Source organism: Phalacrocorax carbo (genome assembly GCF_963921805.1).
Source record: "Phalacrocorax carbo chromosome W unlocalized genomic scaffold, bPhaCar2.1 SUPER_W_unloc_1, whole genome shotgun sequence".
Classification (NCBI taxonomy): domain Eukaryota; kingdom Metazoa; phylum Chordata; class Aves; order Suliformes; family Phalacrocoracidae; genus Phalacrocorax; species Phalacrocorax carbo.
The window spans coordinates 173,620-315,926 of NW_026990243.1; the positions used below are offsets into that span (position 1 = coordinate 173,620).

Below are 142,307 nucleotides of genomic sequence, written 5' to 3' on the forward strand. Positions count from 1 at the left end.
TTGCCTCTGCTGGAAGCAGGAATAACCCAGACTGTCTTGCCCAGAATATTTTTTATGTGCACTACAGGGACTCTATCCCCTTCCACAGTACGTAAGGATTCTGATTGGGCAGGGCCAGCTCGCCTGGCAGATCCCCTCGTGTTGACTAACCAGGTGGCTTTTGCTAAATGTGTATCCCAGTGTTTGAATGTTCCACCCCCCATTGCTCTCAGTGTCATCTTTAATAGTCCATTGTATCTTTTGATTTTCCCAGAGGCTGGTGCGTGATAGGGGATGTGATACACCCACTCAATGCCGTGCTCTTTGGCCCAGGTGTCCATGAGGTTATTTCGGAAATGAGTCCCCTTGTCTGACTCAATTCTCTCTGGGGTGCCATGTCGCCATAGCACTTGTTTTTCGAGACCCAGGATAGTGTTCCGAGCAGTGGCGTGGGGGACAGGATATGTTTCCAGCCAGCCGGTGGTTGCTTCTACCATGGTGAGAACACGGCGCTTGCCTTGGCGGGTCTCTGGGAGTGTGATATAGTCATTTTGCCAGGCCTCCCCATATTTACATTTCAGCCATCGTCCCCCATACCACAGAGGCTTTACCCGCTTCGCTTGCTTGATTGCAGCGCACGTTTCACATTCGTGGACAACCTGTGCAATAATGTCCATGGTCAAGTCCACCCCTCGATCACGAGCCCACCTGTATGTTGCATGTCTCCCTTGATGGCCTGAGGTGTCATGGGCCCACCGAGCTAGAAATAGTTCACCCTTATGCTGCCAGTCCAGATCCACCTCAGCCACTTCAATCTTGGCAGCCTGATCCACCTGCTGGTTGCTTCAATGTTCTTCAGTGGTCCGACTCTTGGGGACGTGAGCATCCACATGCTGTACCTTTACAACCAGGTTCTCTGCCCGGGCAGCAATATCTTGCCACAGTGCGGCAGCCCAGATGGGTTTGCCTCTGCGCTGCCAGTTGCTTTGCTTCCACTGCTGCAGCCAGCCCCACAGGGCATTTGCCATCATCCAGGAGTCAGTATAGAGATAGAGCACTGGCCACTTTTCCCGTTCAGCAATGTCTAAGGCCAGCTGGATGGCCTTTACCTCTGCAAACTGGCTCGATTCACCTTCTCCTTCAGCAGTTTCTGCTACTTGTCGTGTAGGACTCCATACAGCAGCCTTCCATCTCCGGTGCTTTCCCACAAGGCGACAGGACCCATCAGTGAACAGGGCATACTGCTTCTCCTTTTCTGGCAGTTTGTTATAGAGTGGGGCTTCTTCAGCATGTGTCACCTCCTCCTCTGGTGATATTCCAAAGTCTTTGCCTTCTGGCCAGTCCATAATCACTTCCAAGATTCCTGGGCGACTGGGGTTTCCTACTCGAGCCCGCTGGGTGATCAGTGCAACCCATTTACTCCACGTAGGATCAGTTGCATGGTATGTGGAGAGGACGTTCCCTCTGAACATCCAGCCCAGCACTGGCAGTCGGGGTGCCAGGAGCAACTGTGCCTCAGTACCAACCACTTCTGAAGCAGCTCGGACCCCTTCATATGCTGCCAATATCTCTTTTTCAGTTGGAGTATAGTGGGCTTCGGACCCTCTGTATCCCCGACTCCAAAGCCCTAGGGGTCGACCTCGGGTCTCCCCTGGTGCTTTCTGCCAGAGGCTCCAGGTAGGGCCATTCTCCCCGGCTGCAGTGTAGAGCACATTTTTTATATCTTGTCCTGCCCGGACTGGCCCAAGAGCTACTGCATGAACTATTTCTCGTTTAATCTGTTCAAAGGCTTGTTGTTGTTCAGGGCCCCGTTTGAAATCATTCTTTTTCTGGGTCACTTGATAGAGAGGGCTTACGATCATACTGTAATTTGGAATATGCATTCTCCAAAAACCCACAACGCCCAAGAAAGCTTGTGTTTCCTTTTTGCTGGTTGGTGGAGACATGGCTGCTATTTTGTTGATCACATCCATGGGGATCTGACGACGACCATCTTGCCATTTGATTCGTAAGAACTGGATTTCCCGTGTGGGTCCCTCGACCTTACTTTGTTTTATGGCGAAACCAGCTTTCAGGAGGATTTGAACTATTTCCTTTCCTTTCTCAAAAACTTCTTCTGCTGTATTGCCCCACACAATGATGTCATCAATGTATTGTAGGTGTTCGGGAGCTCCACCTTGTTCCAAAGCATTATGGATCAGTCCATGGCAAATGGTAGGGCTGTGTTTCCACCCCTGGGGCAGTCGATTCCAGGTGTACTGGACACCCCTCCAGGTAAAAGCAAACTGTGGCCTGCACTCTGCTGCCAGAGGGATTGAGAAGAATGCATTAGCGATATCAATTGTGGCATACCACTTGGCTGCCTTGGACTCCAGTTCATATTGAAGTTCTAGCATGTCTGGCACAGCAGCACTCAACGGTGGAGTGACTTCATTCAGGCCACGGTAGTCTACTGTTAGTCTCCACTCTCCATTAGACTTCCACACTGGCCATATGGGACTGTTAAAGGGTGAGTGGGTTTTACTGATGACTCCTTGGCTCTCCAGTCGATGAATGAGCCCATGGATGGGGATCAGAGAGTCTCGGTTGGTGCGATATTGCTGCCGGTGCACTATTGTGGTGGCGATCGGCACCTGTTGTTCTTTGACCTTCAGCAACCCCACAACAGAAGGGTCCTTCGAGAGACCGGGCAAGGTAGACAGCTGTTTGATTTCCGCCGACTCCAAGGCGGCTACACCAAAAGCCCACTTGTAGCCTTTTGGGTCCTTGAAATACCCTCTCCTGAGGTAGTCTATGCCAAGGATGCACGGAGCCTCTGGGCCAGTCACAATAGGGTGCTTTTGCCACTCATTGCCAGTTAGGCTCACTTTGGCCTCCAATACAGTTAGCTCTTGGGATCCCCCTGTCACTCCAGCAATGCGGATGGGTTCTGCCCCTATATAGTTTGATGGCATTAAGGTACACTCTGTGCCGGTGTCCACTAAAGCTCTATATTCCTGTGGGTCAGATGTGCCAGGCCATCGGATCCACACAGTCCAGTAAACCCGGTTATTCCTTTCCTCCACCTGGCTGGAGGCAGGGCCCCCCTAGTCCTGATCATAGTATTCATCACTCACTTCCGGTAAATATGAATCACGGGTGTCTCTGTTAAGATCAGTCAGGCCATCAGCACTTCTGCTCCTTTGTCTGGAGAATTGCTTACGGGAAACTGGAGCAGCAGCTCTCCTGGAGAAACTCCCCTGAGTAATTGTTCTCCCTTGCAGCTCACGTACCCGTGCCTCTAAGGCTGAGTTGTGAGATATGCGAAAAGATTTTGGCTGTCGTCCAGGTGAGCACACTGTCACCTGGCTGCTCCGATGCTGGGATAACAGGGCCAGTAACCTGGAATTAGAGGGAAAAGAAGCCAAACAACTGGGGTCCCTTTCTGGGGAAGGGGGCATTGACAAAGCAATTGGAAAAGGGACACAAGGCCTCGGCCTCTGGAGGCGACTCCTGTCCTGAGTGAAGGAAAGGTATCCCTTCAAAGACGATGTTATATATCGCCTAGGAAAATGGACAACCATGGAGAAAGGCATCCAGTATCTAAGGGAATTAGCTGTGCCTGAGGTGATTTATGGTGACCTGAACGATCAATGGCCATCCAAAGATCCAGATGACGCCGAGTACACACGACCCATGTGGCGGAAGTTTGTACGGAGCGCACCATCTTCGCCTGCAAACTCATTGGCAGTGATGTCCTGGAGAGATGACGAGACACCAACGGTGGCGGAGGTGATTGATAGACTTCAGGATTATGAAACAAATATCTCTTCCTCGCTCATCTCTGCTGTGGAGAAACTATCCCAAGAGGTCCAGCAACTCAAAGAAGATAGGTCCTGCTCCCCACCTCTACAGAGTAGTGACTCAGCTGTTACGAGTAAGTGTCCTTTTGATTGAAGGAGAGGATACACACTATGGGCCACCCTATGGTTCTACCTGCATGACCACAGAGAGGACATGATGAGGTGGGATGGCAAGCCTACCTCGACCCTACAGGCACGATTGCATGAACTGCAAGGAAGAAGAGTCACTCAGGTAGGCTCCTCCAGGAAAGCTGCTGCTCCAATTTCCAGTGAGCAAGTCCCCAGACAGAGGAGTAGAAGCACTGATTTTATTTCTGAGCTTAATAGAGAGACTCTTGATTCACATTTACAGGAAGTGAGTTGTGACTGCCATGATCAGGACTAGAGGGGCCCTGCCTCCAGCCAGGTGGAGGAAAGGGATAACTGGGTTTACTGGACTGTGTGGATCCGATGGCCTGGCACATCTGACCCACAGGAGTATAAAGCTTTAGTGGACACTGGTGCACAGTGCACCTTAATGCCATCAAACTATATAGGGGCAGAACCCATCAGCATTGCTGGAGTGACAGGGGGATCCCAAGAGCTAACTGTATTGGAGGCCAAAGTGAGCCTAACCCGGAATGAGTGGCAAAAGCACCCCATTGTGACTGGCCCAGAGGCTCCGTGCATCCTTGGCATAGACTACCTCAGGAGAGGGCATTTCAAGGACCCAAAAGGTTACAAGTGGGCTTTTGGTGTAGCTGCCTTGGAGACGGAGAGAATTAAACAGCTGTCTACCTTGCCTGGCCTCTCGAAGGACCCTTCTGTTGTAGGGTTGCTGAGGGACAAAGAACAACAGGTGCCAATCGCCACCACAACAGTGCACTAGCGGCAATATCGCACCAACCGCAAATCCCTGATTCCCATCCACGAGCTCATTCACTGACTTGAGAGCCAAGGAGTCATCAGTAAGACCCACTCACCCTTTAACAGTCCCATATGGCCAGTCCGGAAGTCTAATGGAGAGTGGAGACTAACAGTAGACTATCGTGGCCTGAATGAAGTCAGTCTGCCACTGAATGCTGCTGTGCCAGACATGCTAGAACTTCAATACAAACTGGAGTCCAAGGCAGCCAAGTGGTATGCCTCAATTGATATCACTAATGCATTCTTTTCAATCCCTCTGGCAGCAGAGTGCAGGCCACAGTTTGCTTTTACTTGGAGGGGTGTCCAGTACACCTGGAATCGACTGCCCCAGGGGTGGAAACACAGTCCTACCATTTGCCATGGACTGATTCAGACTGTACTGGAACAGGGAGAAGCTCCAGAACACCTTCAATACATGGATGACATCATTGTGTGGGGCAACACAGCAGAAGTAGTTCTTGAGAAAGGAGAGAAAATAGTCCAAATCCTTCTGAAAGCTCATTTTGCCATAAAACAAAGTAAGGTCAAGGGACCTGCACAGGAGATCCAGTTCTTACGAATCAAATGGCAAGATCTCCATTAGATTCAACAGATGTGATCAACAAAATAGCAGCCATGTCTCCACCAACTAGCAAAAAGGAAACACAAGCTTTCTTGGGCATTGTGGGTTTTTGGAGAATGCATATTCCAAATTACAGTATGATCGTAAGCCCTCTCTATCAAGTGACCCAGAAAAAGAATGATTTCAAATGGGGCCCTGAGCAACGACAGGCCTTTGAACAGATTAAACAGGAAATAGTTCATGCAGTAGCTCTTGGGCCAGTCCGGGCAGGACAAGATTTAAAAAATGTGCTCTACACTGCAGCCGGGGAGAATGGCCCTACCTGGAGCCTCTGGCAGAAAGCGCTAGGGGAGACCCGAGGTCGACCCCTAGGGTTCTGGAGTCGGGGATACAGAGGGTCCGAAGCCCGCTATACTCCAACTGAAAAAGAGATATTGGCAGCATATGAAGGGGTTCGAGCTGCTTCAGAAGCGGTTGGTACTGAAGCACAGTTGCTCCTGGCACCCTGACTGCCAGTGCTGGGCTGGATGTTCAAAGGAAACGTCCCCTCCACACACCATGCAACTGATGCTATGTGGAGTAAATGGGTTGCACTGATCACCCAGCGGGCTCAAGTAGGAAACCCCAGTCGCCCAGGAATCTTGGAAGTGATCATGGACTGGCCGGAAGGCAAAGACTTTGGAATATCACCAGAGGAGGAGGTGATATGTGCTGAAGAATGCCCCTGTATAACAAACTGTCAGAAAATGAGAAGCAGTATGCCCTGTTCACTGTTCTGTTGCCTTGTGGGAAAGCACCGGAGTTGGAAGGCTGTTGTAGGGAGTCCTATGTCAGAAGTAGCAGAAACTGCTGAAGGAGAAGGTGAATCGAGCCAGTTTGCAGAGATAAAGGCTATCCAGCTGGCCTTTCAGCTCCCATGCTCTGCCGGGTGCACAAGAAACTGGGAGGGGACACATCTGGGACAGCTGACCCCAACTGACCAAAGGGATATTCCATACCATATGACATCATGCTCAATTTATAAAGTTCGGGGAAGAAGAAGGAAGGTGGGGGATGTTTGGAGCGATGGTGGTTGTCTTCGCAAGTAACTGTTACACGTGATGGAGCCCTGCTTTCCTGGAGATGGCTGAACACCTGCCTGCCCGTTGGAAGTAGTGAATGAATTCCTTGTTTTGCTTTGCTTCCGCGTGCAGCTTTTGCTTTACCTATTAAACTGTCTTTATCTCAACCCATGAGTTTTCTTTCTTTTACTCTTCTGATTCTCTCCCCCATCCATTTGTGGTGGGAGTGAGCGAGCAGCTGCGCGGTGCTTGGTTGCTGACTGGGGCTACACCACAACAGAACACCCCACGGCTGCTCTTGTTCAATCCCACCTTACTGCTTGGGCTTTAAAAAGAAAAAGGGCAGAAGAGAGGAGGCAGGGATTAAAGTACTAGTTGGCTCCTTGGAACAGAACACTGATGACTGATTGTTTAAGGTTATGCTGACCTTTAAGAGAAAGTGTACTGAGATAATTAAGTCTAGAGGGACCTCAAGGAAGGGGGGAAGGATATAAGTTAAAATAATTGACATATCTTTGAGGATCAGTATTGTTTACATACCATCTCAGCAAAATGTCCTAAACTGATGCCCTGAGGTCGAACCATCTCATTATAATATGAAAAGTACACCTCCTAACTAGAAAAAGCCCCCTACTCAAATAAGCTCCTTATGTGTAGTAAATTTAAAGGGAGCTGTACCCTTAAGATGAAGTAAGAAAGACACTAACTCATGAATAGCTGGGGGGCATGAATATTAGATGTTACTAACACATTTAACTGTATAAATACCTACTGTGATTTTGACTGGGTGTGCTAGCTTTGTGGTTACCACCTAGCACCAGCCTTCTTTGTGCAAACATGGAATTAAAAAAAATCTCAGCTCTGTGTGTAAGATTGGCTTATTGCACGTTGGGTGAAAGAAACCATTTGTGGGACAACAGCACCAGGTAATTATTCATAAGCACCTAGGAGAAAACAAGGGAGTGCCTGGCAGCACCAGATGGTTGAGAACAGGCATCAGACACACTTGATTCCCCCTGATGTGAGCAGGGCTAGGGCTGCAGGTGCAATGCCACTTGGCTCCAGCAATGTTTCTGGCCCTAAGGAAACGCCACCGAGGTGGGGATGCAAGTGCCCAAACGGACCGCGAAGTTGTGCTTGGAGAGCAGTAGGTCGTGGAGGGGTTCTCGGTGGTGGTGGAAGAGCTATGGGACGAGTGGCTGAGAACATGAGCCCTGCCAAAAAAATCAGTCAGGGAAAAGAAAATCTGTCAACAAAAAAATCTGGGAAAGGAGCCCCGCGGGTACCTTTGGGTGAAGAGGAAGGACCAGGGCCCCGTACACAGCCTTTCACCCGGAAAGAAATGAATCCTCTAGAGCACGTCCCCTCAAAGCCTCACCGAGACTCGACGAACTCCGGCTGCTCCCCGAGCACCCGCCTCCTTCCCCTCTTGATTGGTTGCAACCCTCCCCGCGCGTCTCCGTTTCCTTGGGCTCAGCCAATCGGGAGTCGAGGCTAGCCCGAATGGCCGTCATGGTGGGACTTTCCGCCTGGATTTTCCCATTGGTGGATTTTTGCCATTGGCTGCCCGACCCGTGTTACCCTGTAGAACAGCCACGGCAGGAGTGGTGCTGCGATTGGCTGATGGGTGTTGCGCTTGGCTCGTGACGATTGGGAAGGGAAAGAAAAGGGGAGGGGTGGAGGAGGGAGAGCGCTCGTTCTTTTTTTTATTTTGTCCCCCTCCCCGATTGGCTGAGGTGCTGACCGGACGGAATTTCCGATTGGTCAGCGCATTCTGTTGCTCGGCGGGCGAGGCAGTGCGGGGTGGGGCTTTCTCTTCCGATGAGTCGGCTCTGAGGTTCAGTCAGCGTGAAGTATTGTGACTCGCTGCTGCGAGCTTACCCGAGATCTGTTGCTGCCTGTCTGGAGGAGTTGCCGTCTGCCTTCCTTTTTCCCTCTAGCGCCATGGCTTCAGGATCCGAGTAAGTGTGGGCTGTCCGCCGGCAGGCCGCCGTCTAGGCTCGGCTTGGCGTGCCTCTCCTTATTCCGCCGTGGCGCAGCGCTACTCGGGTCGAGTCCGGCGGCGGGCCCGATCCGGCTCCCAATCCCGCTGTGTCATGCAGGCTCTGAGGAGGTGGGGGCGGGGATGGGCCGTTCCTCGCGCTCGCCTGGCTAGGCGCGTGCCCACAGGGGGGCCCTGCGCGCCGCCCCCTCCTTCCCCCCGGCCGGGCCTCCCCGGGAAGTGTCGAGTCATGAGGGGCCGAGGCCTGGCCGTGCCGTACCTCCCTCTGAGCCCTGGCCGTGCCCCTGCTCGGGGCCGTTCCGCCTGGGCTAGGCCTCAGCCAATGAGGGCTTTGTCTTTCAGGCCCTGGAGCGCCGAGGAAAGCGGCGGAGCAGCGAGGGGGGAGAGGCATGTCCCGGCCTCCTCCTCGCAGGTCCGCAGCGGCCCTTGGGTCGGGGCTAGAAGTAATTTGGCAGTAGAAGAGGCAGATATGTTGTGCCGGCTTGGCCTCTGTGGCAGCTGAGGCAATCGGCTATGTTTTTGTCTCCGGTGTCTTGCCTCGCTCTGTTTTCAGTTCTAGGCTGAGGGTCATCTTTTGTGCTCCTCAAAAATGAGTTGAGTAATACTGGTCTTTCAGCTCTCGGTCCATGTGCGTAAGCTGCTTTGTTGCCCCTTGAGAGGAGTTAAAGTAGAACCCAAAGATAATTTCCCAAATCCAAGAATACTTTAAGTGACTCGTTGGCCTTGTCAGAGGCATTTTCAGTCCCTTTAGTGTCTGTGGTTTATCTTCTCCTTTTCCTCCTGCAATTTAGACCTACATGGTCCTACTAAGTCAGTTCTAGAAAGGTGTGCCAAGAATTTAGTGTCTGTGGTAGAGCTTGTGATGGAAGTGATGGATTCAAAGGCATATTTTGAGTCTGAGTGAGGTGAACAGTGTCTTTAAAAAGAAATTTCTACTTTTGCAAAGTTGTTCTTACCACAGAGGAATCAACAAAAGTTACTCTGCAACTGGAAAACAGTTACTTTTTGGTTGTGATTTTTGGGTCAATGCTGTTGGCAGCCATCTTGCTGAATTGAGCTTTAGCACGGCAAGTAGCATTGCAAGAGCTAATAGAGTGTGGTTTCTGAAGAGGTTGTCGCTTTCGTGTGCATACCTGTCTGAAACAATATTTGAGAACGTGACATCTTGAGCGTGGGTATGAATTCACTGCTTGGTTGTCATGTGCTATTCCAGTAAGTGGCTGCAATCATCAGATATTTCACTCATTTGCTTCAATGGATAAAACGTTTTATGGATTTATTTTTTTTTTAATACTTACCTGGGGAAAGTAGTTCTGTCCGTAACATGGATGTTCAGGTTCAAGGTGGTAGGAAATCGCTGACAGGTTTTATCTCGGAAGAGAGTTCATGAGGGCACAGCAGCATACAGAAGGCATGACTGTTTTCACTTTTGTTACCGAAGCTGAAATCATTTTGAGTTAGTGAATTTTTGTTGTATATTTAGCACGGACTTGCAGGAACAACTTAGTTCCCTAATTTATGTGGAACTTTGGAGATTGGTAGTCACTTTCAGAAGAATCAGTAATTATTTTCTGCTCTCACTCTTCATACTGTCCACCACAATGCATAACCTCTGGGCATTATCACATGCTGAACAAGGGGAGCTCTTGTCACCGAAATCAGGAATAAACCTCGAATAAACCTCGTAACACCAATGTAGTGTTAAAAAGCAGGCATTTTTTATTTGCTGCACCGGATGCACAGGGGATCACTCCTCCTAACGTGCATCCTGTCAGATCTCTTTGTGCCAGTTAAGTACATGCTTCATATACATATTCATTAGCTTTCTGATAAAAGTATACATATTCAGGCATTATTTGCGCATGCCTGTTGGTGTCTCCGGGTGGCTGTCAGGGGTCTCTGGATGAAGGACATACTCTTCCTCCCTCTGTCCGCTAGTTAACCCTTGTTTTCACACAAACTCAGTTCTGAGATTACTTGTGTACTGTCCTTGAGGGATGGTCTGTTCTTGGTTTAGTGTTTGCTCTGCAGTTCCTTATCTTCATGGCTCTGTACATCTGCTTTTCTTAAGGCCAAATATCATCGTGACTTTGTTTAGGTACCTCGATTCTTGAGGCCTCTCTGACTCCCCTAAAGCAACAAGGTTTAGTCATCATGTAGGCTGTTCTTGTTTCGGCTACCTCCTTATCTTGGCCAAGTTTTGGCTCTGGGTCCCAGCCTTAGTTGAGCTACGCTTGATTGTATTAGTAACTCCCAACCATTTATTCCCTGAATCATTGCTACCTAAAAGTGAGGCTTTAATTTAATCCTTAAAACAGATGTTTGGACCCTAAGCACTAGGAGTGAGGGTTTTGGGACCTAAAAATTAGGCTTTGAGTCTGAAAGGAGAGGGGTTCTGACGGAAACGCATTATATGTTACATTAAGGATTAACTAATGACTAAAATACAGATTAATGAATACATTGATTGTCCCCAGACTTAATGTTCAGTTGGATGGTATAGCAGCATCAATGTTTGGTTAACTTCATCACCCTGGTTACACTCTGACACAGGGAAAAATGATGAAGTGACCTAAGTTGTAAAAAGTCGTGTGTCGTTGTGTGTCATGTCGTGTGTCGTTGTCCCCCCCTTCCCTGTGTCAAATGGAGCTATTGGACTGCTTTAGTGAGAGAGAAAAGGGGACTAAGGATGGAAACTGGGTACCCATTATTGTTGGTCTTTAGGGCTAGTACGTTTGCTTCAATTTTATTGATGTCTTGCACTTTATATGCAAGTTTGGCCATTAGCTGTGCCATTATGTCCCTGCTTCTGGCCTCTGTCTAGAGGCAGGCTTCATGCAGGCTTTGAATTTCCTTTTAATTCCAAAACAGCTCTAAAGCTACATTTTGTGTTCAGTTTATCTCTTTGTTGAGTTAGTGAAAGAAAGGAGCGAGAGGGAAAGCCTGTGAGGGAGCTGACAAAAGGGTTGAGTAGGGGAGATGATCTAGAGGATTTGTACCAGGCTCTCTCTGACTGGAAACTCATTGAGGAGCTTTAAAAAAAATCACCTAGGTTAGGTGTCTATCCTGCCCTTCAGTGAATTTTACCAGCATGCATAGGAAAGTTGGCAGGAGAGAACCCCAGTCTATGCCTTAGGCTTTCCTGCTTAGTATTTTTAGTTCAGGCTCTCCTTCCCTGATATATAGGTGTCAGGGATTGCTTGAGTGTGGTTGAGGTACACGGACATATTTTGTTCCATCATCTTGGTTACAGCATGAGGAACCCCCAGGAGAGATGCAATGAGGGGAAAATGGTGATGATAATATTCTAAATTGTTACTGGAGGATGGGTAGTACTTGTCTGTCAAAGTCATTACCCTTGTCTGTAGGAGTAATAACATCACTCTCCTGTGTAGCTGTCATTTAATTTCTTAACACCTTTGTTTCTTTGCCTGCAGAACTGTCAGGTCAGATAACTGACATTGACCCCATGCATTTAGATGTCTGCATGGTGTTTCTTGGAGACCTTTATTTTTAATGCCTTCAAGCTTTTTCAATTGCTTTCTCTGCATTCTGAGGGACAGCCGCTCGGCTTCAGTGACAGTTTATGTAGCCAAAGTCTGGCAGTGGTTTCTTATCAAAAGGCCTTTGGATCCACATCTCATGTGCAGAGGGGTATGATTTATATTCACACTTTGAACAGGCTAAATTGTTTTTTTTTCTGGTGTCCCTTAGCTCAAGTTTTAAAATCTACATGCTAAATTAATGTATTGGTTTCAGTTTTCTTATCACGCTCTCAGTTTTCCTGGAAATCCCAGACCTTTTTAGGACTCTACCAAGACCACATTTTAGGTTGAAGATGGAATTCATGAACTCCTTCCAGCATGTATCCAGCAGCCTTTCTTGTGTCTTTTGGGGTTTAGAGGATGGATCTGTAACATCTCACATAGTCATTGAAAGGGATGGATGTTGATTTCTTACCTCTTGCACTCTTTAATGGAGAGAGTAAATGGTGACTTTCCTAGTGCTAGCAGTCCTGGAAAGACATGTTTTACAACTCCTCCTTTTGTTCACTTAAAATAATGTTGCCTCTCATTTCCAACATTTCCTATGCTACCAGGGCTTGTGCAAAGGTTGAAAACCTTTTTGGAAACAAGCTGGTTGCCCTCATAGGCTTGCTTGGTGGTGTTCCCCCTTTTACATGTCAGAGAAAGGAGCCAATGCCACATATTCCATCTTGGTAAAACCCCTATCTTGAGGGGTGGGGGGACCTCGGGTAACATCACACTCTAGGTATGTCACCTCTCTCTGATGTACCCTTAAAAATGCAGTGAGTGTGCCAAGTGACGCACTGCTGCCATGGTCTGCATTCGTGCTGTGTAGCTGCTTGCTCTGCCACTTCCACTCAAGGTTTGATTTCTTCTGGTTATTTTGTCCCTAAAACAGCAAAATGGAGCCAAAGTGTATGGTTAACACAGTTGTCCACAAAGCTTCCTGCTCTTTGCTGGTGCTTGCCACTTGCTTAGGACAAGGGAAGACTTTATTTTTTTCTTTTTGGTGAGTATCAAACCAAACTGTGCTAAGTTTTCTGTTCCAACCTTAGTCACTGGCATATCTGGACTACTTTGAGTAGTCAGATGCTCACTAAGGGAAGCTACAACAGTCTCTTGTGGCTGGCTAATGTAAAACTTCCAAGAGTTCCTCAGGAATCGGTTGGTTCGAGTTCATATTTCTTTTGGAAAGTGAATTATTTGCTGTATTAGATTTTGAAGGAAATCACTTAATCTGCCTTTCTTCCATTTCCTTGCTGTTTGTTGTGTTCCATTTTGTCAAGGCAAACGAATTTTCTGCCATATTTCTTGTGGTGTAGTGGGCTAGAGCTGCAGTGACTCCTGTGAAGGTATTAATGGCTTATATCCTAAAAAGCAACAACAAAACCCAAAAACCAACCAAACAACACCCCCCACCCCCCACCCCCCCATTTTTCATGAACACTCGAATATTTCTACTGTCTTGCTAGGTTTAACTAATAGGTCTATACAGGCTAAACTCTTACAACTCTCTGTCAGGGGAACTGCAGCATTGTCCTTTAATTCCCCTATTTATGTGGTGTCAAATCCTAGATAGACTTAACCACTGCCACCAAAACAAAAGTTTACATGTGATTTCAGATGAGTCTGACTAATTCTTTTAGTCAAAACATCTTATAGTCGGCAACATCTCACTGATCACTTCTTTTCATAGATAGCTTCATAGCTATTTCTGTTTGAGGCTAGTAAAGTAGTTATATTTAGTGATAGAAAACATTATGCTCTGAACTCCTGGAACTGGTGCCTAGGAATAATATTGTTTTACAAACAAGTATAGTTTCTAAAAGACAAGACAACAAAGAAACCTGTAGAAAATGGAGACCAAAACAAGGGGGTGGCTGGAAAGGGGGGAACAATATCACTTGGCCTCATTAACTTCTGTTTTCTTTGCCAGTTCTAAAGTGGATGACTTATCGACTGCTATTCTGAAGCAGAAGAACAGGCCCAATCGGTTAATTGTTGATGAAGCCATCAATGAAGACAACAGTGTTGTGTCACTGTCCCAGGTGTGTCATCTATAAAAGCAAAGCATTTAATCTGGTAATATGCAAGCTGTTGCTGTCTATTAACTTGAAATATAACTTTGCAACATGAAGTGTTTGAGTCAGAAGCTGCAGCAGTTACAAGTGAGGGAGGTGGGTTGTCTTGTTTTCTAACACTCTTCCCTGATGAAGTATATTTTGATCCTCAATTTTTAGGACTCAGTTGACCTTGTGCCCTTAGTCTGGTTTCAGGATTAGCTCTTGACCAGTACAGTGGGAGCCTCTGTCTTTGTAGGTCTAGTATATCACTTCCAAGATGTAACTCTCCTTCAAATGCTTGAATTCTTGTTTTGTCAAAAGTTTGTTCTAATGCAGTTATTGTTTACAGGCAAAAATGGACGAATTGCAACTGTTCAGAGGAGACACTGTTCTGCTAAAAGGAAAGAAGAGGAGAGAAGCTGTCTGCATTGTTCTGTCAGATGATACCTGCTCAGATGAGAAGATTCGCATGAATAGGGTTGTTCGCAACAACCTGAGAGTACGCCTGGGTGATGTGATCAGGTAAGGACTAGTTTGCTAACTGTTGCATATCCCTGGGTTGCCTAAATTTGTGTGCTGGCTCTGAATTGATTCAGTCTGTAGCAGAGACAGGGTCTGCAGGAAGTATTCTTCCGTCTTCCAGAGGAGATCACAGAAATGTTTTCAAGTATGTGTCTTGCATCAGAGATCTCTGTTTATTTTTGCATGTGTTTCTGGCTGTATGCATATTCAGATTAATACTAAAAAATGATGCTAAAGATTCTTGAAGTCTCTTCAGGACCTTCGTGAGTCCGGGTTCTGTCATTAAATTAAATAGTTCAATTATCCCACTGTTGTCACAGTCGTCTTCCCAAATTTACAGTCAGACAAATTCACAAGTTTTTCCTGTCTAAATTTTTAATGTCCACAAAGTTAACTGTGGAAAGCAGTAAGCAACACTGTAATTGATCTCATAGCATGGTTAGCTCAAGCACTGAGCTGCCCTATGACAAACAGAAGTTAAAACTTGCTAGAAATGAGTGACAAAAACATGAAGCAGTCAAATAGCAAGATTAAAAATCCTTGAAGGTTGTTTATATTCCAATTTTTGTTATTTTATAACTTTAAAATTAGAAATGCTTTAACAGTGTTGCAGGAATTTTGTGATCACTTGCAGAAGGCAGTGGGAAAGCACTGAAGTATATACATCTTGACTTGCAGGAGGCAGGTTCTGTTCTATGATTGGGGGGGAAGCGCGAACATTTATTAAACATAAAAATGCTAACTTGCAGACTTAAATATGTGAGGCCTGACAGCTCTTCCTCCTGAGCATCTTCCTAATCTGGAATATTGTGCATGTTCTGGGAAAATTGGAGCCTGGTTTCTGACACTAGACTTCCTGGGATGATATCTGGAATAATCTTTAAATGCAAAAGGTGTTTCATATGAACTTTGTAGAGGAGAGGAATGAGTTTGTTCCACCCATCTCTCTACCACTAGAAAATGCAAGTTTTAAACATGAGTGTAGTTGGAACAGAACAGTGCTTTGACGCAGTCTGTGGATTTAAAATAAAGGTGAATCCTTACTTTAACCTGATGTGAGGTTACTGTTGGAGTAATTTCTAGTGTGACAGTTCAGCCTGTGCTCTCCCCTTCTCTGCTGGGACTGTGTCTGTAGTGGTTCTTAGCTTTCCAGATGTGTTACTGATTGCCTTAGCTTTATTGCAAGGGTCAGAGAACTTTTACACCTCTTGCTCTCAAAGTTTTTCTTGCTGATCTTTAAGTATTTATTGTGTTACTTTCTATGGCCTGGTTTCTGTCAAAATCCAGATTCATGTGCTAATCTCTTCCTGCTTGTGGTCTGCCAGCTGTTTTCCTTTTGGCACAGTCTGTCTTTTCCTTTACCCTTCTGCTATATCCTCTCTGTAAAGCATGTAGTAAAATAATCTATTAAGAGTCTCAAACAAAGTAGCATATGAAAAGTTGCATGCTCAGCTGCAGTTCCACATAGGCTTTTCTTAGCTGGCAAAGGCAGTTTGAGCTTTCTGTCTCTCTGCCATAGCTTGATACTCTGAGCTGTTGCTACAGTAGGCTTTTGGCCTATACTGTAAAATAATAGCTGAAATGTTTACTTAAAAAGGGGGAAGGGGCCTTCAGACTTTAACCTAAATGTCAGTCTCCACAAAGGGGGATTGACAGACACCTGGCTAATCCCTGGTTGGTACTGTGAGAGCCTTTGCTTGGAATCAGGGTTATCAGCAATAGGAGCTCTACTCTCTGTAGTAAGTTATGAGAGAGAGAGGAAGGAACAAAGAGTTTCCTCTAGCTCCCTTTCCCTTACAGTTGATTCAGCAGTAGCTCCTTGTTGAAACAGAGGTTAGCTCATGACTGTTGCAGATCTTCAGGCTGCATTAGTGCCTTGGGGATGACAAGGGGGGCTACAGAAGAGCAGGGGGTAAGAAGGAAGTATGAAACTCCCCAGAAGTTTTGGATAGGGCTGAGAGGAGTGAAGGAGGGTGTGTGTTGTGAAGACTACCTCTCTTATGGGCATGATATTTGCATTGTCAGCATTCTTCTTATGCAGGTGGGAAGTCTCACCAGGGCTTAGGAGGGTCCTTTCTGGCATATATACTGGCCTGGGGAAGGGACATCACTGCCTTTTCCAGACTCAGGTGTAAGTCCAGGATGATATAGCTAACTGGAGTTTTCTGTTGCAGCATCCAGCCTTGCCCAGATGTGAAATATGGCAAACGTATCCATGTGCTGCCAATTGATGACACAGTAGAAGGGATTACGGGGAATCTGTTTGAGGTCTATCTCAAGCCATACTTCCTGGAAGCATACAGACCCATCAGGAAAGGTAATAGCACCTGTTATTGAAGTCCTGATGGCAGCAAGTGTGAGCTAGTCCTGAGACTGAATAAAGAGAATGTCTAGAAGCTTGCACAGATCTCTATGAAGTGTTACACTGACATCTGTAGAGTGAGGTTTTGCTGGTGCTGATTTAATTTTTTTCTAACCTTCAGAAGAAAAGGTGATATCTATTGCTGACTGGCAGAGTAGCTTGATACTTCTCCTGCATGTTTTATTTTTGTTTTGTTTTGTTGTTGGTTTGTTGTGTTTGTGGGGTGTGTGGGTTTTTTTTGTTTTTTTTTTTTCTTCTACATCGGATGAGGGCATCAGAAAAGGCTCAGGTAGAACTTGGTTTAATGAGATTTTCTTCTGAGTTGCTACCACTTGATGGGATTGGGGAGTTGTCTGCATATTAAACATATGGTTAGATATACTAGCTGGCCCCCTGACTACATTCACTTTTTCAAAGTAATTTAATGAATAACTGGGAGAGTGCATAAAAACCCAAATATACGTTTAGAGTTGTGCTAGTAGCACTTATGCTGGAAGAAATAGATCCTAATACAGTATAAACACAAACTGAAGTTACCCAGCTTCTGTAGCCCAGTTTAGCCAGGAGTCATAGTGCAGTATTATACATCATTCTGCTTCTGGAGACAACCAGTGTCATGGTTTAGCCCCAGTCGGCAACTAAGCACCATGCAGCCACTTGCTCACTCCCCCTACCCCAGTGGGACTGGGGAGAAAATTGGAAGGGTAAAAGCAAGAAAAATCATGGGTTGAGATAAGAACAGCTTAATTATTAAAAGAGTAATAATCCAATGAAAAGGAAAATAACAAGAGAGGGAGGGGCAAAACCCGGGGGGGGAACGACACAAAAACAAGTGGTGCAACCACTCACCACCTGCCGATGGATGCTGCCAGTCCCCGAGCTGTGATTGCTGCTTCCCCTGGCCAACTCTCCCCAGTTAATACACTGGGTGTGACGTCATATGATATGGAATATCCCTTTGGCCAGTTTGGATCAGCTGTCTTGGCTATGCCCCCTCCTGGCTTCTTGTGCCCCTGGCAGAGCATGGGAAGCTAAAACGGTACTTGACTAGTGTAAGCACTACTTAACACACTGATGTTTTAGTTATTGCTATCAATATTATCCTTGTACTAAATCCAAAACACAGCACTATACCAGCTACAGTGAAGAAAATTAACTCTATCCCAGCTGAAACCATGACAGTATCCACCCCTTATTCCATATCATTTACATCATGTTCAGGTCCCACACTATCCAATACAACCTCACCAACCACCTCCCCCTTCCCATCATTTGATAAAATACATAGATATTCTTTATCATTCCCTCAGTCTCTGGACCACCCCTGTAAAATGTCTGTCAAACGTCCACAAAATGTCCACTGAGGTCATTTAGTCCATGATTTTGGGCTCCATCTATAGTAACAGTCTTTCAGGGCAGAGGAGATGGTGTGTCTGTGGTGATGGATTGTTGCATACTGAACTCAGTCCTTGTTCCATCACCACTGCATTTTGCTTGGTTTGTCAAAGTTCATTCTCTGTTAATTTGGAAGATTCCTACTGTGATACCATTGGTATGAAGGGATGAAATACAATATTATATAGCAATTAACATCATAACATTCAGCTCATTGGCTGTTTTCACCCAAAACCAAATCCCCTTGAGGCACACACCAGACTCTTCCATCCTCCCGCATCACCCACCAAGTGCACCCAGGTCCTTCAGTAAAAGCAACTCCATGAATGGGTTTGCCTTTGCCTGAGGCAGGAAGAACCCAGAGTGTTTTCCCCAGCATATTTTTCACGTGCACTACAGGGACTGTCCCCTTCCACAGTACATAAGGGTTCTGATTGGGCAGGGCCAGCTCGCTTGGCAGATCCCCAAGTGTTGACTAACCAGGTGGTTTTTGCTAAATGCGTATCCCAGTGCTTAAATGTCCCACCACCCCATTGCTCTCAGTGTAGTCTTTAACAGTCCATTGTACCGATCAGTTTTCCTGGAGGCTGATGCATGACAGGGGATGTGATACACCCACTCAATGCTGTGCTCTTTGGCCCAGGTGTCTATGAGGTTCTTTTGGAATTGAGTCCTGTTGTCTGACTCAGTTCTTTCTGGGGTGCCATGTTGCCATAGCACTTGCTTTTCCAGGCCCAGGATAGTGTTCTGAGCAGTGGCATGGGGCACGGGATATATTTCTAGCCAGCCAGTGGTTGCTTCCACTGGTGTAAGCACATGGTGCTTGCCTTGGCGGGTTTGTTGGAGTGTGATATAGTCAACTTGCCTCCCCATATTTATATTTCAGCCATCTTCCTCTATACCACAGAGGTGTTACCTGCTTCACTTGCTTGATTGCAGTACGTTTCACGTTCATGGATAACCTGTTGTCATGATCCACTGTTGGGTTGAACAATTGGGCAGAGGTTAAACCCCCTTGCTTTCCAACCAACCTCAGGTAGCTCTGGGTGGTTGGGGGTGGCTGGACTCTAACTTATGATTAACTCCAATGTGTTATTGTGACTAGGTTCCTTTTACATTCTCGGAAACAGAATTAAGACTCAAAATGGAGTCAAGTGCTAAGTCGCTGTATTTGGCCAACAAGTATGCAAGAGAAGAGGAGAGAAAGACAGAGAAGAGCGAGAAAGGGAAAGAGGGGGTTGCGATAGCTACCACCACAGATCTGCAGCGTCCCGTCAGTCCAGTGTATCTTCAAATCTGGTCGAGGGAATGTTCCAGAACGCTCCTCGTGGTCTCTGCTGGTTTTCCCCTTTATAGCGTTATCCTCTTGCAGTCAATAACTGTTTTGCGTACCCATGCCTCGCACTTGGTGGTGGGGTGCATGCCCAGTACTGTCACTAGAGGGTGCTCGAAAGTTCTAGAGTGTTTGAGCCCCACCCCCAATATGTTGTCAGTTGACCCTGGGCCTGGGCACATGCGCAGAGCACTGGGGCCGTGTGCTCCGAGACAACAGGACGCAGACATGGTCCTGTGGGGTAGAACTCACTTGGTTACCATGATGATTAAACTGTCCTGCTCAATTGCTGTGGTGATTAGGCTTCGGTACTTAAACTGTCTTGCCAACAATGTTGAGAAGAGTTTCTAGTCCCTTACAACTGTGCACTAGTGTCCATGGTCAAGTCCACCCCTTGATCACGAGCCCATCTGTATGTTGCATCTCTCCCTTGATGGCCTTGAGGCGTCATGGGCCCATGGAGCTAGAAATAATTCACCCTTATAGTACCAGTCCAGATCTACCTGAGCCACTTCAATCTTGACAGCCTAAACCACCTGCGGGTGTTTTGAAGTTTGAGTTTTGAAGAAAGAACGTTGACCACTTTTCTCATTCAGCAACATCTAAGGCCAGCTGGATGGCCTTTACTTCAGCAAACTGACTCAATTCACCTTCTCCTTCAGCAGCTTTCCATCTCCAATGCTTTCTTACAAGACAACAGGACCTGTCAGTGAACAGGACGTATTACCTCTCATTTTCTGGCAGTTTATTATACGGTGGAGCTTCTTCAGCACATATCACCTCCTCCTCTGGTGATATTCCAAAATCTTTGCCTTGTGGCCAGTCCATGATCACTTCCAAGATTCCTGGGCGACTGGAGTTGACTATTCGAGCCTGCTGGGTGATCAGTGTGACCCATTTACTCCATGTAGCATCAGGTGTATGAGGTGTAGAGGGGAACCCTCCCTTTGAATGTCCAGCCAGCACTGGCAGTCGGGGTGCCAGGAGGAGCCGTGCTTTAGTACCAACCACTTCTGAAGCAGCTCGAACCCCTTCATATGCTGCCAATAGCTCTTTTTCATTTGGAGTATAGCGGGCTTTGGACCCTCTGTATCCATGACTCCAAGACCCTAGGGGTCGACCTCAAGTCTCCCCTGGTGCTTTCTGCCAGAGGCTCCAGGTAGGACCATTCTCCCTGGCTGTGGTGTAGAGCACATGTTTTACATCTTGTAATGCCTGGACTGGCCCAAGGCCTACTGCATGAACTGTCTCCTGTTTAATCTGTTGTTGCTCAGGGCCCCATTTGAAATCATTCTTTTTCTGGGTCACTTGATAGAGAGGGCTTACGATCATACTGTAATTTGGAATATGCATTCTCCAAAAACCCACAACGCCCAAGAAAGCTTGTGTTTCCTTTTTGCTAGTTGGTGGAGACATGGCTGCTATTTTGTTGATCACATCTGTTGAATCTAATGGAGATCTTGCCATTTGATTCGTAAGAACTGGATCTCCTGTGCAGGTCCCTTGACCTTACTTTGTTTTATGGCAAAATGAGCTTTCAGAAGGATTTGGACTATTTTCTCTCCTTTCTCAAGAACTACTTCTGCTGTGTTGCCCCACACAATGATGTCATCCATGTATTGAAGGTGTTCTGGAGCTTCTCCCTGTTCCAGTACAGTCTGAATCAGTCCATGGCAAATGGTAGGACTGTGTTTCCACCCCTGGGGCAGTCGATTCCAGGTGTACTGGACACCCCTCCAAGTAAAAGCAAACTGTGGCCTGCACTCTGCTGCCAGAGGGATTGAAAAGAATGCATTAGCGATATCAATTGAGGCATACCACTTGGCTGCCTTGGACTCCAGTTTGTATTGAAGGTCTAGCATGTCTGGCACAGCAGCGCTTAGTGGCGGAGTGACTTCATTCAGGCCACGATAGTCTACTGTTAGCCTCCACTCTCCATTAGACTTCTGGACTGGCCATATGGGACTGTTAAAGGGTGAGTGGGTCTTACTGATGACTCCTTGGCTCCTCAGTTGGTGAATGAGTTCATGGGTGGGGATCAGAGAGTCTCGGTTGGTGCGATATTGCTGCCGGTGCACTGTTGTGGTGGCGATTGGCACCTGTTGTTCTTTGACCTTCAGCAACCCCACAACAGAAGGGTCCTTTGAGAGGCCAGGCAAGGTAGACAGCTGTTTAATTCTCTCCGTCTCCAAGGTAGCTATACCAAAAGCCCACTTGTACCCTTTTGGGTCCTTGAAATACCCTCTCCTGAGGTAGTCTGTGCCATTGGATTGCACTGTGCATCGGTTTCCACTAGACTCTTATACTCCTGTGGGTCTGGTGTGCCAGGCCATCAGATCCACACAGTCCAGTAAACCCAGTTGTCTCTTTCCTGCACCTGGCAGGGCCCCTCTAGTCCCGATCATAGCATTTGCAACTCACTTCCTGTAAATGTGAATCAAGAGTTTCTCTATTAAGCTCAGAAATAATATCAGCGCTTCTACTCCTCTGTCTGGGTTGTTGCTCACTGGAAACTGGAGCATCATTTTTCTGGGAAGAACCCCTCTGAGTGATTGTTTTTCCTTGCAACTCTCATTCCCGTGCCTCTAGAGTAGAGGTACATTTTCCATCCCACTTCTTCATGTCGTCTTCGTGGTCACGCGGACCACAGAGTGGCTTGTGGTGTGTATCCTCTCTCTTGAGCAAAAGGAGTCTTATTCCTAATGGTTAAGGTACTGGTACGTAGAGGTGAGGAGTACGACATACGTTCTTTGAGTTGCTGGAACTCCCGAGACAGTTTCTCCACAGCTGAGATGAGGGAGGAAGAGATATTTGCTTCATAATCCTGGAGTTTAATCTATTACATGCCCCACCATTGGTGCCTCTTCATCTTTCCAGGATATTGCTGCCAATGAGTTTGCATACGAGGATGGCACGCTCCATACAAACTTCTGCCACATGGGTTGTGTGCGCTGGGCTTCATCTGGATCTTTGGATGACTGTTTGTTTTCCAGGTCACCATAAATCACCTTGAGCACGGCTAATTCCCTTAGATACTGGATGCCTTTCTCCATGGTGGTCCATTTTCCTGGGCGATATATAACATCATCTTTAAAGGGATACCTTTCTTTCACACCTGACAGGAGTCGCTTCCAGAGGCTGAGGACTTGTACCCCTTTTCCAATTGTGTTGTCAATGCCCCCTTCCCTAGAAAGGGTTCCCAGTTGTTTGGCTTCTTTTCCCTCTAGTTCCAGGCTACTGGCCCCATTATCCCAGCATCGGAGCAGCCAGTTGACAATGTGCTCATCTAGACAATGGACGATTTCTTTTCTCATATCTCGCAGCTCACTCAAGGAGAGGGATTGGGTGGTTTCCGTCTCGGTTATGAGTTCTTTCTCTTCTTCCTCTTCTCCCCGTGATGGTCCTGCTTTTCCATCATCTCTTTCTAAACAAGTTGACTTTTGCTTTCAAGATTTTTATCTTGTGTATGAGGGCAACTGATACTGGCATGGGTTGATTCTCTGGTTCGGCTGCAGTGCCTGTTGTGGGGGTTTGAGGGGTTGCAGTGCCTGGCACTGAGGTTGGAGTAGTTGCAGCGCCTCTTACTTCGTCTTTTTTTATCCAGAGGCCTTCTCTTCCCCTTGGGAGCACTGAATACTGTTGAACAGGGCTTGGTAGGCATGGGCCAGGCTCCAGCACGTTGCAGTGATCTGTGTCTCTGGAGTTGCTGGGTTGACAACATACTTCCTCCAAATATTCTACTAATTTCTCAGGATTCTGCACTTTTTCAGGGTTGAAGTTCTAAAACACTGGAGGTGCCCACTGCCCTAGGTATTTGCCCATACTATCCCAGATACCCTGTCACTCATAGCTGTTGAGCCTTGTAACAACTAGTTATGATAACTTGGAAATGAATTTTTATTAAGTTTGGTCTTTTTGCCTGTTTTAGAAATGTTAAATTGAAACTGAATGGAAAGGAAATGTGATTCATTGCCTTTGTGTTTTCTGTTTAGGCAGAGTATTCTTTTCTGTTGTTTGCTGGTTTTATTTCCTGTTTGATTCTGGATGAAATTTGAAAATTTCAACTGCTACAGGTCTATATCGCGCTTGGTTAGTCGCAGTACATGCAGCTCTTGAGTTTAAAATGCAGAGCAGTGTTAAAAAATGCCAGCAGTTTATGCCTATGTAACCCACTTCCTTGTCCACTGGGACTGATGGTAGTACAAGGGTTGACATTTTACAGACATCTTTTGCAGCAGGCTATTGAAATGTGGGGCTTTACAGGTGACATCTTCTTGGTGCGTGGAGGGATGCGTGCAGTGGAGTTCAAAGTGGTGGAGACAGATCCAAGTCCTTACTGCATAGTGGCTCCAGACACAGTGATCCATTGTGAAGGAGAGCCCATCAAACGAGAGGTGAGCAGAATCCTGCCATGCGGTTCTACTGAATCCCCTCTGTCCAAAATCTGTTTTGGTGACAGTCCTTGAGAGCAGCAGTGTTTGCAGTTCTTGTTTTTGCTTTTTGTATATTGAATGTAATGATTAAAATCTCTGGTTTCAGGAGATGAGCTGCTGCTGAAGGTAGTCAGAGAAATGTGCTTCCAGTATCCTTCCTCAGATGCTGAGATAGCACCAATGCTTAGGCTTGCTGATGAGGTGCCATACTTTGGCAGCAGCTGGTTTTGTATCTGCTTCCAGATATCTCATGCTGGACTTAGATGTATCTTTTAATTCCAAAGTTCCTTTGATCCATAGCAGGGAGGGCTTACAATGTTGCTAAATTTCATGCCATGTGAAAAGAAAGCAATTAGTGCTTTTTCAGTGAGAAATTTGAGATCTCTAAATGGTTGATTTATTTTTTTTTTCCTCCCAGATCCTTAAGGTCTCTAGCCTTGAGCGTCCCAAGCTCGAGGCAGCCTGAGTGGATTGACTGTCAGGTCTTGACCACCTTACTGTTACAGAATAGGAAATATCAGAGAAATTAGCTTAGGTGGTTGTATACTTAATAAAGTAAGTGCCTTTTTACTACCTGCAAATCAGGGTGAGTGCTGGTTTGTAGTTAGGTACCTTCTGAAAAACTCACCTCTATTTGACACTTGTGAGACTATGTCTGGGCACTGGATGAGTCCAGTTTGGGCTCTTCAGGACACAGCAGAGATGGATAGGAGCAAGTTCAGCCAAGGCCACCAAAATGAGGAGAAGCTGGAGGTCAGAATGAATGAGGAGCAGCTGGGACAGTGGGTTGATGCAGCATGGAGAAGGGAAGCCTGCCTAGCTTACTGGCAACTGCCTGATGGGAAGGGGTGGATAACCAGGTTCTTCTGAGAGCTGTGCCCAGGGACAGGACTAGAGGCAATGGCACAAGCTGGATCAAGGGAAATTCCCAATAGATGTTAGGAAAAAGGTTTCCCCAAACGCTGGAGCAAGGCCTGGAGAGGGCAGGAGTCTCCAGACCTGGAGAACTTCAGTGCTTGAAGTAGTAGTTCACGTTTGTGGGGCTTGGACTGAGCCCCTCTGAGATTCCAGGCTGTGTTATGTTATTATTTTAGTGTGGCCTGATGTTACAGATAACTAAGGCCAGTAGAGATTTGGACAGCCAAATGAATGGATGCTGTAGAGCTATATTGAAAGAGTTGGTTACAGTTGGTCTTATCTGCACATCTGGATCTTAACACTCTCTGTTAATTTGAGTCAATCCCAAAAACAAACATTATGTTGGAGAACTGTATGGTAGCTAGGGTATGTCAAGTAGTTAGAAATATCACTTACAGTTTAAGGAATAAGTATATTTTATACTGGGCTTTTGTTATCTTAATTTCCTTCTATGACAAGTTTACCCACCTAGTTGACCAAGGGAAGCCAGTCGATGTAATCTTTTTGGATTTCGGTAAAGCTTTCAATGCTGTCTCTCACAGTATCCTCCTGGGCAAAATGTCCAACATACAGCTGGATAAACACCTAATGCAGTGGGTGAGCAATTGGCTGATGGGTCGGGCTCAAAGGGTCATAGTAAATGGGGTTACATCAGGCTGGTGGCCAGTCACTAGTGGGGTTCTGCAGGGATCTATCTTAGGGCCAGTATTCTTTAATCTCTTTGTAAATGACTTGGATGCAGGACTGGAAGGAATGCTAATTAAGTTTGCTGATGACACAAAATTGCGAGGAGCTGTTGACACTCTCGAGGGCAGAGAGGCCCTGCAGAGGGATCTAGACAGACTGGAGAGCTGGGCAATCACCAACCGTATGAAGTTTAACAAGGGCAAGTGCTGAATTTTGCACCTGGGGCATGGCAACCCTGGATGTACGTACAGACTGGGGAATGAGAAGCTGGAGAGCAGCTCTGCAGAGAGGGACCTGGGGGTTCTGGTCAACAGCAAGTTGAACATGAGCTAACAGTGTGCCCTGGCAGCCAAGAGGGCCAACCGTGTCCTGGGGTGCATCAAGCACTGTATTGCAGCCAGTCGAGGGAGGGGATTGTCCCGCTCTACTCTGCGCTGGTGCGGCCTCACCTCGAGTGCTGTGTGCAGTTTTGGGTGCCACAGTACACTAAGGATACAAAGCTACTAGAGAGTGTCCAGAGGAGGGCTACGAAGTTGGTGAAGGTTTTAGAGGGGAAACTGTACGAGAAGTGGCTAAAGTCACTTGGTTTGTTCAGCCCAGAGAAGAGGAGACTGAGGGGAGACCTCATTGCAGTCTACAGCTTCCTCACGAGGGGAGGAGGAGGGGCAGGCACTGATCTCTTCTCTCTGGTGACCAATGATAGGACCGAGGGAATGGCAGGAAGATGTGCCAGGGGAGGTTTAGGTTGGATATTAGGAAAAGGTTCTTCACCCAGAGGGTGGTGGAGCACTGGAACAGGCTCCCCAGGGGGGAGTTAGTCACAGCACCAAGCCCGACACTATTCAAGAAGCACTTGGCCAACGCCCTCAGAGATACGGTGTGAATTTGGGGTTGTCCTGTGCAGGGACAGGAGTTGGACTCGATGATCCTTGTGGGTCCCTTCCAACTCAGGACATTCTATGATTCTGTGATCTTTGTTAGCCACATCAGAGAGTCATGGAACTTGTTTTGCACTAGAGTCTGTAGGGGTCCTGGTAGCAGAGGCTGTCACTCAAGAGGGTGGGCTTCAGTGAGGTCTAGATACGTGCAGGCATTTCCCTTTGCATGTCTGGGAAGAGAGAGCTAAGAAACAATTGTAGAAGACACCAGGAAGACTTGAAAGTGAGAATCTCAAGACAGCAAAAAATGGCAACAAGCAGAAACCTGTATTCCTGGGTTCTGTAGACTGTGAGGGATTGTTGAACTATTGTTTTCACTCAAATGTTTAATGTGTTTCCTTCTGGGTAGGATGAAGAAGAGTCACTGAATGAAGTAGGCTATGATGACATTGGTGGCTGCCGGAAGCAGCTGGCTCAAATCAAAGAGATGGTGGAACTTCCCCTCCGACACCCTGCACTCTTCAAGGCCATAGGAGTGAAGGTAAGTCCCTGCGTGCACCAGGTGGATGAGCGGGCTTGCCCTTGTAGATGACTTGATGTCGGAGGTTTATGAGGTATTGGAAGGGGAATAAGTTATTTGTGGGGTTTTTTGTTTGTTTGTTTTGGGGTGGGTTTGTGTTTTTTTTTAATGCTGGTGTTAGGAAAGTATTTCCTTACATGTTTTGGACACAGATTAAAGTATTGGCAACTTGGAAAGCAGGGGGATGCTTTGGATCAGCACTGTCACTTAGTGGCAAGGTTTTTGTTTGTGTGTCATGCAAAGTAGTAAGGGTGTTGATAGCAGTGCTGGGATGGCAGCTGTTGCATGAGTTTGCATCACAGTTTAAGACTGGCTTTATCAAATGCTTACACCTTCGCTGTGAAGCTACTTAGGCATTCAGATACTAGCTCACCACCTAAGTCCCTTGCCTTTGTCCTCAGCCTCCACGTGGGATCCTGCTGTATGGTCCTCCTGGCACTGGTAAAACACTGATTGCCCGAGCGGTGGCCAATGAAACGGGGGCTTTCTTCTTCTTGATCAATGGTAAGTTTTGTGGCTGCTTTGGTCCCAGATCTGTTGTGTGCTCATTCATCCGTCTCATAATAATGAATGGTATTGATAGGGCTTATAGAGCCACATTGTCTCCCTGACATCCCTCCTTACCTCTTTGAAGTGTGCCTCTTGGGACACTTAGAGGCCATTTGTGTGGAAGCATCTGTAGCGGCACTTCCCTTAAGCTTGATTGTTTTGTAGCAGGGTGGTTGGAAAGACAGCTTTGCAATGCAGGGACTTGGAGTCTGTCTGGCTGAGTGTTAATTGACACTGGTGAGGGCAGAGCTAGGAGTGAAGTGGTGAGATTATTCTATGTATATGGGTGCAGGACGGATGTTTCTGTTGCTGCCAGCATGTTCCATTCAGAAAGGAAGCTGGTCTGCTGTGGATTTCTTTTTTTCCCTCAAGTAAAGCACAAGACCTGTTCTGTTTCACATAACATTAATTAGAAGGAACTGTCCTGAAAGCTATAATGACTACCTTGGGACTTAGCTACAAGTGACAGAACCTCCTATTGATCACTCTTCACCTGCAGCAGTTGAGATGGATACTGGTTTATGTCCAGTAAGGACCAGATTCTGAAATTTTCCTCACTTTTTTTTTTTGTCCCATTTTACAGTGAGTGCTGGAATAACTGAACATTTGTACTTAAGGAATGCTGCTTTTCTTTTCTGATTTCAATCACTTAGACCCATGAAGGTGAAAGCAAAGGGGAGTGTATAGCACAGCATAGCAGTGAGCAGCAGTAGGGAAGTGACTTGCTTTGTATCTCAAGATATCAGATGTAAATGGACTGGTTTTAACCATATGTCGCCCTTTTCATATACTTCCTAAGTGTGTGGAAGGTGTCGCTGCATGCTAATGAGCCAAGTGTCTCTTTAGACACTTGTACTTCTATTGCGTAATAAAAAATAACATTGTCAGAATTAGTGATGCATTCCCTGTCTGCTAGTCCCAATCCTGGAGCTGCAGGCAGTGTTGTAGACAGAGCTGGTATTAATTGGTGAGTTACTTGTAATGAAATGCTCTTAGTACCTGCCTGCACCAGTGGCTCTGCAGCTGGTGCACTTCAGTCAGCTAGCAGCTTTTTGCTCCTGAGGGTCAGGTTTCATTTTCTTGGATCTCTTAGAAGCCTATTTTTCTCTTCGTTACCACTCCCATCAGCATGATGGAAAAATCTGTAAAAACAGAATAAATTTGTGAGTCTGCACTAGTGTTCAGCAATTGTAGAAGATCTCAGGGGAATGCTGTCCTTCCTTCTGGGATTGATGTGCTTACACTTTAATTTATTTATTCTTTGAGAGGAGATAGGTTTTGGGTTTTTGGAATTTTGGGGTGTTGTGTTTTTGGGGGTTGTGTGGTGTTTTGGTTTTTGTTTTGTTTTTTTTTAACTCATTTATAGGATCTTACAGAGGTAAATGTATACCTATGTAATGCAAGCTAAAGACAGCTTCAATATCTTACAGCTTTTTCCTTTTTCCTTCCCTACCCTGATAATTCATCACCATATAATTTAATTGCTTCTCTTGCAAGCTAGGACTGGCATTAACTGTGTGTGGTAGCACATTACAGAGAAGCTCAAGTGTGAAATAGGGTAAGGAAAGAGGCAGCTAAAGGTAGCTCATTGACTAGTGCTGCATTCTGTTAGAGTAAACACCAGAATAATGATAGAAAGTAATTCTGCATGCTGTTCTTGCCTGTTCAGCTGCAAATTTCATGAACTTGGTTGATAGTATTTGCTTTGGCTTGAAATATAGATACTCCCATGTGAATGTTGCACTAAAAAAATTCAGCTGCATGCCTTGGGGCCAGCTGCCTCTCTTCTGGGTGCTACAGTGCCATTATTTTTTTTCAGGTCCTGAGATCATGAGCAAGCTGGCTGGTGAGTCTGAGAGCAACCTGAGGAAAGCCTTTGAAGAAGCAGAGAAGAATGCTCCTGCCATCATCTTCATTGATGAACTGGATGCCATTGCTCCTAAGAGAGAGAAGGTAAAGAAAGCCTGCAGAAGGTAGAATACATCATTTTGATAGCATCTGATGTGAGTCTCTGCATTTGACTACAGGGTAAAGCAGTATTTAACTTAACGCTTGAATTCAGTTGGATATCAGAAGAATCCAATATAGTTCACAATGTTTCTTAACAGCTCATGCCTGTTGTATCTGTCTGCTCTGGTGCAGTACTAGCTCCTGTGCTGTGTTGTAGAGCTTTTGGTCTAATCATTACTTTCTCTCTCCATAGACACATGGAGAGGTGGAACGTCGCATAGTGTCTCAGCTGTTGACTCTTATGGATGGACTGAAACAGAGAGCACATGTGATTGTTATGGCAGCTACCAACAGACCTAACAGCATTGACCCAGCACTCAGGCGATTTGGTAACCACATTTGCCATCTTTTTTTGTGTGTATTAGATACTTTGTTATGGGCTATGCTTCGGGGGCCTTGGAAGGATTGATTAGAAATTAATATTAGACATCTTCTGTGTGTTACATAAACTATTGACTTGTCTCCAGCTACTTGTTTGAAATTTAATTTCTAGGCTTCCAGCCTTTGGTATCACTTTCTGTGCTTTATTAGGTTAGAACTTGTATAAATAATGAAATACTTGGAGGGTAGCACGCTTTTTCACTTCATCAGTTAGGTGAGGCTATTTCAGGACTAAATGCTTAAGGGGTTGTTCATGCCTCAGGTTGCAGAAGGCTCTGAATTGTTCAATTTCTCTTACTTTTATTGATGAGAAGTCTCCTAGTTTCTGAGATTCAGGTTTTCAGAACTTTGCAGTGTGAATGAATGTTGTATGACCAGTTGGTAAAGTCTATAATAGCAAACCAGTCAAGTTTGCAGGAAAAAATGGCCTCTTAAATGTGTAGTGAGACGTTTGAATGCACAGCTATGGCTAAAGGAAAATGATAGGTGTACATACCTTAGTTAATATTGCAGTAATACGTAGGTTTCCTGCCTCCCTAGATATTGGGGCAGTTCATGTTTTCCACTACTTGGGTACTGCTATGAAAGTTCTGAAAAATTAAATCTTTCAGTATTTGTGGACTGTGCTGAGGACACAAAGGTAGGAATAAACAAAAATGTCTCATGGTGCATTGGTTAGGGGAAGTATATTTTCCTATAGATAAGGCTTGGAAAAAACATAAATCCTCTGTGTTTATATAATCTTGATCTCTAGTTAATACAGTAGTCTCACTTTCCCTAAATGGCTAAAGCCTTTCCTCCTTCTCTGATCTGACTTTGCTACTGTGCTGATAGATGCTGCAGAGAAACCCAAAGCTCCGGCATTTTCTGAAATTGTATGTGTATGTGGCTCATCATGTTGTTCTGTCAGAGGAAGGCAGCAACTGCAGCTCCTTTAGTTCACAGAATCAGCAGCTCAACATATGTTTTGTACTCCCCAGGTCGTTTTGACAGAGAGGTAGATATTGGTATCCCAGATGCCACCGGGCGCCTGGAGATCCTGCAGATCCACACAAAAAATATGAAACTGGCTGATGATGTGGATCTGGAACAGGTGAGTAGCATGCTATTAGGAAAGCTTGTCTCTGCAGACAAATGTTCCTTGATGCTCTGTTTTGTAGCGGAAGAGTTGTTATGGCTTGAATAGTGTAAACGTAGTTACTTGTTTAGGACGGGGTGAATGTGTGATCTCTGGGCTTCCTTCTAACTAGTCTACCAGTGACCAAAAATCCTCACTCACTAGTAAAGAATGGCATGGCTAAGTGAAACAAAGATGTATCAGTCCAGTCTGGAAGTACCTTGCCACTGTCCTCCTGGGTTTGTTTGCTGTGGCATTCTCTTTAAAAATAAAGCAAGCCTGAAACAGCGCTCACAGAGCTGGGTGAACACTGTGGTGATACTGGATGGTTACTGTAATCTCTGTCCTGAATGAAGAACTGCAGTCCTCAGGGTTATCTTTCTGTACACCATCTGAATTCCAGTTGCAGCTTTGATCTCAAGTAGAAGGTGGAACAGCAGTATCTTTGTTAAATATGTGATAGCACTTGTCCTGAATTTGCAGCAAAGCACTGATGTTCCTGTCCTGCAGAGTTTTGTTGCACCTTTGAGTGAGTGACCAGAGCATGCATTGCCCTTGCAGAGCGTTTGCTTATATCCCTGTGAATCAGTCAGTGCTCTGCTTTCAGGTGGCAAATGAGACCCATGGCCATGTTGGTGCTGACTTGGCTGCTCTTTGCTCAGAAGCTGCTCTTCAGGCTATCAGAAAGAAGATGGATCTCATAGACCTAGAAGATGAAACCATTGATGCTGAAGTGATGAACTCATTGGCTGTGACCATGGATGACTTCAGGGTAATGCAGGAGTGCCCCTTTTTCTTTTGGGTACAATGTCTAATTGCTTATCTGAACCACGTGAACATAACATGTTAGAATTCATATAATGTTGTTTCTTCTAATGATAGTGGGCTCTGAGCCAGAGCAACCCTTCTGCTCTTCGGGAGACTGTGGTGGAGGTGCCACAAGTTACCTGGGAAGATATTGGTGGTCTAGAAGATGTAAAGAGAGAACTCCAGGAACTTGTACAGGTAAGGGTTTCCAACAGATTTTTGCCTAGTCAGCTTGAAAAATAATAATAAAGTCCAGAACCTCTTCACATTCCTGTTTAGGCTGTGAACAGGGTAAATGCAGAGTTTTAATAGTATTTTCTTGTAATGGACTGAAAATACCATGCTGTTCCATCTTAGTGAACTTAGGGAGAGGAAAGTGCTGGGAAGCAGCATCAGGCTTCCCTTAGCTGAATCTACAGTGACATCTTGGGTGGTGGGTGTTTTGCTACATACAGAAACAGCAGCAGTTCTGCTTCTCTTAAGTGAAGACCAGCAGTGGGACCACTGCTGAGAATCCTGTTGCATGGTGGCTTTATATGCCAAGAAGTGGATGAAGATTCTCATACAGAGAGCATCTGAAGGGCTTTCCATCAGTGTTAGCATAGGGACAGATGAGAAGTAATTGTGAAGCCTTGTATGAAAGGAGAGGCTGGAACAAAGTCATGAATGGTCTGTGGAAACTTCTGGTGCGTTGGGGTGGTTTGGGTTTGATATGTCCCTGCTTTCAGTTGGCACTGTAGGAACAGCCTGTCTGTGAATAAAGCAATCTACTTTTCAGTCTAACTTTCTGGTGTTAAAATCATCACCTATCTCTGACCTTGTTGCGTAGGATAAATGCTTACATCAAACACCTTGCCTGTCTCTGGAGGGCAGAGCAAATAAGTTAGATAATGAGCTGTTCCCTTATGCTCCTGCAGGGCAGAGTGAAGCTGGGGTTAAGTGTGCTGGAAAGCTACCTGAACTGGTACTTAGTTCATAGGTGGAAATAGACTGTTTAAGGCAGCTTTACAATTTAGCTGTGGTGCTTTTCAAACTAGTGCCCATTTAAAAGCTCCAATGGCACTGGGCAGGCAGAATCTTGTATTTAACCCACCAGAAATCTCAGGTAGTGTTTCTGGTAGGAGCAGAAACAAAACTGATCTAGTGAAAGATGTCCCTGCCCATAGCAGGGAGGTTGGACTAGATGATCTTCGAAGGTCCCTTCCAACCCAAACCATTCTGTGATTCTAAGGTACAGACCTGTTTTGGCTCATCATGAGAGGTTTTTGTTTGTTTTGTCCTCCTTCAGTATCCTGTGGAGCACCCAGATAAGTTCCTCAAATTTGGCATGACCCCATCAAAAGGGGTTCTGTTCTATGGGCCACCTGGTTGTGGTAAGACACTGCTGGCCAAAGCCATTGCCAATGAATGCCAGGCAAACTTCATTTCCATCAAGGGGCCAGAATTGCTCACCATGTGGTTTGGCGAGTCTGAAGCTAATGTGCGTGAGATCTTTGACAAGGTAAGTGTATCTTCTACTCCTTGTGCTATGTTTGTGCTGAGATTCCCCAAAAACATTGTCTCCACTGCACTTGTCTTACTGGCCTGGTTCTTGTTTGTGTGTTTTGTGTTTTCCCCACTTGCACTGAGAGCAGAGGCTGCTTTCCTGATGTTAGGGAATTAATCCTCTTTGGAAACATAGCTATTTAAATGGTTTTCTCCTGCTGTAATTTGTACCTGTTGTTACAGGATGATAAATGCCCTGGGGTCTTAGCAGTGAGGCTAGCATTAGGATGGCATAGATATTCTCTGCATCCCTGAAAACTTACTTTGATACCTCATTAGCAATCACCTACTACAGCTTTTCAAAACATGCTATGGGTTCTTCTTCTGCAGTCAGACTAGATGATCACTGTAGGTCCCTTCCAACTGAAACGTTCTGGTTCTGTTTCGGTTCGGGTTTGGGTTCTGGGTCCGGTTCGGTTTACGTTCCGGTTCTGGTTCGGTTCCGGTTTGGTTCTGATTCGGTTCTGGTTCTGGTTTGGTTCTGATTCGGTTCTGGTTCTGGTTTGGTTCTGTTCCGGTTCTGTTCTGGTTCTGCTTCTGTTCTGTTTCTGTTTCATTTTATTTCTGTTCTGGTTCTGTTTCCATTTTGTTTTCGTTTCTGTTTCGGTTCTGGTTTGTTTCTGTTCTGTTTCTGGTTCGGTTCCAGTTCGTTTTGGGTTCGTTTCTGTTCTATTTTCTGGTTCTGGTTTCATTTCTGGTTCTGTTTCTGGTTCCGGTTCGGTTCTGGTTTGGTTCTCTTCTGTTCCTGTCCTGCAATATATATGACTTAGGAATGAGCTCCTACTACCCAGTTCCCCTGTAGATAGTGTGACCTCCTGTCGCAGGAGGTATCTGCATGGATTATCTTGGGAATCCTCACTCCTGTGGTCTGGGAAGATGCTGAAAGAGCAAAGTTGGAAGGAGAGTGAGAGAGAAAAATTTAGGTTGAGAGGGAACCTCAGAGGCCATCTGGTCTAGCTGTTTGTCCAGAGCAGGGAGATAACTTGGAAATTCAGTCAGGTTGCTCAGGGCCTCGTGTTCTGAACATGTGCTAAGGATGGAGAATACCTGACCTCTCTGGGCCTTGTGCTAGTGTTTGAGTGCTCTCATTGTGAAGAAATTTTTTTTTCCTTATTTCTAACTGGAATTATATTTTCTTTCTTCATCCTTTCACTGCACACCTTGAAGAAGGGTCTGGCTCCCTTTTCCCTATAACTACCCATTAGGTAGCTGAAGACAACAATTGGATTTCTCCCTTCCATTTGATATATCTTGCCTACCAATACTTGAGTGCCTAAATAACCAACTGATGTCCCCAGATCTTGCAGGGAGAGTTCTGGTCCAGGCAAATCGGCTGCAGCTTTCCCTCTAGGCGTTGGAGTTACCACCCTTCTGCTTGGTTCACAGTGCTCCTAGCTTTGGGGAAACTGCACCAACCAGAGCGGTGACAAAGATGCCTTAGCTGCCTCACGAGATGACAATCAGGACACCAACCACCTCAAGGGTGTGTGTGGCTATAGTGGGTCCTCGTGCACCCCTCCAGGGAAACCTGTGTGCTCAAGCACCTCTCTGAAATGCCTGTACACCAATACATGCAGCATGGGGAATAAACAGGAGGAACTAGAGGTCTGTGTGCGGTTGCAGGGCCATGATCTCACTGCAGTCACAGAGACATGGTGGGATAGCTCGCATGACTGCAATGCTGTCATGGATGGCTACAGGCTTTTTAGGAAACACAGACCAGCAAGGCGAGGTGGGGGAGTTGCTCTTTAAGTGAGGGAGCAACTGGAATGCATCGAGCTCTGCCTTGGAGTGGAAGGAGAACAGGTTGAGAGCTTGTGGGTAAAAATTAAGGGGCAGACAAATATAGGCAACACTGTTGTGGGCGTTTACTACAGACCACCTGATCAGGAAGAGGAAGTTGGTGAAGCCTACAGGCAGCTGGAAGTAGCTTCACAATCACAGGCCCTGGTTCTCATGGGGGACTTCAACCACCCTGATATTTGCTGGAAAAGCAACACAGCGAGGTGTGCACAATACAGGAGGTTCCTGCAGAGCATCGAGGATAACTTTTTGATGCAGGTGGTGGAGCAGCCAATGAGGTGAGATGTGCTGCTCGACCTTATACTAACAAGCAAGGAGGGGCTGGTTGAGGATGTGAGAGTTGGGGGTAGCCTTGGCTGCAGTGACCATGAGATGGTGGAGTTCAGGTTCCTACATGGTAGAAGCAGGACAACAAGTAGGATTACAACCCTGGACTTCAAGAGGGCCACCTTTGGCCTCTTCAAAGACCTGCCTGGAGGAATTCCATGGCTCAGGGCTCTGGAAAGCAGGGGGGTCCAAGAGAGCTGAACAGTATTCAAGGACCACCTCCTCCGAACTCAAGACTGGTGCATCCTTAGGAGGAAGAAGTCAAGCAAAGGAGCCAGGAGACCCGCATGGATGACCAAAAAGCTTATAGAGAAACTTGAATGGAAGAAGGAGGTTCACAGTATGTGGGAAAAGGGACTGGCCACTTGGGAGGAATACAGGAATGTTGTCAGGGTATGCAGAGATGCGATGAGGAAGGCCAAGGCCCGCTTGGAGCTCAGTCTGGCAAGGGATGTCAAGGATAACAAGAAGGGCTTCTTCAAATACATGAGCAGTAAAAGGAAGACTGGGGATACAGTGGGCCCACTGCTGAACATGGTGGGGGCCCTGATGATGCAGGATGCAGAGAAGGTGGAGTTACTGAATGCCTTCTTTGCCTTGGTCTTTATTGCTGTGGCTGGGCCTCAGGCATCTCAGTCCCCAGAGGAGAGAGGAAAAACCTGGAGAAAGGAGGACTTCCCCTTGGATGAGGAGGATTGGGTTAGAGATCACCTATGCAAACTGGATCCTCGCAAATCCATGGGCCCCGATGGGATGCACCTGCAGGTGCTGAGGGAGCTGGCAGATGTTCTTGCTGAAGCCACTCTCCACGATCTTTGAAAGGTCATGGAGGACAGGAGAGGTGCCCGAGGACTGGAGGAAAGCAAATGTCACTCCTATCTTCAAAGAGGACAAGAAGGAGGACCTGGGGAACTATAAGCCAGTCAGCCTCACCTCCGTCCCTGGAAAGGTGATGGAGCAGTTCATCCTGGAGGTCATCTCCAGGCATGCAGAGGACAAGAAGGTTATCAGAAGCAGTCAACATGGATTCACCAAGGGGAGATCATGCTTGACCAACCTGATAGCCTTCTATGATGGCATGACTGGCTGGGTTGACGAAGGGAGAGCAGTGGATGTTGTTTACCTTGATTTCAGCAAGGCGTTCAACACTGTCTCCCATAACGTTCTCACAGACAAGCTAAGGAAGTGTGGGTTAGATGAGAGGACAGTGAGGCATATTGAGAACTAGCTGAATGGCATATCTCAGAGGGTCGTGATCAAGGGAGCAGAATCTGCTTGGAGGCCTGTAACTCGCGGTGTTCCCCAGGGGTCTGTGCTGAGTCCAGTCCTGTTCAATATATTCATCAGTGACCTGGACGAAGGGACAGAGTGTAACCTCATCAAGTTTGCTGATGATACCAAGCTGGGAGGAGTGGCTGATACACCAGAAGGCTGCACTGCCATCCAGCGAGACCTGGAGAGGCTGCAGAGCTGGGCCGAGGGGAACCTGATGAAATTCAGCAAAAGCAAGTGCAAGGTCCCGCACCTGGGGAGGAACAACCCCATGCACCAGTACAGGCTGGGGGTTGACCTGCTGCAAAGTAGCTCTGTTGAGGAGGACCTGGGAGTGCTGGTGGGCAGCAGGTTGATTATGAGCCAGCAATGTGCCCTTGTGGCCAAGAAGGCCAATGGTAACCTGGGATGCATATAAAGGAGTGTGGCCAGCAGGTCGAGAGAGGTTGCCCTCCCCCTCTACTCTGCCCTAGTGAGACTACATTTGGAGTACTGTGTCCAGTTCTGGGCCCCCCAGTTTAAGAAGGACAGGGAACTGCTTGAGCAAGTCCAGTGGAGAGCTCGAAAGATGATCAGGGGACTGGAGCATGTCCCTTATGAGGAAAGGCTGAGAGACCTGGGTTTGTTCAGCCTGGAGAAGAGAAGACTGAGGGGGGATCTTATCAATACTTACAAGTATCTGAAGGGTGGGTGTCAAGAGGGTGGGGCCAGACTCTTTTCAGTGGTGCACAATGACAGGACAAGGGGCAATGGGCACAAGTTGGAACACAGGAAGTTCCACTTAAACATGAGAAAAAACTTATTTACTGTGAGGGTGACAGAGCAGTGGAACAGGCTGCCCAGGGAGGCTGTGGAGTCTCCTTCCCTGGAGACATTCAAAATCTACCTGGATGCAGTCCTGTGCCCCCTGCTCTAGGTGCAGCTGCTCAAGCAGGGGTGTTGGACAAGATGATCTCTAGAGTTCCCTTCCAACTCCTACCATTCTGTGATTCTGTGAAATACAGCTTGTTGAGCTTGTTGTCCAGGAGAATTTATTTAAGGGTTTCTGTGGCAGGAGACTGTTCCAGAGTAGCTCCTCTAAGCTTTCTGTGCAGCAGCAGTGCTCTGATACTCCTCTGGGCTGCTTTAATTGTAGGGTAGGCTTAGTGTGAAATCAGCGTGCTCCTTGCCTGTTGGTATTAACATGGAGTAATTGTTCCTGGTTTTTTTTGCAGGCCCGCCAAGCAGCTCCTTGTGTGCTCTTCTTTGATGAGCTGGACTCCATTGCAAAGGCTCGAGGTGGGAATATCGGAGATGGTGGTGGTGCTGCAGACCGCGTCATCAACCAGATCCTGACAGAGATGGATGGCATGTCCACCAAGAAAAACGTCTTCATCATCGGTGCCACCAACAGGCCAGACATCATTGACCCAGCCATCTTGCGCCCTGGCCGCCTGGATCAACTCATCTACATCCCCCTGCCTGACGAGAAGTCCCGGGTTGCTATTCTTAAGGCCAACCTCAGGAAATCACCAGTTGCCAAGGTAGGATCTGCACCTTGACTGAGTCTGACTTAGGTTTGCTGTGCTGCACGTGCTCCTCACAAGCTGGGCATAGAGCAGAGGGCTGGTGACTGCTCCATGCAGTACAAATCTAGGAAACCTTCAGTCCCTGAAGGATGGAAATAAAGGGGGGGTGTGTGTCTTGATCTCTGAGACTAGGTATCAATGAAGCTAGGTGTCAGTGTGTAAGCACAACAGGTCTTTATCACATAGCAGAGTTCTGCCCATGGTGTGGGAACAGGAAAGCCTGTTATGGCAAGATGGAAAAGATTATTGTACTCTGAAAGAAAAGTAAATATAGAAAACAGGTGGGAAATGGAAATTGAAGAACAACCATTGCAGTTAATTGTTGCTGAACCCTATCATAGGCAAGAGCTATGTCCCTTGCCTGGGGAGCAGGCAATAATGCAACTGATAGTTAATCAGAGAAAAGCAGATGTCAAGTGAGACCTCAAGCTATTTTATGCCAAGCTTGCCTTTTAAGGTGCTGTTGGGAAGGAAAGCTTCAAAGGAGGTTGCAGTACTATCCTGTCAGTTGACGGGAAGGAGGGAGGAGGTTGGTTGCCTTGGTCTGCCTGTGCCCCATCTCCATTTCCAATCTGACAGTGTTTCATTTGACTCCTAATGCTGAGACCTGAGCAAATCATATCCTAAATCCACAAGTCATCCTGCCTCTTCTTGAGGGTGAACAGTGCAGAGGCACCCCCCCCCCCGCATTCTGCTCTCATAAGACCCCACCTAGAGTACTGCATTCAGCATAAGAAAGACATGGAACTGTTGGAGCGGGTCCAGAGGAGGGCCACAAAAATGATCCGAGGGCTGGAACACCTCTTCTATGAGGACAGGCTGAGAGAGTTGGGGTTGTTCAGCCTGGAGAAGAGCAGGCTGCAGGGAGACCTTATAGCGGCCTTCCAGTACTTGAAGGGGGCCTACAGGAAAGATGGGGATGGACGCTTTCTCAGGGAGTGTAGTGATAGGATGAGGAGGGTAACAATTTTAAACTGAAATAGGGTAAATTTAGATTACATATTAGGAAGAAATTCTTTACTGTGAGAGTGGTGAGATACTGGAACAGGTAGCCCAGAGAGGGTGGGGATGTCCCATCCCTGGAAACATTCAAAACCAGGTTGGATGGGGCTTTGAGCAACCTGATCACTGCCCATGGCAGGGGGGTTGGAACTAGATGACCTTTAAAGGTCCCTTCCAACCTAAACCATTCTGTAATTTACAGCTGCTTCGCAGGGCCTTGCTGTGTGTGTAGGGAGTGTGGCCTGCCTTTGTATGTGGTTAACTTTTCCCAAAAACAAGAACCTTAACAGCTCACCTTCCCAAAATTTGCCAAAGTTAAGGCAGCACCTTGATACCATGGGATCTAAAGACACCTCTTTGTCACCTGAGGGTGTAAGGTGTAAAGGACATACCTCTCTTGGTTTGGGGTTTTATTGTTTTGGTTTGGGTTTTTGTTGTTGTTTTTGGTTGTGTTTTTTTTTTTCACTAGGATGTTGACCTGGATTTCCTAGCTAAGATGACCAATGGCTTTTCGGGGGCTGACCTGACAGAAATTTGCCAGCGTGCCTGCAAACTGGCCATCCGTGAGTCCATCGAGAGTGAGATCAGGCGAGAACGTGAGAGGCAGACCAATCCTTCCGCCATGGTGAGTGGGACACTCTGAGCTTTCCCCACTCATTAGATGGGCAACTCACCTCTGCCCGTGGGTGAGGCAGGATGTGTTCTTCTTCATAATCCTTGGATGGGGATGAGTGGGCTCTCAGCACAGAGTGTGGAGCTGGAGCACTTTGTTCTCATCTTGTGGAAGGCAAGGCCCTCCTGGGGTGCCTCATTGTCAGTACTGCTCAGAAGGCCCCTGCTGCAGCCGTGACTCACAGTCTGCCACAGTTTCCTTCTCCAGCCTCTACTTTGGTGGGCATTGGAGCATCCTGGCCTAGAAGGATGCTGTGGGCAGCTGTCGGGCTGTGGCTTGGGCACGCAGCTCACCTGGGCCCTCTGTCCCACTTGCAGGAAGTGGAAGAGGATGACCCAGTTCCTGAGATACGCAGGGATCACTTTGAGGAGGCCATGCGCTTTGCTCGACGCTCTGTCAGTGACAACGACATCAGGAAATATGAGATGTTTGCACAGACTCTACAGCAGAGCCGTGGCTTTGGCAGCTTCAGGTAACAGTGGGGGAGTGGGGGGAGGGTAGCGTGATTCAGCTAGTCCCAGAACAGAGCAGCTTTCTGCTGGATTCTGGGTATAACAAATACCCTCTTCCATCACATTTTTTTTGAGTTTGTGCGGCAGTTTGCATAGGCAGGGAGTGCGGGCAGGGCGCAGTCCACTTCCTGGCTCTAAAGGGTAACTCTACTAGTGGTCATCGCTCCCTCAGGAGAGGCCCTAGCTATGGTTTCCACTTGCCTGAAAACCATTGCCAAAAGGAATGTGGTGACCCAGACAGAGCCCCCATGCAAACATGCAGCTGTCCAGGTCTCTGGCTGCAGGGAGTGCCTGAGCCTGGCACTCATACTGGAGGGCAGCAGAGACAGCAGCTGCTTGCAGTGTGACCAGGTGGATGATCTGCTCAGCCTGGTGGCAGAGCTGAAGGAGGAAGTGGAAAGGTTAAGGAGCATCAGGGAGAGCGAAAGGGAGATAGGTTGGTGGAGCCGTACCCTATCATCCCCGGGGACAAGGCAGCGGATGGAGGCTCCACAAGAAGCTCCACAAGAAGCAGAGGATCCCCTACCCTCTTGCCACATAGCAGAAGGAGGGAACCTAAGAGATGGGGGGAATGGAAACAGGTCCCTGCTTGAGGCAGCAGGCGAATCCCCTCCCGGCCTCCTTCACCTTCCCAGCTGCCCTTACACAACAGGTATGGGGCTCTGGAACTTGAGGGCCAGGCAAATGAGGATGTAGGTGAAGGTCCAACCGGAGGGTTGCCTAGGGAGAATCGGTCAGCCCCACGCATTATGACCGCCTCTGTTAAGAAGAAAAGGAGGGCAATTGTTGTAGGCGATTCCCTTCTGAGGGGGACAGAGGGCCCAATATGCCGACCAGACCCATCCCACAGGGCAGTGGGGCCCGGGTCAGAGATGTTACTAGGAAACTCCCTGGTCTGGTACGGCCCTCTGATTACTACCCGCTCTTGGTTGTGCAGGAGGGCAGTGATGAGGTTGCGGAGAGAAGTCCAAGAGCAATTAAAAGGGACTTCAGGGAGCTGGGGCAACTGGTCAAATGATCGGGAACGCAGGTAGTGTTTTCCTCAAACTCGTCAGTGGCAGGGAAGAATAATACTGAAAGGAACAGGAAAACTCATCTGATTAATACGTGGCTCAGCGGCTGGTGCCATTGGTGGAATTTTGGGTTTATTTGATCGTGGGGAGGTTTACATGGCACCAGGCCTGCTGGCATCAGATGACGTTCACCTGTCTCAAAGGGGGAAAAGGATTCTTGCACATGAGTTGGCAGGGCTCATCAAGAGGGCTTTAAACTAGGTTGCAGAGAGAAAATTAGGCAAGCAAAAGCCCAACTAGAACTCAACCTGGCCACTGTTGTAAGGGATAACAAAAAATGTTTTTAGAAATACATTAACAACAAAAAGAGAGCCAAGTTGAATCTCCATCCTCTATTAGACGCAGAGGGAAACATCACCACTGAGGATGAATAAAAGGCTGAGGTACTAAATGCCGCCTTTGCCTCAGTCTTTAATAGACAGACCAGTTATCCCCAGGGTATTCAGCCCCCTGACCTGGAAGGCAAGGACGGATTGGAGAACAAACCCCTCATATTTCAGGAGGAAGCAGTTTAGGGCCTGCTGCTCCACCTGGATGCTCACATGTCTATGGGACTGAATGGGATCCACCCTAGAGTACTGCGGGAGCTGGTGGAGGAGCTCGCCGAGCCACTATCCATTATTTATCAGCAGTCCTGGTTAACAGGGGAGGTCCCAGATAACTGGAGGCTTGCCGATGTGACGCCCATTTACAAATCGGGCTGGAAGGAGGATTCGGGGAACTACAGGCCTGTCAGCCTGACCTCAGTACCAGGGAAGATTATGGAGTGATACATCTTGAGTGCGCTCACCAGGCAAGTGCAGGGCAACCAGGGGATCAGGCCCAGCCAGCATGGCTTCATGAAAGGCAGGTCCTGCCTGGCCAACCTGATCTCCTTCTATGACCAGGTGACCTGCTTAGTGGATGAGGGAAAGGCTGTGGATGTTGTCTACCTGGACTTTAGCAAAGCCTTTGACACTGTCTCCCACAGCATCCTCCTAGAGAAGCTGGCAGCTCATGGCTTGGACAGGTGTACTCTTTGCTGGGTAAAAGGTGGCTGGCTGGCTGAGCCCAAAGAGTTGTGGTGAATAGAGTTAAATCCAGTTGGTGGCCAGTCAGGAGCGGGGTTCCCCAGGGCTCAGTGTTGGGGCCAGTCTTGTTTAATATCTTTATCAATGATCTTGATGAGGGGATTGAGTGCACCCTCAGTAAGCTTGTAGATGACACCAAGTTGGGTAGGAGTGTCACTCTGCTCATGGGTAGGAAGGCTCTGCAGAGGGACCTGGACAGGCTGGATCGACGGGCTGAGGCCAATTATGAGGTTTAACAAGGCCGAGTGCCAGGTCCTGCACTTGGGTCACAACAACCCCATCCAACACTACAGGCTTGGGGAAGAGCGGCTGGAAAGCTGCCCGGTGGAGGAGGACCTGGAGGTGCTGGTTGACAGCCAGCTGAACATGAGCCAGCAGTGTCCCCAGGTGGCCAAGGCGGCCAACAGGAGCAGGGAAGTGATCGTGCCCCTGTACTCAGCACTGGTGAGGCCACACCTTGAATACTGTGTTTATTTTTGGGCCCCTCACTACAAGGACACTGAGGTGCTGGAGCGTGTCCAGAGAAAGGCAACAAAGCTGGTGAAGGGTCTGGAGAGCAGGTCTTATGAGGAGAGGTTGAAGGATCTGGGATTCTTTAGTCTGGAGAAGAGGAGGCTGAGAGGAGACCTTATTGCTCTCTACAACTACCTGAAAGGAGGCTGTATTGAGGTGGGTGTTGGTCTCTTCTCCCAAGTAACTTGTGATAGGACAAGAGGAAATGGCCTCAACCTGCGTCAGGGGAGGTTTAGATTGGATATTAGGAAAAATTTCTTTACTGAAAGAGTGGTCAGGCATTGGAACAGGCTGCCCAGAGAGGTGGTGGAGTCACCATCCCTGGAGGTGTTCAAAAAACGTGTAGATGTGGCACTTCAGGGCATGGTTTAGGAGACATGGTGGTGTTGGGTTGACGATTCAACTTGATGATCTTGGAGGTCTTTTCCAATCTTTATGATTCTTCCATTTTCCCCAGCTTAGCATGTGGCAGGTGTAGGCTGTGCTGCAGGTCGGTTTTAGCTGCTCTTTTAGTGTTCCTGAAGTCCATCAACCCTTTTTTCCTTTAACACGAGCGACATCCAGCAGTCATAATAAGCCTTTTGCATGACCTGCCATAAGGCTTCATCCTGTTTCTCCTGCCTGTTTTACTTGGCACCAGGGTGTTGGTGTGGAGGGAGGGGATGGTTGCTGAGCTGTGAGGAGGCTTTTGAACAGCATCTCTTCTCTCCCCTTCTGCACCACTGCACACAGGTTCCCATCAGGTAACCAGGGTGGCGCTGGTCCGAGTCAAGGCACAGGAGGTGGCAGCGGGGGCAACGTGTACAGTGAAGACAATGATGATGACCTCTACGGTTAACTCGCTGTCCTATGTGGACCAAACTCCAAATCAGGCTGCATTTTACAGGGAAAAATTCAGTGTTCAGTGGACTCTCGGCTTCTTCGTTCCTCAGTCAGAACAGTGTAGCCACATGTCACACTTTGTACAGGGAATGTTTTCTGCAAACACAAATCCAGACCGGTGTTCAGTTGGGAGGCAGACAGTGAATTAATAAGGAGGGGAACTGACAATTTCTGGGAAATTTCTGTTCTAGTTTATGTGGCAGAATCAGCAGCTTTAGTAAAGAGTACAATGCTAGCCTGTATAAAAAATATCCCACAAAAATAATTAAAAAAAAATAATAAAAATCCCACAAAACTAGCCAGGTCCTGGTAATTCCTTTGTGTGGGACTGGTGCAGTGTAGCTTGTCCCATCTCTGTAAACTCCATGTCTCACATGCTATCTGAGCACTCCTCAGTCTGGCGCAGCTCATCTGTATGTGCGCTTCCCTGGTGCATTCGAGGTTGCTCTTCATTCTTGTGCCTCTTAGCCCAAGTTAATAGCAGAAATTGGTTTGGCAGTTTCTCTCCCCTGCCCTAGTTTGGTAGGAAGCATCAAGTAAGAGAGCATGGTAGCAGGTATCTCTTGCTTCTCCGATGCTGGCCCTGAGCTGTCAAGTCTCCTGCTGCTTTGGCTCCTCTGCAGCAAAGGACTTCTCCAGCAATCCCTGTTTTACCTGCCCTGCCTGAAGGCAGGCACAAGGGGGCTCTTGGGCTGTCTCTGGAGTTTGTGGTGCAGCGTAACCCTGCTATGATTAGGGAAGAGGGGAGCTTCCTCTTCTGATGCTGCAGCAGCACTGTTCATCAGGCTCTGTGGAGAGATTTCTCCCTTCCCCTGCAATGTTTCATACATTCCTTTGGGTTTCTGATGACAGGGTTGGCTCTCTGCTGCCAGCCTGCCTCTTGTTGTGCCTCATACTCAGTAGTCGGGTTCTGATCATGGTTCTTATCCTTCCTTTCCACTTACAGGTTGCCACCTTGCTCCTTGGTTTATTTTCCCTTCTCTGAACTGAAAAATGTGCTACTGCTGTACTTCAGTGTTTTATATGAGAAAAGACCTGGGTCTGGTCCCATCATGCACACAGGAGCAGTGTGGCAGCTTGGATACAGCCCAGCCCTGAACAAAAGGGGAGAGCCTGTTTGAGGCAGTAGCCATAGGACGCACAGAGTGGCCACGTGCTGTTGGCTTTTAGGGGGAGTGCAGGAACTGAGAATTTCTGCAAAGAGGCTTAAATGTAGATTGTGTGGCGGAAAGGTGCCCCAGGCCTTTGGAGCTGAGCCATGCTGGAGAGGGCAACCTCTCCTGCGGCAGGAGTTGTGCGGGGCCTGGACAGTGGGAGTTTCAGCCTCAAAGCCTGGCAGATTTAGGAGGGCTCCATCAACCTGGCTAGATTTAAGGGGAGAAAGGTGAGGCGAGTCTCATCTCAAAATGGCAGAAGGATGGGACTACCCATGAGAGGAGGGCTTGTGCATAGCAACAGGGAGAAAAACACTGAAATGGGGAACACTGCATTTAAATAGCACAACCTCCTGCTGTGGTAGGAGGCCATGTAAGCCCCTGGGGAGGGTGGGTAGCCCCTGCTCAGGTGCTCTGTCCTACTTCAGAGCCATCTGCCTGTCAGCACCACTTTTGCCCCATCCTTATGCCACCTCTGTTCTGTGCTGCAGAGAAAGTGGGGTTGAGGGTGGCCTGTCCCTCTTGTAGGCAGACTCCCAGGGGCCAGGAGAGCCAAGCAGGGAGGGCTGGCACTTCCCCTGCCTGACGCCAGCCCTTTCAGGGATAACTGGCACCTGGAAACTTTCACTCCAGGGCTGCTTCCCTGTCTGCACTTCTCCCTGCTGCTCTGTGCTCCTCCAAGCAGGGTGGCTTTGCTTTCATCGTGTCCTACCTGTTCATCAGTGCAATTCTGAGAGAGGCAGCTCTGGCCAGTGAGGGAACCAGGAACCAGCTGCTTTCAGCCACCCAGGAAGGTTCTGTACCCATACCAGGAGCTCTCTGAAACTCTGCCCAAAAGCCTTCCCCAGCTCTGGTAGTGGGTAGATTTCTTCCTCCCTGCCAGTTTGGGGCTGTGACCACTCAGCAAGCCCCCAGCAGATCCACCCTGGTGTCTGTGTGCTGTGGAGGCTGGGTCAAGCAGGGCATGGGATGGTAGGGGTGTGTGTGTCCCAGCTCCTAGCAGCCCAAAGCCTTCCCTGCCACCTCTCCTAATTGCAAATGCTAATTAAATCCATCATGAGGGCTGGAAACCCTCATCATTTTTTTCCCTGCCACCTCTGGGACATAGCTCCTGGTGGGGACAGCACCCACAGGAGTGCTGAGAGTATCTGCCCTGTGCTGGAGCTGTGTAAATCTGCTGGGGGGCTGAGGGTATCCCCCAAATCAGCACCTGCAGCAGCCAGGGAGCTTGGCTGGGTCTTCCCATCCCCACTGAACCTGCAGCCCCAGGAGAGCAGGCAGCCTCAGGAGAGCAGGCAGCACCAGGGACTGGGTTTGGCCCCAGCCTGTGCCCCTTTTCTAGAGGCCACCCCTGCAGCAGAGACCCCTGGTAGCTGCATGGGCAAGAGCCTTCCTGCGGCACACTCCCCTACCCAGCACCTTGCTGGGGGGACTGGGCAGCTCCAAAGGTGCTGTCAGCTGGGGCATACCCTGGATGGAGCAGGATTAGTGAGGTGGGCAGCTGAGGGAGCCCTTTCATCACTGCCATGGTCAGGATCTCTTTGTGCCCCCCTGGTGTTCCCCATATTGCTCCAGAGCCATGTCCCCCCTGCCCCAGCCTTTCAGCCAGGCCCCACAGAGGACTATGCACAGCCCAGCCATGGTGTGTGCAGGATGTGAGACCCCCCCTGCCCTGGCATTGGCAGCTGATCCCTGAGCCAAGAGATTGGGGCCCTGCAGCACCCCAAAACTCTCCAGGCTCAGCAGGGTGCTCCTGCCAGTAGAGGGCAGGCAGTGGCCACACCCAGCATGTCTATCCTATGGGCCATCTCTATGGGCATCCCTGCCCCATGGGCATCCCTTCCCCATGGGTGTTCCTGCTCCAAGGGCATCCCCTCCCTATGGGCATCCCTGGCAGCATTGTCAGCACCTGTGGTTGGGGGGGCTGTGCTGGCTCTGCCCCCCAGTCTGCCCAGCCCATTAGCTGCTCCCAGCCCTGTCTGCTGTGTGGGCTTCAGGGTTAGGTTTTTGTGGGGTGATCTCATGGGCCTGAGCTCTTGCCTAGCAGGGGGGCAGTGAGCCATGTCCTCCATTTGGGGTTTGGCAGCCTCTACCCATGCCCCTCCCAAGGCACAATGCCCATGGGTTTTGGCTCACCTCACCTGCCCTTGCAGCTGCTCCTGCTTGGCATCTTATGGACAAACATTTTTCCTGGTATCAGTGGGAATGTCCCTGGGTGCAATGTGTGCTGCTGCCTCTTGCCCAGCCCCAGGGTCCCTCCAAGAATAGCTGGGCACCAGTGTCTCTCCAGCCCCCTTGCGCAGCCTCTGCCAGCAAGGAGCCCACCTTCACTGTCCCATCCCTGGCTGCACTACCCCACTACTCACAGACCCTCCTCAGCCAGCCCCTGATCCTGCTGCCTGTCAGCCACGTCCTGGGAGCCCCAAGGGGATGCAGAGCCCCAATGGGGGTCCCCCGGTGCCAGTGGAGGTTGAGCCCCTTCCCTGACCCTGCTGCCTGCGCCCAGGCCAGGGCGAGCACAGCATCTTCTATCACAATACACCCCAAGGAGGTATATTTTTTTTAATACTGAGAAAACTGAGAAAAACAAAGCAGCTTGCATCTGCACGCTGACCTGTCTCCTCACTCCAGCAGTGTTCACCAGGTTTCTCTACATTGAATTCCACAGGGACCAGCAGAGGGAACCAGCAGCATACCCTCGCTGGTCAAACCGGGCAATAAATTAAGTAGTGCTTAACCTGTGTCCTTGCCCTGTGCCAGAGCCACAGCATTGGCTAGCCTCCCTGCTACATATGCTACAATATACAGCTGTGCACTTAGCCCCGACGGATGCCTCACACACACACACACACACACACACAACCCCGAAGGACCCCCTGTTTCAAGTCAGTGCTTCCTCTTTAGAAAAAAGGATTCCTGGCAGAGGTTTTCTCAGTAGTGCTGTAGTGGAAGAGGAGCCATACAATACAAAGCCAGGTCAAACATGCCTCCTACTCTGTAGGAGCCCTTCCTGGGGAAAAAGCTGGTATGAGGCAGAGTGGGCCAAGAAAGGTAAGAACTATAAAAATTATCCTGATGGAAATCCAAAGGTTTTTTAAAAATACGGCATTTAAAAACAAAGCCGGATTGCCTCATGCGCCTTTCAGCTCCACCCTAATGCCCAGAAATACCTCCTGAATGAATTGTCCCTGTAGAAATATACGTGTATGTCCTCCTCTTATTAAAATCCCAAAGATTGAATGCAAACACTAGTGAAAACCACAACTGCTCACGCTTGGTTCTGCTTTTGCACCCAGGCTTGTGGTACATATGTATGCAAGCATACACACACACGATGCACCACTCCAGGAACCCCAAAACAGGCAGAGAAAAACCCTTATGGAGTTTATCTAGTTTATCTAAAAAGCGCTCTCTCGATATGTGTGTAGATATATATATTAAATTAAAAAAAAGCAGCAATGCAAACTCAACACATTTGAACAAGAAAGCTCCACACTGGGCTTTTCCCCCCTCCTCCTGCTGGCTGGGCCTCTGCAGGCAGCAGGTGCAGGCAGGTGCTGCCCAGCTGCCCACTAGCACCAGGGACAGCCCCAGCTCTGGGCAGGGGCAGGAGGCTGGATGGGACTGTCCTCAAGTGCTCTGCACTCCATCGTTTGGCACAGCTGAGGCTTGGTTGTAAGCTTGGCACTGGAGAGCAGACCATGGTTGGACTAGGTTCCATGGTCCCAGGTTAGAAACAGTCTGGCTCCAGGGGGGCCACTGTGGACAGGAGCAATCCCCCTGCCTTACATGCGTGGGACAGTCTCCTCGGCACCACAGTACAGCTGGGACCCCCAAACAGCAGCAAGTATTAAAGAGGGGAAGATAAAACTAACAGTGGGGATGTGAGATCCTGCAGAGTCCTATTTACACTGCACTGAACCCCAACAAGTCCAGCCTCTCATGGGAAAAGTGGCCTGAAAAGCAGGTGATATAAAAATCCAGAACATGATGCCCCTCCTCAGGCAAAGGGCCCATGCCACTTGCTTGTGCAAGGCAGAAGAGCTGGACCCCTGGGGGAAAAAATAAAAAGTTTGGCAGCCAGGACAGCTGTGATGGGCAGGGCAGGAGCCTCCTCGCTGCCAGAGTAGAAAATGAGCCAAGAAGGATGGGTGGGGGGTGAGTTGGAGGGGAATTTTGGGAAAGTGGGGTGTGGGGTGTGGGGTTTGCATTTGAAAGTGCTCTAGCACCTCTGCTTCGTGCAGGCCAGATGCATGTGTGTTTGCAGTATTGCTGCTTGGAGGACAGTCCCCAGTCTCTAGGAGCATGGGAGGTGCTGCTTGAGGATCTGTCTCGTCTGGGGAGCTATTCTGTCTGGGAAGTGGATTTTGACCTCCACGATCAAGTGTCTTCGCTGGCTGGAGGCCTTGTGGAAGGGCAGCCCCTCCCCATGTAGTCTCTTCACTGTCCCTGGCTTGATGATGTCGTTGCAGGGCAGTGGGATCACCCGCCCATCGATGGTGGGAATGTTCATGGTGCAGCCACATAAGGCCCATGGGGAGAAGGGGAAGGGGCATGCTGTCAGAGGGGGCTGCCACCCAAAAGCATCCCCACCAGCCGCACCTTGTCCCCCCCACCGGCTGCTCCCCAGGTTAAACTGCCTGGCTCTGGATGATGCCCATGAGCAGCGCGGTTGATGCTCACCGGTGCAAGACCAGGTCTGTACTGGTGCAAGACCAGGTCTGTACTGGTGTCAGCCAAATTGGGCTGCAGGAGCCATGCAGGAGAGGGCTGCCTCAGGAGAGGATTGCCCCAGCGTCATGGGGGGGAAGGACCCCCTTCCCCATCTCCTGGGCTCGCCAAGAGGCACCACCAGCAAGCACCCAGCTACTCGCAGCAACAGGGCAGGCTAAATTTAGCCCCACCCCTTCCCCGGCCTCACTGCCCAACCTTGGGCAGCCAAAAATCCAGCTGAGATCATCGGATGCCGCTGCAGTTCATCAGCTGCCACCCTCCGGAGCCCAGCAGCTCTGCCCGGTGCTGGAGGTTATATATAGCACAGCCCGCATCCTGTGTTCCCCTCCAAACAGCCCCCAAAAGGTTATGCCGGCACAGGATAGTGGTGCAGCTGCAGCACAGCACCGAGCTTTCCTGGAAGCCAATGTCCCAGAGGGGCTGGTCCCCATCACTGGACCCCGTTGCAAAGCCAAGAGCTGGTTTCATAGGTGCCACCCCATTGTACCCAAGTCCCCAGCAGCAGCAGGCCTGCATTGGTGAGTCACATGACGTGGGAATGCAGCAAGAAAATCCTTGTGGCCTTAAATAACATAGACAGCTGTGGTGTACACATGGGCAGAATCGTCTCTAGGCTTTCGGCAAGGGAGAAAGGCTGAGGGAGAGAACTGCGAAGTGATGCTTCAGGTGGGAGGGTGTTTGCCAGGGGTACAGCCTCAAGCTTCCCAGGCAGGGGGCTGGCACAGACTTGTCCCTGCCCAGCACACAAAGCGCTCAGCCCTCCAAGCTGGGTCCTGGGGGTCCCAACCTTCCTGTTTTCCTCCCCCACCAAACACCCTGCAAAGGAAGGGGAGGAGGATACTTTTTCTGGGATAGATGGGGGGATGTCCTGCATCCCTCTCCTCAGAAAAAGCCTCTGGTGGCAGAGCAGCAACAGGAGAAACATCTCTTCTTATGATGGCTGCTGGCTTGGGGCCAATTGGTTGCGGCTTCTGCAGCTGAGCCAGGGCTTTGCACCAGAGCGATCGCAGAGGGACCATGCCAGAGCCAGCTCTTGGGCTCTGGTGAGCAGAGAACAGGATTGCTGGGGCCATCTTCTTGCACAGCTCTGCACAGGGTCTCCTCCTGGTAAGAGCTTTTCTTGCTGCAAGAGGATGCCCATTGCCAGCTCAGTTACAAGCAGCAAGTGCTTGGCTGGATCTCCAGCAGGTTGGGGGGGCAAGTGAAGGATCATCTCCCCACATCACTGCATTTCTGCCCTGCGCTTGCCCAAGGATGCTGGAGCCCTCCTGCTTGTTTGTGCCCACCATCATGTGCCATGGAGGGCTGCACAGGTCCATGTGTGCCAGGGAAAGGACATCTCCAGCCATAAAATGGGAAGGAGAGCGGGAACTCCCTATGGGAGCACATGGATGGGACAAACAGGGGGATGCAAGCAGGAGCGGGCAGTAACAGCGAAGGCAGATGGGATCTTAATGTTTCCTTCCTAAAGCCAAGATGCAAGAACCAGAGGCTCCTCTGCTGTATGTTCCTGTTTTTCATTCTTCTTGCCCAACTTCATTGGCATTTGGGGAACTGGTTGCTGAAGTAACAGCAGTAACTGCAGGAGCTGCCCTGCATCCTAGAAAGAGGCTCAGTTTATCCCTAGGTATTAAATCACCATGGGTTTGATAGCTGAGCTCTGCACTGTGCTGAGAGATGAGCTTTATCTAGGTCAGTGGCAGGTCCTCCTCCGCTTGCAGCAAAGCCAGGAGAGGGGGAAATGTCACCACCAGTTGCATCTCAGCCAGGCGCTGACACATGGATGCTTTGAGGAAGGTGATGCTAGGTAAAGGATGCAAAATTGAAGGCTGCTAAGGGCAGGTATTAGGCAGGCAGCTGGGCAGGCTGCCGGGCCCGGGCAGCCAGGAGGAGGATGCTCTCCTGACTGCCCCCAGCCCAAGCCCCAGGCGTGTTGCTCCCCATGGCAGCAGGATTCTGGCAAGGGGTCTCCAGCATGTCCATGAGTCAGGTCACAGCACCCATCACCTGCCAGCTCTGCCTGCCTGTACTGTGCTGTGCTGCTCTTGTGGCAGCAGCAAAGACTAAAGCTCAGGCTAAAAAAAGACAGACTCACAAGGAGGAAGGGTGCAAGGAGAGCCCCCAAGGCTATGGCCATAGGCTCAGATGATGAAGAGGTTGTACGGAGGCACTCCGTCATGTACCAAGATGATGGCATATGGAGTCGGGGAGCTCCCAGCATCTGCTCGTGCTTCGGAGCACTTAAGCTACTTCTCATGGAAGATAAAAGCAGCAAAGTATCACCCTGCCCTGGCAAGCAGCATGCTGGCCATGGCAGCCAGGCCAGCAGCTCCCTGAGGATGCCCAGTACGTTGGGTTTGTGGTGAGGGAGGACAGAGACCAGACAGTCCAGCTCAAAGAGATGAGGAACTTGCCTGGACCAGCAATTTCCACCAGTCTCTCTTTGTGACTTCATCATGCAAACCAAATGCCAGCATGCACGCCTTGCTCACAGGCAGCTGGATGGAGATCACAGGCACCCTGTGGATGTGGGGCAGCTGGGGAACTGCTCAGCATGGCAGAGCCAGGGCTTCCTTGGGCCCAGCACCAGCACTTTTGGTGCAGTAGCACACAGGGCCAGAGCAGGCTTCTCTGCTTGCTGCTCAAAGGGCAACTCCAGGCAAGAGTCCCTCCAGCCTGAGCAGTGCATGAGCCTGGGCTAACATGGTCTGGACATCAGGACAGCCAGCTTGGGGTTAATTTTACAGATGGGGGAATGCACAGAAGGAAATATCTGAGATATGGCATGCACAATTCCATAAATAAGGCAGCCTTTCCTGCATATTTCTGGAGTGGCCAGGGGATCCAGCCACCGCAGGCATAAACCTTTGCACTGCACTGTGAAGGAAGTTCAACTCCTGAGTCTGCAGGTTAACCTGAGATGCATTTGCTCCAGGAGCACCCAAATCTGCCTGACCCACATTGGCTGCCCCTTGCCCCCAGTACACCTGGTCACAGCCCCAGCTGGGACACAGAGCCATTGCAAAGCTCTCCTGACTCACTGGCACACTAATGAGCTCATGTTTCCCTACCCTAGGTCTGGCCTGTTGAGCTTATTTCTATTAAATGCATTTGAGAGCATAAATCTGTCTTCAGGGGGAAAAAAAATCAGCCATTAAGAAGACAGACAGCGTCTACAGTCTGAAAGGAACAGTAAAGGGCAGCTGCCAAAAACATCAATGTTAAATGCAGCTGCCAGCTGGGATTTATTAAAAAGTAGTTATACAGCAGTGGTGGTGAAATGGCACATCTTGTACTTGGGTAATGTCCCCTTCCTCTCCCACCTTCATGCAGCTTGCTGGCTCTGATGCATTCAGCCCGGCTGTGACCGCCATGACTGACAGCCTGGATGTGTTGGGTTTTGCTCACTGCCTGAATATTTCATTTATTTGGTTCTTTATCTAGGGAAGCCAGAACCAAAGAAAACAGCTGGTTTTGGCTAAAGCATTGCTCAGCGAGGGCAAGGTACCACCTTTCTCCACATGACCCTGCTCTCTGTCCATGGGGAGAGGTACCCAGTGTGGCAATTCATGACACGGATTCCATATTCATGCACAAGCAAAACCAAAGTCGTTTATTCACAAAAGATCAGCCATAATATAGTCTTCCTCCTGAGCTAGTATTTTCCCCTTCTCTCCACCTCTGAATGTGTTCTATCGCACTAGCTCCACATATGGTATAAACATAGATAAGCGCACTCTCCTGCTTCGGTGCTCCAGCTGTGCCCCTGACCTTCTGTCCCGCATATCAAGGCCTCAGTTCTGTGTTTTTGTGGGTTGTTTTTCTATCCCATGGCTTGCATGCAACAAGGGCGATGAGATCTCCGGTGCTGTCACGGGAGGCCACATTCACTTGTTCCACAATTCCCCCTTCTTTTTCAGCTATCAATATGGTTTTCAGAGATTTATCTACTAAACATTGTAAGCATTGTAATAAGCATGGGATACAGATAACAATATGCAAAAACATTCCAGTGCAAAAGATTACATACTTCACAAGGATTTTTACCCATCCACCCAGGCAGAACTTACTAACGAGCTGATCAAGCCAACTCCAATCATTTGCAGTTTCTGCAGGTTTTGTTCTAGCAGCTGAATACTTTTGTGAATAGGTTCAGAATGAAAGAGTCTTGACTTATGGCTTTCACCAGTGTTATCCAAACATTATTAGATGATGGCAGCTTGGGTAACCCTGGCCAAGAACATACCCCGTTACATGAACAGATTATAATACAATCAACAAACAGAGCATCTTCATTTTCCTTCAGCAGGGTTTGGTTGTTCCGATGCGGAATTTTCTGTTGAGGGTTGATACCAATATGGCTGAACACAACGGGCTGGGATCCAGCGAGGTCCTGACCCTGTGGAGACACAAGCATAACCTCTCCCCCATGTTATTAGGGGGAAGGGACCCTCCATTATCCCAGATTCTAAATTTCATACAAGGACCTATGCCTTTCCTTCAATGCTCTGCCGGTCTGTTTGCAGAGAGAGATAGTGTCGGCTAATGGGGGGACTTGTATCGGAAAAATTCAAAAAGTTAAGGACATACAGTGCTTTTGCTAAACACTCTTGTGGAGTTAAGGTTCCAGCTCCCCCGCTTTGTTGTAACAACATGCGTTTTAAGGTGTTATGTGCTCATTCAATGATGGCTTGCCCTGTGGGGGAGTGAGGAATACCTGTGATGTGTTTCACCCCCCAGTCTTGAAAAAAGGTTAGTAGACGATGTGAGATATAGGCTGCGCCATTATCGGTCTTAATTATACGCGGGATACCTAAGGATGCAAAGGCACAGGTAAAGTGTTTGATTACGTCTCAGGCTCTTTCTCCGGCATGACAAGAAGCGAAAATTGCTCCCAAGAAGGTATCAACAGAAACGTGAATATATTTCAAGCGACCAAATGTTGGAAAATGAGTAACATCTGTTTGCCATAATTCTAAGGAAGTCAGTCCCCTAGGATTAACGCCTGTGCATGATGTTGTGCTAAAGAAGTGTTGACAGTCTGGACAAGCACTAATAATGTCACAGGCTTGTACAGATGTCAAAGAAAACATTTTTTGTAACACTTTTGCATTTTGGTGAAAAAACGCATGGGAAATCCAGGCTTGTTCCATCATATTGGGGAGTACTTGAACAGGCATGGTCAGAGCATCTGCTCACCGGTTGCCTTCAACCAAAGGGCCGGGGAGAGTCGTATGCACTCTAATATGCATAGTAAAATAAGGTTCTTTTCTGTCATTCAAAAGACGGGACAGCTGGAATAGATAGTGGAATAATAGCGGATGAGAAACATCCCGCAAACATGCATTTTCTAAATGAGACACTAGCCCAGCTACATAAGCTGAGTCTGTTACAATATTGACTGGTTCTTGCCAAAGTTGAAAAGCTTGGACTACTACAGCAAGTTCCACAATTTGTGGAGAACCATCAGCATGGCTGATATCTGACAACCAAGTTTGAGTACATGGATCTTTCCACACAATAACTGCCCGGCCGGTTCGACCTGATCCATCAGTAAATACGGTGAGGGCTGATAGAGGTATGTGGCTTCTGTTTGGGGTTTCATATAATATAAAGTCATGTTGGATCAACTTGTGGCTCAGGTTATGATTATCTAGCTGACCAGGAAAGTCTACTAAAGCTGTTTGAAAGTCTAGAGAAGTTTGCATCAAATACTGTAACATATGTGACGACACTGGTACAATGATTCTGGCAATATCTTGTCCTGCTAATACTCTGAGTCGTTGTCGTCCTTTCATAATTAGCAGGGCAAAGCTTTCAGGACGCGTCACGACGGTCTTATGTAACTGATTAGCAAGAAATATCCATTCGATTATCACTAAGGGGTCATTGCGTGTTGCATCCCACTGATAAAGCAGCGCATATGGCTGGGTAGATGGATTCAAGATGACTAGTTGAAAGGGTAGTTCAGGACAGACACGATCTGCTTGACGCGAAATAGCATCAGAAACCTTTGTAAGTGCCACCGTTGCTTCAGGGGTTAAAACGCGAGGTGATAAAAGCTCAGGGCTGCCTTTCATTAGAGAAAATAAAGGGCTTAATTCATGATTCGTAATACCTAACAGAGGTCGAACCCAATTAATAGCACCTAAGAGTTTTTGTAAATCATGAAGTGTCTTGACATTAGTTTGGATTTTTACATGTTGTGGCCTGATTTTTTGTTCTGTTATTCTCCACCCTACATACTGCCATGGTCTCACCTGTTGAATCTTCTCTGGTGCAATTTGCAGACCGGCCTGCTTTATTTGGTGGGATGCAAACGCTAAGGTCATTTGCATATATTCATCAGATTCTGTGGCTATAAGGATATCATCCATATAGTGATAGATAAGTGCTTCAGCAAATTGTTCACGTACTGGGGACAGGGCTTTCGCTACAAACCATTGACATATCGTAGGGCTATTTTTCATGCCTTGTGGCAACACTACCCAATGATAGTATTTGTGGGGCTCACTAATATTAATGGAAGGGACTGAAAACACAAATTTAGGGGCATTGTTAGGATGCAAAGGAATTGTAAAGAAACAGTCTTTTAAATCAATAATAGTAACATGCCAATTGCGGGGGATCATGGCAGGTGACGGCATGCCTGGTTGTAGCACACCCATATCCTCCATTACAGCATTAATTTTCCTTAGGTCATGTAAGAGACGCCATTTACCACTTTTCTTCTGAATTACAAACACAGGTGAATTCCATGGACTAGTGGCAGGTACTATGTGTCCTGCATGTAATTAGTCGTCAACTAATTTGTGTAAATGGCACAATTTGACAACAGGCAGGGGCCACTGTTCCACCCGTACCAGAGTTTGTGTTGTCCATGTAAATTCTAAGGTGGCATGCGCCGCAGTGGCCCTCAGGATAAATTTGACCCAATTTGCGCTCCCCACTGACACATACAGTCCCGTACCCATAATGTAGTTGGTGTTGCTAATACAAACGGGCGCACCGACGCTACATGTTTGTCAGGCCCTTTGATTAATATCATGTTTTTACTCTGCAAAGGTAAAGCATTCCCGCCAATTCCAGTTAAAGCTTCCCCAAGTTGCACCAGAGGCCGGCCTTTGGGCCACAGTTCTTTAGAGATGACGGTGACATCAGCACCAGTGTCTGTAGGGGAATAGACAGGGATCGGCGACCGGAAGATTACGGGATGTGACGGAAAGATAGACTCCTCCCCATAGGAGTGGCAGGAACAGGAACCGCAAGAGCTATATAAGCGTGTGACGCAGCTAAATAGACGGACATTTTGTATCCATCATATTGGTGTCTGTGCATCACTGTCCCCAGGGTGGGTAGAGCCCTGTGTCCCGGAGGTATGCGGCCCAAGATAAGTTCTCCCGTAGAAGCGTACAGCTACAAGTGTCAATAATACTGGCTAATTGTATAGATTTCTTGTCTTTCGTCGTCAGGGTACAGTGCAGCATGGGGCACGTGGCACTCACTGTTTGGGCCCACAAAATATGCGGGGCTCCTGTTGATCCAAAGCCTTGACACCCTCGTACTGTGTTAGTGGTTTGTGGGGGATGGGCATTAAAGTAGACTGACTGGGCTATTCGTGAGCCTTGCACAATAGTGCAGGGTGGGGTGGGAGTCCAGGCCATAATTTTGATTTCACCAGAGTAATCTGAATCAATAACGCCAGGTAAAACAAATAGCCCTTGCAGGGTTGTAGACAATCATGGGGCACCAGGGTAAGAGATTTCATGATTGACCCTAACATGTTCCTTGAATATGGGGATCCCAGTCCATATTCCATCACTCCTCATCGCATTTCCTTAATAATGGAAAAGTTAAGTCCTTCCCATCTCGGTTGTTGGTTGGGTTCATAGATGACAGGGGCTACAATCTTTGCAGCCAGATCATGATCCCCAGCAGCTAATGTCTCTTTATGGATCGCATGCCATTGATCATGTGGGTCAGGGGGGTACAAATCAGGTTCTTTCTCTGGGTCAATGGGTCCAGGATCAAACGGGTAATCAGGGTCATCATCACTGTTTGAGAACCCTAGGCAAACTTGAGTCTTACATTGGGTATCTTTCCTTTTTTCTGGGACCTTGGATTTAGCTGGCATTGGGGGGCAGTGGGTAGAGCGTCGGACTCACACTCTCCGGCATCTCGGTAACTAGCTTCCTGCTTGCGCATAAGCTATAATATTTGTCTCCAGGGAGTTAAGAGATCCACTGCAGTTTTATCTGACCTTGTTGCTCTATCCCACAATTTAACTCCTGCTTCGTCCCAAGTTTCAGAGTTAAAAATGTTAACTGCATCGACCCCCTCACAGTTTATCGATACCCACTTCAAAATTCTCTTTAATGACTGTGGGTCGATATCAGCCTTGTGCTTTTGTAGGAATCCTTCCATTAGGCTCAGTACTGACTTTGGCCAATATATTACTCCCCATAGTTCCCCACAGCACACCTCAGTCGATGAGGGATTCCAGCCGGCTCCTGCTTCCTTTCAGCAGCACTTCAGTCCTGTGGGGCTCGCCACCGGTTCACCTTCTTAGGTCGATTCGTCACTCCTCACACAGGGCACCATTTGTGGCGATTCATGACACGGACTCCATATTCATGCACAAGCAAAGCCAAAGTCGTTTATTCACAAAAGATCAGCCTTAATATAGTCTGCCTCCTGAGCTAGTATTTTTCCCTTCTCTCCACCTCTGGATGTGTTCTATCACACTAGCTCCACATATGGTATAAACATAGATAAGCGCGCTCTCCTGCTTCGGTGCTCCAGCTGTGCCCCTGACCTTCTGTCCCGCATATCAAGGCCTCAGTTCTGTGTTTCTGTGGGTTGTTTTTCTATCCCACAGCTTGCATCCAATAAGGGTGATGAGATCTCTGGTGCTGTCACAGGAGGCCACATTCACTTACTCCACACCCAGCACTATCCTGGACATTACCTAAGCCACAGCAGGCTCGTCTACGAGAACAAGCAGGGACCAGACTCATGCCAGCAAACTTGGGTTTTCCCTTGTTCCTACAGAGGATCTGGGCTCTCTTCCACATGTGAATACACTAAAATGGAAGGACAAGACATGGGGAAGGGAGAAAATGGGTAAATATCACCTGTATTGGCCCAAGAATCAAGGTGTGTTCAGCAGGGACTGCAGCACCCATGTCTTACACCTGGCACAGCGGTTGAGCGTCTCCAAAACCAAGTACGAGTTGGCCTCTACAGCTCCTTTCTGCAGAGTTCTTTGCTCATGTCTCTCATGACCTACCTTGTCCTTCCTCATCAGCACAGGGCAAGGACTGACTCCCTTCTTGGCTCCACATGCCATGACCCAGTGCCACCTCCCACCCCACGGGATTTCCTGCCGATACCCACCTCTTTAAGACTGATGTTTGTGGTGTAGACCACGTTTGTCCTGTCCCTCTTGAAGTGTGAGTGAGGCTTGTCCTTGAGGATGAAGATGATGTCAGAAGGGATGTTGTCTGGGGTGGCATCCCCTTCTTTGGGGAACGTGATTTTGGTTCCCTCCTTCCAACCCCGTTTTATGACAATGTTTAGGATCTTATCCTCAGTCTGCATGGTTCTGTCATCAGCGTTGAGCCTTCTGCGGATGATCATCATCCTCTTGGTGGAGCTGTGGTAGATCTCTTTCAGGGACACCTTGAGGTCATGGATGATGGGTGGGTCTTGGACCTTTCTCCGCATGTGCAGGGACTCCTGGTGCCACTGATAAACCCCGTTAATGCCATTGAAGCCAAACCGGCCAAAGGCACTGAAAGGGTCATCATTTTCATCGATATCCATATCTTCCTGGTCAAAGCCATTGAACACCTGGGAGCGGCTGCTAGCGAAGAAGATATCAAAAGGGTTGGAGTCTCCAAAGAAGGATGTGAAGGTGGCATGGGGGTCTCCGTGGAAGGTGTAGTGGAAAGTGTTCCCTGAGCCACCTGAAGAGCCACCTCCAGTTTTGAGACCTGGAAGAGAAGGGGGAAGATGAGACATTAATGCTCCCTGTGGACAGATGCCGTGCTGGGACCATACTTTCCACACAGGAGCAAGGTCTCTGCTGGCTCCAGGCAGCCCTTCCAGCAGCTCCTGGGGGTGCAGGTCACCCCCTCCAGCCCAGCCACCTGAAGAGACTGTGGGCCAGGAAGGCACCACCTCAAACCATGGCACACAGTCCTGCCCCTACACCCAGCAAGCTCAAAAGCTGTTCAGGATTTGTCCCTGCTACCCTGACTGAGCACTTGTTTTGTTCTCTCTACCCAATTAATGGCCTTTTCATTTAAAACATTTCCTGACCAGCCCATCTCCATTTTTCCCCATGGGCAGGCACCCTTCTGCCCAAATAGCTGTCTTTTGGGCTGCACTGATGGCTGTGGTCCAGGAGCATCACGTCCAGCATGTGAGAAAAGTTTTTTGAGCTCAGCAAGTGACCATGACTTTTTGTGGCAGAGCAGGTGTAGGTCAGCAGACCTCCATGTCAGCACGCAGCGGGAGGGATACAGCTCTCTGTTTACAGAATGTATAAAATGTCAGGTAAGTTCAAGGTTTGGCTCTTTTGGCAACCATTCCTGTGGGAAACTCCCCTGACAGACCTCAGGCAGAGCCTTATAGCACTGCAACCCCCTCCCTCCAAGTCACAGGCAGCCAAGGCACATGACAATTGGCTTCCAAAGAGGTCACACATGCTCTGCAAGGCTATTTTTGACTATAAGGGCCTGGGAAGGGTTAAGGACTCAAGAACTATTTTCAGGGCACTCCGGTGACTGTGAAGGACTATTTCTGATGGGCTGTCCCTCATGCCAGCCCCTCACAGTGGGAGATAGAAGGGGGACAAGCACAAAGCGGGCAAGTTTGGGGATCTTTTCTGATCGATTAAGTTTCTGTCCTGGGGTGGGGGCCCTTTCACTTCACCTCACCCACCCCAGCATGTGGGACCAAGAAGCCCCTTGAAATGCCAATCCCCAGACCATATTGCTCAAAAAAAAAGGCACCTGATGGGAAACAAAAGGTGTGTGGGGCCATGGACCATGACTGGTCTGGAAGTCACTGCCTGGGAGGTGGATGGCAGTCCCTGTCCCATGACAGGTCTGACCAGCTCAGTGGCATCTCTGTCCTCCTCTCTCCAACCACAAAACCTTTTCATGTCTTTCATCTCATTTCTGCCCTGGCTTTCTGCGTGTGACCAGCGCCAGTTCCCCAAAACGCCGATGGAGTTTGGTTTTGCCAGTACTCCCCATCCCGCTGTAAGGAGGGGGCTGCTCTTCCCTCTCTCCTTAACTCGCTCTTATTTTAGCTGTCTCTGGTGATGGGAATTTTGCCCAGCGAGCCCCTGTCACTAACAGACTGTACAGCCAGGAGGTTTTACCTTTAACCCTGTGATGGCAGCCCAAGCAGGGTCTAATTTCAGTGGCACATCCAGGGAAAGGCTCGTTTCTTACTTGAGACAACTTCTCATTTTACACCACAGCAAATCACATGGCTCGGGTGCATCCATCATAGCCCTGACATAACTAATGAGTCGAGAATTAACACACCACTAGTTAATTCTGCTGGTGGCTCATTAGGGGTGCACTTGCCCGCTGGCCCCACGAGAAGGGCTGTGTCTTCCACCCAGCAGCCTGTTCCTGCCAGACCTCCTGCTCTTCTAAGCACCCAAGCCCTGGGCTGATTAACGCAGATGCTATTCGGCACTCTCCTCGAATGGGGTTGCACTTTTCCATCTTAGACTAATAAGGCCACCTGCAGTGGAGTAGCGCTCCTCCTCTGTGCCAACCCCCAGACAACAGCAGCTGCTTGGTTTCAAAACAAGGACCTATTATTTAAATTGGGAAAAGCTTTGAATCCTGTAGGTCAGCCTGCACCAAGAAGGACAGCGGTACCGGCACCCAAATATGGGGGGAAATGCAGGCAAAAGCAATACTTCTCCACTGGGAAATTTAGGTTAATTAAAAGATTGCTAATGAATTACCCCAGGTATGATTCAGGAGGTGAGCTCCTTCCACTCCCATCACCTCAGCCAGCTGCCAGGCTTTGGGGCAGAGGGCAGGGAGAGCCCAGCCATCCTGGGAAGCAGGGTGGCGGGTTGGAAAAATGGAGCAGCCCAGGGAGAAGCGGGTTGAGAGGCAATTTCTGGCACTGGCAGAGCCTTTGATCTCCCTGATTCTGTGGCTATCAGCCCCATTTTGGAGGAAGGCATGAATCACGAGGACAGCTCCAGCTGCGCCGAGGGTGTGAAAACACTCCCTCACCTATAAAAGCCTATTTGGACCAAGCACCCCTACCTTCAAGCAGCAGCGCTCATCCCCTTACCTTCCTCCCCATACTGGTCATAAATGGCTTGTTTCTTGGGGTCACTCAGGACATCATAAGCCTCTGCGATCTCCTTGATCTTCTCCTCAGCGTTGGGGTCTTTAATCTTTTCGAGGTGATACTTCAGGTCCATTTTCTGGTAGGCTTTCTTGATTTCATCCTCATCAGCACCAGACTGGATGCCCAAAATCTTGTAATAGTTCTTCCCCATGACGGCAACACTGCTGGGAGCCAAATACTTATTCCTGAAAGCAGAAAGACAGCTCTTCGTGAGGTGACTATCACACTCAGGCAGCTGGGGATTGGACACACTTATCACAGATCTGCCGCTCCCTGCGTCCCACCAGCCAACAGCTCCAGAGCTGGCTCAAGTCCACGCTTTCTGCCAGAGGTCAGTGCCCCGGTGCCAGGACATGCCCTGGCTCCAGTTTTACCTCCCCAAGCCCCACAGTGGGGATGGGGAGACGCATCTTTGAGGCTGACAGGGAGAGGAAGAGCCCAAGCCAGGGCATGACTTTATTATACAGACCATGCCACTGCTAACATCAGGCAAGGACTGCGTTCCTGTCCTGTCTCCCCTCACCAAGCCAGGAGGGCTGAGCTGTGTCTAAATGTAGCCATCGTCCTGTCCCGTGTGTCCCTCCTCCCGGCTCTCTCCCAGCCTGGGACCTGGGACTCAAGGTAGAGTGATGACAGCAGGTTTCTGGAGGCTGAAAGCAGCAGCAGGGACCATGCTGCCACCTTCACCTTACAGGAACTTCAAACATTTTGTTCGTGAAAGCAATTGGCATTCAGCTGGAGATAAGCACCTCTGGCATGTCAGAGCCATAATTTGTATTTAGCAAAGAGAGAATGAAGCTGTTAGACAGAAACATCTTGTGATGGTGGGAGGCTTTTTTTTTGTTTGTTTGCTTTGTGTAGCTGTACGCTTCTACGGGAGAACTTATCTTGGGCCGCATACCTCCGGGACACAGGGCTCTACCCACCCTGGGGACAGTGATGCACAGACATCAATATGATGGATGCAAAATGTCCGTCTATTTAGCTGCGTCACACGCTTATATAGCTCTTGCGGTTCCTGTTCCTGCCACTCCTATGGGGAGGAGTCTATGTTTCCGTCACATCCCGTAATCTTCCGGTCGCCGATCCCTGTCTATTCCCCTACATCTCCCCCTCCCCATGCTACTAAAATTCTACAAAGCTACTTGCGTAAGCGGATACATATTGCGGTCAGGTCGATATTCATGTAACGCTCGCAGGCGCTCTTTGATTTGTCTTATAACACAGCATAACAATGGTAGCCCACAAGTAACCATGATTACTACACACAACAAGATCCCCCCAATTATTACTATCCAGTTCCAGTTTATATCTCTCTTTTGCCGCCCTTTCCAGTGTCGCTCTCGTTGCAATACTGCTTGTGATCTTGTCAAGGAGCTCATTTCTTTTCCCAATGGTACGGCTAGCATGAGGATCCATGTCAGCAGACCCTGCAAAGAGACAACTCAGAAAGGGATTATTCATTGTACATCCTTGCACAGTTCTGCTTTCACACACTTTGCAGGCACCCATTCTATGCGCCCCTCATTCTCAACCGCGGCGTAGCCCCTCCCCAGGCATCTCAGTTTCCATCCTCTCTCCCATTGCTCACTGCCTGGGAACCTTACTCGTACCTGCGGATAGCGGTTGCCTGCTTGAGCTTTGCCAAAGCGCTTCTCCACTGCTGTAACTTGCTCCTGCCCGCGTATAAAATGATTAAGCGAATATAATGCACGCATTAAAATAGTTTGCTGAGCTGCTATGGGTATAGTTCCCTTATACCCCTCCCCCTCCCCAAGCTGTATTATTTTTGCTTTCAAGGTGCGATGAGCGCGTTCTACTATTGCCTGCCCTGTGCTATTGTAAGCAATGCCGTGTTTTAATACAATATTCCAAGCTTTACACCATTCTTGGGTACTTCGAGCCCCTTTTCTCTAATTTCTCGCCATAAACTTCGCACTAGCTTGGCATCTATCGGCGTCCACTCCACTCCTCCTCCTGGAGCTAATCGGACAGGGAAGATCCCGGGCATCTCTATCCTTACTCCACCGAGGCTACAATCTCTAGCTATCAGCCGCCAGTTAGGTAACTCAACTGACTGTCGCTGGGGCGCCCCCTTCGTTAAGAGTCCTGTCTGCTGCCGAGTTACTTCCCCTAGTGCGCGCATAGCCTGCTGCAGCTGCCGCAGCACGTCCTCCGGAGACCCCTCCGGAGCTGCAGCGCCCCGGACCTCCCCTGTTGACGGTCCCTCTCCTCCCTCCTTCTGATTGGTCCTCCGAGTCTCTGCTGTTTTGTGCCTCTTTTTTGCGCGCCGCAGGCAAGCTGCTCTCTCTTCCCACATATGGGCATCGGTTTCTCCCCCAATTTCTGATTCGCTGCTACTCAAAGTTGTTCTATACTCCCCCTGTCCTCCCCTCCAGGCACCCCAATCCCCCTCCTCGTCCGACTCCCATCTCAAGGGTTGCCCCGGGAGCCAGTCTCGAGGGTCGGGCAGAGGGCTGTGCCGCTGCCGGCGCTGCTTCCGGCGCTGGTCATCTTCCTCCTTCCGCTCCGTCACTCCCGCTGCGTCCACTGCCACGTCACCCTCCCCGCGCGCCTGTGCCAAATCATCCCAGGGGTATGCGGGGCGGGGGGGGGGCATTCCAGGGGTCCTGCTGGCTCAACAGGGAACACCGCCGCTTCCCGATCCACCTTTTTGGGAGCCTCAGACTGAGTCGCTGGCCAGGCTACTCCGTCCGAACTCTCCCCTTCTTTCCCATCCCCCGCGATGCTTGCCCCTGTCTGCGTCCCCACTGCCCCTCCTGGGTCTCTTTCCGGGCTACTGTCGCCTGTAGCACCGTGCAGGCACCGCCGCGCCTGCCGCCACGTCTCCTGATCATCCCGAGCTTTCAATAGTAATCCGTGTATTTTTCCCCAGAGCTGTATGTACTGGGGTTTTCCCATCATAGCCCTTTCGGCTAACTCCTCTTTAATCCTCACCCACTTATCCTTATTAAATATGTCTGCGGGACTTCGTATGAGCCCCTGCGTAATCATCCATCGGATGGCCTTTGAGGTAGGCGTCTTCGATATCGAAGTACCATATTCCTTCCCCAATCCCTTCAGTACCTTTACGACTGAATCCATGGCGCGCCCGCCGTCCTGCGGCTCCCCGTCCCGCCCCTGCGTGCCCCAAGCTCTCTTTCCCCCCGGCGAACCTGCCAAGCCTCCCCGCTAATCACGTCGGGGTCACCACTTGTAGCTGTACGCTTCTGCGGGAGAACTTATCTTGGGCCGCATACCTCCGGGACACAGGGCTCTACCCACCCTGGGGACAATGATGCACAGACATCAATATGATGGATGCAAAATGTCCGTCTATTTAGCTGCGTCACACGCTTATATAGCTCTTGCGGTTCCTGTTCCTGCCACTCCTATGGGGAGGAGTCTATCTTTCCGTCACATCCCGTAATCTTCCGGTCGCCGATCCCTGTCTATTCCCCTACAGCTTTGTTTGTTTAAAAAAAACCCAACCAACCCACTTTCTACTTTCCTCTGACTTGCACTCCCTGAGAGCCTTCAACTACACCTTGCAGTAAGCCAGAAATAAGTAGTAGGAGAAGAGGTGGTGAAGCACCATAGCCTGGCACAAGACTCAGAGGTTGGCACAGGCAACTGGCTCCCAGGGCTCGCTCTGTCTATCGCACAGGGGCTGAGGCCAGGGCCATGCCTATACTAAGGCATGGAAAACCTGGTGGCTGTAACCCAATTAATTCATCCGCCAGGCATGCCGCTGGAGCAGCACACACCAGCAGGGTTGTGGAAACCCAGAGAGTAGCTGGAGGAGACAAGAGAGTAGCTCCTCAGCAGAGGCTGAGCAACCACACTCCTGCAACAATGCTTCCTGCTGCTTCTTGCCCTTTGGTTTTCTGATGGCAAACTCTCGTCCCTCCTGAACCTGGCCTGCCATGCCCTGCCTCATGCAGCGCAGCTCGGTGCTTGCTCTTGGCCCTGTTCTTCTCCAGGTGTTGCCCCCAGCAGACCTGCTGCTCTGCTAAGTCCTCATGCTCACATCCTGCTCCCCACTCTGGTCCAGGTTTCATCCTCTCACCCCATCCTTGCTCCAAACACCCCTGGGCAGCCCCAGACAGTTGAGGTCCTCCAGCAGATGGCTTTCTGCACCAGGTGTGAGCCTTGGCTCTTTCCTTCACCATCATACACATTACCAGGGGGTGGGGGGGTGTGTGTCTGTGTGTCCATCCCATCCTTACTCATCCGTAAGCTCCTGGTGGCGGTCACAGAGGGACACCCCCCCCAATCACAGCAGCTCAGATGAGGGTGGCTGGGCACCCCCAGGGCTATACATCTGCAGTGCTGCACTGAGCCCCTGGCATCCATCGCAAGCATCCAAGGCTTGCCTTGGGTCATGCCTTTGGCAATAACCCCTCTACAGCTGGGTAACTGCTACAGGGGCTTGGAAATTGGTCCCCTCAATTTGAACCACCAACTTCTGTTCTTTTTTGCCCCAACTGCAGAGCGGGTACTTTGCTGTAGGTGGGGAGGAGGACTAAGGCACCCAACACAGAAAGGCTGACAGGCACAGGGACCTCTGAAGGACACAGTAAGGGGAGATGGGGGTACCTGTGGATGTGCAAGACAGTCTGGGGGGGCACATAAGAGACAGGCGAAGGTTCCTGGGGGTGTAAAGAGCATCTGACAGCATCTCCCGTGGCAGATCCTGAATGCCAGCACGTTTCCGTACCAGCTTCCCAGCAGGAGCCCGTCAGTGTGCACAGAGCTGCCATCGCCACCCAGCCCATGCAGGCGCTAGGGGATGCTCTACCCCCTGCCTGCCTCCACCTCCCCATCTGCCCAGGGGGCTGCAGGAGACCCTGGGGTGAGCGACCGGGGGTGGTGGGGAGTGGTGGGGGGGGTGTGTCTGAGAGGTCACCTGCCAATCCCCCTGCCAAAGGTCACCCCAGCACTTCCCTACCCCACAGCAGCCTCCAGTGTGGGACAGGGGATCCCTACGACCAGGACCAGGATTTGGCCCCTGTCTGTATGATGCCAACCCTCCCACAGTGAGGGCAGTGAGGGCAAGCAAGACAGCACTGAAGACAACCCCATTGCACCCTGGCTCAAGAGATGCGAGTTTGCAAACCTTCAATTTTTCCCCCTGGGGATTGCAGCACCCAGCTTCAACCCTGCGCAGCCCAATCTGATGGCACCACCAAGACCATACTGCCCATCCAAAACACCACGGCGCTTCCCACAAAAGTGTGTCTCGCCCCAGCAAAACGTTGTCACCCGCCTCAAGATCTCCCATCTTGACCATTGAGGAGTCTTTGGCTGGGGCAGGGATGCCTGCTGGGGGTTGCTCTCCTGGCTGGGGAACCCTTTGTCTGGCTGGGCTCAGGGAAGGGGGAATTTCTCTGCTGAAACTCTGCCCCAGACCAGTTTACCATGCTGGTGAGGACCAGATGCTGGCAGGTGACCCAGGGGTTAAGGCACACTCTGGAGGCGATGCTCACATGTGTGGTGTTAAAACACAACTCTGTCCCAGAAGAGCCTCCTGCCATCCCTCCCACCTCCTGGGGATCAGCTTCGCCTTGCTACCACTACCACGCCTCTCCCCCTTCTGCTCAGTCATCCTCTCCTGCCTTTCCATTTAACCCTATCGGGAGCAGCAGGGAAGGTACTGCAGGGCAGGTTTCAGGCAGGCAAGCGATTTCTGCATTCACCCTCCTAACTGGGACACCTTAGGACAAGCTGCAGCTGCCCAGCTGTGGAAAAAATCATAAGCATCCCCCAGCTGGGGCCAGCCCTGCCGAGACACCCCAGCCTCCATCCTCCTCTTGCAACCATAAGAATTAAATAAAAAATTAAATCTTTGTTCCAGCCCCACACACAACATAAACCTCTGGATGAGCATGCCAGCTGAATAGCAATCATTTGCCATAATCCCTCTGCTCGGCAGTCATGTAAAGGAACAAACCCATGCAGGCAGTGGCACTGGGAAGATTTTTTTCCTTCTCGGTGCAAGATCACCACGGGGTGCCATGCACTGGAGATGGGCAACAACCAGCACCTCGGGCCATTGCATGTTGCTCCTTGGAAATGAGGGCACAAGGGTGAGAAGCGGAAACCCACTTACCGAAATTTTACAAACACATTCAGAGTCCAAGCCATCATCTTTAAAGGCTCTAGTTTTATTTTAAATGTCACAGTTGTCCAGAGGCACCGGCAGGTGCTGCATGCCTGTCCGGGAGGCACCAGAGGGTGACAGGGGGACAGAGGAGAGGAAGATACTGCTGCCACCAAGCAATGCTCTTGTGGTGAGCCTCCCCCTCTGGCTCCTCCACCACACTGAAAAGGCAACTCCTCACCAGCCTGATGGCTGCAGCTGGCTCCAACCTCCATTCCCAGGACAGCGCCAAAACATCTTTGGCTGTGGATGAGCAGGCATCAGTGCAGTGTGGGGAGCTGTCATCCTTTGCTTCCCAGTGGTGCCCAGCCCTCCCCTCCCACCATGCACGGGGAGACCCTTCAATGGAATTGCTCACTGAGCTGTAATTTTCCTTCTAATTGGTTTCTCGTTGCTTTCTGGGGTGGTGAGGCGCAGTGGGCTCGTTAAGATGCTGGATTAAGGCATTTCTGCCATCAGCTCCGACATCCTCCCTGCTGCAGCAAGGTCCCTGGTCCCTAGCTGCCCCGTTACCATCTCATCCCCTGCGCAGCCCTGCCACTGTCAAGTAGCAAGAGCGAGGAGCCCCTGGGGTCCCCAGAAATTACTTGCTCACGCCCAGGGTTGTGCAGCCACAAGGCGAATTGGGGAGGAAGAAAAGTAGGGAAGCAGTGATGCGCCAGGCAGAAAGTCATGTTAACCAATTTGCACCTCCCCAGCTTTCCCCTTCATATGTGTGGGGGTCCCTGTGTCCTCTTCCCCAGGTGCTGGCACTGATCCCCCAGAAGAAGGGGTCTGACCACTGTACTCCCACCCAGTGACTGGAGCTGCCTGCCGGCTCCTAGCTCTCCCCCCGCCATAGCAGGACACTGGGATGGTGCCTCCTCCCTGCCCAGCAACACAAAAGCTACTTCTGAGAAGTCACCTTCAGGTGTGTCAAGGAAATCCAATGCCACTGTGTCCTGCCCCATCCATCACAGAATCACATAATCACACAATGGTAGGGGTCAGAAGGGAACTCTAGAGATCATCTTGTCGAACACCCCTGCTTGAGCAGCTGCACCTAGAGCAGAGGGCACAGGACCGCGTCCAGGTAGATTTTGAATGTCTCCAGGGAAGGAGACTCCACAACCTCCCTGGGCAGCCTGTTCCACTGCTCTGTCACCCTCACAGTAAAGAAGTTTTTTCTCATGTTTAAGTGGAACTTCCTGTGTTCAACATCCTAGTGAAAAAAAAAAACCACAACCAAAAACAACAACAAAAACCCAAACCAAAACAATAAAACCCCAAACCAAGAGAGGTATGTCCTTTACACCTTACACCCTCAGGTGACAAAGAGGTGTCTTTAGATCCCATGGTATCAAGGTGCTGCCTTAACTTTGGCAAATTTTGGGAAGGTGAGCTGTTAAGGTTCTTGTTTTTGGGAAAAGTTAACCACATACAAAGGCAGGCCACACTCCCTACACACACAGCAAGGCCCTGCGAAGCAGCTGTAAATTACAGAATGGTTTAGGTTGGAAGGGACCTTTAAAGGTCATCTAGTTCCAACCCCCCTGCCATGGGCAGTGATCAGGTTGCTCAAAGCCCCATCCAACCTGGTTTTGAATGTTTCCAGGGATGGGACATCCCCACCCTCTCTGGGCTACCTGTTCCAGTATCTCACCACTCTCACAGTAAAGAATTTCTTCCTAATATGTAATCTAAATTTACCCTATTTCAGTTTAAAATTGTTACCCTCCTCATCCTATCACTACACTCCCTGAGAAAGCGTCCATCCCCATCTTTCCTGTAGGCCCCCTTCAAGTACTGGAAGGCCGCTATAAGGTCTCCCTGCAGCCTGCTCTTCTCCAGGCTGAACAACCCCAACTCTCTCAGCCTGTCCTCATAGAAGAGGTGTTCCAGCCCTCGGATCATTTTTGTGGCCCTCCTCTGGACCCGCTCCAACAGTTCCATGTCTTTCTTATGCTGAATGCAGTACTCTAGGTGGGGTCTTATGAGAGCAGAATGCGGGGGGGGGGGTGCCTCTGCACTGTTCACCCTCAAGAAGAGGCAGGATGACTTGTGGATTTAGGATATGATTTGCTCAGGTCTCAGCATTAGGAGTCAAATGAAACACTGTCAGATTGGAAATGGAGATGGGGCACAGGCAGACCAAGGCAACCAACCTCCTCCCTCCTTCCCGTCAACTGACAGGATAGTACTGCAACCTCCTTTGAAGCTTTCCTTCCCAACAGCACCTTAAAAGGCAAGCTTGGCATAAAATAGCTTGAGGTCTCACTTGACATCTGCTTTTCTCTGATTAACTATCAGTTGCATTATTGCCTGCTCCCCAGGCAAGGGACATAGCTCTTGCCTATGATAGGGTTCAGCAACAATTAACTGCAATGGTTGTTCTTCAATTTCCATTTCCCACCTGTTTTCTATATTTACTTTTCTTTCAGAGTACAATAATCTTTTCCATCTTGCCATAACAGGCTTTCCTGTTCCCACACCATGGGCAGAACTCTGCTATGTGATAAAGACCTGTTGTGCTTACACACTGACACCTAGCTTCATTGATACCTAGTCTCAGAGATCAAGACACACACCCCCCCTTTATTTCCATCCTTCAGGGACTGAAGGTTTCCTAGATTTGTACTGCATGGAGCAGTCACCAGCCCTCTGCTCTATGCCCAGCTTGTGAGGAGCACGTGCAGCACAGCAAACCTAAGTCAGACTCAGTCAAGGTGCAGATCCTACCTTGGCAACTGGTGATTTCCTGAGGTTGGCCTTAAGAATAGCAACCCGGGACTTCTCGTCAGGCAGGGGGATGTAGATGAGTTGATCCAGGCGGCCAGGGCGCAAGATGGCTGGGTCAATGATGTCTGGCCTGTTGGTGGCACCGATGATGAAGACGTTTTTCTTGGTGGACATGCCATCCATCTCTGTCAGGATCTGGTTGATGACGCGGTCTGCAGCACCACCACCATCTCCGATATTCCCACCTCGAGCCTTTGCAATGGAGTCCAGCTCATCAAAGAAGAGCACACAAGGAGCTGCTTGGCGGGCCTGCAAAAAAAACCAGGAACAATTACTCCATGTTAATACCAACAGGCAAGGAGCACGCTGATTTCACACTAAGCCTACCCTACAATTAAAGCAGCCCAGAGGAGTATCAGAGCACTGCTGCTGCACAGAAAGCTTAGAGGAGCTACTCTGGAACAGTCTCCTGCCACAGAAACCCTTAAATAAATTCTCCTGGACAACAAGCTCAACAAGCTGTATTTCACAGAATCACAGAATGGTAGGAGTTGGAAGGGAACTCTAGAGATCATCTTGTCCAACACCCCTGCTTGAGCAGCTGCACCTAGAGCAGGGGGCACAGGACTGCATCCAGGTAGGTTTTGAATGTCTCCAGGGAAGGAGACTCCACAGCCTCCCTGGGCAGCCTGTTCCACTGCTCTGTCACCCTCACAGTAAAGAAGTTTTTTTCTCATGTTTAAGTGGAACTTCCTGTGTTCCAACTTGTGCCCATTGCCCCTTGTCCTGTCATTGTGCACCACTGAAAAGAGCCTAGTCCCATCATCCTGGCACCCACCCTTCAGATATTTATAAGTATTGACATGATCCCCCCTCAGTCTTCTCTTCTCCAGGCTGAACAAACCCAGGTCTCTCAGCCTTTCCTCATAAGAGAGATGCTCCAGTCCCCTGATCATCTTGCTAGCTCTCCACTGGACTTGCTCAAGCAGTTCCCTGTCCTTCTTAAACTGGGGGGCCCAGAACTGGACACAGTACTCCAAATGTAGTCTCACTAGGGCAGAGTAGAGGGGGAGGGCAACCCCTCTCGACCTGCTGGCCGCACTCCTTTATATGCACCCCAGGTTACCGTTGGCCTTCTTGGCCACAAGGGCACAGTGCTGGCTCATGGTCAGCTTGCCGTCCACCAGCACTCCCAGGCCCTTCTCAGCAGAGCTGCTTTCCAGCAGGCCAGCCCCCAGCCTGTACTGGTGCATGGGGTTGTTCCTCCCCAGGTGCAGGACCTTGCACTTGCTCTTGTTGAGTTTCATCAGGCCCCCCCTCAGCCCAGCTCTCCAGCCTGTCTAGGTGGTGTTGGATGGCAGCACAGTCTTCTGGTGTATCAGCCACTCCTCCCAGCTTGATATCATCAGCGAACTTGCTGAGGTTACACTCTGTCCCTTCGTCCAGGTCATTGATGAATATATTAAACAGGACTGGACTCAGCACCATAACTCAAGGGCTGCAGAGTGCATCCTCTCTGAATGCCCACTGCTGAAACAGGGCAGCTGTGGCCAGGTCATTACCAGGTGGCTCCTTCATCCCACCATTGGCGAGCAGAATGCCAGGCAGGCGACAGCCCCCAACCTGCTGTGTCCCCAGGGGTTTTGGTCCGGTGGCTCGCCGAATGCCAAGCTTCAGGTGTCAGCAAGCTGGGGTGGGTGCATACCTCTCAGTGCAGCTCCAGAAGTGCATGATGGCCGGCATGGCAGTGTATCCCAGGTTTGGTCAGGGAGCTGGAGGGGATCTCTGCACACAGGGGCGGGCGGAGCCACCTGTGCCAGTGCCAGTTGGCAGCCACAGGCAACCAGGTAGCAATGTCATGACCACCCACAATGAATCGTCCCCTCCCTGGTCCCCCACATGCACCACCTGCCTACCCCTCCCCACGGACAGCCCCACTGGGGTATGGACACTTGCATGGGGACTGAGTTAACCCTCCCCTCACTGCCTCTGCCAGCATGGGCCGCTGCCAGTCTGCATGTGGATGGGGTCAACTCCCACTCAATGTCTCCCCACATAGGGTCCCCCACTTCCAGCCCCACTGGGGTGCTCACACTGGTGTGGGGATGGGGTCAAGCCCCCCCCATACCCCCTTACCCCCGTGCCCCATTTAGGGGCTCAGTGAGAAGCTGTCAGCTTCATGGGGAAGGAGTTCACACCCCCTCCACTATGTCCTAGTTCCAGCCCCACTGGGGTGATGGTCCCTGCCTGGGGCTACCCCTCCAGCCCCACTGGCACTGTCAGCCCCAAGGGGAAACCAGGTTAACCCTTTCCTCCCCACCGCCAGCCCTCCTGTGGGACACTGGCACCTCTATTGGGGACAGGGGTTAACCCCCTCCTTGCTGGCCCCTCCATCCTCATTACTGTTATCTTGGGGGGCGTGTGTTTCCCCATTTCCTCACCACCCGGTTCAGCCCCATTGGGATACACTGGTACCTCCAACTCAGGAGGGTGGGGTGGGTATTCAACCCCTTCCTGGCCACACCACACAGCTCCAACAGGGCACATTACTCCCTCCAAAGCGGGTGGGGAGAGAGGAGTTAACCCCCACTTCATCACCCTCTCCAGCCCCATAGGGATGTACTACAGCCCCATGGAGGGGGAAGTTTAACCCCTTCCTCCCAGCCCCACTTGGCTGCACCGTTACTGTTATGGGGCAGGAGGATTAACCCCTTCCTCCCACCCCCTTCAGACCCATGGGGGCACCCTGTCACTAGGTAGGGCAGAGCAGTTAACCCTGCCCCCAAACCCCACCAGGAAACCCTGTCACCCCACGGGGGCAGAGGCACCAACTCCTTCCTCCCCCACCTTCAGCCCCATAGGGACACCCTGTCACCCCATGGAGGAAACAGGGCTACTCTCTGTTCCCCACCTATGAAGGGGCAGAGGGGCTAACCCCCCCTTCCCAGCCTCACAGCAAAACCCTGTCACCCCATGGGCAGACCTACCCCCAGCCCCATAAGGACATGCCATCACTCCATAAGGTAGAGGTTTACCCCCCCATCGGGACACCCCATCACCCCATAGGTGCAGAAGGTCTAACCTCCCTTTTCAGCCCCATAGGGACACCCTGTCACCTCATAGGACAGAGGGACTGACCCCTCCCCAGCCCCACTGGGACACGCTGTCACCACAGGAGGCAGAAGGGCCAAGATCCCATTCCCACTGGGATGCCAATGCCAGCGACAGGCTGTGTGCCAGCGGTGTGGGGCAGCGCAGTAGGACAAAGCTGCTGCCGTCAGCATTCACCACTCATGCTGTCCCAGGGTGCCATGCGCACACCGAGCCAACACCAATGCTAACTCCACCACCCCCCCCCAGCCGCCACGTCAGGGGAGTCCTGCCCCGTTGGGACAGGAGGGTGCCCATCATTGCTGCCGTGCTCATTGGCTCACCCCACCTCCTTACCACCACTGCCAATTAGGAAGCTCAAGCCAGTATCATCCCCTCAGCTGGCTGTTTATAGCGGCGGCATCGCCCACGGAAGTTTCCAGAAGGCTGTAGCATCACCATGATGTCGCACATCAAACCCTTCCTCCTCACGTCCAGGTGTGGGGAGCATGGGGCTAGGACCGGGGCTACGGTTGGGCGCACAGGTGTCTCTGCGTGGAGTGGGGGCCTTGTAGGCTCTAGAGGGGTGGGATGGGCTGGGGGCATGTTCCCCTCCTGTGTGGGGCTATTATTTGTAATTTGAAATAACTCCTGAAGCACACGAAGTGTGTTTATAGAGGAGACATTGTTTTATTTGGTGCAAGGTGGAATACTTCCACAAATCAAGCACACCTACTGGACTTCACTTTGACATTTATACATGACAGTTAACACACCATGCCTATCTAATACATAAGCATTGACCTGACTGAGCATCTCCTTCTTCCATTGGTCTGTACCTTTTCCACTTAGTTTTAAAGCTACAGTGTGATTTTAATTCACTGCGCATGCTGGGGGGGGGGGGCGGGGATAGTTCTTTAGTCCTCTTGTCCCTCAATTGAGTCGGTGGTCGCAATCTCCCCCTGCTGGAATTACATTTCCCCCAGTTTCCATGCTTTGGTGCCTTCTGGGCCAAGCTGTTCCCTTTTATCACTGCTGACTGATTTGTGGCCTTCCCTTATCTTCACACCCTTCTTTGTAGCAGGATGTTTCCACTGTCAGTCCTTGAAGTTCTACTGATTTATGTTCTTTTAGGAGAGTCTTGTCAATGAAGCATTCATTGCTAATACCCTCCTATTTGGCCTAAGTGTTATTTGCTACCTTGAATATTCTAAAATGCTCAGGCGTTAGTTTCTACTCCTAACTGTGAGTCTTTCTTAACTATTAATAACTCCTGCGCTATTTCCATTTCATCCAAGAATATATACGACTGAGGTAACAGGGCAGGGGATGAGGCCTGTGGGAGCATCTTTGTGGGGCCTGGGGCTGTGTGAGGGACAGGGCCCCTCAGACCTAGGGCAGCTCTGAGGCTGGAGTGTGCAGGCCCTGGGACCTGCTGGGGGAGGGGCCTGGAAGCCTGGTGCTGCTCCCTGGTGTGGTGCTGGCTGTTCTGAGTGGTACTTGGCTGCAGGCAGGGCTTGGGTGATGCTGAAGCATGTTTCTTGAAGTTTTGGGGCTGGGAAGTGCTTGGCAGGCTTCTGGCCTGTCCCAGGGTGGAAAAATTAGAAGAGAAGCTTGCTGGGAGCATCTGTGCTGGGGGGCAAAGCCCTTCAGTGAGGCAGGGAGGCATTTGAGCTGTCTCCTGGTGAGGTTGGAGAACAGTGTGGACTTCCTGAAAGTCCTGCCTGTACTAAGGCAGCATCCCGCCTTATGTGGGGCTGGCTGGGATGGGAGGAAGAAGGAGCCCTGTGGAGTCACTGCACAGGGAAGTCTGAGGGTGTCTGATGGGGTGAGTGTCTGGTCCCCAGGGACGGTGATGTACCCAGATCAAACACCTGATGTGCTGAGGCTCACAGTTTTTCTGCAGCAGAGGCTTCCCTGTCTTGGTGTTGACTGAGGCGCTTTAGCCCTGGAATGGTGTGAGGACTTGCCTTGGGGTATCCTTTTTCATCAGGAAAAAGCCATTGGTTCCCCTGAAGACTGGGTCCTGTGTGAGGCTTAGGGGCTGTGTTTAAAACTGCTCCTGATCTGTTTGCCTCAGTGCAACCCAGCTCTGCAGCAGCAGTGCCTGCAGTTGTGACCAGCTAGCAGGGAAGCCACATAGCTGAGCTAAACATGCTCCCAGTGTTGTTCCTCTGCAAAGCCCCATCATGCATCCCCTTCCAAGGGGGAAGTGTGTTTCGGCTTTTGCCGTGTGAGTTGTCCCCTTGATCTCTATGGTACCCTAGCTGGGGTTAGACCTGGAGTGAGGTGGCTCCTGGCTGGTGGAGCTGTCTGGAGCCAGTGTCCTTACTCTTGTCCTAGGAAACCTGCCTGTCTCAAGAAACAAGGCTGTCTCTTGCCCTGTCAAGGTACCATGTTGATGCAGAGCAATGATTCCTCTTGGGACAACGTCCTGCCTGCAGACCTGTCCTGGAGACCAAGGGGGAAGCAGCTGGTCCTGCAGGTGCTGCAGCTCATGGGTGAAGCTGAGAGGTGATGTGAATGGCTGAGGCTATTAATATCACTGTTTGTCATGATTAGAGGGTGCTTTTGTAAACTCTGTATGCTTCCCCTTACAGAGGAGGTGTTTGAATGGGGCATTTTAGAGTAATTTCTGGGTTCATGGCTTGTCTTTCCCCTGTAGTTTAGTCACAGCATTGGTCTTCCCCACCCTTTCCTGGGTTGGAGTCTTAACCAAAACTGCTTCTCCTTCACAACCTGTCTGCCAGCACATCTGGCGTGCTGGGAAAGTGCAGGGAAGGGTGGCAGGAATAATTAAAGGTACGAAGCAGTTTCCATACAAGGAACAATTACATAAACTGGCTCCCTTCCATCTGGGGGAAGAGGTGTCTGAGGGAGGCATGATGGAGAATAATAAAATCATGTGTGGCTGGAGGAATGCGAGCAGGGAATGACTGCTTGAGCTCCCTTCCTGTAAAGGGTGTGTGGGGCATCATGTGCAGGAAGAGGCAGTGGCACCTCGGGGTGTGAGCACATTTCTTGAAGCAGTTTGGGAATCTGTGGAACCTGTGGAAATGGTGGCCTTAGGTGGGGATATGGTGAGAAGATGTGAAAAACTTGTCTGGGATCAAAAGGCAATTAAGCAAATTCCTGAAAAGAAAAATCCACTGAGGGATGGTGAGCCCAGTGATTGTGCTTCTGGTGTGGGAAATTCCCAGGCTACAGGAGTGAGGATCATGTTGTGGACATGGTGTGCTCCCCTGGAGCTTCAGCTCTTCCTCAGGCCTTGGCCATGGGTCTCTGTCCCAGAGAAGATGAAGAGGTTGGGGACTGAAGCCCGGAGATGTGGGGCTGCTCTTCTGTTAAAGCATCATTACTTGGTGTTTGAAGGTTGGAGCAGTGGACGGGGCCACCAACCTCTGCAACTTTCTACCCAAGTGCTATCAATGAAGCATGTTCCTGGTGGGTGCCATACTGCTCCAAAGGAGACCTTTCCCCAGTTGCTGCTGCCACCATCACCAAGCTGGATCTCCCCATGGCTGATCAGATGGGGCAAAAATGAGGGTGGGATCCTGTGTGCAGGAGAGTGCTGGCTCCTTGCTCCCCCCATCCTGTTCAGACTCCCCCGCTCACCATGACCTGGATGATGGGACATAGTGTACTTTCAGCAAGCTTGCTGATGATACCAAGCTGGGAGGAGTGGCTGATACACCAGAAGACTGTGCTGCCGTCCAACACCACCTAGACAGGCTGGAGAGCTCGGCTGAGAGGAACCTGATGAAACTCAACAAGAGCAAGTGCAAGGTCCTGCACCTGGGGAGGAACAGCCCCATGCACCAGTACAGGCTGGGGGCTGGCCTGCTGGAAAGCAGTTCTGTTGAGAAGGACCTTGGAGTGCTGGACAACAAGTTGACCATGAGCCAGCACTGTGCCCTTGTGGCCAAGAAGGCCAACGGTAACCTGGGGTGCATATAAAGGAGTGTGGCCAGCAGGTCGAGAGAGGTTATCCTCCCCCTCTACTCTGCCCTAGTGAGACTACATTTGGAGTACTGTGTCCAGTTCTGGGCCCCCCAGTTTAAGAAGGACAGGGAACTGCTTGAGCAAGTCCAGTGGAGAGCTAGCAAGATGATCAGGGGACTGGAGCATCTCTCTTATGAGGAAAGGCTGAGAGACCTGGGTTTGTTCAGCCTGGAGAAGAGAAGACTGAGGGGGGATCATGTCAATACTTATAAATATCTGAAGGGTGGGTGCCAGGATGATGGGACTAGGCTCTTTTCAGTGGTGCACAATGACAGGACAAGGGGCAATGGGCACAAGTTGGAACACAGGAAGTTCCACTTAAACATGAGAAAAAAACTTCTTTACTGTGAGGGTGACAGAGCAGTGGAACAGGCTGCCCAGGGAGGTTTTGGAGTCTCCTTCCCTGGAGACATTCAAAACCTACCTGGATGCAGTCCTGTGCCCCCTGCTCTAGGTGCAGCTGCTCAAGCAGTGAGGGTTGGACAAGATGATCTCTAGAGTTCCCTTCCAACCCCTACCATTTTGTGATTCTGTGATAATGAAAAGGAAAGTAGTGAGAGAGAGAGAGAGATTAAACGGTGTCGTGGTTTAGCCCCAGTCAGCAACCAAGCACCACGCAGAAGCTCGCTGTCTCCCCCTGCAGTGGGATGTGATCACCAAAATAACAGGTGGAGGAAAGGAATTACCGGGTTTACTGGACTGTGTGGATCCGATGGCCTGGCACGTCCGACCCACAGGAGTATAAAGCTTTAGTGGACACCGGTGCACAGTGCACCCTAATGCCATCAAACTATATAGGGGCAGAACCCATCAGCATTGCTGGAGTGACAGGGGGATCCCAAGAGCTAACTGTATTGGAGGCCAAAGTGAGCCTAACCCGGAATGAGTGGCAAAAGCACCCCACTGTGACTGGCCCCAAGGCTCCGTGCATCCTTGGCATAGAGTACCTCAGGAGAGGGTATTTCAAGGACCCCAAAAGGGTACAAGTGGGCTTTTGGTGTAGCTGCCTTGGAGACGGAGGAAATTAAACAGCTGTCTACCTTGCCCGGTCTCTCGAAGGACCCTTCTGTTGTAGGGTTGCTAAGGGACAAAGAACAACAGGTGCCGATGGCCACCACAACAGTGCACTGGCGGCAACACTGCTCCAACTGAGACCCCTGGTTCCATCTATAAATTCATGTGTCGACTGGAAAGCCAAGGACTGATCAGTAGACCAGGTCACCCTTTAACAGTCCCATATGGCCAGTCCGGAAGTCTAATGGAGAGTGGAGGCTAACAGTAGACTATCGTGGCCTGAATGAAGTCACTCCGCCACTGAATGCTGCTGTGCCGGACATGCTGGACCTTCAATACGGACTGGAGTCAAAGGCAGCCAAGTGGTATGCCTCAATTGATATTGCTAATGCATTCTTCTCAATCCCTCTGGCAGCAGAGTGCAGGCCACAGTTTGCTTTCACTTGGAGGGGCGTCCAGTACACCTGGAATCGACTGCCCCAGGGGTGGAAACACAGTCCTACCATTTGCCATTGGACTGATGGAGACTGCACTTGAACAGGGTGGAGCTCCAGAACACCTTCAATACACGGATGACATCATTGTGTGGGGCAACACAGCAGAAGAAGTTTTTGAGAAAGGGAAGAAAATAGTCCAAATCCTTCTGAAGGCTGGTTTTGCCATAAAACAAAGGTCAAAGGACCTGCACAGGAGATCCAGTTCTTAGAAAGAAAACGGCAAGATGGTCATCGTCAGATTCCAATGTATGCGATCAACAAAATAACAGCCATGTCTCCTCCAACTAGCAAAAAGGAAACACAAGCTTTCTTGGGCATTGTGGGTTTTTAGAGAATGCACATTCCAAATTACAGTCTGATCGTAAGCCCTCTCTATCAAGTGACCCAGAAAAAGAATGATTTCAAATGGGGCCCTGAGCAACGATAAGCCTTTGAACAGATTAAACAGTTCATGCAGTAGCCCTTGGGCCAGTCTGGACAGGACAAGATATAAAGAATGTGCTCTACACTGCAGCTGGGGAGAAGGGCCCTACCTGGAGCCTCTGGCAGAAAGCACCAGGGGAGACCCGGGGTCGACCCCTAGGGTTTTGGAGTCAGGGATACAGAGGGTCCGAAGCCCGCTATACTCCAACTGAAAAAGAGCTATTGGCAGCATATGAAGGGGTCCGAGCTGCTTCAGAAGTGGGTGGTACTGAGGCACAGTTGCTCCAGGCACCCCGACTGCCAGTGCTGGGCTGGATGTTCAAAGGAAACGTCCCCTCCACACACCATGCAACTGATGCTACGTGGAGTAAATGGGTTGCGCTGATCACCCAGCGGGCTCGAGTAGGAAACCCCAGTCGCCCAGGAATCTTGGAAGTGATCATGGACTGGCCAGAAAGCAAAGACTTTGGAATATCACCAGAGGAGGATGCGACATGTGCTGGAGAAGCCCCACTGTATAACACACTGCCAGAAAAGGAGAAGCAGTATGCCCTGTTCACTGATGGGTCCTGTCACCTTGTGGGAAAGCACCGGAGATGGAAGGCTGCTGTATGGAGTCCTACACGACAAGTCGCAGAAACTGCTGAAGGAGAAGGTGAATCGAGCCAGTTTGCAGAGGTAAAGGCCATCCAGCTGGCCTTAGACATTGCTGAACGGGAAAAGTGGCCAGTGCTCTATCTCTATACTGACTCCTGGATGGTGGCAAATGCCCTGTGGGGCTGGCTGCAGCAGTGGAAGCAAAGCAACTGGCAGCGCAGAGGCAAACCCATCTGGGCTGCCACACTGTGGCAAGATATTGCTGCCCGGGCAGAGAACCTGGTTGTAAAGGTACAGCATGTGGATGCTCACATCCCCAAGAGTCGAGCCACTGAAGAAGATCGAAACAACCAGCAGGTAGATCAGGCTGCCAAGATTGAAGTGGCTGGGTGGCTCTGGACTGGCAGCATAAGGGTGACCTATTTCTAGCTCGGTGGGCCCATGACACCTCAGGCCGTCAAGGGAGAGATGCAACATACAGGTGGGCTCGTGATCGAGGGGTGGACTTGACCATGGACGCTACTGCGCTGGTTATCCACGATTGTGAAACGTGCGCTGCAGTCAAGCAGGTAAAGCCTCTGTGGTATGGAGGAAGATGGCTGAAATATAAATGTGGGGAGGCCTGGCAGATTGATTACATCAAGACTCCCACAGTACCGCCAAGGCAAATACCATGTGCTTACAATGGTGGAAGCAGCGACCGGATGCCTGGAAACGTATCTCGTGCCCCACGCCACTGCCCGGAACGCTGTCCTGGGTCTCGAAAAACAAGTCTTGTGGCGACATGGCACCCCAGAGAGAATTGAGTCAGACAACGGGACTCATTTCCGAAACAACCTCATAGACACCTGGGCCAAAGAGCACGGCATTGAGTGGGTGTATCACATCCCCTATCACGCACCAGCCTCTGGGAAAATCAAAAGATACAATGGACTATTAAAGACGACACTGAGATCAGTGGGGGGGTGGAACATTTAAACACTGGGATACACATTTAGCAAAGGCCACCTGGTTAGTCAACACGAGGGGATCTGCCAGGCGAGCTGGCCCTGCCCAGTCAGAACCCTTACGTGCTGTGGAAGGGGATGGAGTCCCTGTAGTGCACATAAAAAATATGTTGGGCAAGACAGTCTGGGTTATTCCTGCTTCAGGCAAAGGCAAACCCACTCGTGGGATTGCATTTGCTCGAGGACCTGGGTGCACTTGGTGGGTGATGCGGGAGGATGGAGGAGTCCGGTGTGTACCTCAGGGGGATTTGATTTTGGGTGAAAACAGCCAGTGAACTGAATAATATGCTGTTAATTGCTATATAATGTTCTACGTCATCACTACTATGGTTGCTATATGCCATATCAATGGAATGGTATCATGGTGGGAATCTCCCAATTAATAATAATAGCAAATGAACTTTCAATTGTACCAAGCAAAGTGCAGCAGTGAGAGAACAAGAACTACCAGTGCAGCGGTGATGGAACAAGGACTGACTTCAGCATGCAACAATCCAACACCACACAGAGCACCTCTCTGAAAGACTCTTACAATAGATGAGACCCAAAGTCATGGACTAAATGAACTCAATGGACATTTCACACGCATTTTACAGGGGTGGTCCATAGACTAGGGGAATGATAAATGAAAAATCTGTATATCCTGTTAAAGGATGAGAAGGTGGGTAGGGATTATTGAATTTGTACTGAATAGTATGGGACCTGAGCATGATGTAAATGATATGGAATAAGGGGTGGATACTGTCATGGTTTTAGCTGGGATAGAGTTAATTTTCTTCACTCTAGCTGGTATAGTGCTGTGCTTTGAACTTAGCATGGGAAAAAAAAATGTTGAGATAACACACAGATGTTTTGGGCTGTTGCTGGGTAGCGCTTGTACTAGTCAAGGACATTTCTAGCTTCCCATGCTCTGCCGGGTGCACAAGAAGCCGGGAGGGGAGGGGGCACAGCTAAGATAGCGGATTCAAACTGACCAAAGGGATATTCCATATCATGTAACGTCATGCCCAGTATGTTACCTGGGAGGAGCTGGCCGGGGGAGGGAGGAAGCAATCGCGGCTCAGGGACGGGCAGCGTCGGTCGGCGGGTGGTGAGCGGTTGTATCGTTCGTGTTTCTGTGGGGTTTTTTTCCTTTTTTTTCCTTTCCCTTCCTTTTCCATTTTATGATATTAACATTATTGTAATTATTATCATTATTATTATTATTTTACTGTATTCATTAAACTGTGCTTATCTCAACCCACAAGTTCTTTTGCTCTTCCGATTCTCTTCCCCATCCCACGGGGTGGGGGGGAGAGTGAGCGAGCGAGCGGCTGCGTGGTGTTCAGTTGCCAGCTGAGGCTGAACCATGACAATCACCTGGGGAATGACACCCTTCTTCTGGTGGCTGGAGACCATGGGGGTGACAATGAGAAGGAAGTGAATTCAGCGCTGTTTGTATACAGCAAAACACCCCTATTTGGCACTGTCCCTCCTGAGGTGAGAAGCTGATCCTTAGCTGCTACTGCCTGAAGCGGTATCCGGGATGAAAACTGCATCCTGGGGTTACAGAGAGTAACTCTTGTGTAGTTTGAGAGGGCCTGGGAGTCTGCCACCTTTCCCGAGAGAACAGTGGAAAGGCTGACACAGGATGAAGGTGACTGAAGTGTTTGGGACCCCTGTTCAGGCCCCTCCAGCTGTGAGGGGTGTTTGAGTGGGGCCAGGTGAGCTGTTAGACAGCCAGGGCCAGACCTAAGGACCTGCAGCTCTGTATACTTTTACTGATTTGCCTCAGGGATATAAACACTCGCCTACCCTGGACCACCATGCCCTAGCGCAGGAATTGGCAATAATCCTGTCAGAAAGAGAGGTCAAAGTCTATCAGTATACTGATGACATACTAGTAGGGGGACATACCATAGCTTTGGTGCAGACTACGCAGGACAGAATTATTAATCATCTGGAAGGAATAGGCCTTCAAATACCCAGAGAAAAAGTATAAACTCCCACCAGTGAAGTTAAGTTTTTGGGCATCTGGTAGAAAGGGGGATCAGTCTGTATTCCTTGGGACACCCTCTCTGCATTGGATCAGGTAAAAATCCCAGAAAGTAAAAAAGAGCTGCAACATGCCTTGGGATTATTGGTCTTTTGGAGAAAACATATCCCGGCCTTTGCAATAATTGCACGACCCTTATATGACCTGTTGCAAAAGAAAGAGGGCGGTTTGGGAGTGGACTCCAGCCCACGATGAGGCATTGCAACTTTTGATGTTTGAAGTAAGCACCTATCGAGTTTTGGGCCCTATCCGCCCCACCGACCCAGTTCAGATTGAATGGGGGTTTGCACACTCGGGATTGTCAATTCATTTTTGGCAGAAAGGACCAGAAGGCCCTATTCGACCAATTGGGTTTTATTCTAGGAGTTTTAAGGATGCTGAAAAGCGAATCTCCAGTTGGGAAAAGGGTTGGTTTGTAGTGAGCTTAGCTCTTAGAGCAGCGGAGCGAACCATACGCCAACAACTTATAGTTTTAAGGGGACCCTTTAAGGTAATTAAGCCTGTGTTAGCAGGGACCCCCTCCCCCTGACGGGGTGGCCCAAAGGGATACTGTGAGGAAACGGTATGCTTAAATCAAACATTACTGTAGTGTTTTTACAGTCACTGAAGGTACCCCAACGGTGTTAAACATACAGGAAGCAGTGACAAACCTTCTGGAAGAGGATACCCCTCCTCCTTCTGTTGTTAAAATTGCCCCACTGTTTTCGGAGGAGCTGCGAAACGTATGGTTCACAGACACCTCCGCCAAGCGAGAGGGCAAACAGTGGAAGTATCGGGCTGTGGCTATTAATGTGGATGCTAAGAGGGAAATAATAACCAAAGGCGAGGGCAGTGCCCAAGTGGGAGAGTTAGTGGCAGTATGGAGTGTGTTTAATGGCAAGGGAAAAGCGGGAACTCCGGTGTATATCTACACTGACTCATTTGCAGTATTCAAAGGGTGCACGGAACGGCTCCCTTTTTGGGAACAAAACAGCTGGGAGGTGAATCAGGTGCCAGTGTGGCAAAAGGAGAGGTGGCAAGAAACCTTAGATATTGCCAAACATGGGGATTTCACAATAGCATGGGTGCCCTCCCACCAGGAAGGGCATACTCCGGCAAGTGATTGGAATAATAGGGCGGACGAGTTGGCCAGAATTGCCCCTCTGCAGAAGGAGAATCAAACAGGAGAACATTGGGATAGGCTCTTAGAATGGCTACATGTTAAACGTGGCCACACAGGGTCTAATGACTTCTAGAAGGAGGCACATGCCAGAGGCTAGCCTGTCACTCGGGAATCTTGCAGGACCTGTATTTCAGCTTGTGAACAATGCCGACTCCACTCTGGCTAGAGGGACACCCCACGGAAGAATTCCCACTCCATTTGAGAGATAAAAAGACCCTCTGGGAAGTTTGGCAAATCGATTATATTGGGCCTTTCCTAAAGTTGGAAGGGAAACAATACGTATTAGTAGGTGTGGAAGTAATTTCTGGCCTAGTCCAAGCCAAAGCATTTCCACGAGCAACTGGGGAAAATACAGTGCGGGCCCTGAAAATTTGGTTTAGCTCCCTCCCAAAGCCTAGTTCTAGTCAGTCAGACAATGGCAGTCATTTTACCGTTGCCAGAGTACAGGAGTGGGCAAGGGAAGAAGGAATCAAGTGGGTATTCCACACCCCGTATTACCCCCAAGCCAATGGGATAGTGGAACAAACTAACGAGCTCTTAAAACGATTTCTGAAACCTCATAAGATGCATTGGGTGGAGCATCTCTGGGCCACAGTTACCCGACTCAACAATCGCTGGGGAATAAATGGATGCCCCCAACTAAACGCCTTTTGTCCTAAACCTCAAGCTCCTAGCACTCCCAGGGAACCAACCTTCTCTCCTGGACAGCCAGTGTTGTTAGAAATGCCAACCATTGGGGCCGCCCCCCTCGTACTCACTGAACCCCTTAAGAACTATGCCTGGAAGGCTAAAGATGCCTGGGGAAAAGAGCACAAAATTAACACTCGCTGGATTGTTCCCTCATTTTAACTGTGTAGACGAAGCCCAAGCAGGGCAAGTCGGTGCTTTGTTTCATTTCACAGAAGAGCTCTGTGGGAACGTGACCGAACATGGGAAGACCAACATTTGATTTTTAACCATTTGTATTTTTGTGATTGTTTTTATAACATTTGTAAGCTTAGGCTGGATTTGCAAAATGTCAATTTTGTTGTTTTGTTGTATTTTATGGGCTGCGACCCCTGGAACAATCAATTTCAGTTGTTCAGACATACCCTGTTGTGAAAACACCACAAAGGAATCGCTATATTGTTGTGGTGGAAGTGACCCATTTGGCTTAGACCCCACCCCTTATTTTTGACCCTTCAGTTGGAGAGGACCCTTTGCAAATGGATCAGTGGCCCTTAAGGGACACTATCGGATATGTGGAAACCATGCATATAAAGCGCTGCCAGCAAACTGGTCAGGAATATGTTATGTTGGGGTGATCTGTCCCTTGTTTTGCTTACTCTCAGGAACAGGTGGAGACCATTTAGGCGTTCAAATATATGATTATTTGAAGCAGGAAAAACGATCCAAAATTATTGATACCTCACTGATGGGAGTGGCCAGTCCTGGGTTAAAGGCGTGTGGACTGCCCAGTGTATCATACAACATTTTGGACCCACAACGGTCCTCTCGGTGCTCGAGAACCCATTTACAACCTAAATCGCATTATCCGGCTGCAAGCCATATTAGAAATCATCACCAAACAGCTGAAGCCCTTGACCTACTGGCAGATCAGGCAACCCAAATGCAAACTGCAATTTATCAGCATCGCATGGTTCTTGACTACCTGCTAGCCGAAGAAGGCTGAGTCTGTGGGAAACTGAATGATTCTAATTGCTGTTTAAAAATCTATGACAATGGCAAGGTAGTTAAACAAATTACCACCGGAATACGGAAATGAGCCCATGTGTCATGGTTTTAGCTGGGATAGAGTTCATTTTCTTCACTGTAGCTGGCATAGTGCTGTGCTTTGGACTTAGTATGAAAACAATGTTGATAACACACACCAATGTTTTGGTTGTTGCTGGGTAGCGCTTGTACTAGTCAAGGACTTTTCTATCTTTCCATGCTCTGCCAGGTGCACAAGAAGCCGGGAGGGGAGGGGGCACAGCTAAGAGAGCGGATTCAAACTGGCCAAAGGGCTATTCCATATCATGTAACATCATGCCCGGTATGTTAACTGGGAAGAGCTGGCCGGGGGAGGCAGGCAGCAATCGCGGCTCGGGGACCGGCAGCGTCGGTCGGCGGGTGGTGAGCAGTTGTATCGTTTGTGTTTTGGCTTTTTTCCCTTTTCCTATTTATTATATTATCATTATTGTTATTACTATAATAATCATCATTATCATTATTATTTTACTTTAATTATTAAACTGTTCTTATCTCAACCCACAAGTTTTTTTCCTTTTGCTTTTGCTCTTCCGATTCTCTCCCCCATCCCACCGGGGGGGGGGGTGTGTGTGTGCGCACGCGCGCGCGTGTGTGTGTGAGCGAGCGGCTGTGTGGTGTTTAGTTGCCGACTGGGACTGAACCACGACACCTGGTGAGCTTGCTCAAGATTAACTGCTCCATAGTCTTCCCCGGTACCGAAGTCAGGCTGACAGGCCTGTAGTTACCCGGATCCTCCTTCTGGCCCTTCTTGTAGATGGGCGTCACATCGGCAAGCCTCCAGTCATCTGAGACCTGCCCTGTTAACCAGAACTGCTGATAAATAATGGATAGTGGCTTGGCAAGCTCCTCCGCCAGCTCCCTCAGCACTCTCGGGTGGATCTCATCTGGCCCCATAGACGTGAGAGTGTCCAGGTGGAGCAGCAGGTTATAACCTGCTTCCTCCTGGATTGTAGGGGGTTTATTCCACTCCCCATCCCTGCCTTCCATTCAGGGGGCTGAATACCCTGGGGATAACCAGTATGGCAATTGAAGACTGAGGCAAAGGCGGCATTTAGTACCCTCAGCCTTTTCCTCATCCTCAGTGGCAATGTTCCCCTCCACGTCCAATAGAGGATGGAGATTCTCCTTGGCTCTCTTTTTGTTGTTAATGTATTTGTAAAAACACTTTTTGTTATCCCAGTTCTAGCTGGGCTTTTGCTTGCCTAATTTTCTCTCTGCAAGACCTAACGAGGTCTCTGTACTCTTCTTGCGTTGCCTGCCCCTTCTGCCAAAAGCAGTAGGCTCTGCTTTTTTTCCTGAGTCCCAGCAAAAGCTCCCTGTTTAGCCAGGCCAGTCGTCTTCCCTGCCGGTTCGTCTTGCGGCACTTGGGGACAGCCTGCTCCTGTGCCTGCAAGGCTTCCTTCTTGAAGAAACCCCAGCTTTCCTGGACTCCTTTCCCCTTCAGGACATCCTCCCAAGGGACTCTCCCAACCAGTGCCCTGAACAGGCCAAAGTCTGCCCTCCGGAAGTCCATGGCAGTGGTTCTGCTGATCCCCCCTTCTCACTTCACCAAGGATTGAGAACTCAAGCATAATCATGGGCGCCAAGCCCAAGACTGCCTCCAACCACCACATCTCCCACCAGTCCTCCTCTGTTTGTGAACAGCAGGTCAAGCGAGGCACCTCCCCTGGTAGGCTCACTTACCAGCTGCGTCAGGAAGTAATCTTCCACACACTCCAGGAACCTCCTAGGCTGTTCCTTCTCTGCTGTGTTGTATTTCCAGCAGTCATCTGGTAAATTGGAGTCCCCCACTAGAACAAGGGCTACCAATTGTGATACTTCCACTAGCTGCTTGCAGAATGCTTCATCTACCTCGTCATCCTGGTTGGGTGGTCGATAACAGACCCCCAGCCAGATATCTGCCTTGTTGGCCTTCCCCCTCATCCTTACCCATAAGCACTCGACCTTATCATCAAAATCGCTAAGCTCTATGCAATCAAAGCACTCCCTAACATACAGAGCCACCCCACCACCTCTCCTTCCTTGCCTGTCCCTTCTGAAGAGCTTATAGCCATCCATTGCAGCGCTCCAGTCGTAAGAGTCATCCCACCATGTCTCTGTGATGGCGACTAAGTCATAGCTATCACTCTGCACAATGGCTTCCAGCTCCTCCCGTTTGTCGCCCGTGCTGCGTGCATCGGCGTAGATGCACTTGAGCTGGGCTATCGGTTTCACCCCCAACCTTGGCACGCCACCCCTAGGCTCCTCTCTAGTGGGCCTGGCTATATCCCCTTCCCGCCTCGAACCTAGTTTAAAGCCCTCTCGATGAGCCCTGCCAACTGACGTGCAAGAATCCTTTTCCCCCTTTGAGACAGGTGAACGTCATCTGATGCCAGCAGGCCTGGTGCCATGTAAACCTCCCCACGATCAAATAAACCCAAAATTCCACCAATGGCACCAGCCGCTGAGCCACGTATTAATCAGATGAGTTTTCCTGTTCCTTTCAGTATTATTCTTCCCTGCCACTGACGAGTTTGAGGAAAACACTACCTGCGTTCCCGATCATTTGACCAGTTGCCCCAGCTCCCTGAAGTCCCTTTTGATTGCTCTTGGGCTCCTCTCCGCAACCTCATCACTGCCCTCCTGCACAACCAAGAGCGGGTAGTAATCAGAGGGCTGTACCAGACCAGGGAGTTTCCTAGTAACATCTCTGACCCGGGCCCCAGGGAGGCAGCAGACTTCCCTGTGGGATGGGTCTGGTCGGCATATTGGGCCCTCTGTCCCCCTCAGAAGGGAATCGCCTACAACAATTGCCCTCTTTTTCTTCTTAACAGAGGCGGTCATAATGCGTGGGGCTGACCGACTCTCCCTAGGCAACCCCCTGGATGGACCTTCACCTACATCCTCATTTGCCTGGCCCTCAAGTTCCAGAGCCCCATGCCTGTTGTGTAAGGGCAGCTGGGAAGGTGAAGGAGGCCGGGAGGGGATTCACCTGCTGCCTCAAGCAGGGACCTGTTTCCATTCCCCCCATCTCTTAGGTTCCCTCCTTCTGCTATGTGGCAAGAGGGTAGGGGATCCTCTGCTTCTTGTGGAGCTTCTTGTGGAGCCTCCATCCGCTGCCTTGTCCCCGGGGATGATAGGGTACGGCTCCACCAATCTATCTCCCTTTCGCTCTCCCTGATGCTCCTTAACCTTTCCACTTCCTCCTTCAGCTCTGCCACCAGGCTGAGCAGACCATCCACCTGGTCACACTGCAAGCAGCTGCTGTCTCTGCTGCCCTCTGGTACGAGTGCCAGGCTCAGGCACTCCCTGCAGCCAGAGACCTGGACAGCCACATGTTTGTATGGGGGCTCCATCTGAGTCACCACATCCCTTCTGGCAGTGGTTCTCAGGCGAGTGGAGACCATAGCTAGGGCCTCTCCTGGGGCGGGGCGATGACCACTAGCTGAGTTACTCGTTAGAGCCTTTAGAGCCAGGAAGGGGACTGCGCCCTTGCTGCTCACCCTGCCTGCATGAAGTGCCATGCAAACTGCCGTGCCACACCCTTCTGACGCCCCACACCCTGTTTGCTCGCCCTGTTCACTGCGCTCCCTGGGGGCTGCTTTTGTACGTGTGGGGGTTTTGCTGCCTTCGCTCTTGTCCCCGCCCACGCTGAGTCAGAGCTGCCTCCCGTCAGGAGCTCACTCCTTCCTGCTCTGGGTGGGGGGAGGGCTGGGCTACCCTCGCTCTCCCTGCGCTTTTGCCTTCATGCTTTTTGCTGCGGTTTTGCCGCTTTGGGAAGGGTCCTCCGGCGCGACCCTCCGCTCCGGAACCCTTTGCCTCGGTGGCTTCAATGTTGAGCCACGGGGTGGTGTAAGGGACTAGAAACTTGTCTCAACATTGTTGGCAGGACAGTTTAACTACTGAAGCCTAATCACCACGGCAACCAGGACAGTTTAGCCACCGAGGCCTCATCACCACGGCAACCGAGTTCTACCCCACAGGAACATGTGTGTGTCCCCTGTTGTCTCGGAGCACATGGCCCCAGTCCTCCAATCCTCTGCACATGTGCCCAGGCCCAGGGTCGACTGACAACATATGGGGGAGGCTCGGACCCTCTAGAACTTTTGAGCACCCTCTAGTGATGGTACTGGACATGCACCCCACCGCCGAGTGGGAGGCGTGGGTATGCAAAACAGTTCCAAGAACTTACTGACTATGCAATAGGAAAACGCTATAAAAGGTGAAACCAGCAGAGGCCACAAGGAGCGTTCTGGAACATTCCCCCACCAGATTTGAAGATACATCGGACCGACAGGATGCTGCAGATCCGTGGTGGTAGCTATTGCAACTCTCTCTCTCTCTCTCTCTTCCCCCCCCTCCCCCCCCCCTTTTCTGTCTTTCTCTCCTTTTCTCTTGCGTACTTCTTGTTGGCCAAATAAAGTGACTTGGCACATGACTCCGTTTTGAGTCTTAATTCTGTTTCCGAGAATGTAAAAGGAACCTAGTCATGATAAAACATTTGAGTTAATCAGAAGTTAAGCCCAGCCACCCCCAACCACCCAGAACTACCTGAGGTTGGTTGGAAAGCAAGGGGGTTTAACCCCTGCCAAATTGTTCAACCCAACAGTGGATCGTGACAGGTGGTACAGGAAACTCAGCTTGTTCTCACGGGGCAGCGGGCTGACCTTGGCTGGGTTAAACCAGGCAAACTCAAAACGGAGGGCATCAATGATGACAAGCACAGCCTTGGAAAAGTGCTGGGGCACCCAACAGGAGGCTCTGCCTCTGCCACAGTGGCAGCATGAGTGGGTCTGAGCAGGAACTGCTGTTGGCAAGCTCAATCTGGGTGAGCAGGAAGCCACTCGTGAAGAACCTGATACCAGCAAAAAAGAGAAAGCAGACCCAGGCTAGAAAGAGCAGCACTGTCGACCGCTGCGTCCTAGGGGGAAGGACAGGTAAGCTCAGGCCCCTATGGCTCTACGTAGGCCAAGTACCCACCCCCCGCCAGTACCCATCCCTGGCCACTGCCCTGCACCCCAACAACCCCTCACACCCGCTTGTCCCCGATACTCCCCAGACCACCCCAGCCGCTACCCTGTGACTTGACTTTACCCATTACCACCCCATACCCTGATAACTGCCCTGTGCACCTCCTTGTACCCCCCCAACCACGCAGTGCCCCGATTCCCCTCCTACTTCCCAGCACTGCCCAACCTCTTTCATACACCCCCAGCCACCACGTAGCACCCTGACTCCTGGGCCGCTACCTTTGTACCCCCAGCATCCATCGTACCCCACAGACACCGCCTGGCACCCTGACTCCCCTCCTGCCCCCCAGCACCTCAGCTTCCCTCACAGCCCCTCAACCCCTGTGGCCCCGCCACCCTTCTCCCTGGAAGCACCGCGCGCAGCGGCTGTAGCCGCCCAAGAACGTCGGCACGGGGAGGGGCAGTGCCCCCCAGTGGCCAGGTGCCGCCCAGCTCCCTCGCCTCCCTCAGGGTGGGGGACCCCGGGCACCCACAGCTCAAGCGAAACGTTGCTTTAATTAATTAATTGCCACAGTCGTTCCCCTCGCCATGGTGCACACTACAAAGAGTACACTATAGGGACCATCCCTGCGTACCCCCAGGGGCAGTGGCACTGGTGTGAGGAACCAGGTGGGGGATGCACGTGACTGCAGCGGGTGGGACAGGAATCCCACAGCCTGGGAGAGTGACCCCCCAGGAGAAGGGTCCCCAGGCTCCTCTTGCAGATCATTGTGCCTTTCTGCAGGTCAGAAGCCTGCTTAGGAGGGATAGTCCCCCCTCAGTAGCACACAGCAGGTCCTGCTCCTGAGTGCCAGGGGATGTGCTGCAGCACCAGTACCATTTATTACGTTATTTAAATCCAAATACAAAATAAGGACCAAGGGAAGAAGAGCAGCCTGGCAGACCCCAGGATCATTCTGGCTCCACTAGCTGGAGTTGGCCTGTTCTGCCTTAAGCACCTCCATAGTGGGAGGCTGGGGGTCCTCACGGGCTGGAGGCATCTCATCCTGGGTCTTCACAGCTTGTGGCTTGGTCAGTGTAGTGTAGATGCCCAGGGCCTAGAAGGAACAAGAGAGCCATGGGGGAGGAGAGGGGAAACTGCATGCTCTGGGGCCGTGGCAGAAGACACTGTGTTGGAGCAGGTAATTCCACTGTGTCAGAAGTCAAGCAAGTGGGGCAGAAGACCAGCTTGGCTGAACAGGGAACTCCTCTTGGAACTCAGGAGGAAAAAGAAATTGTATGATCTCTGGAAGCAAGGTCAGGCTTTGCAGGAAGATTACAGAGCTATGGTTCGCATATGCAGGGAGAAGACACAGAAGGCCAAAGCTCAGCTAGAGTTGAAACTGGCCAGCGCTGTGTCAGGCAACAAGAAAGGCTTTTTTTAAGTATGTCAATAGCAAGAGGAGGTCTAAGGAAAACATTGGACCAGTACTTCTTGAGGATGGTCACCTGACAAATAGGGATGAAGAAAAAGCAGAGGCATTCAATGCTTTTGTTGTTTGTTTGTTTGTTTTTGCCTCAGTCTTTAATAATACTGACAGACCTCGGGCTGCCCGGTCCCCTGAGTCAGAGGACTACGAGTGTGGGAACAGTGACTTTCCATTTGCATGCACTGAAATTGTAAGGGAGCAGCTGTATCAGCTGAATGTTCACAAGTCCATGGGGCCTGATGGGATTCATCCCAGAGTACGGAAGGAGCAGGCGGATGTTACAGCAGGACCCCTCTTGATCATCTACCAAAGGTCTTGGGAGTCTGGGGAGGTCCCTGCTGACTGGAAGCTAGCCAACATTATTCTAAGCCACCAGAAGGGCGTGAGGGAAGACCCAGGAAAACTACAGACCTGTTAGCCTAACCTCAGTACCTGGAAAAACTATGGAGAAGATCATACTGGGTGCTATTGAAAAGCATTTAAAGGACAGTGCAATCATCAGGCACAGTCAACATGGGCTCACAAAGGGAGAGTCCTGCCTAACTAATTTGATATCCTATAACAAGGTCACCCACCTAGTGGATGAAGGGAAGGCAGTGGTTGTAGTTTTTCTGGATTTTAGTAAGGCTTTTGCTACTTACTGTCCCTCACAGCATCCTTCTGGACAAGTTGTCCAACTGTGGGATGAGCAGGCACACGGTGCACTGGGTGAAGAACTGGCTGAAGGGCAGGGCTGAAAGGGTTGTAGAGAATGGGGCTACATCTGGCTGGTGACCGGTCACCAGCGGTGCTCCTCAGGGCTCAATTCTAGGGCCAGTTCTGTTCAATATTTTTATCAGCGATCTGGAGGCAGGAGTTGAATGCACCATTAGCAAGTCTGCTGATGATACCAAACTGGGAGGTGCTGTTGACTCCCTCAAGGGGCAAGAGGCCTTGCAGAGGGATCTAGATAGATTGGAGCATTGGGCTGTGATTGACGGGATGAAATTTAACAAGTCCAAATGCCAGAATCTGCACCTGGGACAGAGCAACACCAGGCACAAGTATAAACTGGGAGAGGAGTGGCTGGAGAGCAGCCCTGCAGAAAGGGATCTCGGGATGGCGATTGACAGTAGGCTCAACATGAGTCAGCAGTGTGCCCTGGCAGCCAGGAGGGCAAACCGCATCCTGGGATGCATCAAACAGCATAACCAGCCGGTCAAGAGATGTGATTATCCTGCTGTATTAAGCATTAGTGCAACCTCACCTTGAGTACTGTGTGCCGTTCTGGGCCCCACAATTTAAGAAGGACGTGAAGGTCCTTGAATGTGTCCAGAGGAGGGCAACAAAGCTGGTGAAAGGGCTGGAAGGCATGTCCTATGAGGAGCGGCTAAGGACGATGGGTTTGTCTAGCTTGGAGAAAAGGAGGCTGAGGGGCGACCTCATTGCTCTCTACAGCTTCCTGAGGAGGGGAAGTGGAGAGGGAGGTGCTGATCTCTTGTCACTGGATACCAGGGAGAAGACATGTGGGAATGGTTCAAAGCTGCATCAGGGGAGGTTCAGACTTGACATTAGGAAGCGTTTCTTTACCAAGAGGGTGGTCAAACACTGGAACAGGCTTCCCAGAGAGGTGGTTGATGCTCCATGCCTGTCAGTGTTTAAGAGGCATTTGGACAGTGCCCTTAACAACACGCTTTAACTTTTGGTCAGCCCTGAAGTGGTCAGGCAGTTGGACTAGATGATCATTGTAGGTCCCTCCCAACTGAACTATTCTATTCTAAGACTGGATGTGCAGTAGGAATGGGACAGGGCAGACAGGGCCACAAGACGGTGGCTTCAGGAGCTGACCTGAACCCCTGCTCCATGTTCAGACCTGTTCAGGGCATAGGGGTGGACAGGGAAGCGGCAAACTTTCACCCCAAAGAGACGGTGAAAAAGTCAGTGCTTGCCTTGTATTTTTGCCAGCTTATTCTGGCACAGAGAGAAGGATCCTGGCTCCTACAGCCACAAGCCAGCTCAGGCCAGTCCCTGAGCCAGGGATTGCCACAGCAGGAACCCTCCTGTTTCCAAAGGACACTGTGAAGCAGCTTTCCCAGCCCACAGCTTCTATTTCGGACCCACCTGCCAGGCCAAATTCCTCCTCATCTCCCCTTTCCTGCCACAACCATCCCCTCTGCAAGGGCCAGGCCTTGCCAGGCTGCCACCTTCACTTCCCTCAGGCAAGAGACGGGGTCCCTCCGACCACACTGACCTGTGCAACCATGCTGGTCACATCACCAGCATTGGCAGGCAGCAGGACGGTGTTGGAGTCTTTGGCAAGCTGCCACAGAGAGAGAAGCAGCGGCATTGCCATGCTGGGGAGAGAGGGCCAAGGCTCAGCAGCGAAGAGGCAAGTCACATACCACTAAGAGCTCATCCGTGCCCCCTACCCTTAGCCCACCCCGGGCTGGTAGCGGCCCAAGACAAAAAAACTCCTCGCTGCTGCCGAAGATGCCAGGGAACATCCAAGAGAAAGCCAGGTGCCACCCCAGCCTTGGTTTCATCTCCTTCAGTGCTAGCGCCAAAGCTGTGGCTGTCCTGAGGAGCCATTGCTCACCTGCTGTGCCAGAGCAGCCGCCAGGAGCTGAAATGCCTCAGCCTTGACCAGCATGGCACTGGCTTCTCCTGCAACGAACCACAGCAAAACGCACATCAGAACTGCAAAGTGCTTCTAAGGGGCAAATCAAAACAACCTCAAGGAGCAAATCAAGACAACTTTGTGCACACAAAGCCTCCTCTTCCACAACAACAGCACGGTGATATTCCTGCAACACACCTCCTGCCACCCCAGGCTGCAGGGCAGCAGCACAAGCTGGAGCTCAGCCCAAGGGCACCAGCAAGGAAGGATCAGCATAGCTGAGGAAGCCTGGCCCACAGACAGTGATGTGGCCTGCTCCTCAGGAGCATCACCCCTCAGTACAGAGGGCTACAGATCCCCCAGGCCCCACATGTTCTAGCCCAAGGCACTACCAGCAGCTTTGTTGATTTGTTCAGCCTTCTCAGCTTCTGATGCCAGGATCTGGGCCTGCTTCTGCCCCCCAGCCACACTGATAGCCAATTCCCACATCCCCTCTGACTCCAGCACTGTTGCCCGCTTCCATCGCTCTGCCTCCACCTGCAAACACAGGTCAGATGCCAGTCTGCCATGGCCGCGATGAGGAAATACAATCCATGGGGCAAGTGAGGCGAGGACATGCTCCTACGTCCTGCTTGGGCAAGCATGGCTTAGCAGAGGATAAGAACACGGCTACAAAACACCAAGCGACCCCTGGTGAGGGCTGGTTCTCCTTCTCATGCTGCACAGCCCTCCCCAGCCCAGTCCACACCTAACTGGCCACTTCCCCCTTCTCCCCTTCCAGCCCGGAGATCTGGCACTCTGCTTTTCCCAGGGGGAAACCTTCAGCTCTAGGATTTTCCTCCTACAGAGCCCAGTAGGGATTTTAAAGGGAGCTGGCAGGGCTTGCATGTACCAGGCAGGAGCCACCACTGCTGAAATAAGGATGGGAATTATTTATTCAATAGCTGTACATTTGCAGCCAAAGTGCCAACAGGCTCCCCTCACCACAGGAGGGCCCAGTGCTGCCAGCTCCGGACAGAGAAGAACTGTGCTGCATGGAAGGGGGGGGGATTTCTCTCTCGTTCCAGACTGCCTGCCCAGAGAACCAAACCTGCATCTGCATGGATTCCTTCACGCGTGGGGGCACATGGATGTCCTTGATCTCGTAGCGCAGGCACCAGATTGCCCCAGCAGTCTGAGGCCTGGTTGATGGCATCCACAATGTTGGCGTTGAGGGACTCCCACTCCTGGGAGGCACAAAAGAAATGGCAGAGATAAAAGAAGAGACGCTTAGCACGAGACAGGGGTCAGAAGGGAAACCTCCCCTCGTGGGCCAAAATCAGCCAGAAAACCCCAACTCCACAGGCATAAGGCAGGGCCAAATGCTTCCCACATCTCTTGAAGGGGTTACCTTCTCCTAGGGAAGGCAGTGCCCAAAACTGAAATTGCTGATACACAAACATCTGATGTACATCTGGATACAAACCTCATCCAGGAATGCCAACAGCTCCTGCTTCTGCCCAACAAATGTAGCATGAGGGCTACACCCCCTCTGAACCAGGTCAGCCAGGACACTCTCACTGGGCCTGAGCAAAGAGTCACCGACTCAAGAGAAACACAGCTGGACCAGCCAGGTCTGGGCATATACCACCCATCACCCTTTCCAACTAACCCAGGGCAAGGGAAAAAATAGCTCCTGTTTAAAACAAAAACAAAAAGAAAAGCAAACAACAAAAACAACTGAAACAAGACCCACCTTCAGGGATTCACTAGTAGGTCAACTGAAACAGAAGCCCTCTAAGCAAAAGGCATTTTGCCGTTACATGTATCAGCCTGGCCGTGCAGACCCCCCAGGGTTTTGAGAAATGCTGCTAGATGCTGGCATCTCCATGATCCACCTCCCCAGCTCACCCAGAAGACTCTGTCGAGGGAGAGTTTGCCAAGTTCAGATCTCATGGTCGTCTGGGCCAGCTGGGTCACTGCATACTCAGGATCTTCTACCCCACAGCTGGCCTGGAGAGCAGAAGCAAAAAACAGAGTCGATGGCAGTGCCGAGAGGGACTCCGAGTGAGGCGGGATGGGCAAATGCTAAGCACCAAGACAAGAAACCTGCCAAAGAAAAGCAGGGTCCAGAGCTGAGATCTGCCTTCCCCTCCTCTTCCCATTCCCTCAGGAGAGGGAACAGGGTGCTCAGTCCAACCGCCTTGCAAAGCACAGCAAGCCAGGCAGAGGCTGAAGCACGCATCGTGGAGAGAAGCAAGCCAGCAGAGCCAGGTGAGCAGTGCCTGAGGGCCTGCCAAGGCAGCCAGCTGGGTGACACGGCATATGCAGACCGTGCTGGGTGCAGCCAGAGACGGTAAAAGGCTGCCGGTTTGACTCATGCTGAGTGTCAGCACAGCAGGGACAGTACCTTGTACAGGTACATAACCCGCAGATAGAGCGCACCGTCAATCTGCAGGGTGACATTATCTGCCAGGAGAGAATGACACCTTCTGTTTAGCGGAGCAGCAAAGTAAAACCATGGCAAACCCCTCTCTCCTGACAGACTTAGCAGAGCTGGGCAGGGTCATCCCTTTCTTTCCTGGTGTCAACAGTGTGGCATGGAAGAGAGATCGGCTGAAAAGGACCTCCTTATGCAAAGGGCTTTGTAAAAAGGACCCTGACATTCCCTACAAAATGCCTCATTTTGACATTTTAATACACAAGAAGTCTCAGGTCTCCAGATCAAACCATTTCATACTGTAGTAATTTTAAAAAATAAAGGGGGGGGGGGGAGGGGGATAAAAAGCTTTACCTGATCTGAAATAATTTTTTACAGAAACACAGGGGAGATCTTTCCTGGTTCAAGACAGGAAAACATCTGAAATCTGAAAAACGGATTCCTGCCCAGGTGCGTTCAACCCAACAAGGGGCAGCCGCAGCCCACAAAGAGCAGACAGGACCTCCTGGGGTTCTACCACTCACAACGCCACAAGGACAGTCAAGCCCAGGTGCCCAGGGACAGGGCTGAGTATGTGTCGTGGTTTAGCCGGCAGCTCAGCCCCACACAGCCGCTCGCTCACTCCCCCACCGGTAGATGGGGGAGAGAATCAGAAGGGTAACGCTCGTGGGTTGGGATAAGAACAGTTTAATAATTAAAAGAAACAACAACAGAAATGCAATGTAAAGGAGAACAACGAGAGGCGCAAAGCCCCGGGGGAGGGGGGAAGGGAACGAACCGCCGAAACAAACCGCACGCGCCGCAGCCGCTCACCGCCCGCCGACCCGACGCCGCTCCCGAGCCGCAACCTGCCCCCCCTTAATATACTGGTCATGGTGTCACATGGTATGGAACGAACATGCCATTGGCCAGTCGGGGTCAGCCGCCCCCGCCGTGGCCCCGCCCCACCCCGCGGCAGAGCGCGGGAAGCTGGAAAGGTAGCCGACCCCCCACGGTGAGGAGAATTAACCCCTTCTCAGCCAAAACCAGCACAGTATAGAATCTGGGACACTTCCACTCTTCCCCATGCTGTCCTTTGCTCACCCTGGATGCAGCGGAAGGAAAAGGGCAAGACACAGAAGCTGTTCCTTACATAGGGTGACTCTGGACATAATGAATCCGATCCAGCAGAAGGATGAGGAAGTTCAAAACCTGGGAAAAGGTTGGGACTAGAGAGCTGAGCCCTCTAATCTGGGGTTTCACACCTCCCCCCCAGAGAGCTCAGCCAGGCTAGAGAGGGCTGTGCAAAGTTCAAATATACTACACGCTGTAGATGCTTGTCCTGGTTTCAGCCGGGATAGAGTTCATTTTCTTCGTAGTAGCTAGTATGGGGCTATGTTTTGGATTTGTGCTGGAAGTAATGTTGATAACACACTGATGTTTTAGTTGTTGCTAAGTAGCACTTACACTGGTCAAGGAATTTTTTTCAGCTCCACATGCTCTGCCGGGTGCACAAGAAACTGGGAGGGGACACAGCCGGGACAGCTGACCCCAACTGACCAAAGGGATATTCCATACCATATGATGTCATGCTCAGTATATAAAGCTGGGGGAAGAAAGAGGAAGGGGGGGGATGTTCAGAGTTACGGCGTTTTGTCTTCCCAAGTAACCATTACGCTTGATGGTGCCCTGCTTTCCTGGAGATGGCTGAACACCTGCCTGCCCATGGGAAGTCGTGACTGAATTCCTTGTTTTGTTTTGCTTCCGCGCGCAGCTTTTGCTTTACCTATTAAACTATCTTTATCTCAACCCATGAGTTTCCTCACCTTTACTCTTCCAGTTCTCTCCCCCATCCAGTTGTGGGGGGAGTGACCAAGCGGCTGCGTGGTGCTTGGTTGCTGACTGGGGCTAAACCACGACAGAGCAGGCAGAGCAAACGTGCTTCCCACACAGAGGAAATTTCAGTTTCTCAGTGCTTTTAACACCCCACCAAAGGAAGTTAGTCTACAAGCAGCCAAAAGGATCACAATCTGGAAGAATAAGCACACCATCCCCCAAACCCTCACACAAAGGACACGCCTCGCTACAGCTTTAGGAACCTGCTGAATCCAGAAGGGAAGAAAAGCAGCTCCTTACAGGCTCAAGGATTCGGTGGAACTTGCCCATCCTCTCCACCACCCAAGCCTCCTGCTGCGGCACAAAGAGCACTCCAATATTAACGGGCAGGCCGGAGTTCAAGCAGTGCGGTGCTGGGGCCAGCCATGCCGAATGTTTCGGTTGTTGGGAGCACTGGAGAAAGGAAAAGGAACAGAATGGAGACTGGCTGCTGGCACCTCAGAGCCCAGCACCATCCCTGCACGAGCACAGACACACCTGTGTGCTGCACCAGGCAGCCCTGCCCCAGCCCCTTGCATGTGATGACCCTCCTCCTCCAGGCCCCGCTCTCTCATCTGGGATTGCTGCTTACGGCCCCAATACACCAGGACAGGAAACATCACTGACACCCTGAACAGGCACACACCATGAGGGGATATAGGCTGTCCCCACAGGGACGAGACCTAGGCCCTAGGATCAGTGTGAGTTTCAGGGCCTTCCCTGCAGGTGTAGGGGAGGCTCACCCCAGTGTTGGAGCTTTCTCCACATCTTCCCTTCCCTTCCCTCACATCCCCACATGGGGGGAGGAATAAAGCCTCTCTGACACTGTAAGGGAAAATAAGGTGTGGTGTGGGGTCTCTTCTGCCCCACTCAGCCCCCTGTAACCTGGTCAGGCTCCTTCCTCCCACCCCTCTCACCTTGCTCCCAGGCCCCCCTCGCCAGCCGGTCCCTCCTCAGCCGTGGCTACCTTCCAGTTCCCCCCCCGGACCTGCTCCTCCTGGGCACTCTCTCACCCTCCTCCCCACAGCCCCTCACTCCCCCCAGCTCCCCACAGCCTCCTCACTAATCCCCATGCCCCCCCCAATCCACACCCCCTCGCATCTATTTCTCCTACACTCATTTCCTCCCCAGTCCCACATCCCCCAACCCATCCCCTCCCCAGCTCACCTCACCACTCCTCATATCAGGTTGCCCCCAGTCCCCCAACACCACTCCCCCAACCAAACTCCCACCCAGCCCCCTCAATACCCCCATATCCATTTGCCTCCAGGCCTCCTCTGCATACCCCAATACCCCTGTCCCTACTCAGCTTCTCTTTCCCCCCCCCGCCGCCGAGCCCCCACGAATCTCTTCCATCCCACCCTCCACCCATCTCCTCAAGGCTTCCTCAGAGCCGCAACACCAGCTTCCCCCAAAGCCCCCACCTGCAACAGGCCAGGGCAGCGCCAGCATGGCGCGCCGCAGCTCCACCCGACAGCCCGGAAGGCCTCCCGGGACGCCCCACCTCTTCCGGGTGAGCCGCCCGGGGCACCCCGTCCCGCCGCGGCAGCCGCTGCGCTGCTTGTGGTTCCGCTGCCCCCGGGAGCGGCGAGACGCGGGAGTCGGGCTCGGTTTCCAAACAGGCGTTTATTAATTTAAAAACAAACACGAAAAGTACCGGTATAGCCTCGCCAGGCAGCTGCCAGCCTCCCCGTCCCGGCTGAGCCACGGCGACCGAGGCCTGGGGCCGTGGGGCGAGGGGAAACCCCAGTGTTCTGGGGGGAGTGGGACCCCGGGCCCCGCTGCTGTGGGATGGGGGGGGACGCGGGGGGATACGACTCCGGGACCCTGGTGTCATGGGGCAAGAGGTGCCCCAGGACCCGGTGTCGTGGGGGGAGCAGGCCCCCACTGTGTGTGTATGGGGGGGGGGAATGAGTGGGACCCCGGTCCCCCCAGCCTAGCAGGGCCAGAGCCTCTCGGCCTTCCCATGGCAGGGGAGAGTAGGGCCTCACCCCCACAAGTGTGGTAGAGGCCTGTCCCGTCCAATCCCCACACCCCAGCTCTGCCAGATGGAGCTCTGGGGAGAGGGGAGAGCTCTGTGAACACGGGGTGGGCTTTGTTTAAAATGACGGCTGTCCCAGGGAGCCCCCGGTCCCAGGGTCATGCCCACACCAGCGATGGTGCAGCCTGTCAGTCCTCCCTGCATGAGCCTAGCTGAGACCCCAGGTCATGGGGATTACACAGATGGGGTACATGCAAGCTCATTTTTCCTATGTCCCCTGCCCCTCTCACCTCTCTGACCCACCCGGGGCTCCTGAGGCTGCAGCAGGGATGGGCACTGCTCCAGATCACCCCCAAACACCCTCCTGAAGGTCCAGCCTGACTTCCATTTGATGCCCTCTGCTGCCTCCCCTCTTCTCAGGAACTAAGCCAGGGCTCCTGCCCATCCTCCAGCCCCTGATCATGCTGCCAGCAGACCCCTGCCCAAAGCCGTCTCCTGGATGGAATTCACCCCACACGTGCACAGATGGTGCAAGGCTCTGATTTTTTGGGAATCTCCACCTTCTCTCAGATCCACAGCACACATGGGCTCCGGAGGCTCCTGCCTGGAGGGCTGTCCCTGTGCTCCTGCAGAGAACCCCAGGTCCCCATCCATGGGACAGCCATGTCTCTTAGCCCCAGGAGCCATGGCAACAGCCACTTCCCTGCCAGCCACAGATTTCTTGGGGTCTGGCTTGCCCTAAAGGGGTGGGAGGGCAAGTCCAGGCCTCCTCAAACTGCCTGAAGTGGGGCTGGCCCCACAGAGCTGGTGCCCAGCAAGTCTTGGCCTCCCCTGGGGCTTTTAACACAGCCCCGGCACGGGAGCTGCACCCTGGCCGAGAGGTGGGTCACCGTCTCCTTCCATAGCCCGAGGTGTCCCCATCCTCAGTCACCCTCATAGCCCCTACAGCCCTGACACAACCCAGGCAGCCCTGCACTGCTGAGCGCAGCCTCCCTGCTGCCAGGGGCCTCATCCAGCACCAAGAGGGTGGGGGGAAGAACAGCACAGCACCTCTGATCCTCCGCACAAGCCTCCTCTGCACTCTCAGTGACAATAAATACTAATAAATGCAAATTCTTCAACACGTTCTGCTCCCAACCCCGGGATCAGTGCGGGCAGCCTCACCCAGAGCCCCCAGCCCAACTGTTCACTCCCCCCCAGCTCCAGCCACATCTCCAAGCTGGGAGCAGCGCTGGCAGAAGGTTTGGGCATGTCCCTGGAACACTGGGGCTGCTCCCCAGCCCCTGCCCCTCCTGGTGAAGCCCCCTCAGTGTTCTCAGCCCTGCCGCAGGGCACAGGCACGGCATCTGTGCTGCTCAGGGGGACGGGGGCACACAGGGAGGGCAATACATCAAGGTGGTGCTTGCTCGCTGGCCCTTTACTCATCTCTCCCCAAGGTGCTGGGCTAGAGGCTCCCCGGTGGCCCTGGGGGATGGAGAAGGTCAGGTTCGGGGCGAGTAGCAGGGGTTCCTCGGCATCTCCGTAAAGGATTTCAGTTCACAGGGGATCCCCGAGTCGACCTCAATCGACTTGCGGGAGAAAAGCAGCCGGATGTCATCATGAAGGTAGATCTTCCCTGACTTGGAGCTGTGAAACCTGAGTGGAGACAAGAGCAGGGCGGAGGGACCTCAGGCTCCCAGGCAAGGGCAGGACAGCCTCAGTGGGGGGCACGACCCCCTCACCTACTTTGGCCCCTGGTCAAGGTGGCCATGCTCTGGTTGCCTTCAGAGGGACAGAGGCTTCTGGCCTCAGGCAGGGCAGCAGCTCTGACCTCCCCGAAAAAGCAGCCAATCCCTGCTCCTCCTGAGGGCCAGGGGATCAGGCTGCTATCCTCCCACTCTGGCAGGAGGGCCTGCAGGTTTGGGGGAGGCAGGGACACATGGGAGAGGAGCCCAGGGGTGACCCTGGGGCAGGTGCCCATCCCTCCCAGCGTGCCCTACCTTAGGTGCATCAGGTAGCAGAGGACCCTGCAGGGTGGGCTGGTGCCTGGTGGGTTGCTGGGGGCCACAGTGACCCTTTCCTCCTCCCCCCCGGGCACCAGGAAGATGCGGTGGCGTAGGAAGGTCATGTGGTTGGCCGGCATGTCCTGGAAGTCGTACGTCACCAAGAACATCTTCACCACAGTCTTGTTGGGGTTAAATAAGGTCTGGGGGTAAAGGGGTAGGGGGTGTGACTGGGAAGGGCACAGGAATTAATCCATAGGGCAGGGCTGGGGCATCTGGGGGCAGTGCCAGTGGGCCCAAGGGCCCAGAAAGCCCCACACCAGCCCCAGAGGGCTTAGCCTGAGGCCCACAGGTCGGTGCTTTCCACACACCTCCACTCCCGTGCTCCCATCCCATCCCCACTGCACATGCACGCTCTCCTGCCAAGACCCTTGTCCCTTCCCACCAACCTCTTCCTTCCCTGCATCTCCCATCACCTTGTCTCCCTGACAGCACCCTGGGGACCCTGTGCTCCCCTCCACTGTACTTTCCCAGCAGCCACGTAACCCCTCTGCACAGAGCTTTCCGGCTGCTGCCCCTGCCAAGCAACGTAATGGAGTGTATCCACCTTGGGGAGCAACTGGAGCCCACCTGGCTCCCTCCCCATGGCGCTGCCAGAGGCCAGGGGACGACTCACCACTTGGATGGTTCCAGCTTTGGGGACACTGTAGCCTTTCTTTCCCAAGGCCTCCAAGTCAATCACTCCCTGGGGCAAAAGAAAGCATGTGAGAGAGGGAGAAAGCCTATGGAGAGCCCAACTGGGAACTGGCATGGGGCCACAAGCCCCTCTTGCTGGGAACACCTGGCACAAGGTGGCAAGACAACGCTCGGCTCAGTCCCTCTCCAGACAGAAGGATGAACAAGCAGCAACACAGAGGTGACAGTGAAGCGGCAGCCATGAGATGGCTGGGCAGCAGCCTGCCTGTTTATACACCTGCAACGGTTCCTGCTTTTTTCCCCTCTTCACTTTGTGGGTTAAATATTGCTTCCAGCACAGCTAGCAGTCTCCTCAGGTAGGTGGTTGAGAGGGGCAGCCCCCGAGGATGCACAGTGCCTGGGTACAGCCCCCATTCACCTCCCCCACAGGCTCAGCCCTCCCTCGTCTGCCTACCAGGAAAGGCGAGGGTGCACTATGTTTGGAGATGTCGAAGTAGGTGACATCAACGGGCAGGGTGGCGTGCTGGGGGCAGTAGGAGCCACTGGCACCGATCTCTGCCGTGAACCCCTGGATCCTCCCCGACGGTGCAAAGCGCCCTTTCAGGACGGACTCCTGAGAGAGGAGGGAAGTGTTAGGGACCTTCAAACACCAGTCCTGCCCCTCACCTCTAAGCTGCAGATGAGATCACCCCCATCTCCACTGCAATCACGTCTGCTTGCCCTCGCATGTCTCCCAGCTCTCCGGAGACTGCTTGTGAGTGTCCTTGGCTGCTCGCTCCAAGACAGACCCATCCTGAATTGGTGGACTGAAACCAGCGATCTAACACAGAGAAGCAGTGAGAGTGCCTTGGCTCAGCTGCTCAGCTCCACGGCGGCCATCTCAGCAGCGTCTGGGGTCCTAGCATGTCACCCAAAGATCTACTGGTTGAGCCATTCTGCTGGTGGATGGTGGCTGCACGAATGGCCACTGCATGCCAGGCCCTTGGGAACAATCAGCCCAGCCCCACACTGGGGCTCCCTTCGGGCTCAGCCTCTCATGCTGTCGCCAGCCCAGCCCAGAGCCCACAGGACCCACCTCCCTCCCTGGCAGGTGGATGCTGTTACCTCAAAGTTGCCCAGCAGAGCATGGCTGATGGTGGTGGTGGCCCAAGGCGCTGTGGAGGACCTGGTACCCCTCCGGAGGCTGCTCCAGAGATGTCGCCTTTGAGAGAGGAGGGAAGATCAGTGTCAGGCTGGAGAGCACGTAGCCCTGGGATGCCCATGTCCCCGGGGTTGCGGATCCCTCTCCAGGTCCCCCCATACCTTCCTTTGGTGGAGGTTGAACCGACTTTCCTACCTCCCGGGGCAGAAGAAACCTCCCTCCGCCCACAGCCTGGGGTCTTGTGGAGGAGAAATGCCTGGGGCAGGGAAGGGATTTGTCCCAACCCAACCCTCCCACGGGGCTGCAGGGTACTGGGGTGGCCAGGCACCCTGGGCCCCCACAGCTGGCCCTTGGGGCTGCCGAGATACTCACGATTTGAGGCGCAGCCTGCTCTTCAGCCTCCTCCTGACTGCAGTGCAATCTGCAGGGCTCTGGAGGGGGCACGAAATCAATAACTGTGTTAGGGAAGCAACCAGGGACTGTGCGCCCCCAGGAGGTGCCATCGTCCTTTGCCCTGCCCCACAGCCCCATGAGGGTCCCAGCAGATTGGACAGGCCGTCAGCAGCCTCCACGGGGGCAGCCGGCAGGGCAGTGCAAGGGCTGGGGTGGGGACATGGGGCTGCCAAAACTGAGACCTGGCTGCGAGGGCAGGTCTTTACCCTCCCAAAGTGGCTCTACTGGGGAATGGGGTGTTGGTACTCAGCCTGAGGGTGCAGTGCACAGCTCCCACCCTGCAAAGCAGGTCTCAGGGCCAGCCCCAGTGAGCAAGACACCCCCAGACAGAGCCATGCACCAACACCCCCTTGCACCTCACAGGGAAGAAAAGTCCCATCCCCAGGCAATTCATGCAAAGTCCTTGGTAATGTCACCAGGCAGAGGGGTGTGCTGCCTGTCCCTGCCCACAGCCAGGCTCCTACAGCTGTAGGGCAGGGGGTTAAAGCCAGGGCCACACTGCAGCTTCCTTTTAAAGACGTCTCCTTTTCAGGGGGGACACTTTCCCTTCTGGAAGCCACACAAAAGGATGATGGAGCTGGCTGGCATAACCAGGCAGGAAAACCAAGGGAAGATGCTGGAGGGCTTCACTCTGCAAGGGCAGTGCTGGGGGCAGCCAGGCCGGGGGACAGTCACCAAAAAGGGCACGTGGGCAGGGATGGAGCTGTGCCCCCATGGACAGTGCGTCCTGACTCCAAGCAGCAAGAAGCCAGGGTAGCTCTGCCGTCAGTCCCTGTGGGTCCCTGCACCATGGGATGCCCCAGGGAAGGAGAGAAGCGTGCCAGCTGTGGCGGGAGCCTGCTGCAGCTTCAGCCGGCAGGACACAATGAAGGCAAGGAGCTGGTTAGGAGGGGCTGGTAAGCAGGGAGGAATTGCAGGCAGCTCCTGAGCTACCAGGGTGGTTGTAAACCTCCGGAGTCTGCCCCATTTCTGAGAGCTTGTGGCACCCTGGGGACATGCCACGGGCATCCCAGAACTGCAGAAAAGCCAGTGGCATCTCTGCACACAGCACTGGGGCTCCCACTCCCTGGCCAGAGCATGTCTAGTCCTGCTCCCTGCCACCAAAACCCTTACCCAGCAGGCAGAGTGCCCTGATGGATATCACAGCCAGGGACCCAAGCCATCCCACCCCTCTGCCTTCTTCTCCCCCAGGCAGGCAGAGGACAGCCACTCTTCCCAAGCCTGATGGTAAGTCTGGCTTAACATGAAGCTGTCAGACACTGACTGTGGCACCATGCCGTGTGTCCAACTCTTGCTGTCACGGAGAGGTCATGTCCTGTTCGAACAAGGCTCTCCAGGCCAGAGAGCTGGTTGCAAGCAGCGGATCCAGTGACTACAAGGTGTCAAGAGCCGGTGACAACCTACAAGACAGTGTGTCCCAGGGCTGGCTGTCAGCTGCTGCCCTGCTCACACCAGGGCTGTGGCACTGGGACAGAACAGGACACTGTGCCCCAATGGACCACGTGCCCACGAGCACCATGTTTTGCCCATGAGGACAGCCCTGAGCTCTGGGTGTCCCCGGGCCATTCCCTGCCTCCCCCCACGAGTGATGCTCACCTTGGCCATGGGAAGCAGGTGGTTCCAGAAAAGGTGCCCCCTTGGCATCGGTGCTGCGGCAGGCTGTGGGCACCATATGGCATGGCAGGGCCCTCTTCTTCCTCATTGGTGGGAACAGGCTCTCGTTCTCGGAGCAGGAGTCAGCCACAACCTCACCAGCGGGCAGCAGCTTCCTTTTGGCTGGGCAGCTGCTGCCACCAAGCCAGCTGCTCCCACAGGGTGTCTTCTCCAGGGAGCTCGTGTTGTTGGGCTCGGGGCTGAGCGCTGTCTGCAGAGCTGGGGGCTCCTTGCACCTGTTGGCCACCACTGGCCGCTCCTCTTCTCCACTAGTCCTGCTGCTGTGAGCCATGCTGCTCCCTGGCTTCTCTCTCTTCCCACTAGAGTCCAACTGGGGAGTTTGTGCAATATTGTGCAAATCAAGGTAAAGTAGGTTGTAGCCACTCGCCCGCTCCCTGTTATCACCATAGTCTGGGGGCTGATCCCCCGGCAGGACAGGGCAACCATCTCTCGTGTGCAAAGTACTGCAAGCAATGTGCCAGGAGGAGGAGGAGACACCCCGTGACTTGTCCTCTCTGCTGGCCTTGGGGCTGTGGCAAGGGCTGCCCTCACACCGGTGCTCCACCACCTGCAGCCCGCTGTGGGAGAAGTGCTGGGCAGAGCCACACAGGGATAGCTCTTCCACCAGCAGACTGTCCTCAAAGGTATCATCATCATTCAGGGTAGCCTGCCCAGGGCCCCTGTCATACTTGCTGTCCACCCCACCACCACCCCAGTGAGTTTGTTTGGGATCTCGCCCCCCCTCCAGAGTTTGCTGCTCGGGGTAACCCCTCTTGACAGCTGGCTGGCTGCCTGCCCGCTGCTCTGTGCTCTCAGAGGAGCTGGAGAGATGGGAGAAAATAGAGACCTGGTAAACCTTCTGGCGCTTGATCTCTGTCTCGTTGTAGCCCATGAAGATGCCATGGTGGGTGCAGCGCTGTGAGGAAGGCTCCAAGGGCGCCTCTCCAATGGGCCGGGACAGGCTGGGGTCCATGCCGCGCTCTGGGGGCAGGGACATCTCCGCGTGGATGTGCCGCATGGAGCCTTACTTGCCTGAACTTCAAGTGGAGCCGGAGTCAGAGCAGCCCATGCAGCAGCAGAAGAGGGACTGTAAAGTGCCACAGGTCACAGTGCGAGGACAGGGGGTGGGAGCTGGACCCCCCCTCGCTCAGGATGTCTGGGTGAGCCCTCCTCTGTGGGGTGCACTGCAGTGCAGCATCTGGAAAGAGAGAGCAGGAGGACAGAGATCAGCCTGGGATCCCCGTCCTCGTCCAGTCTTTCAGCTGCAAAGGACCTGCCAGGACACAGGCAGCTCCCCGTACAGCCCTGCTTGAACCTTCCTCTCTGGGGACAGGAAGAGGAACCAGGCTGGTGTGGCTCTCCAGGGAACCCTGTGGCATCACCCACCTGCAGGATCAGCACTTCCTTCCTGACCTGGGCATGGAGAGGAGTCTCCAGTTGGGCTGGAGGCTACTGGGAACAAGTCCGGACAAGTGGGGAGAAAGGGGCCTGCCCTCTGCCAGGGACTTGACATGCTTGTGCTGTTCTGGAGCACAGGAGTCAGGCAGGTCAGACCAGTCCCAGGGGCTCAGGCCTGTAATCACCCCTTTGGGCAACAGCAACAAGATGTCCCAGTGCTCACCAAGAAGACCTGTCCCAGCCGTATGCGCTGAATGAGGCAGGGCTGGCTCCCTACGCTGCCAGCCCCATGGCAGGGACAGGAACCTGACCTAATGTCATAGTTAGGTCTGCCAGCTTAGACCAGAGACCTCCACCACCTCAATTAGCAGCTGGGTGGTACCAGGGGCTGCAGACCCCACCATGGGCTCCTGTACCATCCACCCATATATCACCCGCTCCTGCCTGACCTGAGGGCCTGACCTCCTTGCTGCATGGGGCCTCACTTTTGATTTTTGGCCCAGTTTCAGAGCTGTGAGAATCCTGGCCACGAGTTTTTCTGGCATGATAAATACTGAAATGGCTGCGAGAGCCAAGGAGACACAGGAAAAGCCACTGGCAGGCTGAGGACCTCCAGAGCCTGACAAACAGCCTGTGCCTGGCAGCTCTGCCTGCTCCTGCAGAGCAGAGGCTTAGGGGCAGGTGTTCAATAGGGGAAGTGGTTCCCCAAGTGGGTCAACGCCATCTGGAGAGCGAGGCTGCGTGTGGTATTTTGGCCCCCGCCATGATGGGGATGGGAAGGTGGCAGGTCAGGGCGGTTGAGCCCAGGGATTTCGTTTAAAAGGAGTGATGAAAGCTATAACCATGCACCAGCACATGCTGGGGGCTGACTGGCTGGAAAGCGACTTGGCAGAAAAGGACCTGGGGGGCCCTGGTGGACACCAGGTTGACCATGAGCCAGCAATGTGCCCTTGCCACAAAGAAAGCCAACAGTATCCTGGGCTGCATTAGACAAAGTATTGCCAGCAGGTCAAAGGAGGTGATCCTTCCCCTCTACTCAGCACTGGCGAGGCCATACCTGAGTGTGTGCAGCAAAGGGCCTGTGCTGGTTTTGGCTGGGAGAGGGTTAATTTTCTTCATAGTAGCTAGCATGGGGCAATGTTTTGGATTCATGCTGAAAAGAGTGTTGATAATACAGGGATGTTTTCATTACTGCTGAGCAGTGCTTGCACAGAGTCAAGGCCGCTTCTGCTTCTCACACCACCCCACCAGCGAGTAGGCTGGGGGCGCACAAGGAATTGGGAGGGGACACAGCTGGGACAGCTGACCCCAACTGACCAAAGGGATATTCCATACCATATGATGTCATGCTCAGTATATAAAGCTGGGGGGGGGGGAAGGAGGAAGGGGGGATGTTTTTAGTGATGGTGTTTTGTCTTCCCAAGTAACCATTACGCTTGATGAAGCCCTGCTTTCCCGTAGATGGCTGAACACCTGCTGCCAGTGGGAAGTAGTGAATTACTTCCTTGTTTTGCTTTGCTTATTAAACTGTCTTTATCTCAGCCCAGGAGTTTTCTCACTTTTACTCTTCTGATTCTCTCCCCCGTCCCACTGGAGGGGGAGCGAGCGAGCGGCTGTGTGGGGCTTAGTTGCCGTCTGGGGTTAAACCACGACAGGGCCACTAAGATAATTAAGGGATTGAAGCATCTCTCCTATGAGGAAAGGCTGGGAGAGCTGGGACTGTTCAACCTGGAGATCTGAAGGCTCAGGGAGAAGTTATCAATGTATATAAAATAAATACCTGAAGGGAAGGTGCAAATAAGATGGAGCCAAGCTCTTTCCAGTGGTGTCCAGTGACAGGACCAGAGGCAATGGGCACAAACTGGAACACAGGAGGTTCTGTCTGAACATCAGGAAATGCTTTTTTTTTTTTACTGTGAGGGTGACCAAGCACTGGAGCAGGTTTCCCAGAGAGGTTGTGGAGTCTCCATCCTTGGAGATATTCAAAAGCCACCTAGACATGGTCCTGGGCAATGGCTCTAAGTGGCCCTGCTTGAGCAGAGGGGTTGGACAAGATGACCTCCAGAGGTGCCTTCCAACCTCAACCCCTCTGTGATTCTGTGTAACCCACCACACTGCAGCCTGTCCTGGCTGCCCTCCCACACTCACCCTTCTGCAGCAGGGCTCCACTCTGCTCCGGGTTAACTTCCCAGTCCTGCAGCAGGTGGTCGTTGGCACAACTAGTTGAAGACACCTGCCAGCCAGGCACCCCCCAGAAATGGCGTGGCTGCCATGGAACACCTCCCACCATCACAGTGTGCCTCTGAACCTTTGCACCATCCTCTCCAGCTCTTCAGTCTGCACAGCAACTCTGAGGGGAAGGAAGGGGGGAGACGCAGGGCTGGCATGATTCAGATGCTTACCAGAAGGACAGGAGGGTACTGCCTACCTGTGGGGTTGCACAGGCAGAGAAGGCAGCATTGAGGCTTAGCCTCTCCCAACCTCCCAAACCCAAGGACCATATACATCTAGGCCATCTCAGGCAGTGTTATCACCTTGATTTCCATTTAAACAACAAATACTTTAAGCTAAGCTGTGAATTCCCATACCTTGCTCGTATTTTACTCCCCTTTTGCGTGCCTTCTTGTATGAAAACCTGTGTATACGAACAGATCCCTGCTACTTTTTGGTGACCATTTCATGGCTTGCTTTCCAAGACGCTGCCGATCACCAGTAACCTCTGGGACTCCAGCTAGCCACTGGTCTCATGTCCACCTCCCACCCCTTTCACCCACAGCACAGGATGCTTTCTGGCCCTGCAGACAAGGAGAAGAGCTTGCAATTGCTTTCTTCCAATAAGAGATGCCCAGCAGGGAAGGCAGAAACTGGGAGCCTGACAGCCCTGAGCCATGATGACCCCCCCCACCAGCTTCCCCCAGCACAAAGACAGCAGTCCTTTTGTGTGCACAGCACTCACCTGCTCAGAGGTGCCCTAGACGTACAAAGGAGATTTGCAGATGCAATGCAGCTCCCCTGCAGTCATAATCCACCAGCACAGCAGCTTTGATGCCTGGAAGGGGACAAGGAAAGTCAGTCTGGGCAGCAGCTCACGGTGCAACACCTTCAGAGTAGGTAGGAGCCCTTGGGCACCTCCACCCTCAGCCCATCTGTCACAGGGGCAGCCTGTGAGCTTTGCTGGCCTAGGAACCTCCAGGTGAAGGAGGAAATGCTGCCCATCCCTGGGGACCATGCCCTCCCCACGCAGCTCACAGCTGGGGGCTCACTGCAGTGGCCGTCCAGAGGAAAGCCACCATCTGTCCTGCTGGGCATCCTGACCACGAACACTGCTCTGAATCTGGAAATAGCAGAGCCAGGCAGATGAACAAAATCCCCAAAGGGATGCTTAGAGGCACCAAACACCCAAGTGCACTCCCTTTCTGGCACCCTGCAAGTTCTGCATCCCATCATCTTGCAGGTGAGAAGCCAGCTTCAGCAAGTCACTCGCTGTGCTCGCTGTCTGACCTCACCTGCCCCAGGAAACAGGCTGTTCTTTCATTCCATTTCCAATAAGATTTGTAATTAACAGGCACTCGTGGCCAATCCCCAAGAGCTGGCCAGCCCAAAAGCCACTGCTGGTAGCGTCAGGGAAGGGCACTGCCAGCAACCAGCCAGAACAGAGATGTGACACACCGGCTCCCAAGGAGCACTCGCAGCAGGGCAAATCAGTGCCATAGCATAACAAACCTCTGGTCCAAAGCCTCAACAAAAGCTCTTTGTAAAGATCAGCTCCTCCTGGCGCCCTGCGTGGGGCTTACATGAAGGCAGGTAGAAAAGCAGGTGAATGTCCGCAGCTGTGGGCAGACGCCAAGGTGGTAACATGCTGTGTTCTGCCTGCCTGGAAGGTGGAGAGCTCTTCTGCCAGGCTGCTGCTTCTCTCCTCCATCCCTGGGGGAGATTTGTACCACAACTTGTGTGGCACAGTCAACTGCTGGGAAGCAAAATCAGCAACTGGCGGCAAGAGTCAGCACGGTGCAGCAGGAGAAAGCCATATCCTTCCTGTGCATGTCCATGCTGGGGCAAATATGCAGTTTCCTTTATTTCTCCTTCCCACGTCCCTCCACAGTTACAACCCTTCCTGAATCCTCATGCAGGCAGGCTGAGCCCTTTGTTCCCCAGTGGCAGCTGCCTTTCAGGAGAATGGGTCCATCAGGAGAGGCTGACATGCTGACACCACAAAAGCATCCCAGCTGAGACCTCAATGCCAGTCACCAGGTGATGCCAGCACTAGCCAGTAGTGCACACGCCTAGCACAAGGGGCTGCACCTCATTTTGCCAACCCAGATACTGTCGCCCAAAGCATTGTGCTGGGAAATGCCAGGATTCCCCAGCCTACCCCAGAAGTGTCTCCAAATACACCTTGGGACCTCCTTGTACATCCTCCTGGAGGGCTGTGCTGGCAGCCTGGGATGAGGAGCAGCTGGAGCACAGCACTGCTCCTCACACTTTTGCAAGGCACCATGGTCAGGGAAGGTTCCCTTCCCCCTTCCCCTAGCTTTTGGGGTTTCTCTTGGCTGTGTTTAGCTTTGCCTCCCAGGGCAGCTCCTCCCCGCTGAGAGCTGAGCCAGCTTGCAGCAGGGCTCAGCCTCTTACAGCACCCAGCAGGAGCCCACCCTACCCCTATAGAGCCAGAGAGCAACATGGGGACCAGGGACTCCTGCACCCACAGCAGGGATGGGGAAACAGCACCTGGTCACCTCTAACTTCTCCTCCCCCTGAGCCAGGCATCATTGGAGCCCTGCTTCTGGCCACCTGGATGGGACAAAGCCAGGTCCAGGTCCTCACCAGCTCAGCTGAGCAGCACAGGTACCATTCCCTGGACACAGCACGTGGGGCTCCATGTGCCCAAGCCAAGGATTTGGCCCCTCCTAAGCCCAAGTGATAGTGATTTTGCCAGTGTTTCAGCCTGTGCTGGTGCTCTAAGTTAGGACTTAAAGGGCTCTGCATGTGGAGGGAAACCCAGCAAGAGCTCCTCCTGTTCTCTGCCCTACTCCTGCCAAGCTCCCAGGCCTCCCTTGACGGTCAGAGGGCAGGAGGGGGCCTGTGGTTTTGCCAGGGTCTCTCAGCACCTGGGTCCAGAGATATGCCAGGCACAGATTTCCTCTCTTCCTCCAGCGCAGCGAGGACTGGGGAAGGGCACTTATGCTGGTTTTGACTAAGAAGGGGTTAAGTCTCTTCACTGTGGTGGTCTGGTACCAGTTTCCTGCGCTCTGCCGCGTTGGCGGGAGGCTGGGAGGGGCAGGGCCACGGCCGGGGCAGCTGACCCCAACTGCCCAATGGGATATTCATTCCATACCATGTGACACCGTGACCAGTATATTAAGGGGGGCAGTTTGCGACTCGGGTAGCTGAGGCGTTGGGTTGGTGGGTGCTGAGTGATTGTATTGTGTGTGGTTTGTTTCGGTGGTTCATTCCCCTCCCTTCCCCCCCACCCCGGGTTTTGTGCCTCTCGTTTTTCTTTCCATTGCATTATTGTTGTTGCTTATTTTTATTTTAATTATTAAACTGTTCTTATCTCAACCCACTAGTGTTACCCTTCTGATTTTCTTGCCTATCCCACCGGTGGAGGAGCGAGCGAGCGACTGTGTGGGGCTGAGCTGCCGCTAAACCACGACAGTCTTTTTGGCGCTCAATGTGGGGCTCAAGGGTTGGAGATAACAACAGCTGCTGGTCACAGCACCATGTTGTCCTTTTTGTAGTTGGTGTTAAAGATTGGTGTTGGTTTGTTTAGTCTGCTGTGATTAATAACATTTTGCCTACAAGATTTGTTATACAAACACTGGTTTTCAGCTTTATCTGGTATTTGGGGTTTTTGCTGAAACCGTTACTGTACTTCGGATACCACCTTGTTGAGGCAATTAGCAATTATGCCTCCTCCTCTGAGAGATTTTATATGGAGGAAATGCAGAATAGTACCTTTGCAACTTTGTTCTATGATGTCTGTGCCTTTGTTACAACATCCTTTTAGTATCTTGAACATCCTTGGGTGGTTAAGGTGCACTTATTGTTAGTTTTTGGGCATGTTGTTGTGGTTTTGACTAAGCAACTTAAGAATATCACCCAGAAATCTGCCCCGAGGCTTGATAGTTACGAGTGGCAGGGCATGTGGGATAGCATGGGCAAATACCTAGGGCAGTGGGCACCCCCAGTGTTTTGGAGTTTCACCCCTGAACAAGTGCAGAATCCTAAAAAACTAGTAGAATATTTGGAGAAAGTATGTTGTTATGCTGGGAACTCCAGAGAGACACAGATAACTGCAACATGCTGGGGCCTGGCCCATGCATACCGAGCCCTGCTCAACAGTATTCAGTGCCCCTAAGGGGAAGTGAAGGCCTCTGGATTGAAAGGCAAAGTGACTGGCACTGTAGTCAGTCCAGCCCTGAGGACAGGCACTGCAGCCACTCAAACCCCCACAACAAGTAATGGAGCTGGTTCAGAAAATAAACACATACCAGTATCAGTTGCCCCCATACACAAGACGAAATATTGGAAGCAGACATCAACTTGTTTAGAATGGTGTCGTGGTTCAGCCTCAGCTGGCAGCTGAACACCACGCAGCCGCCCGCTCACCCCCCCCACCCCTGTGGGATGGGGAAGAGAATCGGGCGAACAAAAGAACTTGTGGGTTGAGATAAGCACAGTTTAATGATTACAATAAAATGATAATGATAAATTATTATGATAATAATGACAATAATGTTAATATAATAAAAGGAAAAAGGAAGGGAAAGGGAAAACAGGGAAAAAAAACATGGAAACACAAACGATACAACCACTCACCACCCGCCGACCAATACTGCCCGACCCCAAGCCGCGATTGCTCCCCCTCCCCCGGCCAGCCCCTCCCAGGTAACATACTGGGCATGACGTTACATGATATGGAATATCCCTTTGGTCAGTTTGAATCCGCTCTCTTAGCTGTGCCCCCTCCCCTCCCAGCTTCTTGTGCACCCAGCAGAGCATGGGAGGCTAGACATGTCCTTGACTAGTATAAGCGCTACCCAGCAACAGCCTAAACATCTGTGTGTTATCTCAACAGGTTTGTTTTTTTCCATGCTAATTTCAAACCACAGCACTATACCAGCTAGAGTGAAGAAAATTAACTCTATCCCAGCTGAAACCATGACAGTATCCACCACTTATTCCATATCATTGACATCATGCTCAGGTCCCATACTATTCAGTACAAATTCAATAATCCCTATCCATCTTCTCATCCTTTAACAATATATATATATACAGATTTTTCATTTAGCATTCCCCTAGTCTATGGACCACCCCTGTAAAATGCCTGTGAAATGTCCATTGAGTTCATTTAGTCCATGACTTTGGATTTCATCTCCTATAAGGGTCCTTCAGAAAGGCGATGTGCATGGGGTCAGATTGTTGCATGTCAGTCCTTGTTCCATCACCGCTGCACTGGTAGTTCTTGTTCTCTCACTGCTGCACTTTGCTTGGTTCCATTAAAAGGTCATTTGCTATTATCATTAATTGGGAGATTCCCACCATGATACCATTCCATTGATATGGCATATAGCAACCATAGTAGTGATGACATACAACATCATATAGCAATTAACAGCATATTATTCAGTTCATTGGCTGTTTTCACCCAAAATTAAATCCCCCTGAGGTAAACACCGGACTCCTCCATCCTCCCGCATCACCCACCAAGTGCACCCAGGTCCTCGAGCAAACGCAATCCCACGAGTGGGTTTGCCTCTGCCTGAGGCAGGAAGAACCCAGACTGTCTTGCCCAGAATATTTTTTATGTGCACTACAGGGACTCTATCCCCTTCCACAGTACGTAAGGATTCTGATTGGGCAGGGCCAGCTTCCTGGCAGATCCCCTCGTGTTGACTAACCACGTGGCTTTTGCTAAATGTGTATCCCAGTGTTTAAATGTTCCACCCCCCATTGCTCTCAGTGTCATCTTTAATAGTCCATTGTATCTTTTGATTTTCCCAGAGGCTGGTGCGTGATAGGGGATGTGATACACCCACTCAATGCCATGCTCTTTGGCCCAGGTGTCTATGAGGTTGTTTCAGAAATGAGTCCCATTGTCTGACTCAATCCTCTCTGGGGTGCCATGTCGCCACAGGACTTGTTTTTCGAGACCCAGGATAGTGTTCCGGGCAGTGGCGTGGGGCACGGGGTATGTTTCCAGCCAGCCAGTGGTTGCTTCTACCATGGTGAGAACATGGCGCTTGCCTTGGCGGGTCTGTGGGAGTGTGATATAGTCAATTTGCCAGGCCTCCCCATATTTATATTTCAGCCATCGTCCCCCATACCACAGAGGCTTTACCCGCTTCGCTTGCTTGATTGCAGCGCATGTGTCACATTCGTGGATAACCTGTGCAATAGCGTCCATGGTCATGTCCACCCCTCCGTCACGAGCCCATCTACATGTTGCATCTCTCCCTTGATGGCCTGAGGTGTCATGGGCCCACCCAGCTAGAAATAGTTCACCCTTATGCTGCCAGTCCAGATCCACCTCAGCCACTTCAATCTTGGCAGCCTGATCCACCTGCTGGTTGTTTCGATGTTCTTCAGTGGCCCGACTCTTGGGGACGTGAGCATCCACATGATGTACCTTTACAACCAGGTTCTCTACCCAGGCAGCAATATCTTGCCACAATGTGGCAGCCCAGATGGGTTTGCCTCTGCGCTGCCAGTTGCTTTGATTCCACTGCTGCAGCCACCCCCACAAGGCATTCGCCACCATCCAGGAATCAGTATAAAGATAGAGCACTGGCCACTTTTCCCGTTCAGCAACGTCTAAGGCCAGCTGGATGGCCTTTACCTCTGCAAACTGGCTCGATTCACCTTCTCCTTCAGCAGTTTCTGTGACTTGTCGTGTAGGACTCCATACAGCAGCCTTCCATCCTCCGGTGCTTTCCCACAAGGTGACAGGACCCATCAGTGAAGAGGGCGTATTGCTTCTCATTTTCTGGCATTTTGTTATACAGTGGGGCTTCTTCAGCACGTGTCGTCTCCTCCTCTGGTGATATTCCAAAGTCTTTGCTTTCTGGCCAGTCCATAATCACTTCCAAGACTCCTGGGCAACTGGGGTTTCCTACTCGAGCCCGCTGGGTGATCAGTGCAACCCATTTACTCCACGTAGCATCAGTTGCATGGTGTGCGGAGGGGACGTTCCCTCTGAACATCCAGCCCAGCACTGGCAGTCGGGGTGCCAGGAGCAACTGTGCCTCAGTACCAACCACTTCTGAATCATCTCAAACCTCTTCATACGCTGCCAATATCTCTTTTTCAGTTGGAGTATAGTGGGCTTCGGACCCTCTGTATCCCCGACTCCAAAACCCTAGGGGTCGACCTCGAGTCTCCCCTGGTGCCTTCTGCCAGAGGCTCCAGGTAGGGCCATTCTCCCTGGCTGCGGTGTAGAGTACATTTTTTATATCTTGTCCTGCCCGGACTGGCCCAAGAGCTACTGCATGAACTATTTCCTGTTTAATCTGTTCAAAGGCTTGTCGTTGCTCAGGGCCCCATTTGAAATCATTCTTTTTCCGGGTCACTTGATAGAGAGGGCTTACGATCATACTGTAATTTGGAATATGCATCCTTCAAAAACCCACAATGCCCAAGAAAGCTTGTGTTTCCTTTTTGCTGGTTGGTGGAGACATGGCTGCTATTTTGTTGATCACATCCATGGGGATCTGACGACGACCATCTTGCCATTTGATTCCCAAGAACTGGATTTCCCGTGTGGGTCCCTCGACCTTACTTTGTTTTATGGCGAAACCAGCTTTCAGGAGGATTTGAACTATTTCCTTTCCTTTCTCAAAAACTTCTTCTGCTGTATTGCCCCACACAATGATGTCATCAATGTATTGTAGGTGTTCGGGAGCTCCACCTTGTTCCAAAGCATTATGGATCAGTCCATGGCAAATGGTAGGGCTGTGTTTCCACCCCTGGGGCAGTCGATTCCAGGTGTACTGGATGCCCCTCCAAGTGAAAGCAAACTGTGGCCTGCACTCTGCTGCCAGAGGGATTGAGAAGAATGCATTAGCAATAGCAATTGAGGCATACCACTTGGCTGCCTTTGACTCCAGTTTGTATTGAAGTTCTAGCATGTCTGGCACAGCAGCACTCAACAGTGGAGTGACTTCATTCAGGCCACGGTAGTCTACTGTTAGCCTCCACTCTCCATTAGGCTTCCACACTGGCCATATGGGACTGTTAAAGGGTGAGTGGGTTTTACTGATGACTCCTTGGCTCTCCAGTCGATGAATGAGCCCGTGGATGGGGATCAGAGAGTCTCTGTTGGTGCGATATTGCCGCCGGTGCACTGTTGTGGTGGCCATCGGCACCTGTTCTTTGACCTTCAGCAACCCCACAACAGAAGGGTCCTTCGAGAGACCAGGCAAGGTAGACAGCTTTTCATTTCCTCCGTCTCCAAGGCAGCTACACCAAAAGCCCACTTGTACCCTTTTGGGTCCTTGAAATACCCTCTCCTGAGGTAGTCTATGCCAAGGATGCACAGAGCCTCTGGGCCAGTCACAATGGGGTGCTTTTGCCACTCATTCCCAGTTAGGCTCACTTTGGCCTCCAATACAGTTAGCTCTTGGGATCCCCCTGTCACTCCAGCAATGCTGATGGGTTCTGCCCCTATATAGTTTGATGGCATTAAGGTAATCTGTGCACCAGTGTCCACTAAAGCTCTATATTCCTGTGGGTCGGACGTGCCAGGCCATCGGATCCACACAGTCCAGTAAACCCAGTTATCCCTTTCTTCCACCTGGCTGGAGGCAGGGCCCCCCTAGTCCTGATCATAATATTCATCACTCACTTCCGGTAAATATGAATCACGGGTGTCTCTGTTAAGATCAGTCAGGCCATCAGCACTTCTGCTCCTCTGTCTGGAGAATTGCTTACGGGAAACTGGAGCAGCAGCTCTCCTGGAGAAACTCCCCTGAGTAATTGTTCTCCCTTGCAGCTCATGTACCCGTGCCTCTAAGGCTGAGGTAGGTCTTCCATCCCACTTCTTCATGTCCTCTCCGTGATCACGCAGGTAAAACCATAGGGTGCCCCGTCGTGTGTATCCCTTCTCTTGAGCCAAGGGACGATTACTCCTAATGGCTGAGATACTGGTCCGTACTGGTGGGGAGTAGGACATATCTTCTTTGAGTTGCTGGAACTCTCGGGACAGTTTCTCAACAGCAGAGACGAGCGAGGAAGAGAGATTCGCTTCATATTCCCGGAGTTTATCAATCAACTCCGCCACCGTTGGTGTCTCGTCATCTTTCCAGGACATCACTGCCAATGAGTTTGCATACGAGGATGGTGCGCTCCGTACAAACTTCCGCCACATGGGTCGTGTGCACTAGGCTTCATCTGGATCTTTGGAGGACCGTTGATCGTCCAGGTCACCATAAACCACCTCAAGCACAGCTAATTCCCTTAGATGCTGAATGCCTTTCTCCATGGTCATCCATTTTCCCAGGCGAAATACAATATCTTCTTTGAAGGGATACCTCTCTCTCACCGCGGACAGGAGCCACCTCCAGAGGCTGAGGGCTTGTGTTCCTTTTCCAATTGCTTTATCAATGCCCCCTTCCCTAGAGAGGGATCCCAGTTGTTTGGCTTCCTTCCCCTCTAATTCCGAACTACTGGCCCCATTATCCCAGCATCGGAGCAGCCAGGTGATAACGTGCTCACCTGAATGACGCCCAAAATCTTTCCATATATCCCGCAAGTCACTCAAGGATAGAGATCGGGTAGTTTCCGTTTCTTGTACACATTCTTCCTCTTCCTCCTCCTCTTCTCGTGATGTCCCTGGTTCCTCGTAATCTCTTTCTAAACGAGTTGACCTTCTCTTCCATGATTTCTTCTTGCGTATAGGGGCGACTGATACTGGCACAGGTTGGTCCTCTGGTTTAGCTGCAATGCTTGGCACTGGGGTTTGAGTAGCTGCAGTGCCTGTCGTGGGGGTTTGAGTGGCCGCAGTGCTCGTCACTGGGGTTGGAGCAGCTGCAGTATCTGTCGTGGCAGGTTGGGTGGCCGCAGTGCTTGTCACTGGGGTTGGAGTAGCTGCAGTGTCTGTCGTGGGGGTTTGAGTGGCCGCGGTGCTTGTCACGGGGGTTGGAGTAGCTCCCTTCTCTTTCCCTTGGGGGTACTGAATAGTGTTAAATAGGGCTCGATAGGCATAAGCCAGACCCCAGCACATTGCAGTGATTTGTATCTCTCTGGAATTGCCAGGGTGACAACAGACTTCCTCCAAATGTTCTACTAATTTTTCAGGATTCTGCACTTGTTCAGGGGTGAAGTCCCACACCACAGGGGGTGCCCACCGTCTTAGGCATTTGCCCATACTTTCCCACATACCCTGCCACGCATAGCTATCGAGCCTTGGGGCAGATCTCTGGATTATATTCTTAACTTGCTTACTAAACTTAGACAGATCTGATACCACCTGCCAAAGCAATATCAACAGATGTATCTTAACTACACAAGGATGTTCAAGATACTGAAAAGTTGTTGTAATGAAGGAGGAGACATTACATAAGATGGTAGCTACGGTGCCATTCTGTATTTCCTCCATAAAAAACTCCTCAGAGGAGGAGGTATAATTGCTAATTGCCTCCATGAGGTGATAGCTGTAGTACAGTAACGGCTTCCATGCAAAACCTAAATAACCAATAACAGTCAAGGCCAGTGTTTTAATAACAAGTCTCCTAGGCAAAATATCTCTAATCACTGCAGAGCACAGCCAACTGACAAAACCAACAGCAAGTTTTAACATGTACTTTACAATCAGCATGGTAAAGACTGGACAAACTAATACTGCGAGCAGATGAATCAATGCTGTGACCAGCAACTGTTATTATCTCAAACCCTTCGTGCCCCACGTTGGACGCCAAAAATAGACTGTCGTGGTTCAGCCTCAGCTGGCAGCTGAACACCATGCAGCCGCCCGCTCACCCCCCCCACCCCTGTGGGATGGGGAAGAGAATCGGACGAGCAAAAGAACTTGTGGGTTGAGATAAGCACAGTTTAATGATTACAATAAAATGATAATGATAAATTATTATGATAATAATGACAATAATGTTAATATAATAAAAGGGAAAAGGAAGGGAAAGGGAAAACAGGGAAAAAAAACATGGAAACACAAACGATACAACCACTCACCACCCACCGACCAATGCTGCCCGTCCCCGAGCCGCGATTGCTCCCCCTCCCCCGGCCAGCCCCTCCCAGGTAACATACTGGGCATGACGTTACATGATATGGAATATCCCTTTGGTCAGTTTGAATCCGCTCTCTTAGCTGTGCACCCTCCCCTCCCAGCTTCTTGTGCACCCAGCAGAGCGTGGGAGGCTAGACATGTCCTTGACTAGTATAAGCGCTACCCAGCAACAGCCTAAACATCTGTGTGTTATCTCAACAGGTTTGTTTTTTTTTCCATGCTAATTTCAAAGCACAGCACTATACCAGCTAGAGTGAAGAAAATTAACTGTATCCCAGCTAAAACCATGACAAATGGGATGATGAAGAACCAGGGCCATCACAGGGAGAGGAGGGAGAAGTAATAAATGAAATAGAGACCACCCAATCCCTGTCCTTAAGCGAGTTGCGAGATATGCGAAAAGATTATAGCCGTCCTTCAGGTGAGCAGATTGTCACCTGGCTGCTCCAATGCTGGGGTAATGGGGCCAGTAGCCTGGAATCAGAGGGAAAAGAAGCCAAACAACTGGGATCCCTTTCTGGGGAAGGGGGCGTTGACAAAGCAATTGGGAAAAAACACAAGCCCTCAGCCTCTGGGGGTGACTCCTGTCTGGAGTGAAGGAAAGGTATCCCTTTAGAGAAGATGTTACATATCGCCTAGGAAAATGGACAACTATGGAGAAAGGCATCCAGTATCTAAGGCAATTAGCTGTGCTTGAGGTGATTGATAGTGACCTGGACGATCAACGGTCATCCAAAGATCCAGATGAAGCCTAGTGCACACAAGCCATGTGGCGGAAGTTTGTACGGAGCGCACCATCTTCGCATGCAAACTCATTGGCAGTAATGTCCTGGAAAGATGACGAGACACCAACGGTGGCAGAGGTGATTGATAGACTCCTGGATTACTAAACAAATCTCTCTTCCTCGCTCGTCTCTGCTGTGGAGAAACTGTCCCGAGAGGTCCAGCAACTCAAAGAAGATCTGTCCTACTCCCCACCTCGACAGAGCAGTGTCTCAGCTGTTAGGAATAAGCGTCCTCTGGCTCAAAGAAGGGGATACACACCACGGGCCACCCTATGGTTCTACCTGCGTGACCACGGAGAGGACATGATGAGGTGGGATGGAAAGCCTACCTTGACCCTACAGGCACGAGTGCATGAACTGCAAGGAAGAACTGTCACTCAGGGAGGCTCTTCCAGGAAAGCTGCTGCTCCAGTTTCCAGCGAGCAATTCCCCAGACAGAGGAGTAGAAGCGCAGATTTTATTTCTAAGTGTAATAGAGGGACTCCTGATTCACACTGACAGGAAGTGAGTTGTGACTGCCATGATCAGGACTAGAGGGGCCCTGCCTCCAGGCGGGTGGAGGAAAGGGATAACCGGGCTTACTGGACTGTGTGGATCCGATGGCCTGGCACGTCTGACCCACAGGAGTATAAAGCTTTAGTGGACACTGGTGCACAGTGCACCTTAATGCCATCAAACTATATAGGGGCAGAACCCATCAGCATTGCTGGAGTGACAGGGGGATCCCAAGAGCTAACTGTATTGGAGGCCGAAGTGAGCCTCACTGGCAATGAGTGGCAAAAGCACCCCATTGTGACTGGCCCAGAGGCTCCGTGCATCCTTGGCATAGACTACCTCAGGAGAGGGTATTTCAAGGACCCAAAAGGGTACAAGTGGGCTTTTGGTGTAGCTGCCTTGGAGACGGAGGAAACTGAACAGCTGTCTACCTTGCCCGGTTTCTCAAAGGACCCTTCTGTGGTGGGGTTGCTGAAGGTCAAAGAACAACAGGTGCCAATCGCCACCACAACAGTGCACCGGCGGCAATATCGCACCAACAGAGACTCTCTGATCCCCATCCATAAACTCATTCACCAACTGAGGAGCCAAGGAGTCATCAGTAAGACCCACTCACCCTTTAACAGTCCCATATGGCCAGTCCGGAAGTCTAATGGAGAGTGGAGACTAACAGTAGACTATCGTGGCCTGAATGAAGTCACTCCACCACTGAGTGCTGCTGTGCCAGACATGCTAGAACTTCAATACGAACTGGAGTCAAAGGCGGCCAAGTGGTATGCCACAATTGATATCGCTAATGCATTCTTCTCAATCCCTCTGGCAGCAGAGTGCAGGCCACAGTTTGCTTTCACTTGGAGGGGCGTCCAGTATACCTGGAATCGACTGCCCCAGGGGTGGAAACACAGTCCTACCATTTGCCATGGACTGATTCAGACTGTACTGGAACAGGGAGAAGCTCCAGAACATCTTCAGTACATTGATGACATCATTGTGTGGGGCAGCACAGCGGAAGAAGTTTTTGAGAAAGGAGAGAAAATAGTCCAAATCCTTCTGAAAGCTGGTTTTGCCATAAAAGAAAGTAAGGTGAAGGGACCTGCATGAGAAATCCAGTTCTTAGGAATCAAATGGGAAGATGGTCATCGTCAGATCCCCGTAGAGGTGATCAACAAAATAGCAGCCATGTCTCCACCAACTAGCAAAAAGGAAACACAAGCTTTCTTGGGCGTTGTGGGTTTTTGGAGAATGCATATTCCACACTACAGTCTGATCGTAAGCCCTCTCTATCAAGTGACCTGGAAAAAGAATGATTTCAAATGGGGCCCTGAGCAACGACAAGCCTTTGAACAGATTAAACAGGAAATAGTTCATGCAGTAGCTCTTGGGCCAGTCCGGGCAGGACAAGATGTAAAAAATGTGCTCTACGCTGCAGCCGGGGAGAATGGCCCTACCTGGAGCCTCTGCCAGAAAGCACCAGGGGAGACCCAGGGTCGACCCCTAGGGTTTTGGAGTCGGGGACACAGAGGGTCCGAAGCCCGCTATACTCCAACTGAAAAAGAGATATTGGCAGCATATGAAGGGGTTCGAGCTGCTTCAGAAGTGGTTGGTACTGAAGCACAATTGATCCTGGCATCCCGACTACCGGTGCTGGGCTGGATGTTCAGAGGGAACGTCCCCTCTACACACCATGCAACTGATGCTACGTGGAGTAAATGGGTTGCGCTGATTACCCAGCGGGCTCGAGTAGGAAACCCCAGTCGCCCAGGAATCTTGGAAGTGATCATGGACTGGCCAGAAGGCAAAGATTTTGGATTATCACCAGAGGAGGAGACGACACGTGCTGAAGAAGCCCCACTGTATAACAAAATGCCAGAAGATGATAAGCAATATGCCCTGTTCACTGATGGGTCCTGTTGCCTTGTGGGAAAGCACCGGAGATGGAAGGCTGCTGTATGGAGTCCTACACGACAAGTCGCAGAAACTGCTGAAGGAGAAGGTGAATCGAGCCAGTTTGCAGAGGTAAAGGCCATCCAGCTGGCCTTAGACATCGCTGAACAGGAAAAGTGGCCAGTGCTCTATCTCTATACTGATTCCTGGATGGTGGCAAATGCCTTGTGGGGCTGGCTGCAGCAATGGAGGCAAAGCAACTGGCAGCGCAGAGGCAAACCCATCTGGGCTGCCACATTGTGGCAAGATATTGCTGCCCGGGTAGAGAAACTGGTTGTGAAAGGTACATCATGTGGATGCTCACGTCCCCAAGAGTCGGGCCACTGAAGGACATCGAAACAACCAGCAGGTAGATCAGGCTGCCAAGGTTGAAGTGGCTGAGGTGGATCTGGACTGGCAGCATAAGGGTGAACTATTTCTAGCTGGGTGGGCCCATGACACCTCAGGCCATCAAGGGAGAGATGCAACATACAGGTGGGCTCGTGATCGAGGGGTGGACTTGGCCATGGATGTTATTGCACAGGTTATCCACGAATGTGACACATGCGCTGCAGTCAAGCAAGCGAAGCGGGTAAAGCCTTTGTGGTATGGGGGACGATGGCTGAAATATAAATATGGGGAGGCCTGGCAAATTGACTATATCACACTCCCACAGACCCGCCAAGGCAAGCGCCATGTGCTTACAATGGTAGAAACAACGACTGGCTGGCTGGAAACATATCCCGTGCCACACGCCACTGCCCGGAACACTATCCTGGGTCTTGAGAAACAAGTCCTGTGGCGACATGGCACCCCAGAGAGAATTGAGTCAGACAATGGGACTCATTTCCGAAATAGCCTCATAGACACCTGGGCCAAAGAGCATGGCATTGAGTGGGTGTATCACATCCCCTACCACGCACCAGCCTCTGGGAAAATTGAATGGTACAATGGACTGTTAAAAACTACACTGAGAGCAATGGGGGGTGGAACATTCAAGCACTGGGATACACATTTAGCAAAAGCCATGTGTTTAGTCAGCACGAGGGGATCTGCCAACCGAGCTGGCCCTGCCCAGTCAGAAATCCTACATACTGTGGAAGGGGATAGAGTCCCTGTAGTGCACACAAAAAGTATGCTGGACAAAACAGTCTGGGTTCTTCCTGCCTCAGGCAAAGGCAAACCCATTCGTGGGATTGCTTTTGCTCGAGGACCTGGGTGCACTTGGTGGGTGATGCGGGAGGATGGAGAAATCCGATGTGTGCCTCAAGGGGATTTGATTTTGGGTGAAAACAGTCAATGAACTGCATGGCACAATGTGCACTGCTATATAATATTGCGTGTCACCTCTGTGTTGTATCAATGATATCAGAGTACGAGCCTCCCAACCCATGGAAGATCAACTGTGAAACAAGCCGTGCAGCAGTGATGGAACGATGACTGACTCGGTATGCAGCAACCCAACGCCACACACCATCTCTCCCACCCGGAAAGACTGATACAACAGATGGAGCCCAGAGTCATGGACTGGGTGAACTCAATGGACATTTTAATGGACATTTTACACGGAAGGTCCATGAACTAAGGGAATGATGTCTGTGTATTATGTTAAAGGATGAGAAGGGGAGGGGTGGTGGTCGGTACGGTTGTATTGGATGGTATGGGACCTGGGCATGGTGTAAATGGTATGGAATAAGGGGTGGAGAATATGCTGGTTTTTGGCTGAGAAGGGGTTAATTCTCCTCACTGTGGGGGTCGGCTACCTTTCCAGCTTCCCGTGCTCTGCTGCGTGGCAGGGGTGGGGGGCTGGGATGGGCAGGGCCATGGTGGGGGCGGCTGACACCGACTGGCCAATGGCAGGTTCATTCCATACCATGTGACACCATGACCAGTATATTGAGGGGGGGCAGTGGCAGCACGGGGGCGGCGCGGCGTCGGGTCGGCGGGCGGCGAGCGGCGAGCGGCTGCGGCGCATGCGGTTCGTTTCGGCGGTTCGTTCCCGCGGTTCGTTCCCCCTCTCCCCTCCCTTCCCCCCTCCCCCGGGGCTTTGCGCCTCTGGTTGTTCTCCTTTACATTGCATTTCTACTGTTGTTTTCTTTTAATTTTAGTTATTAAACTGTTCTTATCCCAACCCACGAGCGTTACCCTTCTGATTCTCTCTCCCATCTACCGGTGGGGAGTGAGTGAGCGACTGTGTGGGGCTGAGCTGCTGCTAAACCACGACAACATCTGTGTCATAGACACAACAGCTCTAACTATATCAAAGGGAAAGCACATACAGTGCTAGGGTTCTGAGTGGGATTTACCACACTAAATGGAGATACGCTGCAGAGACCAAGAGACTAGACTAAGAGAGCTTAATGGTATGGCCAGTTTGTGTGTATTAGTCCCAGGGCTACAGCAGGCTACACAAAGCTATGGATGACCTGATCCAGCAGGTTGGGCTTGAGCCCTCCAATCACCACTTCTACAATTCTGTTTAAAGCATTCATACAGCTGTAGCCACAGTGTCATTTGCTTTCTTGCTAAACCTCTGCACTCCTAAACCCAGGTTAGTCGCAACAACTTTACACACTCATCTGACTTACTCTTGGTGTCCTCTAGAGGGTGAGAGGAGTTATAGATTATATAGGGGAACTAGGGAGAATAGATCAGTGGTATGTGTCTACACTGCAGTTGTCCAAGTTAGGTCAGATGAATACAACCCCATGCATTCGACTGAGATAAATACCACAGTGTTCTTCTGGACCCTGTGTTAAAATAGCTATATAGAGATTGGCAATAGTGAACCAATATCATGTGGATAACACAGTGCCCGAATCCATCAAGGGAGTCCATTACGCTGCAGTTTCTGAATGGAAATTAAATATCATGCAAGTCTAAAATGCAGTGGCAAGAAAATCAAGGCCTTTTAAGTGTTATTTGACCAGTAGGAAATAAGAAGAACATTATAGAATTGTCCTCAGCAAAGAAGAGGAATATGTAAAATATCTGCTGATTTAATAGATAAGTGTACATCTTGGGGGAAATTAATCTTTTTCAACATGATATTGAACTGTGGAAACTGGAGAGAATTGTGAGCTTTTAGGAAAGTTTAGTTTTTCAGAACTTGGGTATTTCTGAAAATGGGTTTGTGAATAACATGGGTTTTTAGCTAACATTGACCACCGAACACCTAGCCTTCATCTAGCTTGATCATTTTTCCTAAGCGTGACAAATAAGAAAGCAATTGGTTGGTCAAACATAAAAACAACCAAAGTGGCCACAAGCATCCGTACAGAGGTAAAGGCATCCCTATTTGGTGCCATGATTCTGTCACAATCATGATTGACAATTCTGCTTCCCAAAGGCACTTAACAACACCAGAAATAACTTTTTACTGTGGCATGAAAGAATAATAATGAAAATTATCCAGAGAGATACTAAAAGTATCAAAATCACTGACCAAGGTGATTTCAGAGGGTTATAACAAAGTACAAGCTAGTCTCACTGTCTTGGTAGAAATGGCTCCTGAGGTAGTTAGCAGAGAGCAAGAACCACAGAGGAAGAACAGCAACAAAATGCTTAGGGACTCAGAAACAATGGACCCTTTCCCTTCCTCTATGCTGAGGACTGATCCCAAATACCAAACCAGGAGGAATAAAGAGCCTGAAATGACTTGGATGAAATGGCAAGACTGTTGTGGTTGAGCCAGCAACTCAGCCCCACATAGCCGCTCACTCACTCCCCCACCAGTGGGATGGGGGAGAAAATCAGAAGGGTAAAAGTGAGAAAGGTCATGGGTTGAGATAAGAACAGTTTAATACTTAAAATAAAACAATAATAACAACAACAATGTAACAAAAAGGAAAATAACGAGAGAGAGGTGAAACCTGAGGGGGGGAGGGGAAGGGGGTGTGTGTGAACAAACAACATGTGACACAGCTGCTCACCACCCACCAACCTAACACCACCAGTCCCAAAGCTGCAACCAAACATTTTAACTGAGTCCATCTTCACTAGGTCAATTGTCTCTGATAGCAGGTAAAAGGATACATCAGCTGTATGAATGAAATATTAAGCCACAATTTCATTTAGACCACACAATTGCCCAAGCATAGCCAGGGCACAGTGCATGGGTATGCAACTCAAAGCTGACATCCTATTGGAAAAAGCAATAGGAGATTCTAATCTAGAGGTCTCTGTGCTTCTCTCCCAGTACCTAAGGAATTCAAGGGTGATATCAAAGAGTGGGAGGTGAGCTTGTTGCTGTGCTGGGGACTTAATCTGTTAGTCTTGAGTTTTACTTAGAATGGAAAGAACTTAATTTGGGGGAATGCACACTTTTATGGTTTGAGGGATGATTGTGCTTAGAGAACAAAATCAAATAGGAAGCTTTGTTATGGTCCACTTAATGAAACATCTGTGTTTTTTTCACTTTTTTTTCCAGTGGGATTTCTATAAAGAAAAAGCTATTTTGCTTAGTTTGTGAAATCTTAAACATGCTGTTGGGAGGGAATATATCTAATTCAGTGATGGAAACAACAAATTATTTTCAAGGCCTGGAAGTCCAGAAGATGAAATGTCACAACTAGAACAACCTAATAATGTGAGATTTCTTAGAATTTTGTCATCTGAAAAGTGGCCAGATCTCACTTGGCTTAGCTTACAGATGAGGACAAATTCACAGGAATCCAGTGGGAGCATGACTGGCTCTTAATGTGCATGGCCATAGAGAAACTTTTACAGTCTTTTGGATTACATAGCCTGCTAGAAAGAGAACAGTTGGGTATTTTAAGAATTCAAATAAAATCTACAGGATATCCAGAAGTTAAATACTTCAAAAGGAGAAAAGAAGGCAATTAAAAACCGCTGTATGAAGTCATATAACATGGAATTTTTCTTCATATTACATCACATAGAACTTTTGTTGGCCTATTCTTAGTAGTCCTTAATGCTACCAGCAGTAATGAAGGAAAATAAGTGTCACACATTCAAAGCAGAATGCTAAGTACCAAATATAATAAATCCACAGCCACTAATAGGATATGGACATGTAGCTTTGAGATTTTGCTCTAAATATTACAACACAGTTTCTCAGAAAGATGCTACTTAATAAAAGAAAAATATTAAACCCTGTGAATTCGGCAGTGAACCTGAATAGATGCTACATTACTTGTGAGCTTACTTTAATGGCTTGTCTTAGTGAAAAGATCTCTCTCTTCATGGCCTTCCATGTGTGGGTTCTCTGGGACAGGCTGCCATTTTGCCATTTATCCACAATATTTCTACAGTGACTTGGAAGAAAAAACTCTAAAACTCCAAAACTCTGGTTTGATATTTAATTTCTTGGTTGCTCTGCTGTAGCTCCTTATTGCAAAATCAAGATATTATGTAAAGGTGTAACAGTTTCAGCTGGGATAGAGTTAATTTTCTTCAGTGCAGCTGGCATAGTGCTGTGCTTTGGACGTAGTATGAAAACAATGTTCATAACACACCGATGTTTTGGTTGTTGCTGGGTAGTCAAGGACTCTTCTAGCTTCCCATGCTCTGCCGGGTGCACAAGAAGCCGGGAGGGGAGGGGGCAGAGCTAAGAGAGCAGATTCAAACTGGCCAAAGCGATATTCCATATCATGTAACGACATGCCCAGTATGTTACCTGGGAGGGGCTGGCTGGGGGAGGGAGGCAGCAATTGTGGCTCGGGGACGGGCAGCGTTGGTCGGCGGGTGGTGAGCGGTTGTATTGTTTGTGTTTCTGGTTTTTTCCCTTATTCCCTTTTCCTTTTTGTTATATTATCATTATTGTTATTCTTATAATAATCAATATTATCATTATTATTTTATTCTAATTATTACACTGTTCTTATCTCAACCCACAACTTTTTTTTTGTTTTCTTTTTCTTTTGCTCTTCCGATTCCCTCCCCCATCCCACAGGGGTGCGGGTAGTGAGCAAGAGCTGCGTGGTGTTTAGTTGCTGACTGGGGCTGAACCACAATAGTCCTTTCTGGCACCCAACGTAGGGCCCGAAGGCATGTTGGTTTGGTTTTGACTAAGCAACTTAAGAATATCACCCAGAAATCTGCCCCAAGGCTTGATAGTTACGAGTGGCGAGGCATGTGGGATAGCATGGGCAAATACCTAGGGCAGTGGGCACCCCCAGTGTTTTGGAGTTTCACCCCGAACAAGTGCAGAATCCTAAAAAACTAGCAGAATATTTGGAGAAAGTATGTTGTTATGCTGGGAACTCCAGAGAGACACAGATAACTGCAATGTGCTGGGGCCTGGCCCATGCATACCGAGCCCTGCTCAACAGTATTCAGTGCCCCCAAGGGGAAGAGAATGTCTCTGGATTGAAATGCAAAGTGACTGGCACTGTAGTCACTCCAGCCCTGAGGACAAGTACTGGAGCTGGCTCAGAGAATCAACCTGTGCCAGTATCAGTCGCCCCCACACACAAGACGAAATATTGGAAGCGGACGTCAACTCGTTTAGAACGGGATGATGAAAAAGCAGGGCTGTCACGGGGAGAAGAGGAAGAAGTAATAAATGAAATAGAGACCACCCGATCCCTGTCCTTAAGCGAGTTGCGAGATATGCGAAAAGATTTCAGCCATCATTCAGGTGAGCACATCGTCACCTGGCTGCTCCGATGCTGGGGTAATGGGGCCAGTAGCCTGGAACTAGAGGGAAAAGAAGCCAAACAATTGGGATCCCTTTCTGGGGAAGGGGGTGCTGACAAAGCAACTGGGAAAAAAACACAAGCCCTCAGCCTCTGGTGGTGACTCCTGTCTGGAGTGAAGGAAAGGTATCCCTTTAAAGAAGATGTTAGATATCGCCTAGGAAAATGGACAACCATGGAGAAAGTAATCCAGTAACTAAGGGAATTAGCTGTGTTTGAGGTGATTTATGGTGACCTGGACGATCAACGGTCATCCAAAGATCCAGATGAAGCCTAGTGCACACGACCCATGTGGCGGAAGTTTGTACGGAGCACACCATCTTCGCATGCAAACTCATTGGCAGTGATGTCCTGGAAAGATGACGAGACACCAACGGTGGTGGAGGTGATTGATAGACTCCTGGATTACTAAACAAATCTCTCTTCCTCGCTCGTCTCTGCTGTAGAGAAACTATCCCAAGAGGTCCAGCAACTCAAAGAAGATCTGTCCTACTCCCCACCTCGACAGAGTAGTGTCTCAGCTGTTAGGAATAAGCGTACTTTTGCTCAAAGAAGGGGATACACACCACGGGCCACCCTATGGTTCTACCTGCGTGACCATGGGGAGGACATGATGAGGTGGGATGGCAAGCCTACTTCGACCCTACAGGCACGAGTGCATGAACTGCAAGGAAGAACAGTCACTCAGGGAGGCTCTTCCAGGAAAGCTGCTGCTCCAGTTTCCAGCGAGCAAGTCCCCAGACAGAGGAGTAGAAGCGCTGATTTTATTTCTAAGTGTAATAGAGGGACTCCTGATTCACACTGACAGGAAGTGAGTTGTGACTGCCATGATCAGGACTAGAGGGGCCCTGCCTCCAGCCGGGTGGAGGAAAGGGATAACTGGGCTTACTGGACTGTGTGGATCCGATGGCCTGGCACGTCCGACCCACAGGAGTATAAAGCTTTAGTGGACACTGGTGCAGAGTGCACCTTAATGCCATCAAACTATATAGGGGCAGAACCCATCAGCATTGCTGGAGTGACAGGGGGATCTCAAGAGCTGACTGTATTGGAAGCCGAAGTGAGCCTTACCGGGAATGAGTAGCAAAAGCACCCCATTGAGACTGGCCCAGAGGCTCCGTGCATCCTTGGCATAGACTACCTCAGGAGAGGGTATTTCAAGGACCCAAAAGGGTACAAGTGGGCTTTTGGTGTAGCTGCCTTGGAGACGCAGAGAATTGAACAGCTGTCTACCTTGCCTGGCCTCTCAAAGGACCCTTCTGTTGTAGGGTTGCTGAGGGTCAAAGAACAACAGGTGCTGATGGCCACCACAACAGTGCACCGGCGGCAATATCGCACCAACAGAGACTCCCTGATTCCCATCCATGAGCAGTTGGTCAACTGGAGAGCCAAAGAGTGATCAGTAACACCCACTCACCCTTTAACAGTCCCATATGGCCAGTCCGGAAGTCTAATGGAGAGTGGAGGCTAACAGTAGACTATCGTGGCCTGAATGAAGTCACTCCACCGTTGAATGCTGCTGTGCCAGACATGCTAGAACTTCAGTACGAACTGGAGTCAAAGGCAGCCAAGTGGTATGCCTCAATTGATATTGCTAATGCATTCTTCTCAATCCCTCTGGCAGCAGAGTGCAGGCCACAGTTTGCTTTCACATGGAGGGGCGTCCAGTACACCTGGAATCGACTGCCCCAGGGGTGGAAACACAGTCCTACCATTTGCCATGGACTGATTCAGACTGTACTGGAACAGGGAGAAGCTCTAGAACACCTTCAATACATTGATGACATCATTGTGTGGGGCAACACAGCGGAAGAAGTTTTTGAGAAAGGAGAGAAAATAGTCCAAATCCTTCTGAAAGCTGGTTTTGCCGTAAAAGAAAGTAAGGTGAAGGGACCTGCATGAGAAATCCAGTTCTTAGGAATCAAATGGGAAGATGGTCATCGTCAGATCCCCGTAGAGGTGATCAACAAAATAGCAGCCATGTCTCCACCAACTAGCAAAAAGGAAACACAAGCTTTCTTGGGCGTTGTGGGTTTTTGGAGAATGCATATTCCAAATTACAGTCTGATCGTAAGCCCTCTCTATCAAGTGACCTGGAAAAAGAATGATTTCAAATGGGGCCCTGAGCAACGACAAGCCTTTGAACAGATTAAACAGGAAATAGTTCATGCAGTAGCTCTTGGGCCAGTCCGGGCAGGACAAGATGTAAAAAATGTGCTCTACGCTGCAGCCGGGGAGAATGGCCCTACCTGGAGCCTCTGGCAGAAAGCACAAGGGGAGACCTGAGTTCATCCCCTAGGGTTTTGGAGTCAGGGATACAGAGGGTCCGAAGCCTGCTATACTCCAACTGAAAAAGAGATATTGGCAGCATATGAAGGGTTTCGAGCTGCTTCAGAAGTGGTTGGTAATGAGGCACAATTGATCCTGGCATCCTGACTACCGGTGCTGGGCTGGAAGTTCAAAGGAAACATCCCCTCTACACACCATGCAACTGATGCTACGTGGAGTAAATGGGTTGCACTAATCACCCAGCGGGCTCGAGTAGGAAGCCCCAGTCGCCCAGGAATCTTGGAAGTGATCATGGACTGGCCAGAAGGCAAAGATTTTGGATTATAACCAGAGGAGGAGACGACACGTGCTGAAGAAGCCCCACTGTATAACAAAATGCCAGAAGATGAGAAGCAGTATGCCCTCTTCACTGATGGGTCTTGTCGCCTTGTGGGAAAGCACCGGAGATGGAAGGCTGCTGTATGGAGTCCTACACGACAAGCTGCAGAAACTGCTGAAGGAGAAGGTGAATCGAGCTAGTTTGCAGAGGTAAAGGCCATCCAGCTGGCCTTAGACATTGCTGAACGGGAAAAGTGGCCAGTGCTCTATCTCTATACTGACTCCTGGATGGTGGCAAATGCCGTGTGGGGACGGTTACATCAGTGGAAGCAGAGTAACTGGCAGTGCAGAGGCAAACCCATCTGGGCTGATTCATTGTGGCAAGATATTGCTGCCTGGGCAGAGAACCTGGTTGTAAAGGTACGTCATGTAGATGCTCACGTCCCCAAGAGTCGGGCCACTGAAGAACATCGAAACAACCAGCAGGTGGATCAGGCTGCCAAGACTGAAGTGGCTGAGGTGGATCTGGACTGGCAGCATAAGGGTGAACTATTTCTAGCTGGGTGGGCCCATGACACCTCAGGCCATCAAGGGAGAGATGCAACATACAGGTGGGCTCGTGATCGAGTGGTTTGCTTGGCCATGGATGTTATTGCACAGGTTATCCACGAATGTGACACATGCGCTGCAATCAAGCAAGCGAAGCGTGTAAAGCCTCTGTGGTATGGGGGATGATGGCTGAAATACAAGTATGGGGAGGCTTGGCAAATTGACTATATCACACTCCTACAAACCTGCCAGGGCAAGCGCCATGTGCTTACAATGGTGGAAGCAGCGACCGGATGCCTGGAAACGTATCTCGTGCCCCACGCCACTGCCCGGAACACTATCCTGGGTCTCGAAAAACAAGTCCTGTGGCGACATGGCTCCCCAGAGAGAATTGAATCACACAGTGGGAGTAATTTCTGAAACAACCTCATAGACACCTGGACCAAAGAGCATGGCATTGAGTGGGTGTATCACATCCCCTATCATGCACCAGCCTCTGGAAAAATTGAACGATACAATGGACTGTTAAAAACTACACTGAGAGCAATGGGGGTTGTGTGGAACATTTACACACAGGGATATACATTTAGCAAAAGCCATGTGTTTAGTCAACACTAGGGGATCTGCCAATCGAGCTGGCCCTTCCCAGTCAGAACCCTTACGTACCGTGGAAGGGATTGGAGTCCCTGTAGTGCACGTAAAAATTATGCTGGGGAGAACAGTCTGGGTTCTTCCTGCCTCAGGCAAATGCAAACCCGTTCATGGGATTGCTTTTGCTTGAGGACCTGGGCGCACTTGGTGGGTGATGCAGGAGGATGGAGGATGGAGGGGAGGGGACACAGCCAAGAGAGCGGATTCAAACTGGGCAAAGTGATATTCCATATCATGTGACACCATGCTCAGTATATTGACTAGGGGGAGCTGTTCGGGGCACTCAGCGATCATGGCTCGGGGACCGGCAGCCCTTGTCAGCAGGTGCTAAGCGAATGCATTGCTTGTGGGGTTTCTTTTAGGTTTTTTCCTTTTTTATTTGGGCTTCATTTCTTTCTCTCCAGTTATTTTCTTTTGTTGTTATAATATAATTGTTGTCATTATTATTATTATCATAATCAATATTGTTGTCATTACCATTATTACTGTGTAGCTGTACGCTTCTTTGGGAGAACTTATCTTGGGCCACATATCTCCGGGACACAGGGCTCTACCCACCCTGGGGACAGTGATGCACAGACATCAATATGATGGATACAAAATGTCCGTTTATTTAGCTGCGTCACACGCTTATATAGCTCTTGCACTTCCTGTTCCTGCCACTCCTATGGGGAGGAGTCTATCTTTCCGTCACATCCCGTAATCTTCCGGTCGCCGATCCCTGTCTATTCCCCTACATCTCCCCCTCCCCATGCTACTAAAATTCTACAAAGCTACTTGCGTAAGCGGATACATATTGCGGTCAGGTCTATATTCATGTAACTCTCGCAGGCGCTCTTTGATTTGTCTTATAACACAGCATAACAATGGCAGCCCACAAGTAACCATGATTACTACACACAACAAGATCCCCCCAATTATTACTATCCAGTTCCAGTTCATGTCTCTCTTTTGCCGCCCTTTCCCAGTGTCGCTCTCGTTGCAATATTGCTTGCGATCTTGTCAAGGAGCTCATTTCTTTTCCCAATGGTACAGCTAGCATGAGGATCCATGTCAGCAGACCCTGCAAAGAGACAACTCAGAAAGGGATTATTCATTGTACATCCTTGCACAGTTCTGCTTTCACACACTTTGCAGGCACCCATTTTATGCGCCCTTCATTCTCAACCGCGGCGTAGCCCCTCCCCAGGCATCTCAGTTTCCATCCTCTCTCCCATTGCTCACTGCCTGGGAACCTTACTCGTACCTGCTGATAGCGCTCGCCTGCTTGAGCTTTGCCAAAGTGCTTCTCCACTGCTGTAACTTGCTCCTGCCCGCGTATAAAATGATTAAGCGAATATAATGCACACATTAAAACAGTTTGCTGAGCTGCTATGGGTACAGTTCCCTTATACCTCTCCCCCTCCCCAAGCTGTATTATTTTTGCTTTCAAGGTGTGATGAGCGCGTTCTACTATTGCCTGCCCCGTGCTATTGTAAGCAATGCCGTGTTTTAATACAATATTCCAAGCTTTACACCATTCTTGGGTACTTCGAGCCCGAAAGCATGGTCCATTATCTGTTTTTATCTCGGTAGGCTTTCCAAGCCACGCCATTACCGTGGTCCAATGCGCAGTCAAGTGCGTTGCGGTCTGCTTCCGTTGTTGAGTAGCCATGATGACTCCACTATATGTATCAATTGTAATTGCCAGGTGCCGTCTGGGGGCCAACTGTGGACATTCAGTAAAGTCAGTCTGCCAGATAGCATTTGCTTCCAGTCCTCGAGGGTTGACTCCTGCCTCCCACAATGGCGAGTGCTGACAGTAAGGACAGGTGGCTACTACTTCTCTTGCTGCTCTTATTGAGATGCCACACTCCTTTGCCAAGGCTTTAGCACCCAGGTGCAGTTGTTCATGCAGTTTCTTTGCCTCCGCCAAGGTCCAGACTCCCACGGCTGCCTCATCAGCCATGTGATTCCCCTCAATCAGTGGTCCAGGCCCCGTCTGATGACTGCGAATGTGAATTACTGTCACAGTTGCTCCTCGCTGCGATAAAGCAACCTCTAGCATCAAGGCAATTTCCGTGTGTGGTACACCCTCTCGTTTCATGGCCATGACTAATTTATACACATATAAGGAGTCTGTGCACACATTTATATGCCGATCTATATCCTTTCGCAGGGCCATCTCTAGTGCTTTCGCCTCCAGCCACTGCACACTTTTACCCTGCTCTTCATACGTCTGGCGCATCCAACTATTCTCTTCTTTCCACACTACCGCCGCTCTGTTTGTCTTCGAGGAAGCGTCTGTGAAATATGTTGGTCCTGGGTGAGGGGTATCCAAAACTCTACTATCCACACTCAAATCCACCACTTTGGCTGTCTCAGCCCACCTCTGTACCGTGCCTGTGACAATTTTCCCTGGGTATGAGTATACTGCCAATTGTATATCCTCTTCACTCTCTACCACCTTCCGCCATTTCTCCCCATTCCACGGCACTGTGAGCTTATCTGGCTCCTTCCCAAAGATTCCCTTGCTTTCCCGTCGCAGACGCCAAATCATTCCCCCGGCTACCTTGACTTTTGTGGAGAATGCATCCTTGGGAACCTTCTGATATACCCATCGCAGTGGCTTTTCTTCCCCTGTCCGTATTTGATATAGCAATCCTAACCCTCCACTGGCGGTCAGAATCCAACCTGCAATTAATTCCTCCTGGGGGTCCCACCGCCATACTCCTTCCTTTTGCATTCGACGTTCTATCATCTGCAATTGCTGGACTGCCTCAGCGTCTAAACTCCTGGGCTCCCATGGGTCGGTCCCTTTCAGCAACGCATAGAAAGGTTGCATCTCCTCACCGGTGATGCGCACGAAAGTCCGCAACCACTGCAGTGCTCCTACCAGCTTCTGTACATCGTGTAAATTTTTAACCTTAGGTGTAAGTTTAATAGGCTGAGCTTGTATGGAATCCCCTTGTATTCTAGCACCCAGAAATCCACACACTGGTCCTCGCTGTACCTTTGCCTCAGCTACCTTGAGGCCCTGTCCCGCAAGGCCCCTTTGGGTGTCTGAAAAGATTTGTTCACACAACGCCTCGGTGGGCACAGCTATGAGGACGTCATCCATGTAGTGGATCATGTAGATTTTCTCCTGATACTGCTGCCTTACTTGCTGCAATGCAGAAGCCACATACCTCTGGCAGATTGCTGGAGAGGTTGTCATCCCCTGCGGAAGTACTGTCCACTGCCATCTACTACCTGGTTCTGTGCGGTTCACCGCAGGCAGAGTAAAGGCAAATCTCTTTCTATCATCTGGATGTAGCGGAATACTGAAGAAGCAGTCTTTGATATCTAAAACAATGACTCGCTATCCTAATCTTCCAGTCGCCGATCCCTGTCTATTTCCCTACATTACTGTTACTATTTTATTTTAGTTATTAAACTGTTCTTATCTCAGCCCACAAGTTTTTTTGCTTTTGCTCTTCTGATTCTCTCCCCCATCCCACAGGGGTAGGGGTAGTGAGCGAGCGGCTGCGTGGTGTTTAGTTGCTGAGTGGGGCTAAACCACGACACCCCTAAAACACACCCCTTGGGTGGGTCTGATGCTGCTCTCGTCATCAGTTTTCAAACACTGGAATTCAGCTGGATTCAGTGGTGCCACATCAGTAAGAGCGGGGAGGGAGTTGGGCTCCCTGAGGGCAGACTATTCCTCGGGAAACACCCACACAAGTAGTTAGGCCTGAGATCTCATCACAGGAATTGTATCAGATTTGGCTGACCTCTGCCACTGTTAATGAGAAAATTGGGATGATACTGGGAAAGCAAAGCTTCTTCTAGTTTTAGGGGTTTTTTTGGTCAATGTCTACCTCAAAGGGTTCTCATCAACCCTGCCAGGAGAAGCAAGAGCATCTCCAGAAAACTGCACAGATCAGTGTGCTGTGAATACAGAGCTGAGCAGAGTGCAATGGAGATGTATGTGTATTTTCCTCCTATACTGGGTAAAAAGAGTAAGGAAGCCAAAATAAATCAAACATGCTGTGCTTAAAACCTAAAGTGTTTGTTGGAGAAGCATAGCTGGAGTATGTAACAATAAAAAGTATTGTTCTTCTGTGCAAAGAATACAAATCTAGAGCCTCGGACGATCACACTTCATTGTGAGCATAAAAAAGAAGGGAGAGAATCTCCCCTCTTTTGAAGGGGATCAGGACTGCAACTAGGAAATAATTATAAGCCTATGAAATAATTATAAGCCCTCTGGATTACCCTGGTTTTAGGGAAAATGCTGACAGACTGTAAAAATAAATGATCGGTAAAGCCTGTTCCCTAATTCATTAGGTTACTCTTCTTTCTGGTTTCTATATCCCAGCTACGCATAAACAGATAGCTGCCTACTGCCTGCATGGCAGACAGCAAGACAGGAACAAGCAAGGAACAAACTGTTTCCCTTCTCTTTACTTTCTGCTTTTTTTTTCTTTACACTTTTTTTTTTGTTTTTCCTTGTCTGTCAGCATCTCTTTCTTTCTATTCTTTATCCATCCCCCACAATCCTTTCTAGGTCTTCCTGGTTCCTGACAGAAGTTGGACTGACCATCAGCATCTTTGTTTGCTTTTGACTCTGGTGATGCTGCTGTGAAGAATTTCTGTTTCTACTTTGAAACTGCCTCAGGGAGTGGACATATCTTTAAAGCAGCCTGGCTGCTTTAAACAGCCAGGAAGTAATACTGTCAGCATACCTGGCCTTATTTCTGCTCTCAGCACTAACTAACTCAGGTCCACTTGTCAGATGCTGCAGGTCAGAGTGAAGGTCTCCAGGCCCAGCTGCCTTTTTCAACCACCATATCAATAGACTGCTCTGGCTCGGAGGACTGTACCTAGTACTTAGAGTGTCACTGCAGGTTTAGAGACCTGGTCTCAAACAACAGCACAAGTTTTACTAGTGCTGATAAGTGCTACTGCCGGGTAGGGCACAGTGGGAAAGTGTGGGGAAAGTCTGCTCAGATGAGAGCTGCCGTTCTTAAACTGCTGAAAAAAGATTCCCATCCCAGCAGAACCCTGAAGCACCAGCTGAAGAACAACAGGACTACGTAGATCTGAGATGACCGGTAAAAGCTGAAAGAAGAAACTAGCTCTCATAATATTTGATACAGATTTTGCACTGAAAGACATTGCAGATGAGCCCTACCATCACCTGTGATTGGTCAGGGCCTGAACTCATATTTCTTTTGTTACAAGCAGTCCTTCATGAACATGAGCTGTCAGGGGAGAAGCTTGATGTCTCTCAGATGATCTTGTTGTCATCTATGGCTTTTGCACCGAGTTCCTCTAGCTAATTAACAGGAAGAAAACAAGCTTTCATCAGTGATCAGTCTAAAAAAGATACACAGGAATGGCATGTGATCAGACAATTGGAAAAAAACACAGAGTAACAGTGTTACTGATACTGAAGCCCCAATCTGAAAAGGTGGCTGCACAGGCATGCAGTGAGATGTGGGACTATATGCGCTGCCAGTGGGTGTGCAACTGTTAGGTTTATGGACTGCTTACATACAAGGTAGGGAAGGAGGTAAGAGTCTAGTACCTCCCATACAGCAGCCTACAAGTATACTACCTGTAGTAGTCGAGACACTCCATAAAATGGAGAAAGCATCATTGACACCATTTACAGATGGGAAAGTCTGTAGCTCATTTTGGTTTCAGAGTATGTCTTTCACTCACCTAGCTCCCACGGGGCCACCCAAACCACAAAATCATTCCTTGGTAGTAACAGCACAGAGTGAACTGTCTCAAATTCAGTTGGTCAGGACAGTGGAGTGGGATACAATAACCAGGCTGCTTCCAAAATGTAATCTCAAGGTTGAAATATCACACACCAGAACAAAGTGTTCACAGTGGGTTTATTAGGGCACTGAGAGATCTGCCAGACAGGATGAGTC

At 50.5% G+C, this 142,307-nt stretch overlaps 3 protein-coding genes, 1 long non-coding RNA gene and 1 pseudogene across 4 annotated transcripts; 1 reads left to right on the plus strand and 4 right to left on the minus strand.

Moving 5' to 3' along the window:
• The first annotated feature begins 8,144 nt into the window (after positions 1 to 8,144).
• LOC135310792 (transitional endoplasmic reticulum ATPase-like) lies at positions 8,145 to 44,452 on the plus strand. The gene is made up of 17 exons (XM_064439769.1): positions 8,145 to 8,311; positions 13,816 to 13,927; positions 14,292 to 14,464; positions 16,639 to 16,781; positions 23,818 to 23,948; positions 26,880 to 27,011; positions 27,452 to 27,554; positions 29,419 to 29,552; positions 29,803 to 29,938; positions 30,971 to 31,083; positions 31,715 to 31,879; positions 31,990 to 32,112; positions 33,203 to 33,415; positions 38,076 to 38,384; positions 39,901 to 40,056; positions 40,422 to 40,576; positions 44,005 to 44,452. The coding sequence occupies exons 1-17, from the start codon at positions 8,295 to 8,297 to the stop codon at positions 44,108 to 44,110; spliced, it is 2,421 nt and encodes an 806-aa protein (XP_064295839.1). The 5' UTR covers positions 8,145 to 8,294; the 3' UTR covers positions 44,111 to 44,452.
• A 5,153-nt stretch (positions 44,453 to 49,605) lies between these two features.
• LOC135310793 (dnaJ homolog subfamily B member 5-like) lies at positions 49,606 to 62,589 on the minus strand. Its single transcript, XM_064439771.1, has 3 exons — positions 62,379 to 62,589; positions 59,440 to 60,037; positions 49,606 to 49,840 (listed from the first exon to the last, which is right to left on the minus strand). The coding sequence occupies exons 1-3, from the start codon at positions 62,587 to 62,589 to the stop codon at positions 49,606 to 49,608; spliced, it is 1,044 nt and encodes a 347-aa protein (XP_064295841.1).
• Positions 62,590 to 92,695: 30,106 nt separating this feature from the next.
• LOC135310794 (stomatin-like protein 2, mitochondrial) lies at positions 92,696 to 98,704 on the minus strand (annotated as a pseudogene).
• Positions 98,705 to 99,473: 769 nt separating this feature from the next.
• Positions 99,474 to 101,062, minus strand: LOC135310796 (uncharacterized). The gene is made up of 3 exons (XR_010370805.1): positions 100,684 to 101,062; positions 100,447 to 100,599; positions 99,474 to 99,916 (listed from the first exon to the last, which is right to left on the minus strand). It is a non-coding gene; the product is annotated as an uncharacterized LOC135310796 (long non-coding RNA).
• Positions 101,063 to 103,426: 2,364 nt separating this feature from the next.
• LOC135310795 (atos homolog protein B-like) lies at positions 103,427 to 112,534 on the minus strand. Its single transcript, XM_064439772.1, is given in 9 exon segments — positions 103,427 to 103,801; positions 104,146 to 104,351; positions 104,825 to 104,893; positions 105,299 to 105,457; positions 105,949 to 106,045; positions 106,358 to 106,416; positions 108,035 to 108,064; positions 108,066 to 109,289; positions 112,446 to 112,534. Coding segments are annotated over 8 exon segments (1,818 nt in total). The 5' UTR covers positions 109,110 to 109,289; positions 112,446 to 112,534; the 3' UTR covers positions 103,427 to 103,647.
• Between the last annotated feature and the right edge of the window lie 29,773 nt (positions 112,535 to 142,307).

Coding starts and splice junctions, on each gene's coding strand:
- LOC135310792 (XM_064439769.1), top strand. Junction 23,949..26,879: donor GAGAGCCCATCAAACGAGAG/GTGAGCAGAATC, acceptor CCTTCTGGGTAG/GATGAAGAAGAGTCACTGAA. Junction 33,416..38,075: donor TGCGTGAGATCTTTGACAAG/GTAAGTGTATCT, acceptor TTTTTTTTGCAG/GCCCGCCAAGCAGCTCCTTG.
- LOC135310793 (XM_064439771.1), bottom strand. CDS start 62,589: ATGGGGAAGAACTATTACAAGATTTTGGGCATCCAGTCTGGTGCTGAT. Junction 60,038..62,378: donor TGACCAGTATGGGGAGGAAG/GTAAGGGGATGA, acceptor CTTCTCTTCCAG/GTCTCAAAACTGGAGGTGGC. Junction 49,841..59,439: donor ACAAACATCAGTCTTAAAGA/GGTGGGTATCGG, acceptor CTTCTCCCCATG/GGCCTTATGTGGCTGCACCA.